Source organism: Bos indicus, chromosome 1, assembly GCF_029378745.1.
Source record: "Bos indicus isolate NIAB-ARS_2022 breed Sahiwal x Tharparkar chromosome 1, NIAB-ARS_B.indTharparkar_mat_pri_1.0, whole genome shotgun sequence".
Classification (NCBI taxonomy): Eukaryota; Metazoa; Chordata; class Mammalia; order Artiodactyla; family Bovidae; genus Bos; species Bos indicus.
The window spans coordinates 85,012,795-85,156,973 of record NC_091760.1 but is presented as its reverse complement, the minus strand read 5'-3'; positions in this window follow the sequence as shown (position 1 = coordinate 85,156,973).

Sequence of the window (144,179 nt, the reverse complement as noted above, 5' to 3'; positions counted from 1 at the left end):
ATGGAAAGAACAAAGTGCTTCTGGCATCCCACACTGTCATTTAACAGCATAATTATGAACTATTAATTGGTAGTTCACTATTGTCCGTGACACACCTAAGAGATGGCAGAGTGTCTCAAAAAATTTTCCCTCTGAAAATCTAAAGGCAGAGAGAATACATTTGAACCACAAGACATCTGGGAGTAAAGACTAAGATACTTGCTCCCTATCTTCTCTTCTAAAAAAGGATATTTCTTTAAAGTCTCCTGTTTTATGTATTAAATCTTGATGATTTTTACTCCATAATATGGCCATGTTCATTTTACTATAACAAGGATATAAATTGTGAACTATTTAGTTTGCTTGCTTGCTTTTAAGTCTTAGCGTAAAACTGATACTTCAGAAGATTAACCTACCCAAATACTGTTATCCAGGGTAAGATGGTACAGCAATCAGTAAGCCTTCCTTGGGGCTAAGGGACTCTGGTCTTAAGCCTACTGCAGACTCACTGTGTGGCTTTGAGCAAGTAAGCGCTTCAGTTGCTTCAGTCCTTTGTTTCCTCTTGGGAAATGAGGAGGGTACTCTAGGTGTTGATCTTGAAACTCTTTCTACTTTGGGAAGGCTATAATAATTCTGGAATTGCAATTTGTTTTCTCAGTGGAGACTATGACTATGTAAAGATTAGTATACATTAATTCTGTGAATCTTTTCCAATGTAAGAATTTTAGAAGAGTGTGGCCTCTGTATGTAAAATATAAATGGAAAAACCTACTTACTATTTGGACAAATTTACTTTGTCCAAATTTAAAACTGTAAAATATCAAAACCGGGGGGGGGTGGGGGGAGGGACAGTACCCTGTTTGTTTTTCCCTTTGTTTTTGTTTGTTCAATAAGACCATGCTTAACTGAGAATGAGTAATCATTAACCCTTTACTAATCAAAGCTTTTTTCTTAAAGCATAATTCCAAAAGAAAGATGCAGAAAGAAACCAAAAAACCTTGTAACAAAATCTCCTTTCATTAAAAAATGTCAACATTTTGTACACAGCCATTCACTAGATTCAGTGCTTTAACACACTCGACATCCTTAACTATGGCATTTGGGTTTTGAACTCAGGCACCGGAATCAACCCTGGGTTGAAATCCTACCCCCACCGTTTAGTTCTGGCATTACTTATCCCCTCTCAGTGCTCTCATCTGTAAGATGAAGATAGTAATAATATGTCATGGAGTTTGTGGGGCAGGGATTAAATGAGATAATATATATCATGGGATATATATCAAAGGCTCAGCACAGTGTTCAGCCCAAAGTAAGTACTCCATTAATGTGATCATTTAGTAATACTATTACCAGATAATTAGAATCAATGTTTCCCTTCACATAAGGCCTCTGTCAAGGTAAGCCAAGTATATGAAGCACACTAGAAACAAAAAAGTAATTCTAACTTAGCCAAATGGAGTCCAGGTTATCTTCCAAAAATATCTCCATCCATCAAAAACAGACTTTCATGCATGCTACCTACTCTTCTCCTCTGCTTACACCCACTCCCAAGCCACTATTATGGTGTCCAGGCAATACGAACGGTCTCTGCTGGGCTGATCTCTGTGTGCATTCAGAATCAGCTGCTATAGCTCTTGTAAGGTTACCTCCTATCCTAGGTGACAAATGTAACCCACCTTCAGGCCAGCCTAGCCCAGTACACTCTTACCTCTGTGCCACTGCTTATGTGCTCACTCCATCCCAGCACAACTTATTTCTTTCCAGGTTTCAATTTGTGCTTTCACTCCTTCAGTACCTCCCTATTTCATTTAGCTTCAAGCCTGAATTTCATGTAACCTTCCAAACTCTTCTTTACTTCTTTAGTCTCAGTTTCCATTTCTGCCCTCCACCCAGTCTCTAGCTATGTTGAACTGCTGAAAGATCTCAAAACTGCCCCTATTCATCTTCATCTCCAAATCTTCACGGGTTTTCTTATTTTTCTTATATACTCTTTCTCCCAGAACCTCTCCCTTCAGACTCCCCACAGCTAATTATAATTTAGTCTTAAGGTTCTCAGCTTATGTGGAAGCCTTGCCTGACTGAGGAAAATTTGGATAGGGGCTGTTCATGTTTCTATGGCATTTCAGTCCTTACCTTATCATAATTTTTATCAAATATCATTGCAATGATATTGCAATGAAAGTCCTTAGAAAATACTTAAAGAGATTTCTTTTATACACCATAGTACTTTATATAATCATCTGCAGTGTCCAGCTATCAGCTGTATTGATCGATTATAAAAATAATTTTAATGAATTGCATCAATGTTAGAAATTGTCATTAACTAGCCCAACCACTGAAGGGATAGGACCATAATGAAACCCATCAACACTCATCTTCTCACCATACTGTTCTAGAGAATAAATAGTAACAGGGACAGTGCAGAGGTCCTTGAAGGTCTACTAAGCTTAGATTGAAGAAATATTTACTAGATTATTTATGCATCTTCAAAATTGTCCTTTGCATCCTAAAGGTGGAGAATGGAGTTGGGGAGGGGCAGAGTGTTGTGGGGAGATAGAACCATTAGGAATAACTGGGAAGATTTAAATATCTAAATCATAACTGGCTGTGTGGAAGAGTTTGAGACACAGACCCTCTAAAAAATATTTTGCTTATGACTAAGAAAAACTATGAGGTTTTCCAACCCTGTATCTCTGTAGAGTCTGGGTGGGTGTGTGAAGATGAGATAGGCAATTCTCTTCATTTATTTATTAAAGAAGTTTAAGAAGTATTTTTCTTTATAGCCTCAACTCTGATTTTTACCCACAGTTTTTATCCTGCCACACCATCTTGTATATCACATTCCAGTAAGGTAAAATCTCAGATACCTCAGCTGTAATCACAAATATTTTTTTCTAGAACATCCATCTCACTTCATTTATGACATTATGCCCATTCTACTACGTCCAGACTTTTGATCCCATTTTGGCTTCCATTTTTGGCTCCCATTAAGAATTCTAAAACTTGATTTTTCCTAAGTTTCCCCCTTGATGTTCTTTTACAACTTTAGTTCCTTATGCTCAATGTTTCATTAATTCCACTAGTAGATTTAAATTCCTCTTAAAGAGTAGGTGTTCTTATCACTCTTTTACTAGAAATATGTATTTCATATACATCAAGAGTCAACTTAAATAATAGTCACCCTAGAATTAATTATCCATAATGGGTTTCGGACCATCTGAGCCCTCAGTGACACAATGGGCTGGTATTTCCTGAAGTGGAGAACATGCGTCACGTGTGGGCACGCTGCTGGAGATGAACAGATGCAGGCAGTTTACTGGCCTGACACTGAATACCAGTAGTCCACACAGTGAGTGGGACACTTATTCTCCGGTTGTTCTCTCTCAATCCTTCTGATCACAGTGAGAAGACGTAGTCCTACTTCTAATCTTGAACACTGTTCCTATAATCTGCAATACCTCTAACAAATGAACTTAACAGTTTTCATTTGTTACTTTAACAGCTATGTTTGTATGGTTTATCACATTTGTTTTCTATTTATAGTAGTGATATATTACAGTTTCCCTTGCAAGTAAACTACATTTAAAAGGTAAGTCCATCTAAAGAAAATATTATTTAAGTAACAGTACAAGTAGAGTGTGGCCATAATTTTAAAATGACAGCAGTTGCTGAATTTGGTAAATAATAAAAAATGAGCCAAAGTTGTAGATCAAAATATTTAAGCATCAGTAACAGTCTGTATATTTTCTGACCCTCAGAATACCAGGTTTTCTTTAAATTGGAAATCAAAACATTTGTCATTAATTCTCTAAGCATTTCTTAAGAGAATTTAAAAAAATAAAATCTCCATATTTTCATTCCTGGCCCTTTCTTCCGCAAAACCATGAAACAATTGTTCCACAGACTACAGCGCTCACGGGTCAACCAAAAAAAAAAAAAAAGAAAAAGGATCCTTTAGCCCCATAATTACCAAAGGAATAAGCCGAACCTTGAGAAAACAAGCTGGTGTTCAAGAAAATAATTTTCATTGCCAGCACCTAACTACTGGCTTCTTTCTTAGGGAGAGGATGAGGCCCACAGGCTAATAAAAGGCCCTATAGAATCACATAAAAGTTTCACATGTGCGCCTCCCTAAGTGGCCTCTAAGGGGGTGAGGCCTGAAGAGGGCAGGGGAACAGGGCTAGAGCAAGACAAAAAAAAATCTTGCTTCTAGAGAAGCAGCTCATCTTACACATACACACACACACAAAAACCTAATTAACATGACAGGTTCCTGTTTGCAGAGGAGCTTGTTATCAGTGAAAAACAACAACAACAACAACAACAATAATAACCGTAATAATAATAATAAGATGAGCCCCAGCAGTCGGGGTTTCTGCAATTACAGTGTGAATTGCATGAGAGGATTATATGAAGTGCTCTTGGCTTAGAGGGGAAAGTAAGAAGCTTCAGCTCGCGAGGCGCAAGCAGCTGCTTGGGGCCGTGCACCTGCCGGTTCCAAGGCTGTTTTCACCTCGAGAGGAAAACAGGCTCCTTCTCTTTTCTTTTCACGGGCCCCAATCCAAAAACCACCTCTAAAAAAGGGGTTGAAATGGGGAGGAAAAACGGAGAGAAAAGAAAGGAGGAAGAAAATAAAACTAAAAAAGTTCGTCCACAGCGGCGAGAGGCTCCCCCATTTAGTGAGAAAATCGCGGAACTGGAGAGCAGCGGGAAAGGTAGGGGTGGGAGCGAGGAGGGCGACAAGTGGGAGGGAATGACTTCATTTTAATGCAGCAACAGACAGCGCGCGATCCGATATTGGCAAAGTTTCAAGGAAAATGGGGAGGGGGTGCGCGAGGGGGCGGGAGGAGAAGAAAGGACTCTTTTACTGTTTCAGGCGGCTAAGTCTTCCCGAAGAGCATAAGCTCAGCTCGACACTCTGGGAATAGCAATGAGGCACACACAACAATCAAAACACACTATAAATCTGTTTGATGATTCAAACACATCATGCATCTGCACCCACAAAATAGGACTTCAATTAAATAACCTTGCAGATTTGAACAGGAAAGACGGGAGAGCGTGAGGATTTTTAATTAGTAACTCCCAAGACCAGCAGTTCTGCAAAAAGTAGGTGTTTGCACCACACTTTCTTCTAAACTGAGCTGTAAGTGTGTGTGCTGCTAGAGAGCCCCGGACAGCTCCTCCCTGATATTGGCTCAAAGCTGTGTTTTCTTTCCTTAGCAAGAAGACTGGAGGAACTGGCTTCAAGGAGGCCTTTGCCAAAGGAGTGAAAGGAGCCTACATGAGGCTTTTTCATACACATTTACACAGATACATGCATAGCCACAGAACCTTTTCCAGGACTTCAGGAAAACTCCTTATGGTTTATTAAAACAAAACACACTAACAAAAAAAGTAATAGTTTTTCACTAATAGTAAAAAACACCAATAGAAAAAGAATAAACACTCATGACTCACATCAGGTCATTGTATGAACTATAATTTCTGTTCCCCAGAATTTTTACTTACAGGATTTCTATTTCTATGATAGGGATAAATTACTCCCCTACCAAGCATTACTTGGTTTTTGAGTATATGATCTATCATATCTGTTTTTATCCACACTATAGAATAAAACAGTTAGCAGTGAATGATGTGCTTGAGTGCTCCAGAAAAGGGCTTTTTTTGTTATTAGAGAGACCCAGATTCACTTATTTCAGACTGACTTCCAAATAAGTTTGGCCTGGACTCTGCTTGCTTTAAGAAAATCAAAAGGAAATAATTCATATTGAAAAGCGGGAAAGCATTTTTGAGGCTCTCTTTTTGGAATCTTAAAAACACTTTTATCTTTTCTTGAAAATTTATTCTACCTGTTAACCTAAGCAGAGATTTGGAGGGATGGGAAGAAGTTTTTGAAAATTCCCAGACTATCCTCCCCACTCCCACAAAAGGGTCCAAATATATCCATTATCTGACAAAATATAAATAAAATCTATTTGAAATACAAGCATTTTTCTGAGCATATATCTCTGAGATTAATATGAAGACTAGTAAAAGAAAGCCAAGTGTGCAAATTAATAAAACATGAAAACTAAATCATTCTTTAGGGTCTGAAAATGTAAATGAATCTCAGAAAGGAACACTAGAGTCCAAGAGTAGGAACATGAAGCTAAAAATGTCTCACCACATTTATACTTTCAAAGGGTGATTTGACCAGTTGGAGGAGGTTGAGTCATGGCAGCAGTTATACTGTTTAGAAAGCATCCAACTTTGGGTCAAAAACAGAGTTAGAAAGGAATGCAAGCCAAGGATATTGGGTATACCCATCAGTCCCAGTGAAAACAATGCCTCTTTTAAACTTTAGGTAAAATATGAATAAAGGATGGACAATTTTGTTCATCATGGAAGTGTGAATTACCTGTATGTAACCTGTAGAATCAGCAAAGTACAGAGACTCTACACACTACCCCCTGTCAGTTTCCCCTCAGTAAATGGGTAAAGCTTTGCCTCCCACTTAGAGTGAGGTGAGATTTGGGGTGAGTTCTTCCCTAGTAGAAATGAGGAAGTGACTGGGAGGCAAGAGTCTCAATCCCAACTCAGTGTGGCCTAGAGGACATAATTTACTCTCTCTGACCTCAGTCTTTTTATCTATGACACAAGAAAGCTGAATCATTAGTTAGTCTCAAAGATGTCATCTGATTCCAAACTCCTTTGATTTCATGGGTAGAACCAGAAAAGACTGATAGTACATTTTGCGCCAAGTAGTAGACAGTTAGCTAGGGTTAGTGTTAGTTGCTCAGTCGTGTCTGACTCTTAACAACCCCACAGGGTAGCTCGGCAGGGTCCTCTGTCCATGGGATTCTCCAGGCAAGAATACTGGAGTGGGTTGCTATTCCCTTCTCCAGAGGGTCTTCCTGACCCAGGGATCGAACCTAGGTCTCCTGCATTGCAGGCAGATTCTTTTCCATTTGAACTCCAGGGAAGTCCTAAGTAGTAGACAAGGAGATTTATGTTCCTCTTCCACTGCCAAGATTAAAATCCCCAAAGAGATGAATCCCCAAAACTCACAACTTTGATGGAAGCTTTTCAATTAGGCTGAGAAACCTCAAAGGAGTCTAAAAGAATAAAAGGAAATTGCTTGTTATGAAGTCCCTGGAAGTTCTGAACATCCACCCATCTTTAAAGCCCCAGTATCTTCAAGGTTGATCATGTTACTCTGTGGTCAGAATCACAGTGGAAAATGGGTGAGAGCCAAGTTTTTGGACTGTTCTTAACCCCCTCCTCCAGACTCAAACTCACACCCAACAGTGAGACACTGCTCTTAGTGGGAGTGTCTCCTATCAGGTGCTAGGAGGCAAAACAATTAGAAAGCTACAGTGTTACCTTACCTCTCACCAAGCCAGATTCCATCCATCTCTCAAGCTTCTGTTTTCCTTCAAGAAGATTTTGCAGATCATTTCACAATAATCTTTCTCCTTTACAAATTGGTACCATAAACAGTACAGCATTCATCTGATATTAATTAAGCCTTGTGACATCTCATATTTTTATTTTAACTTTTAAAGCAGCACATCCTCAAAGATGATATTACTTCAGTGTTCCTCAAGTTGATTTTGTGGTCAGAATCTGGTACATGCTGGATAAAACAAAGCAAATTTTACAGCAAAATGTCTCAGGGCAATTAATTAATTAACCAATGTGCACTCTGACACTCCAAGTGACAACTGTCGATACAACATCACGTTGTCTTCCCAACCTTACTTTAAAAACAGCCCTTATCAGAACCTTCCTACACTTTTGGTAGGAATGTAAACTGGTGCAACCACTATGGGAAACAGTATGGAGGTTTCTTAAAAAACTAAAACTAGAACTGCCATATAATCCAGCAATTTCACTCCTGGGCAAGTATTTGGAAAAGACGAAAACTCGAATTCAAAAAGATTCATGAGCCACAATGCTTATGTCAGCACTACTTACAGTAGCCAAGATATGGAAGCAACCTAAGTGACCATCAACGAGTGAATGGATAAAGAAGATGTGGTATTTTATATATATACTGTTAGCCATAAAAAAGAATGAAATATTGCTACTGGTAGCAACATGGATGGACCTACAGATTATCATACTAAGTGAAGTAAGTCAGAGAAAGATAAATATCATGTGGCATCATTTATATGTGAAGTCCAAATAAATAATATAAATGAACTTATTTGCAAAGCAGAAACAGACTTCCAGACAAAGAAAACAAATTTATGGTTACCAAAAGGGAAGTTGAGGGTGAAAAATTAGGAGTATGAGATTAACAGAAACTAAAGACACTAAAATAATCAACATGGATTTACAGTATAGCACAGGGAACTAGAGTCTATATCTTGTAATAACCTATAATGAAGAAGAATCTGAAAAAGCATTATATATATATATATATATATATATATATATATAATGGAATCACTTTTCTGTATACCTGAGACTAACACAATATTGTACATCAACTATACTTGAAATTTTTAAAGTCTTTATCAGAAATATTTTCCAGTCTCTATAACAAGATTTCGTGTAGGAAGTTCACTTATTCATTTGATCATTAACGCCACAAATATTTACTGAGAATTCAAGTGGGCCTTAGGAAAAACTGCTGCCAATAAAGCTAGTGGAGGTGATGGAATTCCAGCAGAGTTATTTAAAATCCTAAAAGATGATGCTATTAAAGTGCTGGTCTCAGTATGTCAGCAAATTTGGAAAACCTAGCAGTGGCCACAAGACTAGAAAAGGTCAATCTTCATCCCAGTTGTCAAGAACGGCAGTACGAAAGAATGTTCAAATCACCAGACAATTGCAGTCTTTTCCCATGTTAGTAAGTGTGCGCATAGTGTAAAGCTTATGCTCAAAATCATTCAAGCTAGGCTTCAGCAGTATTTGAGTCAAGAATTTCCAGATGTACAGACTGGGTTTAGAAAAGGCATAGGGAAGTGAGATCAAATTGCCAACATTCACTGGATCATAGAGAAAGCAAGGGAATTCCAGAAAAACATCCACTTCTGTTTAATTGACTACACTAAAGCCTTTGACTGGGTGAATCATAACAAACTGTGGAAACCTCTTGAAGGGATGGGAATACCAGACCCCCTTACCTGTCTCCTGAAAAACCTGCATGCAGGTCAAGAAGCAACAATTAGAACCTTATATGGAACAACTGATTGAGAAAGGAGTTCAAAATTGAGAAAGGAGTACCACAAAGCTGTATATTGTCACCCTGTTCATTTAATTTATATGCAGAGCATGCGTGCATGCTGACTCACTTTAGTCATGTCCAACTCTTTGAGACCCTATGGACTGTAGCCGGCCAGGCTCCTCTGTCAATGGGATTCTCCAGGCAAGAGTACTGGAGTGGATTCCCATGTCCTCCTCCAGGGGATCTTCCTGACCGAGGGATTGAACCACTCTCTCCTGAGTCTCCTGCATTGCAGGTGGATTCTTTACCCACTGAGCCACCTGGGAAGCCCTATATGCAGAGCACATGATGCAAAATGCCAGGCTGAATGAGTACAAGCTGGAATCAAGATTCTTGGGAGAAATATCAATAACCTCAGATATGCAGATGATACCACTCTAATGGCAGAAAGTGAAAAAGGACAAAGAGCCTCTTGATGAGGGTGAAAGAGGACAGTGAAAAAGCTGGCTTAAAACTCAATATTAAAAAACTAAGATTATGTCATCTAGCCTCATCACTTCATGGCAAACAGAAGGGGAAAAGGTGGAAGTAGTGACAGATTTCCACTTCTTGGGCTCTAAAATCACTGCAGATGTTGACTGCAGCCATGGAATTAGAAGAGGATTGCTTCTTAGAAGGAAAGCTTTGACAAACCTAGAAGGCATATTAAAATGCAAAGACATCACTTTGCTGACAAAGGTCCAGTAGTCAAGGCTATAGTCTTTCCACTAGTCATGTACAGATGTGAGAGTTGGAATGTAAAGAAGGGGAGCACCAAAGAATTAATGTTTTCGAACTGTGGTACTGGAAAAGACTCTTGAGAATCCCCTGGACAGCAAGGAGATCAATCCAGTCAGTCCTATAAGAAATCAACCCTGAATATTCATTAGAAGGACTGATGCTGATGCTGAAGCTCCAATACTTTGGCCACCTGATGTGAAGAACTGACTCAGTGGAAAAGACCCTGATGTTGGGAAAGATTGAGGGCAGGAGGAGAAGGGGACGACAGAGGATGAGATCGTTGGATGGCATCACCAACTCATTGGACATGGGTTTGGGCAAACTCTGAGAGATGGTGAGAGGCAGGGAGCCCTGGCGTGCTGCAGTCTATGGGGTCACAAAGAATTGGACACAACTTAGCAACAACCCACGTGGTAGGAGAAGAATGGTTAGGAAGTTAGAACCCTTTCTCCATGGGGTGACATCAGAAGTGAGGATGGGACAGTGCTATCAAATTACTGACATACATATAATGATTCACAATTTATAGTTTTTCTCATTTATTATATATATATATAAAACATTACATATATTTTTCATATACATTTTTATGCCCCCTTGAGAACTGCCACATAGTAGCAGTATTTATTTCTGTATTTATTTCTGCTTTAATTTGTATCTTCTGAGAAAATACATTTCCTTTAGAGTTTTCCTGTACATTTTTCCTGTAAAATACTTCTAAACTCAGATGATAGTGAACGGCAAATTAAGTTTGGGCCTCCTTTATAGGTCTGTTTTACATGTAAACTTTAGGGTAAAACTGATTAAGCAGTATCTATGAAATTCTCAAAGTGAGAACAGGTAATCTTTTTCAGATTAGTGATATTTAAACATTGGAAGCCCTGTGATCAGTACAAATAACATGAAGGAACTTTTTGTTTGTGGCTTGTGAAGATTTGAGCTTCCCAGTTGGTGCAGCTGATAAAGAATCCTCCTGCCAATACAGGAGACCAAAGAGATATGGGTTCAGCCCCTGGGTTGGGAAGATCCCCTGGAGGAGAAAATGGCAACCCACTCCAGTATTCTTGCTTAGAAAATTCCATAGACAGAGGAGCTTAGCAGGCTATAGTCCAGGGGGTTGCAAAGAGTCAGACACAACTGAGCACACACATATACACACATCTAAAGATTTGAATTGGGATTCCATGGTAGAATAACTATGGAGAGACCTTGGGCCCTGGAAGGAAGCCAGCTTGACAAAGACAAGTAGTTTTGCCTGATGAAGGCCCTTAAAGAAGCTGCCACAGGGTTGAAGTCTCACCTTGTTGGCTAGTGGGTAGTCCTAATCTTTCAACCTACATGATAAGATAATTTACCACTTATTTTGAAAATAGACCATCCAAATCCATTTGATAAAAACCTGTGGTTTATTGGGATTCTAACAAATTTGAACCATTGTCAGTTCCCACTCATATGAAAATATGATGGGTCACCAACATGGGACACACCTCTGATTGATCATTTAAAACAGAAATAAAATAGTCTACATTCTCCCTTTCTAGTATAATTTACGAGGAAGAATATAAGGTAGGTCTTTCCTGTCCCTACCAGCATAGGAAAGAAGGATCCTCTTTCACTCCCACTCTTTCCTATCTAGCTGTGTAGAGAAGGTTTCTTTGGATTTTAAAAACCAAGCATAGGAAACCTGGTGGCAGAAGGTGGTAGGAGGATGGGATGGTGGAAAAGAGGGCAGTGTGCAGGAAACAAAGCTGCTATGCATGTGACAGACTCTGGCAGTCACTCTCTAATGAAAACAGCGCTATAGTCAAACAGCCCGAGTCCTGGCCCAGCTCTACCTCTTACTAACTATGATATTTTCCCTGTCTCCAAATTGAATAATAATGTCCTTCCAGTGTCATCCCAAGGGTGCTTAAGACGCCCAAGTAAATTGATACAGGGGAGAGCACTGTGAAAAGTCTAAAACACCGAGAGCAGTATCCACGGTCTCTCTTCACTGTGTATGCTGTTTGGTCAAGAGCTGGGGCCCAGAGTCAGAGTTAGAATCCTACATCTGCCTCAGAGCAACTGTATGACCCTGGGCAAGATCCAGTCTCTGAGCCTCATGTTCTTCATCTATGAAGTGGAGAGTACTAACCCTCAAAGCATTGTGAGGATTTAATGAGATCATACATGTCGCACCCTGACAGTGTCTGGAATAGCAGTCTCTTCAGCAAACACAGGCTCATATCATTAGTAAAGACCTAATGCCTTGTGGATCACCTTATTGCTACAGTGTGGGAGAATGAGGCTCATCAGGTGTTGCTTGGCACCCCTATTAGATATAAAATTCATGTCACTTCCTCATTAGAGCCTTTCCTCACTCCCCCACCCTTGTGCAAGTTCATTAGTCTCTCTCCCACATCACCTATTTCAAATATTCTATTATGCCTTCTAGGCACCACTTTGTAATTTATTTTCTTGCATGTGTCCTCTATTAGTGGAGGAGGAAATGGCAACCCACTCCAGTATTCTTGACTGGGAAATCTCATGGAGAGGAATCTGGCAGGCTACAATCCACAGGGTCACAAAGTCAGACATGACAGAGTGACTGAGCACATATGTACATCCTCTGGTAGATTATAAGAATCTTGATGGCAGGCCTCTGCCTTATTTATTTCAGCATCCCCTGGGCCTAAGATAGTGCCTACCTCATACACAGTAGGCACTTAATAAATGCTTATAGTATCAGAAATGAATATATAAAGTTCTGCTGCAAGCCAACTTTCAAGTGATGGAGACATAAGCACAGAGCTGACATGATACAGGGTAAGGAGAGCAACATACAGGGGGGCCTAGGGTAGCCTTAACTCTTGCATTCTCCTGTATTCACTCTACTGTGTTAACTTACCAGATCTGGTACTTTTGCTACTCAGCTCAAGCAAATATTCATAACTCAGTTGTTTTACTGAGCTTGTGAGGTTAATAAAAATGAAATGAGAGAGTTTGGGAAGTAAATTTTTAAAATTCAGGTAACTCCACATTTCTCCAATTTTTGCATCTTTAATATAATGTCAAAAAATCCTGAACTCCATACCAAAAAGAACAAATATAAACTGTCTCAGAATCAAGAGATTAAAGCAGGGACTAGGACTAGCTGAAGTTGATGGCTTCCCACCAACAAATAGTATGATTTCCGGGCAGAACTGCAAGATCCTCAAAGATTTTGACCCATAAATCTTTCCCTCCTTCCAAACTAGCTTGAAATTCTTGCCATTGTAAGTTTATGCACACAGTGGTAGGTGTCAGGGTGGGCTGGATATCTTCAGAACCCTTGCAAAAATGCCTGTCATCTTTCACTCACCTTTTCTCATTAGCGTATTAGCATAATGCATGGGACTATGCCTTGTAAGTCATAAAAATTATCATTATAATTTTTTATAATGGGACCAGCTTTTTGGTCCCACAGAAAATAACTTGGCCTCAGGGAAAGAGATTGGAAAGGACTGGTAGATTTTATTCATGGGCATCCAAATGCTGTGATATTAGAACCAGGTGCAGCCTAGAGAAGGTAAACCAGGGAGAGGTGACTTAATTAGAGCCTGGATACTGGGCAGCTGAGGAGGAATAGTAATAATGGAAATCAAGGTCAGCATTCAATCCAGCATAGTGTCCTAGACTCTACTGTTTGTTGTTGTTTTTAAGTAAGGTTTAGTGAGTACTGGGAGAAGGCAATGGCACCCCACTCCAGTAATCTTGCCTGGAAAACCCCATGGATGGAGGAGCCTGGTGGGCTGCAGTCCATGGGGTCGCTAAGAGTCGGACACGACTGAGTGACTTCACTTTCACTTTTCACTTTCGTGTGTTGAAGGAGATGGCAACCCACTCCAGTATTCTTGCCTGGAGAATCCCAGGAATGGGGGAGCCTGGTGGGCTGCCATCTATGGGGTTGCACAGAGTTGGACACAACTGAAGCGACTTAGCAGCAGCAGCAGCAGTGAGTATTGAGAATGTCCTAGCACAGGTCTTGGTATACAGTGGTGTGAATGCAGATAAAGTACCTCTCCTTATGATGCACACAATCTAATGTGAGAGATAACATTAAACAAGCAAGCATACTGACACTTCATTTTAGAACATGCTAAGAGTTAAAAGGGAAAAGAACAGTAGATTGTGAGAGAATGATGTGGTCTACCTTTTAGATTGAATGCAAAAGTAAATTTACCCTGAAACTAATGAAGTTTAAGCTTGAAACCTCTTATTTACATGGGCTCCCCCCAAAGCTTTGGAAATAGAAGGAAGCCTACAGTGTGTTCATGTAGCTACATGTTTTTGTAAATTTTGCAAATGTGAGATACTTTAACTGCAATTAGTTAAAACTTCTGTCTCTTTCCATTCTGATTTCCTCTGTCATATTTCCCCTTACGTTGTATGAAAATGGGCATTTGGGGAATCTAGTTAGGGGAAAATTGAGATGGGAATACATCTCAACTGGGTTTGATGAGAATATTACACAGTGTGAGCATCCCAATACAAGAAAGGTTTCCAGCAACAGTCCTCCCAGCCTTTTTACCAATTCATACAACAGGATGACACAAGGATGCAGGGCTGAGGGTGTCCCCTGATATGACCTTGTCTCCACAACCTGGCAGCAGAACTAGATAGGTGGTGACAGAGAAACCAGACATGAAATGCAGGGGACAAGTAGACCTTTTTACCTGTGTGAAAATATTACTACTAAACATTTGCATGGGCTTCGCTGGTGGCTCAGCAGTAAAGAATCCAATTGCAATGCAGGAGACCACCTGCAATGTAGGGGACGGGGACATGGGTTCAGTCCCTGGGTTGGGAAGATTCCCTGGAGAAGGAAATGGCAACCTGCTCCAGTATTCTTGCCTGGGAAATTCCATTGACAGGGAGCCTGGCAGGCCACAGTCCATGGACTCATAAAAAAGTTGGGCACGATTTAGCAACTAAACCACCACCACCCCCAAGCATCTGCATAGTATGACTAATAAAAGTGTTATGAAGCCGAAATAAACTTTTCTATGCTGTCAATAATAAAAGGCAAATTTTGATTACTATAGAGGAAAACAATCTTTCTATTCTCACCATGTAATATATTACAATATCATTGTCATATGAAAGGACAATCAAAAGACATGTAGCCATGTCAATTAAATCTCAGTTTAAAAAAAAAAAAGATACGTAACCAAAGAATACAGGGAAAAAACAATTAATGCATTATTTATGGTACTACTTATATTTTTTAATTTATCATATTTTGTGATGTCTTTTCTTATCAAATTAAGCACTCAGTTTTGAGTATAAATTTATATTCATTATTTTTTTCCTTAAGGAAAATCCCCAAATTACTTAAGTTTCAGGCCATACAAAATCTGCTCCTGGTCACAGCTTCTTAGTCATGACATTTCAGCTAAAACCCAAGGAAAGCAAATAAAATAATCCACAAGGAAAGAAAATCCAGGGCCATGGAAAGAGTAATGTAGAAAGCCCTGGAGATAGGATGAGCTTAGAGAGTTCACATGTCAGACCACAAATCTTATTTATTTCCAAAAACACTTGTTTTATTGTAAAAATAATACGAGTTCATTACATTAAATTTGAAAAACTCAGAGAAACACAAAGAAGAAAATAAGTACCATATGCATGACAATTTTTTTACTGGGAAAAAAAAATCACTCCAGTTATATCACAGAATTCTGAAGCAGATAGGATATGATCTAGAATGATCTGGAACCTGACAGTTTAGAGTGTTATGCAAATATAAAAAATCTAGTCATTCTCATCATCATCAATGAAAAGTCAGGGAAATAAATTAAAAATACCCTCTTTTAAATTTTTTGCCAAGGTTCTCTGGCTATGGAAATAAACATAGCAACTTTGTGGCAGTGGGGCTTCCCTGGTGACTCAGTGGTAAAGAATCTGCTTGCCAATGCAGGAGATGTGAGTTTGATCCCTGGCTGAGGGAGATTCCCTGGAGAAAAAAATGAAAACCCACTCCAGTATTCTTCCCTGGGAAATGCCATGGACAGAGAAGCTTGGTGGGCTACAGTCCATGGGGTCACAAAAGAGTTGGGCATGACTTAGCAACTAAACAACTCTGTAGCAGTAAAGGCTGAGATGAAGAGGGGTCCTTTGCGATTTCTAATTAAGTGAATACTCATTCCTCTGCTGTCCAGCACCCTCCCTTATTCTAGAAACAGCCCCTCTACTTTTAGGGAACTAACCCTACTACTGCTTCAATCATATGAGTCTGATAGAAAGTGATGGTCACTGTTTCTCCTCCCAACTCCCAACCTCAATTAATGAATTTGGAAATGAGCACAAATTTGGGCCAATCTGAATTTGAACCTATGATCTAGCTGGAATTGGACTGTCCCTCTCTGTGACAGTAAAGATGAGAGATGTGGGCCTGGAGCAACAGAAGGTTATGTTTCAAGCCAAACAGAAGTTGGTCTAAGAAAAAGTTAAGGATCTGAGAGAGGAGCAGAAAAGGAGGATGAAAATGTTCTGGTGACTGTACCCAAAGAGTTTCTATTTCAAGGCATGTCTGAGACCAAGCTGCCCTCACCTCCTGATTGGGTAGGCAAAACAGTAAATCTCCATTTTGCTCAAGTTAAAGTTGTGTGCCTGCCATTTGGAACCAAATTATCCCCATAGGCTAAATGTGAATGTCCTGTGGATAGTTTTCATTATAAGGCACTAGGCTGGATTTAGGGATACTAATAAGTAGAAAGGAACAAGAGTTAACATATACTGTGTGTCCAGTGCATTTCAGGGACTATGTGCAAATTACTCAATTTCGTCCTTATAGCAACTCTAGGAAGTAGGTATTGCTTTTATGAAATTGAGTTTTAGTGTGGTTGGCAACTTGTCCACATTCTCACAAGAAGTAACAGAGGCAAAGTTTTAATTTAGACCTGACTACATATCCCAGATATTCCTCAGCTACATGTTGCCCATTATGGGATCTTATAATACAATATAGAAGAGAGATATTTATAGAGATAACATAACATGATAAGAGCTGATATGATAAGGAGTGGCAAAAGAGAAAAGAAAGATTGAGTATGGATTGACCCACTGCCCACAGGACCACCCAGTTTCTAGGTACCAAATTGGAATCTTGAAGCCCTGTTACTCATTTAAATCCTGTCCTTGCCATGAACCTAAAAAAGGCATTGTTACTAGATAAGTGCTCCTCACTTAAATATGTTCAGATCTGTAAGCTAGAAGTAGCAAATAAAATCTTCAAAGACTTAGCAATTTACTGGAGTAATGTTTAACCAAGTCTATAATAAAATGTGGAAGGATCAGCAAAATACAGCCATCCAAAGATAGGGCAGGGAAAATGGGTCTAAACCACAGCAGAACTTAGTTAAGTTCTTTATATGGGAAAACTGTTGACTGATAGTGAGGGCTGTTAAACAATGAAATGGGTTTCCAGGGCAAGCTCAGGAATTTCCTCATCCACAGGCCTTTAAAATAGTAAAATTTTCTTGGTCTGAATGGCTTTACGTGTGGTCTTCCTGGAAGTGGAGTGGGCTTAGGGAGTTACAGAGGGAGGGATGACCTTCTAATTCCCTTCCCAAAGCCTGGGATTCTCCCTACCTGTCATCACCTGGAGAAAGGGGCTTTGCCATTTGATAACCTGCCCACTCTCTCCTAGTTCTTGTCTACCTTAGTAATACATTCATTCACAACTGCTGTAGAAATGATTGAAATATTTAGACATAATGGAGGAAGTTTAATAGGGTCCAGTGGGAAACCCAGGTGTTTAGATCAGCTTAAAAATAATAACCGCCTCCCCTGCCGGGGTCTTTCTATTCACAATCAGCTCTGCTTTTATTCTTAACCATAAAGGCTACCTCAGACAGGAAATTATTCACGTGATTGGTCTTTACAAGTGCTGTTGGGTTTAAACTGAGGGCTGTAGAGGTCATTAGTGGGCAGCCATGTGATTAACCTTTGCTAGCCCGTTGCTTTCACACTTTGTTAACAGCTTCCATTATTGCCCCTCTGAGTCTTGAGGAAGCTGTTTATTGACAGTATTAAAAATACATAGCTACAAATTCTTAAGAGCCGCGTGTTAAAGAAAAAAAAAAAAAAAAAAGCCCTCCTGACATCTTATAGCTAGCCTACTGGGGAAATGGGAAACCTCTAATTTGCCATAAAGGTTTATCAAGAACTACATTAAGTAACACTACACTTAGCGCAATCGTAGTCGTTGATATTGCTCCTTTCTTTCATTTTTATATATGTGATGGTGACACCAGAGAATTTTAAAATTTGAGACGAGTGGTATAAAATCTCTGGATGTATTTGAGGCTCAATCTCTGTTATTTCTGAGGATATTAGGTTACATATGTTTGGGGAGGAGAGAAGGCAAGGTGTTGATAAGAAAAATGTCTCTCCCAAGCAAAGTCAAGCCCTCATCCATGTGAAATGACCAAGAGTTTCAGAAAGGATTTTTGTGTGTGATTCAGTACTTATTCTGATGGGAATAAATAATGGTTGTTTCAGTTTTCACCCCTCTCCTCACCCCCACCCTGGGCTATAAAATGTCTTGGGAGGCATTTCCTAGAATTGTTTGTGCAAGAAAGACCATATTGATGTCTCTCAACCAATAATATGCCTAAACCCTACTTAAAGGATGGCATTCTTCAAATGATCCTCAGTCTATGACCCCTCCCACTGCCCCTGTGACCTTCCTGCAAGAATTGAATGGCCTTTCTATGACCCGCCCCCCCACCTCAGCATAAGATTTCTTCCCAAGACTTTCCTTTTACTTTCTGAATTCCAGTGAAGAATTTCACTCCTTTATTCAGAAGTATCTAAAGCTTTCCCCCTCCTAAGTCAGAATTCACATTCAAGCCAGAAAAGGCCCAGAAGACGATTCTTCCAGAGATTTATCTCTTGGTTATATACATGTATATATAGTACATTATGTGTGTGTGTGTGTGTGTGTGTGTGTGTGTGTATGCATGCTAAGTTGCTTCAGTCATGTCCAACTCTGTGCTCCCTATGGACTGTAGCTTGCTGCCAGGCTTCTCTGTCCATGGGATTCTCCAGGCAAGAATACTGGAGTGGGTTGCCAAGCCCTCCTCCAGGGGAATCTTCCCAACCCAGAGATCAAACCTGCATCTCTTAATTCTCCTGCATTGGCAGGCAGGTTCTTTACCACTAGTGCCACCTGGGAAGCCTATATATATAGATAGATAGATAGATATACATATATATATGTATATGTATATATATGTATATACACATGCAATAAATAATACACATGACATATACTTGTGTATATATAAAATAAAGGAGTAGGAAAGGAAATCATTAGAATTCATACAAAATTTCTGTGCTCAAGAGATTAAGGGAAAGGGACAATGTACAAAAGAGAGATGATTCTCCTTCAGTTGCCTTGACTTTTTGTTTCTATTTTGATTCTATTGCTCTAACATTCATATGCTGTTTAAAATGTGCAACTATAGACCCAAACTCTTTTTTCTGAGAATAATCACAGGGCAAGTATTATTTCTCTCCAAGAAAAATATGAATTAATTAACATTCCGATTAAAAGCAGACAAGCATAGTAAGTGGGACTGCTGCCTTCTTCCACAACTGTTACATGCTATAATGATCTCTGATGTTTGTGTGAATTGTTCTAAAGTCAGACTTTAGTTTCTGCATATACACTCTGGTCAAAAAATCCAAAAAACGTAAAAGGTTTGATTTCCTTTTTAAAATACATTTATAACTTTTGAAACTAAAAGACCACATATTCCTATATTTCATGATGGAAGGGTAGAGGGGAAATTGTTGCTAGGAAAAGACTTCGTATTTTATGTCAAATTGTATCTGGAAACTCATTTTAAAAGTGGAATTATAACCCGCCCAACCCCCTCCTCCGCCAAGGCAGAGATTTGAGATGAAAATGCCAAAATAACTTTAATTATAGGTTTGTTGGGGGGTGTGACATTAAAATATCAGTCAGTGGAAAACTTCACATTGTTAATGTGTCACTCAAAAAATCTGAAATTTGTGTTATACCATTACTATTTATTTGTACATTCTTGGTCTCTTATATATCTTTTGCTAGATAAGAGCCCAAATCACTATAACAGTGGTCCAACATTTTCAAATTTCTTTTACCATCAGAGTTAAATATAAATTACTGTAGGCTTCTTAATGTAAAACCTTGGTTACGCTTTTGCAGATTTTCAAAATTGGGCTGATAATCATATAATTTTTAACATAGAAAAATAACAAAATTCAATTTGACCTATAATCTTTCTATTTTTTTCCACAAAATTCAAAATAATATTGTGGCACTAGGGAAAAAACATACAGTAGCCTCTAACATCAAGCTAGTATTTCTTAACCTAGACTTATTGTAGACAATAACTGGTTTTCTCTGTTCCCTTTCCCAAGCTGCATGAGAAAGGAAACCATGGAAACTGGGACACCATAAAGCAATGCTTTCTAACCTTAGCTGAGCTCTCACTGATCCTCAGGAATGGTTTTACACATCCCTTGTTGACTAATTATTATAGGAAACCACGGCGACTGTTTGAAACATCCATCCTCAAGGGCCCACCCCTTGACTTCCTTCAACTTAATTTCACTCACAGGGGATGACCTTCACATTTGCTTCACTGAGGAAATTCAGGCACCAAAGCCCCTTACACTGGTCCTTGACTAGACTAGACCTGGGCCTTGACCTGCCTGACTGGCTTAGCCAGACCTAGTCTGTGCCATTCTCTTAAGTTCTCTCCCCCTATGCTCCCCACACTCACAAGGCAACCCCAACTTGACTGTTCATCTTTCTTTAAGGTGTATACATTGTTACCTGGTCCCAGCTAACCTTAATCTGGAGTATAATACAACTCTTAACAGCATCTTCTCTTTCTTCTGCCAATGGCCCCATCCCTATGTCTGAGAATATGCCCAGCTTTCCCTTATTCTTACATATTTCCTTTAAGACCTCTCTATCACCATTTCCACTTCTCCGAGACTTTCTCCTTGTCCCTCTTCCTTACTTTTCTGTTTTATAATCTCTGTCTCCACTGTCTTTGGTAATCTCAATTTGAGTTCTCTCAAATCAAGAATTTCCACTCTGATCTCTAAGTAATGAATTCCTCAATCCCTATACTCATATTTTTAATTTTCAGAGCCATTGACAAAATCCTCAAACTAAAATTCACCTTCCCCATCAAATTGGCCCTTCTTCTCAACTTCTTCATTTCAATAGATATGTCATAAATGTCACAGAGCCTTAAGTATTTGTTCTCTCCCTCCATGGCAAACGAATTGTCATGACACTTACAATGAAATTATAAGTACTCCATCCTTTCCATGGTCAAAAATGATCTGTGTAATCTCTGTGACATTGTACCCCTATATCCTCCCTGATTTATTATGATTTGGCCATTCTGGCTTGCTTCTCAGGCCCACCATGTTTGTTCTCTCCTTGGAGTTTTTGTGCATTATCTGGTCTCCTCTTGGCCCTTTTCTACTCCCTAGATCATTCCAGGGTGGCTCCTGGTCATCAGACCAAAATGTCACTTCATCAAAGAGATGGTCCCAGAAACTCTGTCATATCACACTGTTTCTATTATTTCCATAACAACTTTCCTGCTGATTAACCAGAAAGGGTTAAAAAATGAGTAACTAAACTACAGCAGTGACAAGAGACAAGGAAAATACAGGCTTGAGAAATGATTAAGAAGCAAAACCAAGAGAATTTGATGACATTTACAGAAGTAGCAAGGGTGAAAGAATTATTCCCAAATTTCTGTCCCAGAGGACCAGATATATGATGTAGTTATTAAGCAGAATCAAAAGCACAACTAATTTTTGGAAGAGAGGCAGTTCAGTTTAAGATGTGCTTAAATTGTAGTTGTTTACAGTACAAATTGGAAAATTTTATACAGGCAATTGGAAATATGGGTCCAGAACTCACGGGAAAGCACTGAAAACTATATGAATAGAAGACAGGAGGCATAAAGGTTAAAAGAAGAGGGACCCAGAGAAGACCACTGGAGAGTACCAGCATGAAAGGGAAGAGACTCATGAAATCACAGGATAGCAAGGTGAGAAGGGAATTGTCGAAGCCAAGCAGGTGTTTCAAGAATAAAGGGGAAATCAACAAGGTAAGACCATAGGTATGTTGCCTAATATAACAAGTTTACCACGCTATTGGATTTGGCAGGTATCTCATTAATGAATTTAGTCAGAGCCATTTCACAGGCAAGGTAGATGCACATGTCAAGCCAATAGTAAGTTGAGGAGGAGTATAGTAGCCAACGTAACAGGAAGAAAGAGACTTCAAATAAGTCTCAAGCTATTGAAGGAGAAAAGATAAAATGCAATACTTACAGGGGAATACAAATGCTGATTTTCTTTCTTTTTGGTGATTAGAAAGTGTTAGTTGTGGTAGTATTGAGGGAAAAAATGGCATCTTGAGAGACAAATAAATCTTCAGTCTCCCTAATTGACACTGCCTTATTATCTTACCCATGAAAGTGAAGTTGCTCAGTCATGTCCAACTCTTTGCCACCCCATGGACTGTAGCCCACCAGGCTCCTCCATCCATGGGATTCTCCCAGCAAGAATACTGGAGTGGGGTGCCATTGCCTTCTCCAGGAGATCTTCCCAACCCAGGGATCGAACCCAGGTCTCCCGCATTGCAGACAGACGCTTTACCATCTGAGCCACCAGGGAAGCTCATCTTACCCATGCTGCTGCTAAGTCACTTCAGTCGTGTCCGACTCTGTGCGACCCCAGAGACGGCAGCCCACCAGGCTCCCCTGTCCCTGGGATTCTCCAGGCAAGAACACTGGAGTGGGTTGCCATTTCCTTCTCCAATGCATGAAAGTGAAAAGTGAAAGGGAAGTCGCTCAGTCGTGTCCGACTCCCAGCAACCCCATGGACTGCAGCCTACCAGGCTCCTCTGTCCATGGGATTTTCCAGGCAAGAGTACTGGAGTGGGGTGCCATTGCCTTCTCCGATAATGCCTCCAAATTGGAGCTTCAAGGTGACAGGAAGACACTGGAAGGGGAGGAGGTAGATAAGAAACCTACGATCCCTGCCTCATCATTATACCTCCAGCCAGCTCCGAATACCTGAACTGCAACTGATGGATAATTCAGCACTTCTCTATACGTGCTGCTGTATTTTTTACCCCACCCAAACTGAATGTTACTTGGGATCCAGAGAGTGTTTAAGGAATAGTGCATGTACCTTGGAAGAGAAAATACTCCATGTGTCTTTAACTTAAAATGATGAACTTTCATCCTTCCCCAAAACTCTCTGCATTCTAAACAAACATATATCTATTCATCAAAATGCATTGAAGATTCTTAGTACACTGTAAATAAATTTCAGACTTTCAGCTATAAAATTATTTAATGCCCATTAATATTATTCCTAATTACAGAATAAAAAATAAAGGAATGCTAGTATTTACAAATAATTCAGTATTCATCTTACTCTCTTGACACCCATGCTTGTCAGAAAAGCAGTGTAATCTTTTTTATAATCCTCTTTCATCTTGAGACTTCTTGATCTGAGCCTGTTTAATTAGCTCTTAGATAATAGCTACTGGCTTGGCATCTGAAGCAGGTCACCTGGCTGTGTGACTCTGAGCAAGTCATTGTACTTCTCAGAATGTAAGTAACTTACCCCATCTACTTTCAGCTCAGTTACTTCATGAAATCAAATTTTACATTACACCATTATCATTCACTCTATTGTAGGTGAGATAAGCTACAAACCTATTGGAAAAATCTTCTGAGATAGCTAGCAGAAAGTTGGAACTTACAGCTATGGTAGAGCTTACAAGGTCATTCATAAGGGAAAGATCATTTAATGTTACTGTAAACTGCTATTGTAATTCATTCTTCCATAAAGATTACCTCTGTTGTACTAGCAATGCTGTTCAGCAAGACCTTGGGTTATCAGCCAAATAAATGCCACTTCAGTAAATTATTGCTGCCTGGGGCCAGCTTTAACTTGCATCGTCAAAATTTTTCCTGTCTAAAATTCTACTGTAGGTTTTGCATTCATAAACCCTGCTCCCCCTGGCTTTACTGCTTGCCCTCTTATAACTTTCCCCCTCTTTGTCATTGGTAAAGAGAGCCCCATTGTGTATAGTAACACCAGAGAGCTTCACCAGTGATGTAAAAGAGTCACATTCAAATAGTGTTTTAGGTAGAACAAAATACAAAAGCCCACTGAACATTTCCTTACTGTGTGAAAATTATTGCCTGCATCTTTTTCTGGGAATTCAATGCAAAAGAGATGTGTTCAAAAGTATATGACTTGCTCCCATGTATGATCATGAGACAATAGAGGAGCACTAAACTTTGTGACAATTTTTCAGTTTGTGGTTCTATGCAAAATTTCACCAGCTTTCCATCACTTGAACTGAATTCAAAATGGATTCAGAAAATGTGGTACTTGTCTAAATGAAAATAAATGTTGTTTCAACAGTCTTTTTTCCCCTTTAAGTTGATGGTTACATGTATAACAAAAGGAGAAAACAACAAACAATGTATATACATCCTCCTGTGAAAAAGCAAAAAAAAAAAAAAAATGCCACCCACAAACACAGACTACCACACACAGTCACTTTATGAAGAAAAGTCAGATGCCATATAGGGTAACTATTGAGTATTGATGACATTTTTTCTACTCCATACAAATTACTCCTGCTAAAGTGCATCCAGCTTGTTTTTTTGCCAGTGTTTCCCTCCATTATGTTGTCAAGTGTAGATTAAGGACACATTCTAGGAGCATTCTTCATAAGAACATTTCTCTCTGTGCTACTTAAACATGGCCTCTCATGTACATCCTCTGCGTCTCTGGCCTTTGATAATCAGTAAAGTATTTTTGCCTGAAGAAAATGAGTAGAATAAAGCTCTTCCAGGAAAAATCAACAAATATAAGTAGGTAATGGAGGTTGAGGGTACAAAGCTCAGAAACCTAATACAAATTCTCCTTAAGGACATACCATTCCCTTATGACATGAGAATGACTGGCAAGGCCCTGAAATATTCCTCTTGAATTTTAAGCGATTCTAGAGCAATTTTCACCAAGTTGTTGGAACTGCTGCCTTTAAAAGCATTATCCCGGTCCCTCATAAAGAGAAACCTGATAGGGGTTAATCAGACTATACTGATTTGAGGTGGGGATTCCTGTATTTACATCAAGTAAGAATGTACCCCAATGTTTGAGAACTGGTAATCCAGCAGAGAAGTAAAATAACACTATGAAGTTCTAAAGTCTCCATGTTGCCTCCTTTGTTTAACTCATTCTCTCCCTCTGATTCCATGCTAAGCATTTATTCATTAATTTAACAAATATTTGTTGAATACCTCACCTTTGCCAGACACTTTAGTTCAGTAATGAACAAAATATACAAATTTCTCCTTATATTTTTCATCTCTCTCTCTCAGGCTTATGTATCAAACTAAAGTACAGCTGTCTTCTTTCCCCCAAATCTTGCTGATCTGCACTTTCACTTAGGAAGGGGGGTCACTTGTCAGAAAGAAAACCATCTCATTTATTATAGTAAACAAAGGTCATCAACAATCATTCACTCATCCACTCACCAATTACTGATGCGCATCACCTAGATGCCAGGACGTAGGCTTCAAACTGGCAACGGCAAGATGAAAATCGCATAGTCCTTGGTTTGACAGGGATTATGTATTTTTGCAATGTCTTTTATGTGAATAAACAAACAATTAGTAGTTTTTAAATTGAATTTGAATTTTTGAAGTCTGCCGATAGCTGAAAGTTACTTGCTGCTCTTTTTGCCCAAGCCAAGTACTGCTCCTGTTTCACTTAAGTATAGACTCTAGGGATAATGATCATTTTCAAAAATATGCTACTGCCCAACTTGAAATGGGTAAGCTAGACTTGGACGTGCATCTAAGTGTTCTCACTCTATTTTCCATAGTCACAACTCCTATTATGGTTTCAATTAGCTACAGTAACTAAGATTAATACTCCATTACACTTTTTTGATCATGCTTTAATTTACCTAACAATAATGACCAAGGCATAAAATAGCCGAAGTCTTTTGTTTAAGGTCTGGTGAACAGAACCATATGCATATGCCTAACCTCAACCCTTTGGGGAATGGACATTCAGAAAGTATTTACATGGCTTCTCAATTTTATTTATTATTTTCCTGTTGCTTTTTTTGGTCTTTGTGGCTTTGTTTACTCACTACATGTGGGGGGTGAGGCTAGAGTCAGGGGTTTTGCTTTACTTCTGGAATTATGGCATTTGAGAATGTTGCCCCATTTGTCATCCATTATGCCTCTTTTCTGTTAAGTATTTATTCTGGTCAAAGTCTATGCAAAAATTAACAATTTTTTCTTTTCTTTTTCTGGTTGAGTGTGTGTGTGTATACTCAACCAGAGGAGAGTGAAAAAGCTGGCTTAAAACTCAACATTCAAAAGACTAAGATCATGGCATCTAGTCCCATCACTCCTGGCAAATAGATGGGAAAACAATGGAAACAGTGACAGACTTTATTTTCTTGGGCTCCAAAATCACTGCAGACGGTGATTGCAGTCATGAAATTACTTGCTCCTTGGAAGAAAAACTATGACAAACCTAGACAGCATATTAAAAAGCAGAGACATCACTTCACTCACAAATGTCCATATAGTCAATGCTATGGTTTTTCCAGTAGTCATGTATGAAAGTGAGAGTTGGACCATAAAGAAGGCTGAGTGCCAAAGAATAGATGTTTTCTAATTGTGGTTCTGGAGAGGACTCTTGAGACTTCCTTGAACTGCAAGAAGATCAAATCAGTCAATCCAAAAGGAAATCAACCCTGAATATTCATTGAAAGGACTGATGCTGAAGTTCCAATATTTTGGCCACCTAATGTGAACAGCCAGCTCATTGAAAAAGATCCCGATGCTGGGAAAGATTGAGGGCAGGAGAAGAAGGGGGCAAGAGAGGATGAGACAGTTGGATGGCATCACTGATTCAATGGACATGAGTTTGACCAAACTCTGGGAGATAGTGAAGGATGGGGAAGCCTGGCGTGCTGCAGTCCATGGGGTCACAAAGAGTCAGACACAATTTAGGGGCTGAACAACAGCGTGTGTTGAAAGGCACATAGAATCTCTAGAAAAGGCATTTAATAACTGGCAGGTATCACTAGGATTATCACCATTACTTCTTCCAAATTCTCCTCCATTCTTTACCTCATTCCCATCCCTTGACCTCTCTCATTTCCCTTTTTTCTTTTCTTCTTGCTTTCTCATTCTCCTTTACTCTCTTCTGTGAGTGCCTTGGCTCTGTGAGTGGTGCCCAAAAGCCCTCTAGTAATACTCAAAGACAAAGATGTTGCTGATTCTTATTCTCCATGACCAGCCAGACAAGAAATCCCAGAGTGAATGCCATCTAAGAAATACTATCTAGTGTAGAAAGATGTTCAGTGCAGCTAATCAATGCAGTGTAACTGAAGTTAATTACCCTATTGTCTGAAAATGCTGAGTTTCTTTTCTACAAGTAATATCAAGACCCACAAATTTAACATTCCTTCATTCATTTACTTATTCCTCTAAAAAGTGTATTAAAGATACATAATGCGCTAGATCTTCTGCTAAAATTGAAGCTATGAAAGATTTCTTTCTTATCTTTGTATCAACTCACTCTACAGATATTTGTCGAATAAACAGCAAGTGAACGATGAACAACCCAAAATTTCCAGTTACGAAGACCCTGAAAAGAAAAAAATAAAATTTATATTCATGAATGTAGGTCATGTACGCTTACTATAGCTTTTCTTCAATTAAAATGAGTTGGCAACTTCTATGTGTCAGGTTCTGAACTAGATGCTAAGATACAAAGATGAAAAGACAAGACATAGTCCTTGCTTATCATTCATTCATTCACTTGGTAAACATTTTCAAATATCTACTTTGTGCCAGGAATGGAGTAAGGGTTACAGACACAGCCCTGATCAGGGCAGACATGGACCCTGATCTCATGAAACTTATTTCCTAGTATGGAAAATATAAAAGAAAACAAGCATAACCTACCTCTAAATAAAAATACAATTACAAATTATGAGGAGGGCCATACATAAGACAATAACAGACTGAAATGGACAGGACAGCTACTTTAGATAGTTTAGTGTGAGACAGAAAATTAATCTGATAGTTATAATTCACTATTTACATATTTGCCTGTCAACCTATAGGTCTGTATTCTCTCCTTAATTCCCCCCAAAAAACTGAAGAAGCAATAAAATAGTCTAAGAATAATAAAGGAACACACAGTACAATGGGAACACACATGAATAAGCAGCCCAAACTCTGTGGGATCACAATATTAGCACAGAAAGTAATACACTTAGGGAAAAGGCCAAAAAGAAAAACACAGGAAGAGGCAACTAATTGGGTGGGATTGATGCAGAGCCACCTACTTCGCCACCTACTTCCAGCTCAGGCCAGTAGGGACCATGTTACTTACTTGGCAATGTGGTCAAAGTGCCACCATGGCACCCAGACCTTGGATCTGCATGTGTGGCTTTTCAGTACTACCTTAAAAGCATTCCCTGAGTCTGCTGCTTGTCCTACTGCTGAAGAGCCTTGACTTAGCATCCAAGGACCTAAGCTCACTATCCGTTTCTGCTACTCATTAACTGTGCAACCAGGAGCAGGTCACTTCCTAGCTCCAGTCTCAGCTTCCTCTGGTACACAATGGGTGCATCTGTCAGAGCACAACTATAGACAGAAAAATCCACTCTAACTTGCAAAACCACAAATAAGTTTATTACTAAGTATGAGTAGCTTCCTAAATCACTGGAGGGCTAGATGACTAGGCTCCAGACTGAGTTTCGAGATACAGCTTCCAGCCCCTTTTAACCTGTGGCACCTTCCTTGCTAGCAATATAGCTGCCTCACACCTAGTCTCTCCCCCTATATTTAACCCTATGACTAACAAGTATCACAGGAGTACAAGTGATAAAACTAAAACTTCATCCAAAATCACAGGTGCAAGGGTATCTAGAAAATGCCATTTTTAATTGCACAGCCACTATGGACCAGGAAGGCATACCAGAGGGGGTTGGAACAGGTGCAGCAAGCCAATCCCCACAATTTGCCACAAATGACAATAATACATCCCTCACAGGGCTCTTACAAGGAGTGGTGTTTGTGGGATGTTTCTACTTAATAAATACTGGTTTGATCTGGCCAAAATTCCACTAGGTTCCAAAGATAGAGTCCACCCTGGGAGTCCAGCCCTACAACCCCAGAGATCTACCAACACTCTGTGGCTGGAACCTGCTTCCAGTAAACCACCCCTTCTGTGTGATGGACCTTGCTGGCTTACAGCATGACTCTACCCAGAAACAGAAAGGTCTCTGACCCCCGGCAAATCAAAGTCAACAAGGTAGAGTGGTGAGTACTGGCTTTGAGCCAGTACTCTGCTAGAGTAAGGTCAAAATCCACAAGGGAGACAACTAATTTTGCCTGGAAGGCTTAGCATTCACCACTGCTAACCATCTGGAACCATTTCCCTCCAAGCAAATACTAACCAAAAGAAAGCCAGCATAGCAAAATTATCACACAAAATTGACTTGAAGGTAAAACGCATTATTAGAAATAAAAATGGTCACTACGTAATAATAAAAGCTTCAACTCACAGGAACACATAATAATTTTAAACTCTTAGGTATGTGTTATACCTTCAAAATATGTGAATACAAAATTGAGGTATCTGTTAAGAGAAATTTATATGTTCACACACTTTAATACGCTTCTCTCAGTAATTGATAGATCAAATGAATAAAGAACAAGCAGCAAGGATATCGATTTGAACACAAATGACAAGCCTAATCCAAAGGACATATTATAGAACACTGCATCTAACTACTTGTTGAACATGTAAGGGCTGTTTACAAAAATTAACCATGTACTAGGCTATAGAATAAGTCTAATACATTTCAAAGGCTCTCTGTAGGCCACATCTTCTGGCAACAATGTAATAAACACAACTTTTCAAAAAGAACAAAATTAAAACCTGTTTTATTAGAAACTTTTTAATACATTTAAAATAATTCAAGACAAAAAAGAGAAATCATAATGGAACTTGGACTATTAAATAACACTTCAAAAGAATGACATATGAAAAATTAACATATCAAAACTGGAGGAATGCTATTAAAGTATTTCTTGGGGAAAAAAAAACATAGCTTTAAATGTTTAGAGTAGGAAAAAAGGCTCAAAATTAATGAGTAGAATATATAACATGAAATTAGAAAATATTTGGAATTAAAGCCAAAGTAGGGGTCATTGAAAAAACTAATAAAATTAAAAGTTTTCTGGTAATGTTAAAAAAAAAAGAAGAGTAAGTAAACAATATTAATTAAGAGACCATAACTATAGATGCTATGTTATTCAACATAGCATATTGTTATTCAACAATTTCAGTTCAGTTCAGTTCAGTCACTCAGTCATGTCTGACTCTCTGTGACCCCATGAACCGTAGCACGCCAGGCCTCCCTGTCCAGCACCAACTCCCAAAGTCCACCCAAACCCATGTCCATTGAGTCGGTGATGTCATCCAACCATCTCATCCTCTGTCATCCCCTTCTCCTCCTTCCCCTTCTCCTCCTGCCCTCAATCTCTCCCAGCATCAGGGCCACCTTTTCGCATCAGGTGGCCAAAGTATTGGAGTTTCAGCTTCAACATCAGTCCTTCTAATGAACACCCAGGACTGATCTCTATATTGATAGTATGAATAATTCTACTCTAATAAATTTTAATATATAGATTCATTCTACAAATATGCAATTTAGTAAGTGTAAATGGAGAATTTTTAAATTTAAATTAAAAAAAAACACAAATCAGTCTATAAAAGTAAAAAAGTATGTTTTACCTGAAAAATGCAAGGTTGGTTTACTGTTAGAAAACATTCATAACAGACAGGGGCTAGGTATCCACATTAATAAGTAAAAGAAGATAAATAATCTCCACAGATATAGAGAATTCATCTGAATATATGCAGGAAAGACATTTGAAATAAATGCAAATCCACTTATGATTTTTTTAAACTCTTAGCAAACTAAGAATAAAAGGACTCTTTCTAATTTAATAGAAAGCAACCATAAGCAACTACTGCAAATTCCATACTTAATAGTGAAATGTTGGAAATATGAAAGATAAAAACATATTTCCTTTGAAATACATTCACACTTCTACTATTGCTCTTATTATGAACTGCAATAATCTATTGACATGTTTGTCTCCCAGCTGCACCCACCCTGCCCCCAGTGCTCTAGACAGTTCCTAGCACACAGCAGGCATACCATTCAAGTTTTTTGAATGGATGGATGAATGAATAAACCAGAGTCCCTTAGTCCTAAAATTCAGGTTGCTTAAAGGTCACCAGGTAAGTTCTGATTCTCCAGCTGTATCCATTTAGTACTCAAGGACTCTTTGAACAGAATTTGAGTACTGCAAATGCGTTGCCCTGTGATATTCAAAACATTCCAGATGGCTCTTGTACCTTCCCAACTCTATATGTAAACATCATATCCCTAACTTGTTTTCATTTACTTAACCTTTCTGAAAATCAATTCTTCCCCTTGTAACTGGGAATAATAATAATAGTATGCTTGCCTCACAGGGCTGTTGTGAGAACTAGATGAATGTTCATGGAGCAGTTAACAGTGCTTTTCATCTAGTAAGTATGCAATAAATGTTGCCTATGGTTGTAATTATTAGCACTAGGGCTATTCAGATTTCCAGAGTATCTAGTACAGTGCTTTGTACACAAAACCAATTTCTCACAAGCTGTTTGCTAAATAAATGAATGATCAGTCTGTGATACTGAAATATACTGGTGGCCTTTATGCAATTTGCATTCATTTATTCATTCATTCATTCATTCATTCAAATTGAATTGCAAGCCTGCTGCATGTCAGATGCTATGCTTAGCACTGGGAATACAGAGATGATTAATGATTAAGATATGATTCTAGATGTTGAAGAACTCATAGAATAATGGAAATCACTGAACAGCGTAAACAAAGTTATTTTACTTTGAAAAATCTGCATTGGTAGCTCTCTATTTTTATATCTACTTTTTACAAGCAAGGTATACTGACCCTTGTCAAGATGGAGTCAGCATGGAGAAAAATCAAGCTATATTGGAGCTAAGATCTTCTCACAAAGACTTGAGCTCAGGACTAAGGTGAACTGAATTGGCACTAGTGAAAAGTGAAAGTGAAGTCGCTCAGTCGTGTCCGACTCTTTGCGACCCCATGGACAGTAGCCTACCAGGCTCCGCAATCTGTGGGATTTTCCAGGCAAGAATACTGGAGTGGGCTGCCATTTCCTTCTCCAGGGGAATCTTCCCAACCCAGAGATCAAAGCCGGGTCTCCTGCATTGCAGACAGACGCTTTACTGTCTGAGCCACTAGGGAAGCCACTGAATTGGCCCTAGTAGTTGATCTTAAAAGGCAACCCAGAGAATCAAGGATATTGTGTTCAGAGTCATAAGCTGAATCTTGACTCAGAAAATTATTGGCAACTGAAGATCCCATCTCAAAGCTGGGCCATGGCCATGGTATGTAGGGTTCCCAGCAGAAGACATGTGCCATGCATCAAGGTCACTAATACCAACACATGGGAGAATGAATCCGGGAGAAGAAACAATGCTATGCTATGCTAGGTCACTTCAGTCATGTCCGACTCTGTGTGACCCCATAGATGGTAGCCCACCAGGCTCCCTCGTCCCTGGGATTCTCCAGGCAAGAACACTGGAGTGGGTTGCCATTTCCTTCTCCAATGCATGAAGTGAAAAGTGAAAGTGAAGTCGCTCAGTCGTGTCCGACTCTTAGCAACCCCATGGACTGCAGCCTACCAGGCTCCTCCATTCATGGGATTTTCCAGGCAGGAGTACTGGAGTGGGGTGCCATTGCCTTCTCCAGAAGAAACAATATGAGGAAGGTAATGAAGAGCAAAGATCTTCTTTAGGAAGAGGGATATGAGGAATGGGAAAGGTGATCTAAGCCTCAAACCCCAGAAAAAAGCTTCACACACCACTAAGTTATCAGACAAAGGAAATTAGTATGATAATGTCAGATGGTTTTATATTGGTTAAAATAAAAATACTAATACCCTCAGATCAGATCAGATCAGGTCAGTTGCTCAGTCGTGTCCGACTCTTTGCAACCCCATGAATCGCAGCACGCAGGGCCTCCCTGTCCATCACCAACTCCCAGAGTTCACTCAGACTCATGTCCATCGAGTGAGTGATGCCATCCAGCCATCTCATCCTCTGTCGTCCCCTTTTCCTCTTGCCCCCAATCCCTCCCAGCATCAGTCTTTTCCAATGAGTCAACTCTTCGCATGAGGTGGCCAAAGTACTGGAGTTTCAGCTTTAACATCATTCCTTCCAAAGAAATCCCAGGGCTGATCTCCTTCAGAATGGACTGGTTGGATCTCCTTGCAGTTCAAGGGACTCTCGAGAGTCTTCTCCAACACCACAGTTCAAAAGCATCAATTCTTCGGCTCTCAGCCTTCTTCACAGTCCAACTCTCACATCCATACATGACCACAGGAAAAACCATAGCCTTGACTAGACAGACCTTTCTTGGCAAAGTAATGTCTCTGCTTTTGAATATGCTATCTAGGTTGGTCATAACTTTCCTTCCAAGGAGTAAGCGTCTTTTAATTTCATGGCTGCAGTCACCATCTGTAGTGATTTTGGAGCCCCAAAAAATAAAGTCTGACACTGTTTCCACTGTTTCCCCATCTATTTCCCATGAAGTGATGGGACCGGATGCCATGATCTTCATTTTCTGAATGTTGAGCTTTAAGCCAACTTTTTCACTCTCCTCTTTCACTTTCATCAAGAGGCTTTTGAGTTTCTCTTCACTTTCTGCTATAAGGGTGGTGTCATCTGCATATCTGAGGTTATTGATATTTCTCCCGGCAATCTTGATTCCAGCTTGTGTTTCTTCCAGTCCAGCTTTTCTCATGATGTACTCTGCATATAAGTTAAATAAGTAGGGTGACAATATACAGCCTTGATGAACTCCTTTTCCTATTTGGAACCAGTCTGTTGTTCCACATCCAGTTCTAACTGTTGCTTCCTGACCTGCATACAAATTTCTCAAGAGGCAGGTCAGGTGGTCTGGTATTCCCATCTCTTTCGGAATTTTCCACAGTTTATTGTGATCCACACAGTCAAAGGCTTTGGCATAGTCAATAAAGCAGAAATAGATGTTTTTCTGGAACTCTCTTGCTTTTTCCATGATCCAGGGATGTTGGCAATTTGATCTCTGGTTCCTCTGCCTTTTCTAAAACCAGCTTGAACATCTGGAAGTTCACGGTTCACATATTGCTGAAGCCTGGCTTGGTGAATTTTGAGCATTACTTTACTAGCGTGTGAGATGAGTGCAATTGTGCAGTAGTTTGAGCATTCTTTAGCATTGCCTTTCTTTGGGATTGGAATGAAAACTGACCTTTTCCAGTCCTGTGGCCACTGCTGAGTTTTCCAAATTTGCTGGCATATTGAGTGCAGCACTTTCACAGCATCATCTTTCAGAATTTGGAATAGCTCAACTGGAATTCCATCACCTCCACTAGCTTTGTTCGTAGTGATGCTTTCTAAGGCCCACTTGACTTCACATTCCAGGATGTCTGGCTCTAGGTGAGTGATCACACCATCGTTATTATCTGGGTCGTGAAGATCTTTTTTGTACAGTTCTTCTGTGTATTCTTGCCATCTCTTAATATCTTCTGCTTCTGTTAGGTCCATACCATTTCTGTCCTTTATCGAGCCCATCTTTGCATGAAATGTTCCTTTGGTATCTCTGATTTTTTTGAAGAGATCCCTAGTCTTTCCCATTCTGTTGTTTTCCTCTATTTCTTTGCATTGATCGCTGAAGAAGGCTTTCTTATCTCTTCTTGCTATTCTTTGGAACTCTGCATTCAGATGTTTATATCTTTCCTTTTCTCCTTTGCTTTTCGCTTCTCTTCTTTTCACAGGTATTTGTAAGTCCTCCTCAGACAGCCATTTTGCTTTTGTGCATTTCTTTTCCATGGGGATGGTCTTGATCCCTGTCTCCTGTACAATGTCATGAACCTCATTCCATAGTTCTTCAGGCACTCTATCTATCAGATCTAGGCCCTTAAATCTATTTCTCACTTCCACTGTATAATCATAAGGGATTTGATTTAGGTCATACCTGAATGGTCTAGTGGTTTTCCCTACTTTCTTCAATTTAAGTCTGAATTTGGTAATAAGGAGTTCATGATCTAAGCCACAGTCAGCTCCTGGTCTTGTTTTTGCTGACTGTATAGAGCTTCTCCATCTTTGGCTGCAAAGAATATAATCAATCTGATTTCGGTGTTGACCATCTGGTGATGTCCATGTGTAGAGTCTTCTCTTGTGTTGTTGGAAGAAGGTGTTTGCTATGACCAGTGCGTTCTCTCGGCAAAACTCTATTAGCCTTTGCCCTGCTTCATTCCGTATTCCAAGGCCAAATTTGCCTGTTACTCCAGGTGTTTCTTGACTTCCTACTTTTGCATTCCAGTCCCCTATAATGAAAAGGACATCTTTTTTGGGTGTTAGTTCTAACAGGTCTTGTAGGTCTTCATAGAACCATTCAACTTCAGCTTCTTCAGCATTACTGGTTGGGGCATAGACTTGGATTACTGTGATATTGAATGGTTTGCCTTGGAAATGAACAGAGATCATTCTGTCATTTTTGAGATTGCATCCAAGTACTGCATTTTGGACTCTTTTGTTGACCATGATGGCTATTCCATTTCTTCTGAGGGATTCCTGCCTGCAGTAGTAGATATAATGGTCCTCTGAATTAAATTCACCCATTTCAGACCTTTTCAAAGGTGATTCTAGGAATCAAAGGTGATTCCTAGAATGTCAACATTCACTCTTGCCATCTCTTGTTTGACCACTTCCAATTTGCCTTGATTCATGGACCTGACATTCCAGGTTCCTATGCAATATTGCTCTTTACAGCATCGGACCTTGCTTCTATCACCAGTCACATCCACAGCTGGGTATTCTTTTTGCTTTGGCTCCATCCCTTCATTCTTTCTGGAGTTATTTCTCCATTGATCTCCAGTAGCATATTGGGCACCTACTGACCTGGGTAGTTTCTCTTCAGTATCCTATCATTTTGCCTTTTCATACTGTTCATGGGGTTCTCAAGGCAAGAATACTGAAGTGGTTTGCCATTCCCTTCTCCAGTGGACCACATTCTGTCAGATCTCTCCACCATGACCCGCCCATCTTGGGTTGCCCTTGTCTAACTCAATTAATACCCTACAGGATACAATAGATTTTTGTCATATTTTCTAGTTGCTCAGCACCTTTTGAGAACCCTGAAATATTTGGAAAACATTTTCACTTATGAGTTTCAACTCCTCAAGGTAGAAACTAAGAAAACAAGTCTCCCCAACAACTTAGCTGCTAAGACATATGCATGAGACCTAGGATCCACCTATCAAATGCAACCATGAGAGACTTTTTCTCAAAAGAATACAACATAAAGAAAAAGGCCCGTGAAAGCCACCTTCTGGAGAACATGTGGCAAATGTGTCCAAGCCCTGGAAGGCAGAAAAGGTCAAGTTCCTGGTGTCTAGTCTCTATGGGATAGAAGCATGGGATGTTAGGAGTAGTACTTTTGTGAGTAAAGGGCCTTGTAGCATAATTTCCCATTGTTCTTAGTTGCATAGCATTCAAGCCAGAGTTTCTAGCCACCAGAAGGTTGGGTAGCTTTCCTTCTTATACCAGCTTTATTGGACTCTTACAATCAACAATCCTGACAGACACAATGGGTTAGATCAGTATCTGAGAAACTCACCTCTGAGGAGGGACAGAGTGCTGCCATTTGGAACTAATATACCCAGGACTACCCTGGGTTACTAAATGCCAGATGTCATTGATGGTAAAGGAGACAGAGCAAGAAGTTGCTCTACCAACTGCGCCTGGATCACCAAGTGCTGTTTCTGCAGAACTCAACGGTCAACATGTATACTGTTTTCCCTTTCAAGAAATCTCAGGAATCAGAGCTGGCCTGCAGTCTTCTGGGTGGAAGACCTAGGAAGGGAGAAGAAAATGAGAAGTCGGGGAAATGAAACCAAGTTTAACTGCCTCCACTCCACCTTTAGAGTCACCTCCATTTCTCTCCATCTGAACTCAGTGTTAGCATCCTAAGAGTTCTTGCAACCAGATATTTCTAAGAACTGACGACACAAAAAGAAAGAAAAAGGGAAGCAGAATTTTTCTCGTTTATTGCCAGAGAGCTGCTTTTAGAGAATGAGTTTTTTGCTTTCTGCTTATTCCTATGGCTACTCTGAGCTCTCAAGATAGATTTGCTGTAAGAAATATCACTTCATTTCTTCGCCTTGATATCAAAGGCCTAACTGCTCATACTCTTATGACAGGATGGCTAAAGATTCCTCTTCTTAGATTACTCCCTGAGCTAAGCACTGGGGTACAAAGATGAAGAAGACCCAGCTTCTGCCCTCAGGGAGTTGGATTGAGTGGGAGACAGAGATACACCACAATAGAATATCCAAGTATAATAGATGCATAGACATAATGTTACAGAAGGCATGCTTGCCTTTGACACAGGTGAGAGGAGAGAAGCCTTTTGAAGGCTTTACAGAAAGGAGTGACATTTTGGCCTTTCTGCATGAATAGAACTTTCATGAAAAAATGAAGACATTCCAGGAAAAGGAGGCAACATAAACACTGGCATGGAAGTATAGAATTGCAAGTTGTGTTCAGGAAACATTGACTCCTTCCTGATGGAGAGCACAGTGTGTGTGTGATAAAGGAATGTGGGACTGGGAGGACAGACTGTTCTCAGAGCTTCTTTCTAAGTTAGAAGGAGACAGAGATTATGCATGCTGATTGAATGATTATGGCACAGAGTCACTAAAAAGTTGAGATAGAGTAAAAATAAAACAAAAATCTAGAAACTTCACCTTAATATTCTATCTACTGAGCTCTGTCAGAATTACTAATATTGCTTGGTAAAATGTGATTTTTTAAACAGGGGTAAGATTCTTTGATTGGAGAAGGCAATGGCAACCCACTCCAGTACTCTTGCCTGGAAAATCCCATGGGCGGAGGGGCCTGGTGGGCTGCAGTCCACGGGGTCACTAGGAGTCGGACACGACTGAGCGACTTCACTTTCACTTTTCACTTTCATGCATTGGAAAAGGAAATGGCAACCCACTCCAGTGTTCTTGCCTGGAGAATCCCAGGGACAGAGGAGCCTGGTGGGCTGCCGTCTATGGGGTCGCACAGAGTCGGACACGACTAAAGTCACTTAGCAGCAGCAGCAAGATTCTTTGATAAGGAAAGTAGCAAAAGTACTTTAATTCATTTAAGAGTCAGCAAAATGATGATGAAGAAGAACTCACTGGAGACTGACGTGCTACTAAATTATGAAAAGAAGCTGTACAAGGGAAATGGCCAAATTTGGAACACTGAGTTTATAATCTGGACCCTGAAATGGTTTAATTTTCAAGATACTCCAATTTCCTCTTGACTAGTTCACACACTTCTAGTTCCTCCTCTATCTCACCCCAAGCCCTCTTTGCCTCCCAGAAAGTGGGAAATGTCCCTCTTTAAACAGATCAAATGAAACAGGGAGAGAAACTATATATTTTAGTCTGAATCCCCCATCAGCTCAGAAAGAAGGCAGCATTGACTAAGCACCATATACCTTACCTTTCAGCTGGTACCTTTGTGTACCCTTGGCTGATGCCAGCAACTCAGCCCCACGTCTCCCACTCAGCTCTCCCAGGCTTCTTAGAACTCAGGTTCCCAAGACAAAGCACAATTGAGGCCCAGGTAGTGCTCAGGTTTACTGAGAATTAAGCCATAGATAGATACCATCAAAACACATTTCACTTGTGACCTTTCACAGCCAACGAATTGGAAGGATTTTCCTTTGCCGGGATTGAATTTAAAACGACTTCCCAGGAGCGAAAGGTCAGTCCATGGAATCATGATATCCAGTTAAATACAGCTAAATAGAACATTTTAGCATGACAATAAATGGAGTTATATTTAGCTGATTTGGGAAACTATCTGGCAAGGGAAAAGGAGGACTACAGAGATTCTTCATCTACCACCCCTCCTCCCCCAGATGGAAAAAGTAATGGAGTAGGGCAGACAAGCACAAAGGTGAGGAATTTTACTAAATCTGTCCAGTGAGACCATTTTTGCTTTCCTAACATTTACCATGTTCTGAGTAGGACGTGTTGGTTGAATTGCATAAAGGCTATATTGTCCTCTTGACACACACATGAAATTCCTATTAGCATGACTGGAGCAAGATGGGCTCCAAAGGGAGAACATACCCTCAAATAACTTTCTAGGCAGCTTTGATTTCTAGATATGTATGAGGTGAAAGCACATTAGCCAAACTGGCTTTGATAACAAATGTACTCTTTTTTAACAAGGAAAGACTGAAGGGAAAAAATAGTTGGCCCTCATCTGCCCTTAACTTGAAATGCCCCAAGCTATTTAGAAATGGCCTCATATTTGCTGTTGTTAACTAACCGATGGTTTTGTTAGCTGGTGACTGTTTCTCTAAATAACTCCCAACAATAAAAGGCTGTGACATATGAGAGCAAAATGGAGACCATAAGTGGTAGCCTTTTACCTCCAGGATCTTACCTTGCCGTCCATCCTGAAATTTAATGTGTGTAATTGCAGCCACTGGGAAGGTGTGGAGTGCTATAGCATCACAGATCTGCCAATAGTTAGAAGAGATTTTAGGTATACATTGTTTTCTTCGAAGGGAAAAAAAATATTTAACTGAAACCAACTTAGAAATCAGAATCCCTGTGAGTTTAGAGTGAGAATGTTTTCAATGAAATGCTGTTTCATTCTGGCTATGAGAGACCCACAATGTTCCTCTCCCAGGCTAAGAGTGCTATTTGATAGAGAATCCACTATTTGTTCTTGTTCCCCAAGACTCTAACTACTCCACAATAAGCGGGTACCGTAGCTGACATAATCCACAGTGATTTATCAATAACTATCACCCACAGCCTTGTGGAATCCACCTAACGTTGTTTGCTTTTTAACTTAGGGTGAACAATCTCTCTGCTTTTAAGGTTTTTTTCATATGAAGCTGTCTTCTTTAATTTTATCTTTTTAAAAATATTACCTGATCTTTTTACATATCTTTTATTCTACCTTTGGACAGTCCAAAATGGGCATGACCTGCTTGGGCATAATATTGGCTACTTCCCAATCTCTAGCTGAGAAAAAGGTATGACCAAAGGGCATTACTAAACTCAAAGAACTTACACTTAGACCTCAAGCCCTCGGCTCCTAAACGTCTATTTGTCCCAGCCACTTTGAATCTACCCTCAATCTGGGAAGACCTTTATACAATACATATAAGAATATGGCCTTTGTATAATTCAACAGACAGGTCCTCCATAGAATATGATAAATGTTAGGAAAGTAACCATCTTACCTCTCCAACTTTATCTTGCTCCTTTTTCCTAATATATTGCTGATTTTTTATTGTTCTCTTAACACCTTCTCTTAGCCTCTAAATTGTAATACACTGATCTTTTATGCCCAAATCCAAAAACAGCTCCATTTCCTGCTTACTGATTTAATCTCTCACCCTTGGTTCAAAAGGTTCCAAAATGATTTTAGCCTACCACTGAAACGAACCAACCCAATCTGTATTCTTTCCCCATAGATGATCTCTCATCCAAGTCTGTGACCACCCCATTATCACCCAACCACACTCTGCTCTATACACCTCTAGGACCATAACTCATTCCAAAAAGTCCATGTCTCCAAGAGGCCTGGATAAGATAAATTACCTGAGACATTTCCTTTTAGGTACAGACAGAATACTGTTGCAGTAATTCCATTATTGAGATGACCAGATAAGGGTAATAAAGTATGGCAGTGACAATAGGAAGAAAAAATAGTCATATTCAAAATATGTTTTTGATAAGATGATAACTGATTAACCAAAAGGAAGAAAAAGAGAAAAAGATCAAGGGTGACTTCAGATTTCTGACTTGAAAAGGAGTTGAATGCTGTATGTGATCAAAGAATAAGGGTAAAGAGTTTGAGCTCTGAAAATCATTGAAACATGGGCTACATGGGCACATATTGTGTTTATCCCCTTATTTATGAACACTCTTATGTGAAATATTCAGGACTAGGATATCTGTCATTTGAATAAATTGTCAAAAAATAGAATAGGAAATCTTTATAAAATCATAGAACTCTGAATCCCAGTTCCCTTGTGTATAAAATGATAGTATTTACCCAGGATATTGGTAAAAATATAACACACTTTTTACAAACCATCCAATACAGTACCTAGCACAGTATATTCAATAAATCGTAGCCACTGTTATACCTATGATTTGGAATAGCTTACTATACATGATCTGAAGACTGAATTCAGTTCAGTTCAGTTCAGTCGCTCAGTCGTGTCTGACTCTTTGCGACCCCATGAATTGCAGCACGCTAGGCCTCCCTGTCCATCACCATCTCCTGGAGTTCACTCAAACTCAAGTCCATTGAGTCAGTGATGCCATCCAGCCATCTCATCCTCTGTCGTCCCCTTTTCCTCCTGCCCCCAATCCCTCCCAGCATCAAAGTCTTTTCCAATGAGTCAACTCTTCGCATGAGGTGGCCAAAGTACTGGAGTTTCAGTTTTAGCATCATTACTTCCAAAGAACACCCAGGGCTGATCTCCTTTAGGATGGACTGGTTGGATCTCCTTGCAGTCCAAGGGACTCTCAAGAGTCTTCTCCAACACCACAGTTCAAAAGCATCAATTCTTCGGCGCTCAGCTTTCTTCACAGTCCAACTCTCACATCCATACATGACCACTGGAAAAACCATAGCCTTGACTAGACGAACCTTTGTTGGCAAAGTAATGTCTCTGCTTAGCAACTTGAAAACTGAAAACTGAACCAACAATGAAATGTTGAAAAATGCCGACAGCACCCTACCTAGATTGTGATCTCATGGAATCACTGCTATTATTCATTGCTTACCTAGCACTTGAGTCCTGCAAAATTCAAGGTCAGTCATTATCATTTACTGAACACAGGAAATGAGAAAAGCACTTCACAGATGGGGAAAACACAGCATCCTTGCTGGTAGAAATCATGTAGTTCAACTCAAATGAGTTCAAATATTTGACGGCCTAAAGTCATTGTCTATGAACAAATCTATACACTAAGACATCAAAGTAAACAATGCAAAGGTATCTCTGGCCTTCTTCCTTGTGAAGACAGAGGCTGTATTGTATACACAAGATATACAACCTCAGATAACATTAGAGGAAGGGTGGCTAAGTTAGGCAAGCCTTTCCCTCAAAGAATGTCTTATGTGCTCACTTTTTGAAAATGACAAATTGTGAGTACTCTTTTTCACATAAAAATAAATAACTCTGAAAATGATTATACCTATAAACAAAACAAATAGAAAAACAAAATGTGCATAAAAAAGCTTGTTTTGTGAGTAAAAAAGTCCCAAGTTTTTCCCACATTCCTTGTTTCTGACTGAAATCTTCTCTAAGTAAACTGATTATGTCAACATGTGAATAATTTTCAGAATCACCTACCATGGTTACTGTAGAAGTTACTGGCAACCCACCTCAGTTCAGTTCAGTTCAGTTGTTCAGTCGTGTCCAACTCTTTGCGACCCCATGAATTGCAGCACTCCAGGCCTCCCTGTCCATCACCAACGCCTGGAGTTCACTCAAACTCATGTCCATCGAGTCGGTGATGCCATCCAGCCATCTCATCCTCTGTCGTCCCCTTCTCCTCCTGCCCCCAAACCCTCCCAGCATCAGAGTTTTTATACCCACCCACAAAGAAAAGTGCATTACCCAGGATTATTTGGTTGCAGGTGACAGACTCTGGTTAACTTAAGCAACGTAACAATAACAATTATAAAAAATAAATTACAGACTCTAGTGAAAGAGTGAACAATCAGGCCTTGGGAAGAATAGGATCAAAGATGCTCCAAGAAATTAGGAAAGAGGCATTAACAGATTATTTCTTCAAAGGATGACCTGTGGAAGGGCCCATTTCAATGCTCTGTGTCAGTATCCACTCACTGAAGATTCAGAGAAGGTAGGATTAGTCTTAACCTCAGACATGTGTCTAATCAGTGCACATGACTCTCTCACTAGAACAGCATGGAATTTTTCCTTTTCCCCAGAAGGAAAACTAGAATGTTAGTAACAAAAAGGGGGGGGAGGGGCTGCTGAGTGATCAAAATCATAGATTCCAAGGTAGCCCATTTCAGAGAATACTGGTTCTGAAGAAAAGCAAGCCTTGGCTTATGAAATCCATTCATGCAATTCGATCCATATTGCCACTGCAGCAAAAAAAACTTATATTATTAAAATCTTTTCATTTAGAAAGAAATCTGATGTAAGAGTGCACACTTTTAAAAATGGCATTTCCCAGCCTTTCTATTAAAAGCATTTCACCTACTCAGGCAGCTGCACCTGTACACATCTTGCCATCATAAGTCCTCATAAAGAACAGATCATGGTTTCAAATCACACTCAAAGGAACTCCTTGGAAGGTTCACGTTTTAGAACAGAAACAAATAGGATGGTGACAGAACGTCCTATGGTTATAGAAGAACAAGATTTTTCTAAGATGAGAGCATGTGGTGAAATGACAACAGATCGAACTGAAAGAACTGCTACTCAACCCTGTGATGATTCAAACATCCAAGCCAAAATATAATAACAATTGTGGTTCATTAGAACAGTTGGGAGTATGGAGGGCAGAGTTCATTATGGCATGGAAACAGAACATTTAGAAGGCGTCCCGGGAGACCTAGGGGCTCGGTGCGCAGACACGTCAAAGGTTGGCTGCATGTGCGAGCCCGCCCGTCCCATCAGGAGGGTGATCAGCTGAGCGCGTGGCCTCAGCTGAGCCTGCCCAGCTGTGCAGTCCGCTAGCACGGAGTCTTTTCAGCCCTTGGTTCTTTCTTCTGTCGTTTTAGGGAATAACTCTCTCTTGAGAGCAACTGGCCTGCTACCAGAAAGGGGACCGCTATCTAAGACCAGTGGACACGGAGCCCAGCATCGGTGGCATCCGCGAGTTGCAGTTTTGTCCTGATCACCTTGAAAAATGTCTGAGGGACAGGACCATTGCTCGGGTAGACATGGACTTTTTTTTTTTTTTCTGCTCATGTGGAGCAATGACAAAATCCCGTTTTGAGGACTAAACCGCGTGCGGTTGTACAGTATAAATCATGGAATTCTGGGTGGAGCAATTGTAGGACATTATAAAGCTCGTGCGCTTGGGGTCACTAGAAATATGTGGGCAGATGATGCTAAGAAGTTTTATGTCCAGATGGTCTACTGGCACGAGTTTGTGAGCCCCGTGGGAATGCGGACCTCACTGAGTACCAGGAAGCCAATGTAGAAGTGAGGTCTCCTTTTGTTATGATTGAACCTTGACGAGGCTTATGGAGACCTGACCAGTGCCGTAGGGGAGACACTGCAAAAGCTCCGGGGTCAGCCTGTCTTAGCCGACTTGTTGCAGAGCACCTACACTGAAGGGCTGCCCCAAGGCCCTCCAGCAACAGAAGGGAATGTGCAGAAAGGAACTTCCAGAGCATCACATTGTTTCTGCTTCCAGCCTTTGGAACTTACTTTGTTTGGTCACTCTGATCCTCCTTGGATTGACTAAAAGGAAGCTTACCCTACAACCTGAATAAATCACAAGGGCTCACATGGAAGGATATACAGATTCTCTCATCTTTCCAGGTAAGTAGACGTTGATAAGCTGGAAAGAAGTCATCCGTTAACTTTATGCTCTGTTTTGTTGGACAAATTCTCTTAGTCTGTAGTTTTTCATCTTGTGGTTTGTGCACTTTGAATCATTTTTCTTCAATTTGCCTTATAGCTTCTTTTTAGGTATTTCAACTGTATGGAATTTACCTTTTAATTTTATTTAAGGTAGGGAGCCACCTTAATTATTAGTCTTATTAGAAAAGGTTCAGTTTTCCCAGCAATTATTTATTAAATAATCCATTCTTTCTTAACTTCTTATATGTGTGGGTCTGCTCCTGTAGTATCCCATTAGTCTGCTTCTGTCACAGAAACACATTTTGTAGTATTTCATTATATTTGATAAGGACTCTTCTCTACTTTTGTTTTTCAAAATTGTCTTGGCTGTCTATTCACCTTTATTGTTCAGTATATGTTTTAGAATATTAGTTGAATTCCTTAAAAATCATTATGAAATTACATGGAATTTACATATTTAGAGAGGACAATTATCTTAATGTTAAATTATCCCAACCATGAACATTTTTTCACCAGTTTTTTAGATTTTCATTTATGTCCCTTTTAGTGATTTCTAAGTTAAAAATTTTCATTTATAGTTCTGCTTCTTTTGAGATCTAGAATCCAGTATGTTTTCCTTTTTCTTTCTCATCTAAACTTTTTATTGATATAATAGACATAAAGCATACAGATTGTAAGTGTACACTTTGACTAATTTTAACAAAGTAAACCCACTAATTTTAACAAAGTAAACCTACGGTGTACGTGTGTGCTCAGTTGCTCCGTCATGTCCAACTCTTTGCGACCCCAGGACTGTAGGCTGCCAGGGCCCTCCCATCCATGGGATTTCCCAGGCATGAATACTGGAGTGGGTTGCCATGCCCTCTTCCAGGGATCTTCGCGGCCCAGAGATGGAACCCACATCTCCTGCACTAGCAGGTGGATTCTTTACCACCGAGCCACCCCGAAAGCCCTATGTAAGCAGCACCCAGATAAAAAAACATGAGAAGTCTAGAAGCCACCATTAGCTACCCTCCTAGTCATTATCTAAGCCTACATTATCCCTTCTCTCCTCCAGTACCACTGTCCTGATTTCTATTTAGCTTATTTTTGAGCTTTATAAAATTGAAATCATGCAGTATATACTTGAGTCTGGCATCATTCACTCAACATTGTCTTTGTGAGATTCACCTATTCTGTGGTATGTAGTTGAGTTTGTTTACTCCCATTGCTCTGTAGTATTCCATTTATAAATATACCACAATTTACCCATTGTGATATATATTTGGGTTGTTTCCAGTTTGGGACTACTAAGAATAGTGCTGCTATGAACATTCTTGTAAATATCTTTTGGTGAAAAAAATGTATGTATCTCTGTTGGGTCTATGACTAAAAGTGCGCAGTTGTGGAGTTTGCCTTTGCTCTAGTTTGCCTGTAGTCAGCTTTACTAGACACTGCCAGAAGTTTCCAAAATAGTGGTTTGTTGTTGTTTCATCCCTAAGTTGTATCATAGTTGTTCCCATTTACCACTCCAGCATGAGGGTTCTAGTTGTTCCACATCTTCATCAACACTTATTTTTGCATTTTAGCCATTTTAATAAGTGTATAGTGATATCATATGATGGTTTTATTTTGCATGTTCCTGGTATTAGTGAAATTGAGCACTTTCTTATCAGTTTGATGACCATTCTTCTTTTATAAATTGCCTATTTAAGTATTTAACCCTTTTTAGAGTTGAATTGTCTTGCCTCATTAAACTGTAGGACTTTATATATTTTGGGTATGCATCATTATCAAATATATGTATTACCACCTTCTGATTTGTGGCTTTTCACTCTTTTAATGGTGGGCTTTGATGTAGAGAAGGTTGTTAATTTTAATTTGGTCCGATTTATCTTTTTTTCCTTTATGGATAGTATTTTTCAAGCTCATGAAGAAACCCTCCTATATTATTTTAGAAGCTTCATTGTAGTGCATTTTACACTTAGATTTATAATTCAGTGTGTGTGTGTGTAGGTGTAGGGTGTGAGGTGGGGCCAAGATTCCTTTTTTTAATTAAGAGTATCCAATTATAATATCTTTATTATTAAAAGCTTTACTTTTTAAGGGTCTTGTGCATTCAATATGTTAGTTCCTAGATGCTTTAATATTTTATTGCTATTGTGATTTTGCACTTTTTCTATTATATTTTTTTGGTTAATGATATGAAGAGAAATGATAAATGATTTAATTGTAAGTTCGTATTTAATTACTTTATCTCCCTGACAAAAACTTGAAATATAATATGCATGAAAGTGCTTTAACAAATAAAATGTACTAGATGGTTAAAAAATATTGTCTTAGAAGAGAATAAATTAGAACAATAAAAACTTACTTTTGAGGTAATATTAGATTATGATAGTTCTAGGTATTGGCTATAAGAGACTCTGGGTCTTGTTTTTAATCAAATAATCAATTCAGTTCAGTTGCTCAGTTGTGTCCAACTCTTTGAAACCCCATGGACTGCAGTATGCCAGGTTCCCTGTCCTTCATTATCTCCTGGAGCCTTCTCAAACTCATGTCCATGGAGTCGGTGATGCCATCCAAACATCTCATCCTCTGTCGTTCCTTTCTCCTCCTGCCTTCAATCTTTCTAAGTAGTCAGTTCTTCGCATCAGGTGGCCAAAGTATTGGAGCTTCAACTTCAGCATCAGTCTTTCCAATGAATATTCAGGACTAGGATTGACTGGTTTGATCTCCTGGCCATCCAAGTGACTCTAAAGAGTCTTCACTGATACCACAGTTCAAAAGCATCAGTTCTTTGGCACTCAGCTTTCATTATAGTCCAATTCTCACATCTGTACATGACTACTGGAAAAACTATAGCTTTGACTAGAAGGACCTTTGTCAACAAGGTAATATGATGTCTAGGTTGGTCATAGCTTTTCTTCCAAGGAGCAAGCATCTTTTAATTTCATGGCTGCAGTCACATTGGAAGTGATTATGGAGTCCAAGAAAATATAGTCTATCACTGTTTCCATTGTTTCCTCATCTATTTGCCATGAAGTGATGGGACCAGATGCCATTATCTTAGGTTTCTGAATGTTGAGTTTTAAGCCAACTTTTTTACTCTCTTCTTTCACTTTCATCAAGAGGCTCTTTAGTTCTTCTTTGATTTCTGCCATAAAGGTGGTGTCATCTGCATATCTGAGGTTATTGATATTTCTCCTGGAAATCTTGATTCCAGCTTGTGCTTCATCCAGTCGAGCATTTCGCATGATGTAGTCTGCATATAAGTTAAACAAGTAGGGTGACAATATACAGCCTTGATGTACTCCTTTCCCAACTTGGGAAAGTCTATTGTTCCATGTCCAGTTCTAAGTATTGCTTCTTGACCTGCATACAGGTTTCTCAGGAGGCAGGTAAGGTAGTCTGATATTCCCATCTCTTAAAGAATTTTCCACAGTTTGTTGTGATCTACACAGTTAAAGACTTTGGCATAATCAATAAAGTAGAAGTAGATTTTTTCTGGAATTCTCTTGCTTTTTCTCTGATCCAACAGATGTTGGCAATTTGATCTCTGGTTCCTCTGCCTTTTCTAAATCTAGCTTGAACATCAGGAAGTTCACGGTTCACATACTGTTGAAGCCTGGCTTGGAGAATTTTGAGCATTACTTTGCTAGCATGTAAGATGAGTATAATTGTGTGGTAGTTTGAACATTCTTTGGTATTGCCCTTCTCTCGGATTGGAATGACAACTGACCTTTTCCAGTCCTGTGGCCATTCCTGAGTTTTCCCAATTTTCTGGCATATTGAATGTAGCCCTTTCATAGCATCATCTTTTAGGATTTGAAATAGCTCAACTGGAATTCCATCACCTCCACTAGCTTTGTTCATAATGATGCTTCCTAAGACCCACTTGACTTTGCATTCCAGAATGTCTGGGTCTAGGTGAGTGATCACACCATCATGGTTATCTGGGTCATGAAGATCTTTTTTGTATAGTTCTTCTGTGTATTCTTGCCAGCTCTTCTTAATATCTTCTGCTTCTGTTAGGTCCATACCATTTCTGTCTTTTATTGTACCCATCTTTGCATGAAATGTTCCCTTGGTATCTCTAATTTTCTTGAGGAGATCTTTAGTCTTTCCCATTCTCTTGTTTTCCTCTATTCCTTTGCATCGATCACTAAGGAAGGTTTTCTTACCTTTCCTTGATATTCCTTGGAACTCTGCATTCAAATGGGTATATCTTTCCTTTTCTCCTTTGCCTTTCACTTTTCTTCTTTTCTCAACTATTTATAAGGCCTCCTAGACAACCATTTTGCCTTTTTGCATTTCTTTTTCTTGCAGTCTTGATCACTGCCTCCTATACAATGTCATGAACCTCCATCCATAGTTCTTCAGGCACTCTATCAGATCTAATCCCTTGAATCTATTTGTCACTTCCACTGTATATTTGTAAGGGATATTTGATTTAGTTAATACCTGAATGGTCTAGTGGTTTTCCCTACTTTCTTCAATTTAAGTCTGAATTTGGCAATAAGGAGTGCATGATCTGAGCCACAGTCAGCTCCCAGTCTTGTTTTTGTTGACTGTATAGAACTTCTCCATCTCTGGTTGCAAAGAATATAATCAATCGGATTTCGGTGTTGACCATCTGGTGATGTCCATGTGTAGAGTCCTCTCTTGTGTTGTTGGAAGAGGGTGTTTGCTATGACCAGTGCGTTCTTTTGGCAAAACTCTGTTAACCTTTGCCCTGCTTCATTCTGTACTCCAAGGCTAAATTTGCCTGTTACTCCAAGTGTTTCTTGACTTCCTACTTTTGCATTCTAGTCCCCTATAATGAAAAGGACATCTTTTTTGGGTGTTAGTTCTAGAAGGTCTTGTAGGTCTTCATAGAACTGTTCAATTTCAGCTTCTTTAGCATTACTGGTTGGGGCATAGACTTGGATTACTGTGATATTGAATGGTTTGCCTTGGAAATGAACACAGATCATTCCGTTAGGGGAAGCACACTGACTGATACCATCCACCCTGACCAGGCACCATAGTGACCATTTGCATGTGTTGCTTTACAACAGGAGGTCCTGGTAAGGAACACAGAACTAATAAGCCACCACCAACCAGAAGAGTTCAGGACAGGTCAAAAGGAGACACCACATGTTCGACCACCTCCCAGAATCCTTTTCTCCAGCATCCATCTTGGCTGAACAAGGCATACACCCCCATGAAGGACTCTGAGTCAGAGTGATTGGCTAAAGACAACCTGAAAACTAATCCCATCACCATAAACTGTGAGCTCCATGGCAGACTGTGAGCTCCATGGCAGAGCTGTTCTCCTGGGCTCCCTTACACTACTGCTTTCCACCCAGGTACCCTTTCCCAATAAAGTCTCTTGCTTTGTCAGCACATGTGTGTCCTTGGACAATTCATTTCCGAGTGTTAGACAAGAGCCCAGTTTCGGTCCTTGGAAGGGGCCCCCCTTCCTGCAACAATTCTGTCATTATTTAGATTGCATCCAAGTACTGCATTTTGGACACTTTACTATGAGGGCTCCTTCATTTCTTATAAGGGATTCTTGCCTACAGTAGTAGGTAGTAGTCATCTGAATTAAATCAGATTTCATAATAAAATATTATGAAAGTGGAATTCAGCTGGATATCCCAGAGCAAAGAATTCTGCATCTAGAGGCTCTTCAACAGGGTGTCTACACCTTTTTGTAGACCTTTTCTAGTACTTTTGATAATGGTGATATTCAAAGCAATGTATCTATTTGCCCCTTCATTTGTAATGAGTATTTTTAGAACTATTATTTTGTAACATTATTCTTATTGGAAAGAACTCTTTCAGTTAAAAAAATTTTTTTTGAATGTTGTACATTAACCAAAAGGATAGTAATGTATAGTAAGCTAACTGCATGGGGGAACTTGTAAGAGCAATCTATTATTACTTTTAGAAGCAATATAGATTCACACAGAAAATATTCCAAGAGAGTTTAGCTTATTTCTAATTATAGTGGTGAATTTTCCAGTGGGTTTCATGTTTTGAAGTAAGAATAGATAAATAAATGGTGTACAAAAGTAGTTTTAATGCAAAGATGGTATTTTATTTATGTTAATAAGTAGTAAAATATAGGTGCAAGTGAATATTTTTTCTTCTGTAAGTTTATGTGTATGTTTAATGTACAGCTATGTACTTGTTTCTGTGTGTACAAAAAAGAGAGAGCACAGGAAACTTAAGTCAAATAGATCCATAAAAGGTAATTACAGTACCAACAACAAGGAAAAACCCCAGTGGCCACAGATAATAACCAACTAGAAAAAGAGTCTACCAATTGATCCGTCCTCATGACAATACAAATTTGGCAATAAAAAAAAAGATATAGATGGTGTTGAGTATATTTTTACATGCAAAATTCCCTGGAATATGAAAGAAACCAAACCCTCCAATATCAACTCAAACCAGCAGCCAACCAATATTTCGACAGCCCAGACTTTTCCCTTCTTTTCCTCGGTCCTGTGTCGACAATGGATCCTTAATCTTGTCCAAGTTGAAATATGGTTTGCCTGCACTGAAATTAAGGTGTGGCCTCCAAATCTACTACCACCTATAGGTTTTCTTTCATTAGCAACATATATTAGTAATTATTCTGATGGAAGGAAGGAGGGAAGAAAAAAATTTAAAGGAAAGAGAGAAGGGGGAGAAAGAAAAGTAAGAGAGAGAGGGGGGGAAGGAAGAGAGAAAGGAGGAAGGAAGGAAAGAAAGAGGAGGGAGGAAGTAAAGGAAGGAGGGAGAGGGTACAGGAGGGACAGAAAGAGAGGAAGGACATAAAGAAACCTTCTGAGACATCAAGTTGCTAAGAATTGGGAAATACTCATGAGCTACATAGCCTTATGAAATAACACATAAGTGAGAAACAATAATCATTTAATTGCTTTCCTTATAAATGTAGATTCTATTCAAAGCATAAGTCTTGTCTGCCTTGTTCATTCCTATATGACTAGTTTCTAGAACAAAAGTGCTTGTCACATGGTTAATGCTCAAAAATATTTTTAAAATAAGTTGAATAGATGAATGAATTCAAGTCTTGTGGGTACTCAAATCCAATTTTGCCATGATGGTTGCTCAACGTGATAGTGTGAAGCTGTGTAGATTCAGGTACTCCTGGAAGCAAATACAGGGATGGACTTAGAAATGCAAGGAATGTATTAGGGGAAATAAATTGCTGTGAAGAATAGGAAGGAAAAGCCTTTGTATCACAGTGCTGTTTTGTCACTTGTGAATGGACAGAATAAAGGAAGGAGGGATGGGTAGGAAAAGCCTCAAACTGCAGTAGCTCAAGAAAGTCCCAGCCAAGGCAATGGGGAAGCCCAGAGCAAAGATTAGAAGAGGTCCATATGGAGCCAAAATGACCTGGCTCTGCAGTACTTGGTGAACCCCTCCTGGGCTGTTACTGGCTGTGAGCAGGCCTAGAAGATCATGAGCTTGAAGCTGAAGACTGTAGAGGATCCCAAAGGTGCAACATCTGGAGGCTGTCTGCTCATTACACTCTCAAGCAGATTCTTTCTTGATGGGGGAGTGAGTAGCATAACTCCATAGACATAGAACCAAAAGGCTCCCTGTTTCTAACGATGAGTAGATCAGATCTGATATCAACACTAAATTTTCTCTCCTTATTTCTACCATGAACTCTGAACTTCTTCTCCTTGAATACAGGAGATTATTCCTTTCTTCCCATTCAAATATATGCACAGATTTGAAACCTTTCACTTACATAAATATTTCTTTCACCAAGAGAGTTAATATATGTCAACTTTTAAAATTACATATAGAAAGGGCAACTCTATTACCAGCCATCAAAGACCACAAAATCTTCCCATTATTTTACAAATAACCCCCACTTAAATGATAAACTTTCAGTAAACGTCTATATATAGCTTGTAAACCAAAGCTGGCATCCCTTTGCTTCCATACCTAATTCTGGGACACTTCTTCCCTCTGTTAGTGCAAAATAAGGGACAAATAAGTATAATATATATTTTATAGACGTATAATTTTAAAGTATGTAAAATATGTAACAGTTGCATAACACTTTATTGTAGATAGTGAAAAATGCTAATGAAGTACAAACACATACAGTGGAAGTTCAGAGAAAGGAAAGGGTACTTCAGACTAGGAAGACTGGAGGAGATTTCATGGAGAAGATGTCATTTATCTTGGCCTTTAAAGAAGAGTACAATTTGTACATGTGTAGATGAGGTAAATGACATTGATAGTTGGAATCACATGCACAACCTTGTAAAAAATAAAACCTTGTAAAAAACAAAGACTCATCAGTGATATTGGCTTGTAATTTCCTTTTTTGTGGTATCTTTGTCTGGTTTTGGTATGAGGGTGATGTGGCATCACTATCACTGATGAACATAGATGCAAAAATCCTGAACAAAATAGTAGCAAACTAAATCCAACAACACATTAAAAGGGTCATACACTATGATCAGTGGGATTTATCCCAGCAATGCAAGGATTCTTCAACATCCAAAAATCAATCAATGTGATATACCATATAATGAAAACTATATGATCATCTCAATAGATACAGGAAAAGCTTTTGACAATATTCAAGACACATTTATGATAAAAGGTCTCCAGAAAGTGGAAAGAGAGGGAACATACCTCAACATAATAAAGGCCATTTATGACAAATCACAGCAAACATCATTCTCAGTGGTGAAAACCTGAAAGCATTTCCTCTAAGATCAGGAACAAGACAAGGGTATCTATCCTTGTCACTATTATTCAGCATAGTTTTGGAAGTTCTGGACATGGCAATCAGAGAAGAAAAAGAAATAAAAGGAATCAAAATTGGGAAAGAAATAAAATTGTCACTGTTTGCAGATGATATGATACTATACATAGAAAATCTTAAACATGCCACCAGAAAAATTCTAGAGTTCATCAGTGAATTTAAATAAAGTTTCGGGATACAAAATTAATACACAGAGATCTCTTGCATTTCTATACATTAACAATGAAAGATCAAAAAGAGAAATTAAGGAAACAATCTCATCTACCATGGCGACAAAAAGGATAAATACCTAGTAATAAGCAAGACCTGTATGCATAAAACTATAAGATAACAATGAAAGACATTAAAGAAAACACAGATAGAGAGATATACCATGTTCTCAGATTGAAAGAATCAAAATTGTGAAAATGACTATACTACCCAAGCAATCTACAAATTCAAGGAAACCCCTATCAAATTACCAATGGCATTTTTCATAGAATTCGAACAAAAAATATGTAATTTGTATGGAAACAGAAAAGACTTCAAATACCCAAAGCAATCGAGGAAAAAAAATGGAGCTGGAGGAATCAGGGTCCCTGACTTCAAACAATACTACAAAGCTATAGTAATCAAGACAGTATGGTACTGGCACAAAAAAACAGATATATAGATCATTGGAACAGGATAGAAAGACCAGAGATAAACCTGTGGTCATAGGGCCCAGAGATAAACCTGTGGTCATAGGCTTTTATTTATGCACCTGTGGTCACCTAATCTATGACAAAGGAGGCAAGAATATACTAAGAAGAAAAGACAGTCTCTTCAGTAAGTGATGCTGGGAAACTGGATATTGTTGTTGTTCAGTCACTAAGTTGTGTTTTGAGTCTCTTTGCGAGCCCATGGACTATAGCCTGCCAGGCTCCTCTGTCCATGAAGTTTTTCAGGTAATAATACTGGAGTGAGTTGCCATTTCCTTATCCAGGGAAACTGTATAGCTACATGTAAAAGAAAGAAATTACAACACTCTCTAAAAGACAAAAATAAACTCAAAATGGATTAAAGACCTAAATGTAAGGCCAGACAATATAAAATTCTTAGAGGAAAAATATAAAACTCTTTGACATAAATTACAGGAAGATCTTTTTTGATCCACCTCCTAGAGTAATGAAAATAAAAACAAAAATTAACAAATGGGACTTTATTAAACTTAAAAGCTTTTGCACAGCAAAGGAAACCATAAACAAGACATAAAGACAATTCTCAGAATGGAAGAAGATATTTGCAAGCAAAGGAACTGACAAAGGATTAATCTCCAAAATATACATACAGCTCATGCAGTTCAACATAAAAAAAAAAAATCAAAAATCAGATAGAAGCCCTAAATAGACATTTTTCCAAAGAAGATATACAGATGGCTAATAAACACATGAAACTATGCTCCACAGCACTAATTATTAGAGGAAAGCAACTCAAAACCACAGTGAGTGATCACCTCACACTGGTCAAAATGGCCACCATCAAAAAATCTACAAACAATAAATCCTGAAAACGGTGTGGACAAAAGGAAACCCTCTTGCACTGTTTGGTGGGAATGTAAATTGACACAACCAACCACTATGGTGAAAACAGTATGGAGTTTCCTTTAAAAACTAAAAATAAAACTACTGTATGACCCAGCAATCCCACTACAGAGTGTATACCCAGAGAAAACCATAATTCAGAAAGATACATTCACCCTATTGTTCATTGCAGCACTATTTACAATAGGTAGGACATGGAATGGCACCCCACTCCAGTACTCTTGCCTGGAAAACCCCATGGACGGAGGAGCCTGGTAGGCTGCAGACCATGGGGTCGCGAAGAGTCGGACACGACTGAGCGACTTCACTTTCACTTTTCCCTTTCATGCATTGGAGAAGGAAATGGCAACCCACTCCAGTGTTCTTGCCTGGAGAATCCCAGGGACAGGGGAGCCTGGTAGGCTGCCATCTATGGGGTCACACAGAGTCGGACACGACTGAAGTGACTTAGCCTCATGTATTAAGAGATAACTAATGAAGACCTACAGTATAGTACAAGGAACTCTACTCTGTGCTCTGTGGTGACCTAAATGGGAAGGAAATCCAGAAAAGAGGAGACACATGTTTATATATGACTGATTTACTTAGCTGTACAGCAGAAACTGACATAGCAGTGTAAAGCAACTATACTCCAATTTTTAAAAAGTCCAAAAACTTGTGTTCACATTCAGGCTCTACTGTATAGTACAGCCTTGTACTAGTTATTTAACCCCCTACATCCCCTCATATGTAATATATGAATTAATAATAATCAGCTTCCAGTGTGTTGTTAGACCTGAATAGTGCTGAAATAGTAGTAAGATGCTGTGAACTGATTCCTTTGGTTATTTTAGTGTTATCTTTTTAGATAGGCAGTGCTTTTTCTGGAATGAATACTTAACATCACTAGGAAAAAATATAAATCCCACTGCTATTTCCTTGCTATGGATATTAATCAAGTTACTTAATCTTTCTGAGACTCAGTTTATTTTTCTGTAAAGTAGAGAGAGTCCCTACTTCATTTGGTTATGGTGATGATTAAATAAAATCAAATGTGTAAGGCATCTCAGAGTAGATGCCTAGTAAAGGACAGTTCTTTCCCTCTTTCTTATTAGTTGATTTTAATAGATGAACTGTTTTTTTGAAGTTTATTCCATTTCAGCACAAAACAGAAATATCTATTGCGTTAATCAATATTCACATTAACAAACAGCATTTTAGTCAATTTAAAGTAACCTCAGAACTTCAATCTGCTTTGAAGATCATCAGTATTTATATTATTTTTATTTTAAGATAATTAATTAAAAGCACTTATCAGACTTTTTATCAGAAAATTACATCAAGGTGACTTCTCTGGCTTTTTTTAACTGACTGTAACAATAACACTTTGATTTAAAGAACAGAAAACATACTTCAAACTCAAATTTGATAAAATAATTAAGAATTTTTAAAAAGCTTTCATGGCAGAAGGATCAATTAACTGGCAAGTTTCAGGCATTTTTTAGTTCCTATGTTTGAAATCTAAGATAATGTTAGCCTGCTAATTACTTGGAGATGTACTGTTATTATTACTGTTCATAAATTTGACATCAGAAAATTCACTTGAGCATATATATGACCATTACTTCTTGGTCATTAGGACCATCCTGCCTTGAGAACACATTAGCATGTACAACATATGCTAAAAGACTGAGCTGAAAACACTCATAAAGTGTAGGTATTGCATGACAGAATGTTTAAAAATAAGTTTAAGGTGTCATTAGTTCAAATGGTGGCTCTGACACCAAATAGCTGCTCTTTGACTGATCTAAGAATGAGCATATTCTCTCTATATAGTGTTCAGTTACTGATTAATTGCATGCTAAGCTTTATAATTTGTTGCTGTCATTTAGGTTCATGCACTGTACTAATATTTATTCTGCAAATTAATATAACACCTTATTAAGTTTATTGCCCACTTTCTATAAATTTTTTATCAGACTTCATGTGAGAAGCTAACTTACATATCTATTAAAAGTTTCACTTGAATTACAGGTTCTCTTAGTATTCTGAAGAGAGTTTTTCAATTAAGTCTATAGAAGGAAAAGAGAGATGGTTTGCTTCCCAAATGGGGGAAAAAAAAAAAAAAAGGTGTATATACATTTGATTACATGATATATATGCCCTGCGGGTCATGAATAATATAAATGGTAATTACTTCATTTGTCTTTTCCATGCCCGTTGTGGGGTTGTTTCTGATAAATGGGACCAGAATATGTACCCTCCTTTAAATTCACATTCAATAAGTGAAGGACGATTCACTTTAAATGCCTAGTACAATGTCTTAGACATCAAAGCTTAATGAAAATGTCTAATGAAATAAATATGTAATAATTAAGGTTTACTTTCTAAACGATTCCCTCTATCACATTATATCACATAGTATATGCTCAATAAATCAGAATGATGGTAGAGACACAAACTCAGAATAGAATTGCAAAACAACAGCAAAATCCTCATGACCATCTCACCACATATCTTTGCCTCTTTTCATTCTTTCTCTTCCTTTCTAAACTTAACTCTTTGGACTGCTCAAGCTTAAAATGGTGGAGTAGAAGGTTATGAACTCACCCCTCCTTACAGAAACACCAAAATCATAGCTAACTGCTGAACAACCATCCAACAGAAAACATTGAAACCTACCAAAAAATACCCTACAGCCAAAGACAAAGAAAAGCCACAATGACAGTAGGAGGGACACAATTGTGATAAGTTCAAATCCTATATTCACTGGGTGGGTGACCCACAGACTAGACAGCAATGGCACCATGGAGTCCCTCCCATAGGAGTGAAAGATCAGAGCCCCACGTCATGCTTCCAAGCCTGAGTATCTAGCAAAAGAAAGGAGGGAGCTCCAAAGAATCTGGGCTCTGGTAACCAGTGGGGTTTCATTGCAGGAGATCTATGGGACCTGGGAAACAGAGACTCCACTCTTGGTGGGCACACACAAGGTCCTGTGTGCACCAGAACCCAAGGGTGGTAAAAACAGTGGCTTCATAAGAGACCGAGTCAGACCTACCTGCTAGTATTGGAGGGTCTCCTGTGGAAGCAAGGGAGGAGAAGGAGTTGTGACTCACTGCAGGGACAAAGACACTGGCAGCAGCAGTTCTGGAAGTACTCATTGTTGTAAACTCTCCTGGAGGCCACTGTTAGCTTCACCCAACAGCCTATAGGCTCCAGTGCTGGGATACCACAGGCCAAACAACCAACAGGGCAGGAACACAGCCCCACCCATCAATGGACAGGCTACATAAAGTTTTCCTGAGCACAGCCTTGCTCACCAGAGAAACAAGAACTAGTTCCACCAATCAGTGAAGTCCCTCCCATCAGGAAGGCTGCACAAGCATCTTACATAGCCTCATTCACCAGAGGACAGAGAGCAGAAGCAAGAAAAACTACAGTCCTGCAGCCTGTGGAACAGAAAGTGAAATCACAGGAAGTTAGACAAAATGAGACAACAGAGGAATATGTCCCAGATGAAGGAATAAGATAAAAGCCCAGAAGAACTAAATGAAGTGAAGATAGGCAACCTGCTAGAAAAAGAATTCAGAATAATGATAGTGAAGATGATCTGAGACCTCAGAAAAAGAACGGAGGCAAGGATTGAGAAGATGCAAAAGATGTTTAACAAAGACCTATGAGAAATAAAGAACAAACATAGATGAACAATATAATAAGTGAAATGAAAAATACACTAGAAGGAATCAATAGCAGAATAACTGAGACAGAAGAATGGATAAGGGACCTGAAAGACAGAATGGTGGAAATCACTGCCATGGAACAGAATAAAGAAAGAAGAATGATAAGAAATGAAAACAGTCTAAGAGAACTTTGAGACATTATATGCAGCAACATTTGCATTATAGGGGTCCTAGAAGGAGAAGAGAGAGAGATGGGGCCTAAGAAAATATTTGAAGACATAATAGCTGAAAACTTGTCTAACATGGGAAAGGAAAACAAGTCACCCAAGTCCAGGAAGTACAGAGTCTAAGGCAGGATAAACCCAAGAAGAGACATGTGAGACACATAAGGCTCCGTTGTCTCAGTACAACAAGTCTCCTACACACAAATGAGTTCCATTCTGAGAGTACATTCATAAGTGCAATTTGTAAGCCCAACAGAGTTAGCCTAGGTACAGAACTAACACAATCAGCTATAAAGTACTGTACTCTAATGGGTTTATAATACCTTTCACACAAATAATACATAAAAAACAAACACAAAAAATAAAGAAAACATTTTTAATCTTACTGTACAGTACCTTGAAAAGTACAATAGTACAGAACAACATATGGCAGACAGGGGCTGGCATCGAGTGAATAGGCAAGAGTTACTGACTGGAGGAGGGAGAGGAAGTGGGAGATGGTAGAGCTGAAGGATCATCAGCAATAGGAGACAGAGGGCAAGTTACAATTTTCCTTGTACTGATATTGATGGAACACACATTTGCATCTTTGAAAGTTCACAACTTAAAGGTTCATATGTAGGGGACTTACTGTAATCAAAGTGACAAAAACTAAAGACAAAAGAAATACTAAAAACAACAAAGGAAGAGCAACAAATAAAATACAAGGAAACTCCCATAAGATTATCAGCTGATTTCTCAGCAGAAACTCTGTAGATCAGAAGAGAGTGGCACAGCATATTTAAGTGGTGAAAGGGAATAACCTACAACCAAGAATATTCTACCTAGCAAGGCTCTCATTCAGATTTGTTGAAGAAATCAAAAACTTTACAAACAAGCAAAAGTTAAGAGAATTCAACACCATCAGACCAGCTTTGCAACAAATATTAAAGGAACTTCTCTAAACAGAAAACAAAAAGCCACAACTATAAAGGGGAAAATTATGAATGGAAAAGCTCCCCAGTAAAGGCAAACATTCGGTAAAGGTAGGAAATCATGTGCACACAAATGTGATATTAAAACCAGCAATTGTAGAAAGAAAGCACAAATGGAGGATATTAGAAATACATATGAAATTAAAAGACCAGCAACTTAAAATAGTCTTGTTTATATGCAGATGGTGACTGCAGCCATGAAATTAAAAGACACTTACTCCTTGGAAGGAAAGTTATGACCAACCTAGATAGCATATTCAAAAGCAGAGACATTACTTTGCCAACAAAGGTTCGTCTAGTCAAGGCTATGGTTTTTCCTGTGGTCATGTATGAATGTGAGAGTTGGACTGTGAAGAAGGCTGAGCGCCAAAGAGTTGATGCTTTTGCACTGTGGTGTTGAAGAAGACTCTTGAGAGTCCCTTGGACTGCAAGGAGATCCAACCAGTCCATTCTGAAGGAGATCAGCCCTGGGATTTCTTTGGAAGGAATGATGCTAAAGCTGAAACTCCAGTACTTTGGCCACCTCATGCGAAGAGTTGACTCATTGGAAAAGACTGATGCTGGGAGGGATTGGGGGCAAGAGGAGAAGGGGATGACAGAGGATGAGATGGCTGGATGGCATCACTGACTCGATGGACGTGAGTCTCAGTGAACTCCGGGAGTTGGTGATGGACAGGGAGGCCTGGCGTGCCGCGATTCATGGGGTTGCAAAGAGTCGGACACGACTGAGCGACTGATCTGATCTGATCTGATATCAAAATCTCATTGTAACAAATCAAAACTATATCATAGCAAATCAAAAATCTACAATAGATGCACACACAAGAAGAAAAAAGAATCCAAACTTATCACTAAATTTAGTCATCAAATTACAAAAAAGAGAGCAAAAGAGGAAGGGAAGAAAAAAAAAAGCCTATGAAAACAAATCCAAAACAATTAACAAAATGGCAATAAGAATATACATATTGATAATTACCTTAAATGTAAATGGATTAACTGTTGCAACCAAAAGACATAGACTGGATAAGTGGATACCAAAAAGGACCCATGTATGTCTACAAGAGACCCACTTCAGATCTAGGGACACATACAGATTGAAATGACAGAACGGAAAAAGGTATTCTGTGCAAATGGAAATCAAAAGAAAGCTGGAGTAGCAGTACCCATATTCAAACAAACTAGACTTTAAAATAAAGACTGTTATAAGAGACAAAGAAAGACACTACATAATGGTCAAGGGATAAGTCAAAGAAGAAGAAGATATAACAATTGTAAGTATATATGCAGCACCTCAATATGTAAGGCAAATACCAACAGCCATAAAGGGTGAAACTGACAATAACACAATCATAGTGAGCAACTTTAAATCCCACTTTCATCAATTAATCATCCAGATAGAAAATTAATAAGAATGCACAAGCCTTAAATAACACTTTATACTGGATGGACCCAACCCAAGGATCAAACCCAGTTCTCCCACACTGCAGGTGGATTCTTTATCATCTGAGCCACCAGGGAAGTTCTGATGGACATAATTGGTATTTACAGAGCATTCCATCCAAAGGCAGCAGAATACACATTCTTCTCAGGTGCACATGGCATGTTCTCCAGGATTGATTACATGCTGGGCCATAAAGCAAGCTTCAGTAAATTTAAGAATATTGAAATCATGTTAAGCATTTTTATGATCACAACACTATGAGATTAGAAATCAATTATAAAAAAAACTAAAAAACACAAACACTTGGAGGCAAAACAATATGCTATTAAATAACCAATGGATCACTGAAGAAATCAAAGAGGAAATTAAAAAAAAAAACTAGAAACAAAATGAAAGCACAATGATCCAAAACCTATGAAATGTAGCAAAAGCAGTTCTAAGGATAAAGTTCATAGCAAACTTTAGCAGTCAACTCAGAAAACAAACAAAAATATTAATCACAAATATACAATGGAAACTTACATCTAAAGCAACTAAAGAAGAACAAACAAAGCCCTAAGTTAGCAGAAGGAAAGAAATCATAAAGATCAGAGCAGAAATAAACGGCATAGAAACCAAGAAGACAATAGAAAAGATCAATGGAAGTAGAAGTTTGTTCTTTGAAAAGATAAGCAAAATTAATAATCCATTAGCAAGACTCATCAAGAAAAAATGGAGAAGCCTCAAATCAATAAAATTATAAATGAAAAAGCACAAGTTACAACAGACACAATGGAAATACAAGAAATTACCTCAAGCAACTATATTCCAATACAATGTACAACCTGTAACAAATGGAAAATTTCTTAGAAAAGTACAGTATTCCAAAACTGAATCAGGAAGAAATAGAAAATATGAACAGACCAATCATAAGTACCGAAACAAAAACTGTGACTAAAAACTCGCAGCAAGCAAAAGCATAGATGGCTTCACAGGTAACTTCTACCATACATTTACAGAAGAATTAACACCTATCCTTCTAAAACTACTTGAAAAAATTGCAGAGGAAGGAATACTTCAAAATTCTTTCTATGAGGCAATCATCACTTCAATACCAAAACCAGACAACTGTACCACCAAAAAAAAGATAATTACAGGCCAATATCACTGATGAACATAGAGGCAAAAATCCTCAATGAAATACTAGCAATCCATATCAAACAATACATTAAAAGGATAATATACCATGGTCAAGTGGGATTTATCCCAGGGATGTAAGGATTCTTCAATATCCACAAATCAATCACTGTGATATGCTACCTTAACAAATTGGAGAATAAAAAACATATGATCATTTCAATAGGTGCAAAAGCTTTTGACAACAGTCAACACCCATTTATGATTAAAAAAAAAAAAACTCTCCAGACAGTGAACATAGAGGGAGCATACCTAAATATAATGAAGTCCATACATGGCAGACCTTGCCTCCCTGGTGGCTCAGTTGGTAAAGAGTCCACCTGCAATGCAGGAGACCCAGGTTCAATCCCTGGGTGGGGAAGATCCCCTGGAGAAGGAAATAGCAACCCACTCCAGTATTCTTGCCTCAAAAAACCCATAGACAGAAGGAGCCTTTAGGGCTACAGTCCATGGGGTCACAAAGAGTCAGACATGACTTAGTGGCTAAATCATCATCACCACCATAGCAGACCTGCAGCTAACATCATACTCGATGGTGAAAAACTGAAAGGATTTTCTCTAAGATCAAGAACAAGACAACAATGTCAACTCATCACTTTTATTCAACATAGTTTTGGAAGTCCTGGGCATGGCAGTCAGAGAAGGAAAAGGAATGGAATCAAAATTGGAAAAGAAAAAGTAAAACTCACAGTTTGCAGATGATGTGATACTATACACAGAAAATCCTAAAGATGTTACCAGAAAATTATTGGATATCATCAATGGATTTGTTAAAGTAGCAGGATACAAAATTCATACATAGAAATCTCTTGCATTTCTATGCACTAACAGCAAAAGATGAGAAAAAGAAAGTAAAGAAATAATCCCATTTACCATCTCATCAAAAAGAATACCCAGAAATAATCCTATCTGGTGGCTCAGAGGTTAAAGCATCTGCCTGCAATGCAGGAGACCTGGGTTCGATCCCTGGGTCGGGAAGATCCCCTGGAGAAGGAAATGGCAACCCACTCCAGTATTCTTGCCTGGAAAATCCCATGGACAGAGGAGCCTGGTGGGCTACAGTCCACGGGGTCTCAAAGAGTTGGACATGACTGAGCAACTTCACTTTCACTTCACTTCACTTTCAAGGAGACAAAAGACCTGTACTTTTAAAACTATAAGATACTGATAAAGGAAATCAGAGATGACACAAACACATGGAAACATATACCACGTTCTTGTATTGGAAGAATCAATATTGTTAAAATGACTATACTATGCAAGACATCTACACATTTAATGCAATCTCTATCAAGTTACCAATGGAATATTTCACAGAACTAGATTCAAAAATCTTAAAATTTATATGGAGATACAAAAGACCTCAAATAGCCAAAGCAATCTTGAGAAAGAAAAATGGAGCTGCAGGAATCAGTTTCCCTGACTTCAAACTATACTCCAAAGCTACATCAAAACAGTATGAGACTCCCCTGGTAGTCCAGTGATCAAGACTTCACTGTTGCACTGCAGGGGGCACTGCTTCAGTCCCTAGTTGGGAAACTAAGATTTTGCATGCCATGTAGTGTAGGGAAAAAACAGTATGGTACCGGCACAAAAGTAGAAATATAGATCAGTCAAACACTATAGAAAGCCCAGAGATAAACCCATGCACTTATGGTCAATTAATCTATGAAAAAGGAGGCAAGACTAAAACAATGAAAAGGACAGTCTCTTCAATAAATGGTGCTGGGAAAACTGGACAGACACTTTGAAAAATGAAGCTAGAACATTCTTTAACATCATTATTGTTTTTGTTGTTCAGTCGCTCAGTCACGTCTGACTCTTTGCAACCCCATGGACTGCAGCACACCAGGCTTCCCTGTCCTTCACCATCTCCTGAAACTTGCTCAAACTCATGTCCATTGAGTTAGTGATGCCATCCAACCATCTCATCTTCCGCCATCCCCTTGTCCTCATGCCTTCTATCTTTCCCAGCATCAGGGCCTTTTCCAGTGAGTCGATTCTTCACACCAAGTAGCCAAAGTATTGTAGCTTTAGCTCCAGCACCATTCCTTCAAATGAATATTCAAGGTTGATTTCCTTTAGGATTGACTGGTTTGATCTCCTTGCCCTCCAACGGACTCTCAGGAGTCTTCTCCAACACCACAGTTCAAAACAATCAGTTCTTTGGTGTTCAGCCTTCTTTGTGGTCCAACTCTCACATCTATACATGATAACCAGAAAAACCATATAGTGAGTGCTGGCACAGCAATCCATTCTTCAAAATCAGGCTGATCTACTCAAATTATTATTCCTATCCTTGCTGACTTATTTGGAAGAAGCAGGAGCCAATGACAGAGAATGGGTTGATGCACACGACTTTTCGATTGATAAAAACAAAATGTGTCACTGCTTTCCTATCTGTTATATGGAATAAGTCTGAGCTCCAGAGTCAGATATACCTGGGTTTTAACCCAACCTTTGCTGTCTTTCATGCTAGGGGTCCCCAACCTCTGGGCCGTGAACCAATACTCCTGTCAGATTGGCAGCAGCATTAGATTAGACATAGAGTGCGCAATAAATATAATGTGCTTGAATCATCCTGAAACCATCCCCGCCATTCCTGGCCTGTGGAAAAACTGTCTTCCACAAAGTGGGTCCCTGGTACCAAAGAGGTTGGAGACTATTGCATGTGTTATTCAACCTCTCTGTGCCTCTGATTCTTGAGCTATGAAAAAAGGTAATAATACATACTTTATAAGGTCATTTAAATGGAAAATGTTTACAAAGTAGGTGCTCAATAAATTGTTTTTATTCCTAAATTGTTTCATTTCTTTTTCTTATTTTCACTCATTATCTTTAAAAATTGCCCTAAAATAATCTGTTACATACACTTGCAGCACCAGCATTCCTAGAAAGCTCTTGTCATGTCATTTCATCATGGGTATGTGTAGCAACCTTCAAATCAGTCAAAGAGGGAGGGCCAATTAAAACAAGTGTAGGTTTTCTTAGAACACAACTTAGGAAAGTGACATATCTGTCATGCACTCTGTGTATCAGATGGTGAGCTTTACATTTTAAAAGAACCCAGAGTCTGAATTGTGAATAAATTACTGCTACTTTAAAATGCCTTTTTTAAAATCTTGCATTTGTTATCCCACTTCCAATGAATAAAAATACTAGGCAAGTGGCAGGGTAACTGGGAAGAAATTGATTTGATGGTGTTATGACCTTGTTTCATCTGTTGCTGCAGAGCAAAATCAACATAGAAGGGGTAAGAAAGTACAAGAGGGAATGAGAGATGCATATTATACATCAAGGTATCGGTATCTATAGTTCATTTTTTTAAATCACTGAAAATACACAATTTTAGATAAATGCAGAACTTCCCATCAAGAAGCTTGTGCCAAATAAATTAATCAAAATATTAAAGATGTATTCAGAGGAGAAGCATAGGTTAATTTCTCACCCCAGATACCAAACATATGGTCAGAGTTGAGAGAAGAGCCCAAAGAGAAGAAAATTTCAAACCTGAATATATTGTCATAATAAACCTAGAAGTCTTTTGAGCATGACATATAATCCAACATAGTTTATCCAAGATATATATTTACTTCTTGTCCTTTTAGATCTATATAAAGCAGCAGAGAGAAACAAATTATTGGTGTATTCAAATCAGTGTAAGTTGGTTGATTTTCCTATTTTGCCTCCTTAAAGTAAAGAAAAATTAGATGATTTCTAAAAATTAAACCATAGTTATTAAAATTTGCAAAATGAATCTTGCTATATAGGTTTGTTTTTGTTGTGGTTACTTTATGATACCATTGTTTAAAAGGAAATCTATTTTTTGAAAGATGTCCAGGATGATCTGAGAATGAGTGAGATAGATCCAATTAAGACCTCATTACAATGGAACATAATATCTTCAAAAGAAAATCTCCCAGACACACCTAGTCAAACATTAAGGGTTCATTTTCCCAGAGGGTAAAAACTGACTGTGCAGGTAAAGGAAAAAGACCTATATTCTCAAGGCCAATGAACCAGAGGTGCAAGTACAGTTAATGATGTGCTTTTACAACAAGTCCCTGATTTTCCTTTCATCCTTACTGAGACCGTGGTCATTTTGACATTTCCATATTTGATGCTAACCTAACAGCTAATGTGTGTTTTTAAATGAAATAGCCAAAGAACTTTAGAATAGAAGTTTTACCACAATGCAGCTTTTAAATATACTTTCAACTATTGTTTGATCTTTTTGCAAGGAAAACTTCCTATGAACTCTAAGTATTCTTTCATCTATTCCACTTTAGGTGACCTATTCATTTTATTTTTACCTTCATCATGCATATCCATTTTCAGGAAATATATGCTTTATTTATTTTATTCAGTCAACAGTATTTCATTTTCAATTTGATCTTATATACTTCCTGATTGTACATAATGTCTAAAAAAGATTTGCATGTCTTCCCTATTTGTGATTAGGGTAATTAGCAATGATATATTCAGGAAAGATTTTGTGTAAGCTAGGTTCTGGGCCCCTTGGCAACAGGTTAAAGAGAAAAATCCAGGACATTTCCTTCACAACAATCACCTTCCATCTTATAGTCTTTTGTTGGCTCTTTTCATTTTAGATTTTTCTTCCCAAGAAAATAGGTAGATACAACTATCAGCATCCACAGAGCCTTTTGTTAATACTGTAATGACAAAAGTAGACCATTGAAAGATGTGCTTGAAGTACGTAATTTCAAGTTTCTTTTAAATGATTCAATACACACCCTGCTTTCATTCAGACTACATACAATCAAGAGTATACCTCTAGAAATTATGAATTTTATGCTTTCCAATGCCACGTTTCCCATTTTTGTAGAACTGGAAATCAGAAGGTTATCAATATTTTTCACTAAGGAAAATGTGGGAAGGAGGGCGTCTCCTTTCTTTTTAATAATCCCTAAGAACTCTCTTATATTCATGGTGGTTTTTCTTAATCCCATTTTACCATGATATCAAACCACTATGACACTACTTCATTGTATAATGTACCCAAAGTATTGGATGAAGCAATCAGGAGACATGCTCTATCCATGCTGCTAGAGTAATTTTTCAGTTCAGTCACTCAGTCATGTCTGACTCTTTGCAACCCCGTGTACTGAAGCATGCCAGGCTTCCCTGTCCAAAACCAACTCCCAGAGCTTGCTCAAACTCATGTCCATTGAGTCAGTGATGTCATTCAACCATCTCATTCCCTGTTGTCCCCTTCTCCTCCTGCTTAATCTTTTCTAGCATCAGGGTCTTTTCCAAGGAGTCAGTTCTTCGCATGAGGTGACCAAAGTATTGGAGTTTCAGCTTCAACATCAGTCCTTCCAATGAATATTCAGGACTGATCTCCTTTAGCATGGACTGGTTGGATCTCCTTGCAGTCCAAGGGACTCTCAGGAGTCTTCTCCAACACAACAATTCAAAAGCATCAATTCTTCAGCACTTAACTTTCTTTATAGTCCAACTCTCACATCCATACATGACTACTGGAAAAACCACAGCTTTGACTAGACGGACCTTTGCTGGCAAAGTAATGTCTCTGGTTCTTAATATACTGTCTAGGTTGGTCATAACTTTTCTTCTAAGGAGCAAGCATCTTTTAGTTTCATGCCTGCAGTCACTATCTGCCATGATTTTGGAGCCCAAAAAAATAAAGTCTGTCAGTTTCCATTGTTTCCCCATCTATTTGCCATGAAGTGGTGGGACTGGATGCCGTGATCTTAGTTTTGTGAATGTTGAGTTTTAAGCCAACTTTTTCACTCTCCTCTTTCACTTTCATCAAGAGGCTCTTTAGTTCTTCGCTTTCTGCCATAAAGGTGATGTCATCTGTGTATCTGAGGTTATTGATATTTCTCCTGGCAATCTTGATTCCAGCTTGTGCTTCATCCAGCCTGGTATTTTGCATGATGTACTCTGCATATAACTTAAATAAGCAGGGTGACAATATACAACCTGGCATACTCCTTTCCCAATTTGGAACCATTCTGTTGTTCCATGTCCGGTTCTAACTGTTGGTTCCTTAGTATCCACATTTAATGATGTGACTACTTAGAAGAAAAGTGGAGATTGGCATATTGATTCCGAAATGGATTTTCCTGCATATTTCCAGGTACTTTAAAACCTAATGCTTAATTCTGGAAATTAATGTGCTAATCATTTTTTCAGTGATTAGAAAAAAAATGCCTAATAAATGGGTACATGGTCAATGTTTTTAACCTCTGATTTTATTTTTTGTTAACCAACTGATTCTCACATTGAAGAGGAAATCAATACTGATTACTGGCATCTGGAGAAAGCCCTCTATTCCCCTTTAAGTTGATGCTTAACATTTTGTCATTTAAGGATCATCCCAGCTACTCAGTGGTTACTATTAATAACAACCATTTGTAATGGAGTGTATTTTAGAGGATTTTACAGAAGATTTTGGCAAAGAATTGGGGTAGAAAGCATGGAACTAGGAAATTCAGGAGGCCTGGGAATTTGGTATTGAAAGTGTAGGAGCTCCTAAATTTTCACCTCCAGTCATATATTTTTTTTAATGTACATTGTTCACCCATCATAACACAGAAATCTCTGGGGTGGTATAATGGCTAATCTGATCTTCTCTTTGAATGATGAAGCTTTAGGAAAATTATCAGAGCCTAGTGAATTTTGGATTAAGTGCACATGGGAATGTTGGGCACTGGAGATTACTATCTATTTAAAGCTTTAAGAGTTAGTGAATTACTTAGTTTTTCATTTATACTTGAATCAATTCTGATAATTAACATTTTTCTAAAAACTCATTCACTTCATTTAAAATTTCAATTATTGATTTAAAGCTATTTGTATTAGAACAAATTTTTTTTAATCTCTGTAATTGTATTTCTTTTGACCTCAGTATTATTTCAATTTGTACCTCAACCTTTTAATTTTCTTGATCAGAAAATTTTTCTAGATTAGTCTGTTTTTAAAGTATTATAAAACATTTATAAAATTTACCATCCCATGGGTTACATAGGATAATCAAAATAGAAAAAACATCTCATAGAGGTGAGTCCTTGGAAAATATTGTATTCTTTATATGTATTTTTAACTGAAGTATAGTCACTATGACTTTATTTTCTTGGGCTCCAAAAATCACTGCAGATGGTGACTGCAGCCATGAAATTAAAAGATGCTTGCTCCTTGGAAGAAAAGCTATGACCAACCTAGACAGCATATTAAAAAGCAGTGACATTACTTTGCCAACAAAGGTACGTATAGCGAAAGCTATGGTTTTACTAGTAGTTGTGTATGGATGTGAGAAGTGGACCATAAAGAAGGCTGAACACCAAAGAAATGGTGCTATTGAACTTCAGTGTTGGAGATGGTGCTTGATAGTCCCTTGGATGGCAAGGAGATCAAACCAGTCATCCTAAAGGAAATCAACCTTGAATATTCACTGGAAGGACTGATGCTGAAGCTGAAGCTCCAATACTTTGGGCACCTGATATGAAAAGCCAACTCATTCAAAAAGACCCTGATGTTTGGATAGATTGAAGGCAACAGGAGAAGGGGATGACAGAGGATGAGATGGTTGGATGGCATCACCTACTCAATGGACATGAGTTTGAGCAAGCTCTGGGAGATGGTGAAGGACAGGGAAGCCTGGCGTGCTGCAGTCCATGGGGCTGCAAAGAGTTGGACATGACTGAGCAACTGAGCAACAACAAATAGTTGCTATGCAATATTATATGTTATTAATACAAGTTAATAATATAGCAGTTCACAATTTTTAAAGTTTACACTTCATTTATAGTTATCATAAAACATTGACTGTATTCCCCATGTTGTCCAATACATTCATTTTTCAGTTTGATAGTTGATGCATTTATTCTTCTTCAGCCAAGTTTTTAAAGTTAATTTTCAGATGTACAGCAAAGTGCTTTAGACATATATATGTGCATGTGTATATATATATATATGAGTCTTTGTTGTTTATCTGCTTTATATGTAATGCATGCATTTGTCCTCAATCATGTTCAACTCTTTGTGACCATGAACTATAGCCCACCAGACTCCTCTGTCCATTGGATTTTGCAGGGAAGAATACTGGAGTGGGTTGCCATTTCCTCCTCCAGGATATATAGTAGTGTATATATTAGTACCATATATAAATTAGGAGAGATAAATTAGGATTCTGGGATTAACATATATACATTACATGACTACTAGGAAAAAACATAGCTTTGATTATATGGGCCTTTATTGGCAAAGTAATGTCTCTGTGTTTTAACATGCTGTGTAGGTTTGTCATAGTTTTTCTTCCAAGGAGCAAGCATCTTTTAATTTCATGGCTGTAGTCACCATCTGCAATGATTTTGGATTCCAAGAAAATAAAGTCTCTCACTGTTTCCATTGTTTCCCCATCTATTTTCCTTGAAGGGGTTTTTCCAAATTATGGGTTTTAAAGTTGTTTGCAAAAAAATAAATAAATAAAGTTGTTTGCAGTTTCTTAATAATGTAAATAACCAGCATCACTGTACATACATCTTTATGTACAAATGTGTTTTTCTATAGGATAGATTACTAGAAGTATAATTGTTATACTTTTGAGTATGAATATTTCTAAGCTGCATCTATTTACATCAATACCAGTATATATTTGCCAACAATGAATATTAATATTCTTAATTTTTACCAAATTGATGATAAAAAATTGATACATTAATTTGTATTTCCCTGATTACTAGTGAGATTGATCATCATTTCACCTATTTGTTGCCCATTTATGTTTGCATTAATTAGAATAAGCAGTAATTATGGGAATCTAAAGACTAGATTTTAGTTCTAGGTTTGTAATTAGCTTTTCAGACTTTGATGAACTAAATCCAGCTTTCTGAACCTCAGTTTCTTAACCTGACAGATAGAAATAACAATCCCAGTCCTGTCTTTCTCCACAAAGTTAATATGATGGTTTGGTCATATTAAATAATATGGTAAATATATTTAATATTTATGGTAAATAATATATGAAAAAGCAAGTGGAAAACTCCAAAATACTAGACAAATGATGGGATTTCTTTTAGTTTTAAAAAATATGTGTAATATTGAATAGTTCTGTAATTGGGACTCTTTTCTAAATAGAATAAAGCTAGTATGTTCAGCAGCTAATTTACCTACAAACTTCAGGATCTCCCCAGACAAGCTGTGAGGAAGGTAGAAGGCACAGTTATTGGTTCAGCTCCAACACTTCTTCCCATTGCACCCTGGTGGGGTGACCACAAAAGAAAACCTACTCCTTGTGAAATTCCTAATCCAAGTTTGTTATTTCAAGGAGTTAGGATAGGGGGTGGATCCTCTCCCACAACTTCTCTGGTTCATCCATCAACAACAACAGACCATCTGGTTACCGGGGACCAGTGAGGCATAAAATGCCTAGAAAAGCAGCTGTCTTTCCCTTTACCTGTGTCAGAATTACTAATTAAGTAACAAATTTGCCTTTAGCTATAAGTGAAATTTTGTGCTGCTGAAACTAGTGCAGCTTTTTTACATGTTATTAACTACTCCTTTTTGTAACTACAACTCTTCCTATAAAAGAAACTTATACTTCATGAAACCAGGATAAAAATTCTCATCTGGTCATCTCAGTTTTTAGGGTGATGTATTCAATCATTCATAGAAGCCTCTAATTGTTATCTTACCTCTTGCTTTTTACCTTGAAGTGAGGCCAATCTGCTTGTTTATGCTTAGTTTCTTTCTCCCAGTATGGGTTCCTAACATGTACATAACAAAATTTTCATTTCTAATTTTTCCACTACCAATTCAAATTGCTAATATATCATATAAACCTAGATGTGAGAGCACTGTGACTGAGTTGTATTACCCCTCACATACTGTAAAACTTTGTAGAAATATAAATAGGCCATTCTATACTCCTAAAATGTTAGCACTTCATCTGTATAATCTATTGGATAAATCAGGAATTGGAAAATGAATTGGATTAAATTTTAGAAGTTTTCTACACTCAACAAGTCTACTGAAAGATCTACACATTTGTGGTAACTAATATTGAAAGAAGCATAATACATTCTTCAATGTTCAATGCAAATAAAATTATTTTACAAGTGTTAGTCTTATCCACGGGGTCGCTAGGAGTCGGACATGACTGAACAACTTCATTTTCACTTTTCACTTTCATGCATTGGAGAAGGAAATGGCAACGCACAGAGTAGGACACGACTGAAGCGACTTAGCAGCAGCAGCAGTCTTATCCATGTGTGGCAGACCTCTTCCCCTCATACTCCTGGATTACAATTCTGGTTTTTCTCACCTCTTAACAGAAGGATTAATAAATTCATAAAACCCTTAAGATAATATTTCCTCCACTCTTAGAGATTCTTCACTCTTTGCAATCATTTTGGATGAACATGTAGGCCCCAAATCAAAATGATGCCTCTAAATTATGCTATCTTTCATAACTGACTTGAAGACCTGGCCTTTTTGGTACTTGACTGGATTAATTTCAACCAGACTGTACCACTGGTAATGTGATCCAAATGCCTAGGGTCACTAAGGCACACTTTCTTCTCAGTGCTTCCTGTTAGGCCATTATTGAGTTCCTATGCATTTTCCCTAGAACAGCAGTGTTGTAACCCATTTAAACATACTGTGTCTACTGGAAATGTTACCAGTTTAATGCAGCCATCATTTGTTGAGCTCTTGCGCTAGGGATGTGAAGGGGGTAAGTATGTGTAATTATATTTAAGCATATAAACATACACTGCCTCAGGAAATTTTTCATCTGGAGGGAGAATTGTCATATAACTACCATGAAAAATAACTACAGTGTGAGACAAAATGTAGAGTTTTCCCTAGAATGGGTAACGGCAAGACATACAGAGTAGAGAAAACTATCTGATTGTCTTCTGGGTCATGTGGAACCATTGGTTTGTGCTACATATGCCAGTTAGCATGTGGGCAGTCTCTACATCTTTGTTCACATCTCTTTGTTACTCCTTGTATGGCCTCTAATTTTACCTCAGTACTATTGAGAATATGGAGTGTTTAATGCTGTTTTAGAGGCAATATCGAAAGGAAGATCTATTTTCAGCTAGTACTCCTGACAGGAAGCAAATCATTGAATCAAAAAGATTGCAATCTTCCTCAAACTTCAGTGTGTGTGTGAATCACCTGGGCAACTTCTTAAAATGCAGGTTCTAATTCAGTAGTTCTTAGATAGAGCCTGAGATTCTGTATATATAAAAGAAGTCCCCAGGTATTGATGCACTAGTCTTCAGACCATACTTTACTTTGTGTAACAAGGATTGCTCCCATAGCCACAGAAGGGCTGATTGTGACAAGAGAGAAAATTGTCAGAGAGTTCAGCCTAAAGAGAGATGGACAAATAAAGCAAACAGCCAATATTTCACAGAGCATAGTGGAGGAAAGCAAAGCCTTTTACACAAATCAACTGGAAGGAACTCAGTACTTAAAAACTCCATTTTGTGCAAGGATATGGGCAAACGTATATATTAGTAAAAATTCTGTCATTAGCAATAGTGGACAGAAAGCTGAGTTGGTACCTTGGACAATAACCAGACTAGTGGATACAAAGAAAAGAATCTAAATGGGATCAGTTTCCCCACAAATTACTAATCTCACTAGTTCCTCAGTAATAAAAAGCTGAAGCCTGATATGAGAATATACTCTGTATCCTCCATCACATATTGTATGTATGTGGAATAAACGTTGTAGAATTCTCATTGTAAAGTGAGGATTCTGTCACATTCAACAAATCCTTTTGCTGTCTGCCTGAAATATTGAGCTAAAAATCCTCCTCTGTTATCAATAGAGATATGCATTTAGAAGGCCGTGTGTGTGTGTGTGTGTGTGTGTGTGTTTAGTTGCTCAGTTGTGTCTGACTCTTTGTGACCGCATGAAGTGTAGCCCACCAGGCTCCTTTGTCCATGGGGTTTCTCCAGGCAATAATACTGGAGTGGGTAGCCATGCCCTCTCCTCCAAGGGATCTTCCCAACCCAGGGATCGAACCCAGGTCTCCCTTATTGCAGGAGGATTCTTTACCAACTGAGCCACTAGGGAAGCCCAAGAGTATTGAAGTGGGTAGCCTATCCCACCTCCAGGAGATCTTCCAGACCCAGGAGTCGAACCAGGGTTCCTGCATTGAAAGCAGATTCTTTTACCAGCTGAGCTACCAGGGAAGCCCTCAGAAAGCCCTATCTGAGTAGTAAAAATCAGATCGTTGACTTGATACATTTGAATTTCTGCATATAGCTACTACAGAAAATAACAATTGAAATAAAATGTGTTTGCTTCCAATATTTTGGTTCTAAAGTACATGACAAAGCAAAAGGATCTTGTTGTAAAGTTCTTATACTTCTAATGAAAAAGACCCACAGCATGGACCTTCAAATGGATATTACAGCCAAGTTCCAGAGTAGCATATTTTCTTAATGATAATAGGTATTATGTCTGGCTGCTAACTCTGAGTAGAAGTCAAAGCCAGACAAAGAAGATTTCCTCTCCTTCTGAAGGGGGATTTTTATCATTATTTTCAGAGATGAGGCTAAGAAATCTTCAGTTGAGTTCTGAACTTATTATCCAATAGACTTAAGGTTTCTTATACTACCCAAAGGTCCTCAGAATATTTTATCTAATAAAGGAATAGTTATATCAATCTCAGATTGCTTTATTTAAAACAACTATTTTAAAAGTTCAATTTAAATAGTTTCAATAAGAACTGGCTCATCATCAAATTCTGTTGAATCCTTCGGATCTCCTATTCACAATGGGCATTATGGTTTATTCTTTAATGTACATTAATTTGGTTCAAACAGAATCCAGACTGCACATCTCAGCATTCTACTTGAATAAAGAGGAAAGCATTCAATTCCCCTCCATTACAAATTCAGCCTTCCACGAGTCAGTTCTGCCAGTCAGTGATGGCTGCATTGCAAAAACTGCTTTGCGAATGTTTTGCTGGGTTTTGTTGCTAGGTGATGACCGGGAAAACTTTGCAATTCCTGCTGAGAGGTTTTAAAAAATGTGCCTGTAACCAGTTTCATATTAAAGAGGAGGGGGAAAAATAGGACAGCCTGTACCTTAGTTCCTTAAGGTTTACTGCTTGCCCTATACTCCCCCTTAGCTGACACATAGAGAAACTGTGACCATTAAGAAATGCATATACACAACACTGAAAAAAAAGGAAAAGAGAAAAGAATAGTCAATATATCATCAACAAAACTAGACTCAGTAAAACAGAACTCGTCAAATGTATTCCTTTTAGTCTGAACTAGAATTTAAATAACTTGGGAATGGGAGAGAACAGAGAAGAGGGAGAATAAAAAGACACTAATTCATTCTCCTATGGGGTCGCACAGAGTCGGACACGACTGAAGCGACTTAGCAGCAGCAGCAGCAGCAGCAGCAACATTCTTTTCTGTTCCACATATTATTAGCAAAGATGTTCTACTGAAAGAAATCGTCCTGAAGCTAGAGTCAGCTTGTACCTGAGCTGTGTTTCAGAAATCCTTGGCCTGGACCTGACTTTCCAGCCAAGCAGCAGGGATTCCTGGGAAAGCCCGGAGGCCTGTCTGAGGCCTGGCCCTATGTCAGTGATTGATGAGGACAAGTGTAAGAGGTGACACACTGTGAAATCAGACTGAGGCACAAAGAGTTAATCCTTGGGCTTTTTCCAAACTAGGTCCTTTGAGGGAAAAATAATATTTATTCCTTCTTTTGTTAATTTTGCAGCCAAAAAAGCACTCTTGATATCTTATTCATTAGACTAAAGCCAGTCTGCAACTTCTGAAAACTTTGGGAGATAAATACCACACTAGTGGCAGTAATTACTTGTCCTTGTTGCATTATCATCATCAAATTATTCTAAATTGCTGATTTAAAAACTATTATATTATAACCAATACAGAGGAGAGTAGTTATTTCTGCATACAAATTTCTTTTCACAAGTTAAAGGACCGACCTATAAATCACAGGGGAAGAAAGTCTGAGAAATTACATCTCTACCACCTTGGGCTTCTCTATTCTCAATAAGGTAGAAACAGCTTGATAGTAAGTCCCTTTCTCTCCTTCACTAATTCATTTGCTTGTGCTCACTCCCAACTGAGTCCCCTCCTGGGAGGCTGGGCCAGGCCATGTGTGTCTTTGACTTGGCGAGGCAGGCGAATTTCTTGTACTTTCGCACCCACCATAGCAGATGCACAAACTTTAGCAGTGTCTTTTTAACACTTCATTAATTATTGAACTGTGCCAAGAGTAATTATTGGGCAATGCCAGGAGTCCTTTTCTCCCACATCAGTAAACAGTAATTTAGAGAAAGGGGGTTATAACCTTAGGGTGAGCAACATTTTCCCCCCACAGCTGTGTGGTGAGCTCAACAATACTGCATATGCTCCAACAAACGAGGAGGTCCACAGCCGATCCTCTGTTGCACACACAGGAAACGTTATGGCCAGAGAAAAGAAATCTACCATACTTATTGTGTGGCACAAAATTTGGAGCATCTCATTCTCTTCATAGATTCAATATATCAAGGTATCTGGACTTTGTGCTTTTGCCCTAATTCAATAATAATAATAAATCCAATAAAAGGAAGGGAACTGACTTTCAGGATTTTCCTCATATGTTATAAAGGGAATATGCTAATGTTGATACAATGCTTTCTCAATTATTAAGATGTCTTTTCTTTTGCCATTATTCAGTAAGATATTAATTCCCTTCTTTTGATTAATTAGTAGATGTTGTTTTACGGTCATTTGACAACCCTAATCCTAGGAATCAGCAAAAGAGAAAGGTCTTATCCTACATTTTGAGTGTCAAATAAGTCATAGAAAAGGCTAGTTGGAGCCAGTGTTCCTCTGGCTCTTTGGAGCAGTTTTGCTGTTTGCATTTCAGAATAATGGAAACTTGGGGTTAGAACTTGACTTAGTATAATCTTCCTCCATTCCATGCAATGTTTAAATTCTCTCCAAATAACCCCCCTCCCCAAAGTAGTTATCCAGTCCCTGCTTCAGTGGGAGAGAACTTATTTCTGTCATAAACTCAACCTTTAAGATGGCCAGCCTTTGTACAGCACAATGTATAGCAAAATTTGTCTTTTACCCATTGTTCATCAGTCCCAGGGTGGAGATGCAGAACAACCTTGTAAATATTCCAAGTCTGCTACTTTTCAAACTTTAGGGTGAAGAAGAAACTCCTAATACTAAAAATGCAGAGTCAGGCTTCCATGTCCCAAGAGATCTGATTTCAGGAGATCTTTAGATGGTCCACAGTTACTCTGCTCTAAGACTTTTCTTTCCATGACTAGATGTCTTCAGGTGCTTTCAATGAATTCTCATGTGGAACAACAAACTCAAGTGCCGAAATCCAATGATCAGTTCTCTGTTCTCATCTTTATTCCTCTTCCTCTGTCCTTCTTGCAATCCTTTATTCATCTGACCTTTGTGACAGCCCAGCATCCTGCTTTTCCTCCTACATTATGTCTGCTAATATAGCACAGTGGCTTCATTGAGTTCCTTCTAGAACATAAGAAACAAACTCCCATCTCAAGGTTTTGTGGAATTTATTTCTCTACTTTATGATGCCCTCCCTTAGTTATTCCAGGTCTCTGATCAAATCACAGTACCTCAAAGATACTTCCCTTACCAAATTATCTGAAATAGCCTCCACCATATTCTCTATCCATTTATACTACATTGTTTCCTTACAGGATTTATTGCAGTCTGATGCTGTTGAGATGCTCCAAATTTTGTGTCACACAATAAGTGTGGTAGATTTCTTTTCTCTGGCCATAACATTTCCTGTATGTGCAACAGAAGATCGGCTATAGACCTCCTCATTTGTTGGAGCATATACGGTATTGTTGAGCTCACCACACAGCTGTGGGGGAAAAACATTTATTCGTTTGCTTTTGTTTTCCTCTCCAGTAAGAATGTAAACTACAAGAGGACTGTCTTATAAACTTCGATTTCCTCAGTGCCTAACACAGTGTCTGGCACATAGTAAGAACTAAAAAAAAAAATACTTTTCAGGAAATTCACGCACTATCGATGAGATATTAAAATGGTGCAACCACTATGGAAAACAGTACAAAAGTCTCTCAAACAATTAATATAGAACTGCCATGCATGCGTGTGCTAAGTCACTTCAGTCATGACTTTGCAACCCTATGGACCATAGCCTGCCAGGTTCCTCTGTCCATGAGATTTTCCAGGCAAGAATACTGGAGTGGGTTGCCATGCCCTCCCCCAGGGGATCTTCCCAACCCAGGGATCAAACCCACATCTCTTGTCTCCTGCATTGACAGGCAGGTTCTTTACCACAGTGCCACCTGTGAAGCCTAGAACTGCCATATCACTTCTGGGTATTTATCCAAAGAAAACAAAAATTCAAAAAGATATATGCACCCCAATGTTCAAAATAGGTGAAGGGTATTAAGAGGTACAAACCTCCAGTTATAAAATAAATTAGCCACAAGGATGTAATTACAGCACAAGGAATATGGACAATAATATTTTAATGACTGTGTATGTGAACAGATCATTTCTACACTTATCATAGTGATCTTTTCATAACATATGCACATGTCAAATCACTATATAGTACACCTGAAACTATTATATTAGTTGAAACTATTAATGTTGTACATCAACTGTATTTCAATAAAGAAGAAAAGAACTTGCCAAAAGAGTGAAAGAAAAATGATACTGAGTCCTTTCACAAGCCTGACTAACACTATGTGCCTTCAAAGGTGTGCTGTCTAGAACTATTAGGTTCCCTAATAAAACAGAATAATCTGCCTACTTGTTTGGAATACTAGATTTATACAAATGTGGCATTTTCGTTCACTTTTAGGGCCACTATGTCACACAATTAAATCACGTTGAGCTTATGCAGCTGCTAAGCCACATTGCCCTGTGCAGCTGGATATTTGGAACCAAGCTCAGGATCTCATATGCATCTCTGTTAAATGTTCTCTGATTACATTTGCTCTAGCCTATTAAAATTCTTTTGGATACTAATTCTGTCATTAAGCATGTTCCCACATCAGTCTCTCTTTTGCAATTCATTTTATATGCCTATTGATTCATTTTCTTGTTCTAATCATTAATTTTAAAAAAAGATAGGCAGTGGAGTCAACAGACCAAGGTTTGTATCTCGGCATTGCCACTTAGTAGTTGTGTGGCTAACCTTGGTCAGGCTCATTAAGTTTCCCATCTTTCTATGAAATAGAAATAATACCTATCTAAGAAAGGTTATTGTGAAGATCAAATAAGATTATAAAGTGTTGAGTACAGTTCCTGGCATGTGTAATCCACTGTTAATTCTAATACTCAGCACCATGCCTAGTCCATAGTAGACTGTAAACTAACTTTTGTTGGTTATTGACAGGGACAAGGGTCCAAGGGTCTATGTGGTAGGACTCTAGAACTGTACATCAAAATTATCAATGATACATAAATTAGTCCTCTTTAGGGTTCAGTTATCTCCTCAACCATTTATGAATACATCTCCTGATACTGACATCCTACTTGACATCCTTTCTCCATTTTGTTTAAAAAAATTCTAGACTGCCAAATGCAATCCTGAAATAAGATATGCTGTGTTTAGTGCTATCTCCTAACCTACCATGCTAGTATTCTTGTCAGAGAAGAAAATTTAACTTATTTGACATGAGTTAGGTGAACCCATTGCTTCCTTTTCTTTTTGTTCACAAATCATACTGTTATCTGGGATTGATGTGTGGGTTACCAAGACTGGTCACTGTAATACCAGTAAGTCACATGTCCCTCTTCTGGTCCTTTTTCCATTCTTCACAGATCCCTAAGGACTAAGCTCATCTAAGGCTTTGCTCAGTGCCCTGGGATAGGTAGCCCAGAACAGGAAACCAGTGCTCACTTGTTGCAGCTAAAATGATCACCTACAAGTTCTTCACATATCTGAAGTTTCAAGAGTCTCATTCCTATATTATTCCTCATCTGATAGTTTATTCCTACCCATTTCCAAGAAAAGTATATGACTACATTGACCCTTTGAGTATACAAATGAGAGAAGCAGAGTTTGTAGTCTCAGTTTCTCTTTCATCTTTCTTTCAAAAATACGAAGGTGAAGACCTCTGTTTTGAACAAATATTCAGGAAAACTCCTTGTTCCACTAATTGGGACCTAAATCTTAATGGAACCTACAGTGTTGAACAACCTTTACCCAGAAGGCAGGCAGGGCAAGTTCCCATCAGCTTTGGTGATAAACCTTCTAAAGCCAGGTTTTCCAGGATTGGTTACTTAGTTGGCATTCCATAAATGTTCATTCTCATTATTAAGATTAGTCTCCAAAAAATGTAGTATTGCTCTCTTCAAACTCACTACACTTCACCCATACCTAATTTAATCTGATGTTCTTAGTCTAATATCCTTTCCATATTATGAAAGCCTCAGGTAGAGAACCTGCTGTTTATTCATCTTCACTAAAAAATTAATTCATTAATTAATGATTCCACAAAAAATAACTGAGATTTTTTTATCTTTATTGTTTATAGTAACTAAATGCTTCTAAATTGTCTTAAAGTAGTTTCTTTTCTTGATTGCTTTAAATAGCTAATCTCAGCAAATCCTTTCTTTATGTAGCATACAAAATTATGTGTTATTCCAAAATTTTCTGAATAATAGTAATTACTGAAGGTTGATGGGCTGCCACTGGCTATATTTCCTTAATTTATTTGCCTTTTTTCATGTGTACCCATTCATCCTCAAGGCTCACCATGAAAGAATGCAAATTCTTTAGCACTTTGAAATTAATTAAATGAAGTAGAGAATAAGAAATATTTTCCATCACCATATGGTAACTTTATTATTATTATTAATGGGATTTATCATTCAATAACCTCAGATATGCAGATGACATCATCCTTATGGCAGAAAGTGAAGAACTAAAGAGCCTCTTGATGAAAGTGAAAGAGAGTGAAAAAGTTGGCTTAAAGCTCAACATTCAGAAAACTAAGATCATGGCATCTGGTCCCATCACTTCATGGGAAATAGATGGGGAAACAGTGGAAACAGTGACAGACTTTATTTTGGGGGGGGCTCCAAAATCACTGCAGATGGTGACTGCAGCCATGAAATTAAAAGACGCTTGCTCCTTGGAAGAAAAGTTATGACCAACCTAGACAGCATATTAAAAAGCAGAGGCATTACTTTGCCAACAAAGGTCTGTCTAGTCAGGGCTATGGTTTTTCCAGTAGTCATGTATGGATGTGAGAGTTGGACTATAAAGAAAGCTGAGCACCGAAGAATTGATGCTTTTGAACTGTGGTGTTGGAGAAGACTCTTAAGAGTCCCTGGACTGCAAGGAGATCCAACTAGTCCATCCTAAAGGAAATCAGTCCTGAATATTCATTGGAAGGACTTATGTTGAAGCTGAAACTCCAATACTTTGGCCACCTGATGCGAAGAACTGACTCCTTGGAAAAGACCCTGATGCTGGGCAAAATTGAAGGCGGGAGAAGGGGACGACAGAGGATGAGATGGTTGAATGGCATCACCAACTCAATGGACATGGGTTTGGGTGGACTCCGGGAATTGGTGATGGACAGGGAGGCCTGGCGTGCTGCAGTCCATGAGGTCACAAAGAGTCAGACACAACTGTGTGACTGAATTGAACTGAACTGAATGAGATTTAAACTTTGATAGAGAATATTATGAACGTTTTGTACTTTTCCAGAGTAATTCAAAGCGAGATTATAAGAAATCCTCCTCTTCCTAATCATCAGTAGTTATGTAACTATTCAGAGTATCAGGGAAGCCTACATATTTCTAGTCAAGATGGACATAATCTTTTGACTGCATTTCCTGTGAATGTTTATTGGTTTGAATGTTGGTTAATTTGACTCTATAGCCACACCTTCCTATCATGCCATACTAGCACCCTCAACACAGCTGGGCCTTTGCCCACCAGGAGCTTCATTCATCTAAAATAATATCAAGAAAATTCATTAAAATGTGCCTTGTTCTTAGTGACATTTAATATGGAGAGAAAAAAATAATTTAATCAACTAAACCTAAATTTCATGAAACATTTATATGGTGGTGTGTTGTCGTTTGAGATCTTACAAGACAGGTATTACATTTACAGTAGTAGAAAGAGCTGTGTCTTTCCTGTTTCTCTTATGATTATAATTATGATTTAAGTGAATACTTGCATACATCAATGGGAACACACACCTTTATAAAAGCTTATTGGAAACATCTAGGGAAAGATGAGGAGAAGGCAATGGCACACCAACTCCAGTACTCTTGCCTGGAAAATCCCATAGACAGAGGAGCCTGGTAGGCTTCAGTCCATGGGGTCACTACGAGTCAGACACAACTGAGTGACTTCACTTTCACTTTTCACTTTCATGCATTGGAGACGGAAATGGTAACTCACTCCACTCCAGTGTTCTTGCCTGGAGAATCCCAGTGGTGTCATCTGCACGTCTGAGGTTATTGCTATTTCTCCCAGCAATCTTGATTCCAGCTTGTGCTTCCTCTAGCCCAGCGTTTCTCATGATGTACTCTGCATATAATTTAAATAAGCAAGGTGATAATATACAGCCTTGACGTACACCTTTTCCTATTTGGGACCATTCTGTTGTTCCATCTCCAGTTATAAGTGTTGCTTCCTGACCTGCATACAGGTTTCTTAAGAGGCAGGTCAGGTGGTCTGTTATTCCCATCTCTTGAAGAATTTTCCACAGTTTATTGTGATCCACAGTCAAAGACTTTGGCATAGTCAATAAAGCAGAAATAGATGTTTTTCTGGAACTCTCTTGCTTTTTCGATGATCCAGAAGATGTTGGCAATCTGATCCCTGGTTCTTCTGCCTTTTCTAAAACCAGCTTGAACATCAGGAAGTTCACGGTTCACATATTGCTGAAGCCTGGCTTGGAGAATTTTGAGCATTACTTTACTAGGGTGTGAGATGAGTGCAATTGTGTGGTAGTTTGAGCATTCTTTGGCATTGCCTTTCTTTGGGATTGGAATGAAAACTGACCTTTTCCAGTCCTGTGGCCACTGCTGAGTTTTCCAAATTTGCTAGCATATTGAGTGCAGCACTTTCACAGCATCATCTTTCAGGATTTGAAATAGCTCAACTGGAATTCCATCATCTACACTAGCTTTGTTTGTAGTGATGCTTCCTTAGGCCCACTTGACTTCACATTCCAGGATGTCTGGCTCTAGGTGAGTGTGAGTGATCACACCATCATGATTATCTGGGTTGTGAAGATCTTTTTTTATAGTTCTTCTGTGTGTTCTTGCCAGCTCTTCTTAATATCTTCTGCTTCTGTTAGGTCCATACCATTTCTGTCCTTTATTGAGCCCATGTTTGCATGAAATGTTCCCTTGGTATCTCTAATTTTCTTGAAGAGATCTCTAGTCTTTCCCATTCTGTTGTTTTCCTCTATTTCTTTGCATTGATTGCTGAGGAAGGCTTTCTTATCTCTTCTTGCTATTCTTTGGAACTCTGCATTCAAATGGGTATATCTTTCCCTTTCTCCTTTGCTTTTCACTTCTCTTCTTTTCACAGCTATTTGTAAGGCCTCCCCAGACAGCCATTTTGCTTTTTTGCATTTCTTTTTCTTGGGGATGCTCTTGATTCCTGTCTCCCCTACAATGTCACAAACTTCTGTCCATAGTTCATCAGGCACTCTGTCTATCAGTTCTAGTCCCTTAAATCTATTTCTCACTTCCACTGGGGAAATTTGGCTACAGAAAAAAATGAAAATATTATAACCATGACATAGGAAAAATTAATGTCTGGTTTCTGTTTTTAGTAATAACAATAGTTTGTATCATACTAACCCTACCACATACAACAATTATAAAATTGAGACAAAATATTATTTAATTAGTTTAACACATTGAACAATGAAGAAAGGTAGGCATACTGGAAAGGAGTTGACTCGATAAAAGGGAACTCTCCTGGGCAACATTTGCATTTGTACAGCTTTTCACATATAGTCACTTTCTGTTTTATACAGCACATCACAACTTTCTAAGCAGGAAGCTGCATTCTCCCTGACTTAAGTCAGAGAATGGAGTTTAGGGCTGCCAAAGCAGCTAAAAAGTGAGGAAGTGAGGGGACAAATGTTTGAAAATGGAGAATCATAGAAATGTATATAAAAGAAAATCTGCATGTAAATTCTGTCCAAATCTTTGGCTAACCCTGAACTGTGCATAAATGAAGGAAACTACAAGGACAAAATTTAAATGTCTGACTAGGACCCTGAGAGGTGACAGTTGAAAGGCTAAAAGAACTAACCAGAAAATGTAACTGGAGCATAACACAGTGGATACAGATTGTGGAATTTGAGTTATAGACTGCTAGAACAGAAATCAGCACATTTCAGAAGTGGGTAGCAGAATTCAGAATCTTTACGATGTATTAGCCACAATGTCTAGCATAGAGTCAAAAAATCACTAAACATGCAAAGAAACAGAAAAATATGTCCCATAGTCAAAAAGTAGTCAACAGAAATTAACTCTGATTTGATCTAAGCACTGAAATTAGCAGGCAAAAGCTTAAAGCAGCTATTAAGAATATGTCCAAGAACTTTAAAAAATGATTCATCATAGGCTTCCTTGGTGGCTCAGTGGATAAGAATCCACTTGCCAAAGCAGGAGACGTGAGTTTGATCCCTGGTCCTGGAAAATCCTGCATACCATAGAGCAATTAAGCCCATGAGCCACAGCTTCTGAGCCTCTGTTCTGGAGTCTGGCAGCCACAACTACTGAGCCCATGTACCACAACTACTGAAGCCTACATGCTTTAGAACCCATGTTCCACAACAAAAGAAGCCATCACAATGAGAAGCCTGAACACCACAACTAGAGAAGAGCAATGAAGATCCAGCACAGCCAAAAATAACTAAATAAAAATATTTTGAAAAAATGATTCATCAAAATAAATGAACAAATGGAGAAGAATCTCAAAGGTATGAAACTATAAAAATGAACCAAGTGGAGCTATATTTAAAATGGATAACCAACAAGGACCTACTGTATAGCACATGGAACTGTATTCAATGTTATTTAGCAGTCTGAATGGGACAGGAGTTTGGAAGAGAATGGATATGTGTATATTTATGACTGAGTCCCTTCACTATTCACCTGAAACTATCACAACACTGTTAATTGTGTAAACTCCAATACAAAATAAAAAGTTTAAAAAAAATAAGTCTATTAAGGAAAAAAAGGGAACCAAGTGGACATTCTAAAATGGTAAAGTACAATATTTTACATTAAATTCACCACATGAACTAGTGAAGGAAAAAGAAGCTAGTCTCTAAAATCTTGAAGATAAATTAATAGAATTACCCAATCAGAAAAGAAGGGGGAAAAAAGGAAAATGTGAGCAGCTATTCAGTTATCTGTGGAGTAGACAGAATGGAGGAGGAACAAAAGGAAAAAGAAAAGAGCAACAAAAATTTCCCAAATTTACTGGAAAACATAACTTACAGATCCAAATAGTTCAATAAACTTCAAGCAAGATAAATATAAAGAAAATCACAGTTAGATACATTGTAGTCATACAACTGAAAACTAAAAGTAAGGTCTTGAAAATGAGAGAGAAAACAACATACTACATAATAGAGAAACGATGATAGCAGTGATGGCCGATACTTCTCAGCAGAAATAGTGAAAGCCAAGAGAAAACTGTGGAGGGCTGTGATAGATAAAAGATGGCTGAAATTTCTTTGTTACTCCTCCAACTAAGAGATTCCCTTCCTTCGAATGTGAGTGAGCTCTGTGATAGCATAACCAAAAGAATATGGTAGAAATAATATTGTATCTATTCATGCGCCTTAAGAGAGTGATGACTTCTTTTCATCTTTTGAAACACTTATTCCTGAAGTCCTGAGATGACAGATAAAAGTCCAAATACCCTGCCCAAAAGAACATGGATAGCCTCTGAGACTACATGAAAATGGAGAAATGTGTAGCTGAGCCCTAGCTTCCATACATTTTACCAAGATTACATGTGTTTGAATGAAACCATCTTGGACAGTGCTAACCAGCCATAGCTGAATACCATAAAATATCTACCACCAATAACATATGGAGCAAAAGAATCATTCAACCAAGCCCTGCCCAAATTTCCAAACAACAAAATCATTATATGTAATTTAATAAATTGGTGTTGTTTTAAAACATTAGGTTTGGGGGGTATTTGTCATGCAGCAATAGTTAACCAGAACAACATCATTTAAATGATGAAAGAAAAATAAAATACATTCAATCCAGGTTTCTATATCCAGGAAAATTATCCATTAAATATAAAGATGAGCTTAACACATTTTCAAATCAATGGTTGAAAGTTTTGTTGCCAGTTGATCTATACTACAAGAAATATTAAAGAAAGCTCTTTAGGCTAAAGAGAAATAGCACCAGATGAAAACACAGATTTACAGTAAGGACTATCAAGCATTAGAAATGATAAATATAAAATCCCCTGTTTGTTCTCTCTTAATTTTTTTTAAACAACATAAGACTTTTTAAAGCAAAAAGTATAATACTGTGTGATAGGGATATAAATATGTGCAAATATATATATATATATATATATATATATATATATATTTAACAAGAATATAAAAACAAATGGATTGAACAGAAAAAAAGCACAAAATGGTAGACAGAAATGCAACCATATCAATTATCACACTGAATATAAATAGATTAAATATGTAATTAAAGCATGGAATTGATAGATCATACAACAAAGCAAGACTCAATTGTATGCTGCACCTAATAGATGCCTTTAGAGGTAAAGTCACAGATGAATTAAAAGGAAAAGTATGAAAAAAAAAAATATATATATATATATTTATTTTATTTTCAACAGAAAACTAGAGTGGCTCTATTAACATCACAAAAAATTAACTCTAAGAAATGTAAGGATTATTACCAGAGATAAATCTCATAATGTTAAACAAGTCAATTCATTATGGAGAAAATGTAATCATATATGTGTATGCACTTTATTAACAGACGGGCAAAATACATGAAGAAAAAAAACCACTTGGAAATTTTAACATCCCTTTCTTAGTTATTGATAGAAAAACTGCTTAAAAATGATTTAAAAAAATGCTTAAGAACACTATTAGCCACTTTGACCTAATGACATTTACAGAACACTCAAAAATTTCAGAATTTTTTTTCAAATATACATGGAATATTTACTAATACCTATATGCTGAGCCATAAATTCAGTCTCAATAAATTTTAAAAGATTGGAATCTTACAGGGTATATTCTCTAACCATGTTGTTCAGTTGCTAAGTTGTGTCCAAACTTTGTGACCCCATGGGCTGCAGCACACCAGGCTTCCCTCTCCTTCATTATTTCCTGGAGTTTGCTCAGAATCACACTCATTGATTCAGTGATGCCATCCAACCATCTCATTCTCTGTTGCCCCATTCTCCTGCCCTCAATGGTCTCTAACCATTAAGAAATTAAAGTGAAGTGAAAGTGAAAGTGAAGTTGCTCAGTTGTGTCCGACTCTTTGAGACCCCATGGACTGTAACCTACCAGGCTCCTCCATCCATGGTATTTTCGAGGCAAGAGTACTGGAGTGGGTTGCCATTTTATTCTTCAGGGGACCTTCCCGACCCAGGGATGGAACCCTGGTCTCCCACATTGTAGACAGATGCTTTTACCATCTAAGCCACCAGGGAAGTTCCTATAAAGAAATTAGTTAGAAATCAATTGTAACAAGATATGAAGAAAAGCCACCAAATATTGGAAATTAACACAATTCTAAGTAATCCATAGGTTAAAGAAAACACAGAGAAAGTATAAATTATTTTTAATAGAATGATAATTACATTTTACCAAATTTATAGTACAGTGCTTAGATGGAAATTTATAGGGTCAAGTACGTATTTTAAATAAGAGAAAAAGTTTACAGCCAATGTTCAAGCTTGAATTTTAAGGTTTTAAAAAATAAATTGTAAATGCAAGAAAGAAGAAAATAAAGAGCCAAAATCAATGAAATGTGAAACAGACACTTCACAAATTTGACAAAAGCCAAAGTTGGTCTTTGAAAAAATATCAACCAAATTGATAAATCCCTAGCTAGAAAATGGAAAAAAGGAAGGAAGGAAATTAAAATTATTAATATCAGTTACAAGAGAGAAATTAGAAATCACACAGATATTAAATGGTAATTTTGTGCCAGTTAATTTCACAACATAGATGAACTGAATACATTTCTTATAAAATACACAACTTAAAATGAGACATATGACGTAGAAAATCCAAATAACTTTTTACCTGTGACAGAGGTTGAATTCACGATCAAAAAAACATGCTACAAAGGAAACCCCAATCCTAGGTGATTATACCAATGAATTTTCTTAAACATTTCAGGAAGATATGATACCAATCTTAGACAAATTATTTTAGAGAATTCTCATATCATTTTGTGAGACCACCAAAACCCTCATGCCAAAACATGACAAAAATATTACAAGAAACAAAAATTACACACTAATACAATCAAATAAATATATATGTATCAAATTAATACTGTGGGAAAAAATATTGGTCAAACAAACACAGCAACATATAACAAAGATAATACAGGATGATCAAGTGAGGTTTATCTAGGAATGAAAAGTTGGTTTAACAATTGGAAATCAATCAATGTAAAGACCACTCCAGTATTCTTGCCTGGAGAATCCCAGGGACAGAGGAGCCTGGTGGGCTGCCGTCTATGGGGTCGCACAGTCGGACACGACTGAGGCGACTTAGCAGCAGCGTCAGCAAAGACCATAATATCAGAATAAATGAGAAAATTCATAATTTCAATGAATACAGAAAATACCTGGTAAAATTCAATACCTATTCATGATAAAAGTTCCTAGCAAACTAGGAAAACAAAGCAACTTCCTAAATCTGACAAAGGGTGTCTACAAAAAACCTACAGCTAACATCATATCTAATGATTAAATATTAAATTATTTTCCCCTAAGATTGGGAACAAGGAAAGGGTTCCATCACTTTTATACAATATTGTAGTGGAGTTTCTAGCTAGTGCAACAAAGCAAGAAAAAATAGATAATAGTAATGTGGATTGGAAAGGAAAAAGTAAAACTGTCTCTTATCACATATGACATGGTTTTGTATGTTAAAAACTCTAAAGAATCTACCATGAGATACCATTTCATGCCAGTCAGAATGGCTGCGATCCAAAAGTCTACAAGCAATAAATGCTGGAGAGGGTGTGAAGAAAAGGGAACCCTCTTACACTGTTGGTGGGAATGCAAACTAGTACAGCCACTATGGAGAACAATGTGGAGATTCCTTAAAAAACTGGAAATAGAACTGCCTTATGATCCAGCAATCCCACTGCTGGGCATACACACTGAGGAAACCAGAATTGAAAGAGACACGTGTACCCCAATGTTCATCGCAGCACTGTTTATAATAGCCAGGACATGGAAGCAACCTAGATGCCCATCAGCAGATGAATGGATAAGAAAGCTGTGGTACATATACACAATAGAGTATTACTCAGCCATTAAAAAGAATACATTTGAATCAGTTCTAATGAGGTGGATGAAACTGGAGCCTATTATACAGAGTGAAGTAAGCCAGAAAGAAAAACACCAATACAGTATACTAACGCATATATATGGAATTTAGAAAGATGGTAACAATAACCCTGTATACGAGACAGCAAAAGAAACACTGATGTATAGAACAGTCTTTTGGACTCTGTGGGAGAGGGAGAGGGTGGCATGATTTGGGAGAATGGCACTGAAATACGTATAATATCATATATGGAACGAGTCGCCAGTCCAGGTTCGATGCACGATATTGGAAGCTTGGGGCTGGTGCTCTGGGACGACCCAGAGGGATGGTATGGGGAGGGAGGAGGGTGGAGGGTTCAGGATGGGGAACACATGTATACCTGTGGCGGATTCATTTCGATATTTGGCAAAACCAATACAATATTGTAAAGTTTTAAAATAAAATAAAATTTAAAAAAAAAAGAATCTACCAAGCAACTACTAAAGCTTAAAGCCAATTTAGCAAAGTCATGAATACATATAACAACATGCACAAGTCTCAGACATTATTCACATTATGTGAAAGAAACCAGACACAAAAAACTACATGATATATGATCCCATTTATATAAAATTCTGGAACAGGCCAGACTATACAAAGGTGAAAAAAATGGGGAAAGATATTGCTTTGAGGAAAGGGATTAACTGGTAATGGACATAAAGAAACTTTCTGGAGGTGATAGAAAGATTTTGTATATTAATAGAGGTGTGGAGTACATAAGTGTATGAATTGGTCAAAACAATATATTGTATACTTAGGATTTGTGTATTTCAATGGATTTAAGTTTTACACACAAAAAAAGAAAAATTAAAACTATAAACAAATACTGAAGTCCAATATTCCTTTTTTCAGTAGTATGACTTAACAATTCTAAGATTAATTTGTGTGAGTTTATACAAGTGGATAAACATATTTTAGGCTTGAGCAAATGAGTAAATATATTACTCAAATGAGAGCCGGATTTCTCCTTGTAGGAGTTACAAATATGAAAGCAGGAAAACAAGAATATACCCTGAGGTACTGGGTTGAAACTGACCTTATGGAGATGATAGATGAGAAATAGACAAACAGATAGACAGAGATAAGAGAGACCAAGATAGGAAGTGAGACAGACAAAAAGAAAGAGAAAGAAAAAAGAAAGAGAAAGAAATATCTCCTAGCTGTAGAACTGGGAGGAGGGGGGAGGGCTAGGACAAGGAAATTATAAAATGAACTATGAATACCTTCTTATGCCAAAAACTAAGGAAATATAGAGGCTTCATGAGCCAGCTTAAAGTGGCTCCCTCTGGCAAAATCTGGAGCAATTTGTACATCAAAATAAATAATAATGGTAATTGATTATAACTTTTGAATAAAAGAAAAATCCACACATGTTATATTAGTTTCCTGGGGCTGCTGTAACAAAGTTTCTTGAACTAGGTGACTTAAAACAACAGAAATTTGTTGTTTCACAGATTTGGAGGTTTGAAGTCCAAAATCAAGGTGTAGGCAGGGCTATGCTTCCTCTAAAATCTGTAGAGTACTCTTTCTTTGCCTCTTTCTAGGACATCCTCCGGAGAAGGCAATGGCAAGCCACTCCAGTACTCTTGCCTAGAAAATCCCATGGATGGAGGAGCCCGGTGGGCTGCATTCCATGGGGACGCTACGAGTCGGTCACGACTGAGCGACTTCACTTTCGCTTTTCACTTTCACGCAATGGAGAAGGAAATGGCAACCCACTCCAGTGTTCTTGCCTGGAGAATCCCAGGGACGGCAGAGCCTGGTGGGCTGCTCTCTATGGGGTCGCACAGAGTCGGACACGACTGAAGCAACTTAGCAGCAGCAGCAGCAGCAGGACATCCTCAGATGGTTTTCCCAGCATATCTTTGTCATTTCTTGGTTTGTAGAGGCATTGCTCTGATCCTCCATCTTCACATGGCATTCTCCATATGTGTCTTCATATTATCTTCCTTCTGCATGTATCTGTATTCAAATGTCCCGTTTTTATAAGGACACCCATCATATTGGATTAAGGCCCAAGCTTATAAATTCATCTGCATATTCTCAAGTGCTGGGAGTATGACTTTAGCATATCTTTAGCATAACTTTAGCATATCTTTTGTGTATATTTTGTGTCTTTGGGAGGAGACAATTCAATTCATAAATGCATACTGCAATGAAAAAATAAGTAAACAATGGCTAAAGTAAAATTCTTTTTTGTAATAGAAAGACAACTAATAAATACAGAAGGAATGATAGAAATAGAAAATTATTAATGGGTTAAAACTGGTGGGCAAAATTTTGATGAGTCTTAAGCTATTAAATAGAGCATCTCTTCTCTATATACATGTTAATTAAAAGGGGGAAAACATTACCTTAGAGAAGAAAAACCTGGTGAACACCACTTTAATTACATGATCAAAATTAACATCACCAGTGTTGGAATAGATATTTTATGCCTTCACTGAGAAAGATATATCACCTCGGTGATATTCTTGCCAAAAACACATGACCTGAATTGAATCATGAAGAAACATTAGACAAATCCAAATTGAGGGACATTCTATGAAATAGCCTAAACTCCAAAAAATGTCAAGATCAAGAAAAGTGAAAGGCTGAACAATTGCTTCTTATTAAAGGAGATAAAGAGACATGATAGTTAAGTAATGCATTATCCTATGTTGAATCTTGTGCTAGATCCCACATGCCGCAACTAAGAGTTCACTGAAGATCCCGTGTGCTTCAACAAATACCAAAGATCCTGTGTGCCACAACTAAGGCTTGGTGCAGTCAAATAAATAAATATTTTTTAAAACCAAAAAGATCTATAAGAATCATATTGAGACAACCAACAAAATTTGATTATGAGCTGCTAACTAGGCAGTTTTATGTCAATGTTAAAATTTTGAAAATTGCACTGTGATTATATAGGAGAATTTCCTTGCTCTTCAGAAATATATACTTAGCTATGTATTAAGTGTAGCTTAGAAAAAATAATATGCCTATGGGTAAAATAGAAAGACTAATAAACATGGGGAAATACATTTGAAAAATGATAAATCTGGGTAAAGAGTGTGCAGGAATGCCTTGTACTATTCTTACAACATTGGAATTTAAGTTTGAAATTAGAATAAAATTAAATGAAATCAGAACAAAACAGAAGTAGAAGGGAGAACAAGACTATTAAAGACTTCATCCTTCATAGCAGGAAATCAGTACTGTAAAATGCTGGAAACATTTCAGTCTTTTTGTAAAATAATTTTAATGGGAAGATAATTGATTTACAATGTTGTGTTGGTTTCTGCCATACAACATGAATCAGCCTAAGTATACATATATCCCCTTCCTCTTAGGCCTCCCTCCTATCCTTCCCATCTCACCCCTCTAGGTTGTCACAGATCACTGGGTTGAGTTCCCTGTGTTATGGAGCAACATTGCTATCTGTTTTATATATGGTACTATATATATTTCCAGAGAAGGCAATGGCACCCCACTCCAGTACTCTTGCCTGGAAAATCCCATGGACGAGGAGCCTGGTAGGCTGCAGTCCATGGGGTCACTAGGAGTCGGTCGCCACTGAGCGACTTCACTTTCACTTTTCACTTTCAGGCATTGGAAAAGGAAATGGCAACCCACTCCAGTATTCTTGCTTGGAGAATCCCAGGGACAGAGGAGCCTAATGGGCTGCCATCTATTGGGTCGCACAGAGTCGGACACGACTGAAGTGACTTAGCAGCATATATATTTCAATGCTACTCTCTCAATTTGTCCCACCTTCTTCTTCTCCTGCTATGTCCACAGTCCACTCTCCTTGTCTGTGTCTTTCTTCCTGCCCTGCAAATAGGTTCATCAGTACTGTTTTTCTAGATTCCATATATGCTTTAATATACAATATATGTTTTTCTCTTTCTGACTTACTTCACTCTGTATAATAGGCTGTACATTTCAGTCTTTAAAAGTAATGTTGCTAATGTTTTGATGGTTTTCAAAATCTTCAAACTTAGGATCTTAAGAGAATAATATCTCTTGAGAAAATCGTTTATCAAAACTTCAAAATTCCTGCATTTCAAAATCTAGTAAGTTAAAGTAAAATTAAATGCATTTTTAATAGTTGATATAGTATGATTTCATTCTTATAAAATTATTTCTATGTCTGTTTATCTATTATCCTGCCTGTCAATCTGTCCATCTCTATGTATGCATATAGGGTTGACTAAAGGTAATGTTCACCAAATGTTCTACTAGGTTAGAACATTTAAGTTAAATTAAGTAACTTTTTGTTCATTTGTACTTCTCTTTACTACTTTAAAGTTTGATAAACTTGTATTTTTTATTAAAAAAATAAAGCATATATTCTAACATGTATATAGTGGCCCTTATATTACATTTACATTTTTATTCTCAAAACCTAATGATATTAATTTTGATTTGATGAAATATTAACATCCTAAAGTCATTTCCAGTTCTATAAACAAACTAAAAAACCAACACAAAGTATCTGCTCGACATTTCAAGTGTAATGAGTTTAATCATGTTAAGGTTATAATTTTGTTAGTCTGCTAATTTTTTTCCTCTCAATGCAACTAGAAATTAATTCTTTGTCAGTCTTAACAATGTGTTCTTATCTTTTTTCTGAAATAACGATGACATTAGATCAAAATCTTTTCATTTTTCTTCTTTTAAAAATTTTACTGTAATAGCCTAGTCGTGACAAGCATATGATAATATCATCTGCACAGACAAATAAAATTCTGTGATTTCACAACCATTCTTACCAACTACTTTATTGGGTATATGGCTAAATTAAAAATCCCCTCTCATATTTATTTAAAGTTTCTCCCACAGTCCCACTTTCTCTTAGAACAGCTTCTTTATTCCTATACCCTATTCCTTGTTATCCTGAGATGTTTTAAAATCTCAAGATTCTCCTCTAATACATGGAGTCTTACAGTTTAGAAAATTGAGGACAGAAAAATAATGTGGTTGAAGGTATTTCTGTTCATCAAGACTTCCCTTCCCTGTGTGATGATTATACTTACTTAGCCTATTGAACTCAGGCATGCCCATGTGACCTGCTTTCGCTGATGAAATGTGTAAAGTGAGGAATGTTACTTCCAGGAAGAAGTTAAGAGCCAGTGTGTGCCCCTGCCACAATGACCAGCAATGCTCTAGGTATAAAAAAGGTGATCTATTTAGCTTGGGTCCCTGAGTGAAGACAATGTGCAGCCAAGCTACAAGGCAGTCCAAAATGGACATGTGGTGTGAGCAAAAAACTGTCCTTGGGAACCACTGAGGTGAGGAGGTTGTTGTTGCCACAACATTACTAGACCATCCTAAATAATACACATGAGTATGCTGGTAGCAAAACTATTTGCCCTTCTTGAGTTGTAATTTTCTTCTGCACCCATCTAGTACACCTGATGAACTCTCACCAGACTGTCTGAGAGGAGGTACCATGTCTATATCCCCAGAAAAATTAGCATAAGTTTTGACATTGGAAAGATCTCCTTTTCTGGTTACACAGAGGCAGTCATTTTACATAAATCAACAGATACAATGGATCTAGGTACACAAGTATTGGGGCTGAATTTATGTATCTGCCTTCTGTATAATGAATATCACAATAGTCAGGGACTCAGTCCTACTAGACAAATGAAAGAAGCTTGAGTCCTTACTTTCTGTTCACATTGTTATTATTGTTCAGTTGCCCATTCATGTCCAAGTCTTTTCGACCCCATGGACTATAGCACGCCAGACCTCCCTGTCCCTCACCATCTCCTGAAGTTTGCCCAAATTCATGTTCATTGCCTCGGTGATGCCATCCAATCATCTCATCCTCTGATGCCCTCTTCTTCTGTCCTCAATTTTTCCCAGCATCAGGGACTTTTCCAATGAGTTGGCTGTTCACATCAGATGACCAAAATACTGGAGCTTCAGCTTCAGCATAGTTCCTTCCAGTTGATTCAGGGTTGATCTCCCATAAGATTGACTGGTTTGATTTCCTTGCTGCCCAAAGGGCTTTCAGGAGTCTTCTCCAGCGCCACAGTTCAAAGGCATCAATTCTTTGAGGTTCTGCCTTCTTTACAGTCCAGTTCTCAAAACTGTACATGACCATTGGGAAGACCATAGTTTTGACTACACAGACTTTTGTTGGCAGTGTAATGTTTCTGCTTTTCAACACACTGTCTAGGTTTGTCATCACTTTCCTGCCAAGAAACAATCATATTCTGATTTCATGCCTGTAGTCTCCATCCGCAGTGATTTTGGAGCCCAAGAAGAGGAAATCTGTCATTACTTTCACCTTTTCCCCTTCTATTTTTCATACAGTAATGGGGCTAGATGCCATGATCTTCATTTTTTTAATATTTAGTCTTAAGTCGACTCTTTTCACTCTCCTCCATCACCCTCATTAAGAGGTTCTTTAGTTCCTCTTCACTTTCTGCCATTAGAGTATTATCATTCACATATCTGAGGTTGTTGATGTTTCTCCTGTCTATCTTGATTCAAACTTGTAACTGATCCAGCCCAGCATTTCTCATGATGTGCTCAACATATAGGTTAAACAGGGCGACAGCAAAGAGCCCTGTCGTACTCCTTTCTCGATCTTGAACTAATTGGTTGTCCCATATGTTGTTCTAACCGTTGCTTCTTCACCCACATACAGGTTTCTCAGAAGACAGGTAAGATGGTCTGGTATTCCCGTCACTCTAAGAGATTTCCACAGCTTGTCATGATCCACACAGTCAAAGGCTTTAGTGAAGTCAATGAAAGAGAGATAGATGTTTTTTCTGAAATTCCCTTGCTTTTTCTATAATTCAGCAAATGTTGGCAATTTGATCTCTAGTTCCTCTTCCTTTTCTAAACCCAGCTTGGACATCTGGAAATTCTTGATTCACATAATGCTGAAGCCTAGCATGCAAGATTTTAAACATGACCTTACTAGCATGGGAGATGAGTGCAAGTGTCCAATGGTTAGCACATTCTTTGGTACTACCCTTCTTGGGAATTAGGATGGTGATTGATCTTTTCCAGTCCTGTGCCCACTGCTGGGTCTTCCAGATTTGCTGACATAATAAATGCAAAACTTTGATGGCATTGTCCTTTAGGAATTTGAACAGTTCTGCTGGAATTTGATTGCATCCATTAGCATTATTAACAGCAGTGCTTCTTAAGGCCCACTTGACTTCACACTCCAGAATAACTGGTTCTGGGTGACTAACCACACCATTGTAGTAATCTGGTTATTAAGATTTTTTTATACAGTTCTTCCATGTATTCTTTCCATCTCTTCTTGATCTCTTAAGCATCTACTGTTCATGTTATCTCTTTGTAATGAACAACTCTTGCTTTTATGTTCAAGAAACAATTGAGTGACTACTATATACCAGGCACTGTGTAAGACACTAAGAATGTAGGAATAATTATTGAATCCTTTCACAGAGAAACTTACAGACTAGTCAGTGAGACAAATAAAATATAAGTTATCCTCACATGGTAGTCTTAAATAGCTCCTTCACTGCCCATACAGGCTGTAGACAGTCTTATATTTACCCTCTGTAGTCCAGGAAATCCTGGGAACTAGGCAAGTCCTAATAAAGTCACTCTCTCAAGAGAGTGACCTGGGATGTTCAATGAATCCAATAGATTCTTGGCAGCTGTCTTACAGTCACTACATTCACTCAGTTGCTGTGCTCTTTCCATTCTCTCTCTTCAGTGCCTCTCACATTCATTCTCTTTCTTTCCCACTGATAATGTGTTACTTCTCTACTTAGTAATGCTGTATCTTCATCACTTTAATCCTTTCATGGCAACTTATGTTCATATTTTCATTCACCTCCAAGATTCTGTTATTAGAGAAAAGGGTACATGCTTAATTTGCCTCTGTATTCCTGACAGAGCCTACTCCAGATTGTGGTGTGCTGTAAGCATTCTATAAATTCTTACTGAATAAAATTAAATCTTAACATAATACATTCCTCTTTGACAATATCGATTGTGAAGCTACCTCAAAAGCGTAGGTTTTGCCTAATTGGAGACACTTGGAACCTTCATAATAATCCCAAATATGACAACTGCCACAGGTACTACAGGGCAATAAAATCCAGTGAACAAAAATCATTAAAGTTGCCTCATGACTCATAAATCATTTCGTTGCATCTTTCTCTTGTTTGGTTCCTGATTCAGTTTCATCCCTGGATATCAGATTGTTGGTTCCCTTACTAAGTAACTTTAAATGTCTCCTCAACAATTCTTGCTATGAGCCCATTGATCTACCCACTATGACACTACCATCTGAATCTTGTCCATAGCCTGATGATAGGAAAAAATATTTGCGTTCCTATTCACCATGCACTGGTATTTTATTTCTGTCATATAGCAAGTCTGGCTTACACTTCTTTTTAAGAATTGCTTCTTCTTTAATTTTAAAGGACTCTTTTATAAGTGTCCATTTAAAATCTCTTGGGCAAAAATAGTGCTTAATGACATAGGACATTTGTTTTTCTATCGCTCAGTAATGTCCAATGCTTTTTGTGACCCCCAAAATGCAGCACGCTTGGCTTCCCTAGCATGAAAAGGCAGAGGAACTAGAGACCAAATTGCCAACATACGTTGGATCACAGAAAAAGGAAGAGAATTCCAGAAAAACATCTACTTCTGCTTTATTGATTACACCAAAGCCTTTGACTGTGTTCAGTTTAGTTCAGTTCCATCGCTCAGTCATGTCCGACTCTTTGCAACCCCATGGACTGCAGCATGCCAGGCCTCCCTGTCCATCACCAACTCCCAGAGCAAACTTCCTCTTCACTTTCTGCCATAAGGGTGGTGTCATCTGCATAACTAAAGTTATTGATATTTCTCCTGTCAATCTTTATTCCAGCTCGTGCTTCATCCAACCCAGCATTTCACATGGTGTACTCTGCATATAAGTTAAATAAGCAGGGTGACAATATAGAGCCTTGACATACAACTGTTGCTTCTTGACTTGTATACAGATTTCTCAGGAGGCAGGTAAGGTAGGCTGGAATTCCCATCTGTTTAAGAATTTTCCACAGTTTGTTGTGATCCACACAGTCAAAGGCTTTAGCATAGTCAGTGAAGCAAAAGTAGATGTTTCTCTGGAATTCTCTTGCTTTTTCTATGATCCAACATATGCTGTCGATTTGATCTCAGTTCAGTTCAGTTCCATTGCTTTGCCTTTTCTCTGCCTTTTCTAAATCCAGCTTGAACATCTGGAAGTTCGTGGTTCAGGTACTGTTGAAGCCTGGCTTGGAGAATTTTGAGCATTATTTTGCTAGTGTGTGAGATGACTGCAATTGTGCTGTAGTTTGAACATTCTTTGGCGTTGCCTTTCTTTGGAATTGGAATGAAAACTGCCCTTTCCAGTCCTGTGGCCACTGCTGAGTCTTCCAAATTTGCTGGCATATACGGTGCTGCACTTTTACAGCTTTATCTTTTAGGATTTGAAATAACTCAGGAATTCCATCACCTCCACTAGCTTTGTTCATAGTGATGCTTCCTAAGGCCCATGTGACTTCACACTCCAGGATATCTGGCTCTAGGTTAGTGATCACACCATTGCGGTTATCTGGATCATTAAGATCTTTTACGTAAAATTCATCCGTGTATTCTTGCCACCTCTTCTTGATATCTTCTGCTTCTGTTAGGTCCATACTGTTTGTCCTTTATTGTGCCCATCTCTGCATGAAATGTTCCCTTAGTATCTCTAATCTTCTTGAATAGATATAGGACATGGAATTTTCAAATTTAAAGATCTTTGATCAGAATTGAGATAATAATTATTTTCTTTATGATATATTTTTATTAACAATACATGATAATACAAATATCCAATTTCAGAAGTAACAGTGTCTATTTTCACTTACCTTCCACCCAATTCTGTTCCTTCCCTATAGACAACCACTTTAACAGTTTAGTATATATTCTCCCAAACATTTTTTTATGCAGTTAAATATGTAAATGAATATACATAGCTATGCATGCAACCTCCTCCATTTAACTTGTCCCTATATAGTTATTTTACATAAATGTGGCTTATCATAGATTATTAATTCAGTCATTTAGCAAGTTATATTGACCCCCACTGCTAACTATATTCTACGTACTGTTACAGGCAATGAGATACAACAATGAATAAAAGAATTCCCCTGACCTCAAGGAACTTACATTCTAGTGGACATTCTGTTCAGTATACATACTACATATATTATGCATAATAGTTTTCTACCAAAATGCAACCATACTATATAGATTTTCTTATGTCTTGCTTTTTTTTTTTTGAAATACTCCTGAAGCTCTTTCCATATCAGGACATACAGTACATTTGCATCTAAATCACCATACCATAAACAAATAATAGACTGGGAAAAAATATTTTATCATATGAAACAGACTAAGATTTCGTTGCATTGAGCAGCTTCAGCTGCATGCAACAAATTCCGGTAAATTTTCATTTCATTTTTATTCTGTTACAAATATTTTCTAATTTTCCTTGCCATGACTTCTTAGAGGGCTTCCCTGATAGTTCAGCTTGTAAAGAATCCGCCTGCAATGCAGGAGACCCTGGATCAACTCCTGCATCGGGAAGATCCCCTGGAGAAGGCATAGGCTACCCACTCCAGTATTCTTGGGCTTCCCTTGTGGCTTGGCTGGTAAAGAATCCACCTGCAATGCCAGAGACCTGGTTTGAACCCTGGGTTAGGAAGATCCCCTGGAGAAGGGAAAGGCTACTCCCTCAATATTCTGGCCTGGAGAATTCTATGAACTGTATAGTCCATGCAGTCACAAAAAGTCAGACCTGACCAAGCCACTTTCACTTTTCACTTTGTTTCATGGCTTCTTAGATACACCCATCATTTAAAAGTGGGCATGAGGTTTTTAAAGTGTCTTTGATATTAATTTGTCATTTTGATATTAATTTCTAATTTAAATGCTTTCTTCTCTAAACGCACCCTCTGTGTTTTTTCTGTCTTCTAACTTTATTGAGACTTGCAATGGCTAAATCAAAGATTTTTCTTGGTAAAGGTCACATTTCACTTGAAAATATGTGAGTTATTTTCAAATATCTGTTGATATTGATTTCTAATATAATTCCACATTGACAAGAAAACAGACTCTGTATGATTTCAACACCTTTAGATCATGAAATTTTTGCACCTTGTTTTATGTCCCTGGATATGTTCCAGTTTCTCCTAGTTTATAGTCTATGGGAACTTGAAGAAAATTTGTATCCTACTGTTGTGTGAAAATTGAATAAATCTTAATTATGTTGGATTGGTTCATGGTGCTTTTCAGGTCTACTATATCCTTCTACTTTTCTATATGTTCATTCTATTAATTTTTGAGTTTTATATTGAAACTCCAACTAAAAATCTTAAATTTATCTACTTTAAAAAATTGTAATTTATAGTGGAACTTTATGTAACTTTGTTCTGTATTTTCCAAGTCTCCTGTAAATGCATTATCATACTTTCATAATTTAAAAAATAAGAAAAAATATAAAACAGACTAATATTTTTATATCCAGAATATATATTCTTAACTCCTACAAATTAATATAAAAATATATAGATAAAACTGGAAAATATATAAATTTATATCATATTAAAAACTAAATATCTAATAAACCTCCAAAAATGTGCTTGATATCACTAGAAATAAGGAAATTTTAAATTTAAATCATATCCAAGTTCCACATGAAACTTCTACTTCCAACAAAGATGGAATAATAAGGACCAATTTTTCCCTCTTCTCAGAATAACTAAAAGCTTGAAAAAATAAATGTATTTGGAACAAAAACTTTTGGACATTGGACTGAGATAGTATAAGAAATAATTATCTGAAAGAAGGAAAATTAAAAAGGTAAGACCAACAATGGTCCCAGCTTACTGCCTTGAGAAAAGGATTCCAGATCACAATCCAGGGAGAAGCCAAGTTGTTGCCTGGCAATCTTCCTGCATTGAAAGGTTGAGGAAATGGAGTTGAAAGTCCAGGAGGCTAAACTGACTAGAGTTTTCAGGGCAGAGAACTAGAAAGGAGAAAGCTACACGAAGAAAACTGAAAATCTGCAGAGACAACCCAGCCCCCAGCTTGAGTCTTCAGATCAGCATATGCTTGAGAAAATCTGGGGCCAGCAAAATAACCACCCAAAGTATTAAAATGAATAAGACTATGAACTCACAAGGGTACTGTTTTATATTCCCATTCATCAGATTGGATAAAAAAGCAAAACCTAACTATGTCCTGCCTGAAGTAAACTCACATTAAATAGAAAGGCACAAATAGATTAAAGGAAAGAAAATAATGGAAAATTATATGTCATGTTAATACTAATCGAGAGAAATTTGCAGTCAGTCACTATACCAGTATAAAGAGGTAAATATGCTATGCGGGACATACCAGTGCCAAATGTTTATGCACCTAACAAAGCTTCAAAAAACTGGTTGAACTAGAAATGAAAATAAATGATTTGTAATTAATTTATTTAAATATTTTAGTTTAAAATGTAGAAATAAATAAATAAATCCACAATATATCATTGACATTAAAGGAAAAAAAAACTCTTCTCTGGGATTATTAAGAGAAGTAGACAAATTCTAGAAGGATTTAAAACAGTATCAAGGGAGGCAGTCCTAAGATGGCAGAGGAATAGGATGGGGAGACCAATTTCTCTCCCACAAATTCATCAAAAGAACATTTGAATGCTGAGCAAATTCCACAAAACAACCTCTGAACACTGGCAGAGGACACTAGGCACCCAGAAAGTCAGCCCATTGTCTTCAAAAGGAGGTAGGACAAAATATAGAAGATAAAAAGTGAGACAAAAGAGGTAGGGACAGAGATCCATCCCGGGGAGGGAGACATAAATTTATAGAGGAGAAGTTTCCAAACACCAGGAAACCCTCTTACCGGTGGGTCTGTGGGGAGGTTTGGAATCTCAGAGGGCAACATAACTGGGAGGAAAAATAAATAAATAAATAAAATCCACAGATTATGTGCCTAACAGAAATTCCCAGCAGAGAAGTAGCCCAGATGCTCAGATCCGCCACCAGCAAGCCGGGGCTGAACAGGGAGCCGCAGGCCACATTGCTTAGGGTAGGGACCAGGACTGAGTGCCCTGAGGGCAATCTGAGGGAGCTAACCTGAGATAGCAACCCAAACTGTGGGATAGCCAGAGAGAGAGAGAGAACTTTCCCGTGAAAAGCCCTAACCTAAGGCACTGCCGGGCACTCACAGGACAAAGGACTGAATGAATACCAGAAGGGAGCTAGCCAGCAGCGGATCAGCACATCCCCCGCAGGAGGCGGGGAGGCAGGCAGGGAGGCAGGCAGGCGGCAGCCAGAGCCCGAAAGGGGGCAAACTCAGCCCCAGAGACGGCATCCTACACCAAACTGCAAGCAGGCTCCCAGTTGCCAACCAACCTTCCTGGGATCCTGGAAAGATGACATTTGCTGGGAGGGTTGCAGCCAGAGATCAGCTCCTGAGAAGAGACACATGGCACATCTGAGACAGTGCACCCAGGAAACCAAGTGGCTTGGGCGGGGGAGGTGATAAGACGCACCACACTAAAGGAGAGTGCGCTCACCAAGCACCTGGGCACCTGAGCTGCTCAGACCTGGGAAGGGCACAAAACGCAGGCCCAACCAAGTCTGCTCCTTTGTGGAGTACCCAAGAACCTGAACCTGAGCAGCTTAGACCTGGGAAGTGCATGCAACCCAGCGCCCACTTTAGACAGTTCCCGTACAGAGCAACCTGGAGCCTAAGCAATGTAAACTGGGAAAGCACGCACACCGTGAGCGGGGGCAAACCCAGTGTAGTCGAGACACTGCAAGCACTCCCCACACACACCAGTGATATTTGTTGGCAGGATTCCTCCCTCCCCACAGCACAACTGAAGCCTAAATAAGTGACCACCTTCGCCTCCTTGTGTCAGGCTGGAAATTAGACACCGAAGAGACTTGCAAACAGAAGAAGCGAAAATAAACAGAGGGAACCACTTTGGAAGTGACAGGTGCAACAGATTAAAACCCTGTAGTTAGCACCGACTACATTGGAAGGGGCCTATAGATCTTCAGAAGTATAAGCTGGAACAAGGAACTATCTGAAACTGAACTGACCCCACACTGCCCACAACAACTCCAGAGAAATCCTAGATATATTTTTACTATTATCATTTAAAAAAATTTTTAAGTCCTCTATTACTCCTTTAATTTTCATTTTTATAACCTACTATTACCTTGCAAAAAAAAAAGACCCTATTTTTAAAGCAAACTTCATATATATTTTTTGTAATCTTTGTGATTTTGTTTTTTTTTTTAATATTGTATTTTTTTAAAGTCTAACATCTACTCTAGATTTTTAATCTTTGCTTTTTTGTATTTGTTATCAATTTTGTACCTTTAAGAATCCCATCTTCAGTACCCATTTTTACTTAGGATTGTGATTACTGGCTTGATTGCCCTCTCCCCCTTTTGACTCTCCTTTTTCTCCCCTAGGTCACCTGTACCTCCTCCCTCCCCCTTCTCTCTTCTCTACCAAACTCTGTGAATCTCTTTTGGGATTCCAGGCTGTGGAGAACACTCAAGGAACTGATTATTGGCTAGATCTGTCTCTCTCCTTTTGACTCCCCCTCTTCTCCTTCTGGTCACCTCTATCCCCTTCCTCCCTCTTCTCTTCTATATGTAACTCCATGAACCTCTCTGGGTGTTCCAGGCTGTGGAGAGCACATAGGGAAGTGATTACTGGCTAGCTTGCTCTCTCCCCTTTTGATTCCCCCTCTTCTCCTCCTGGTCACCTCTATCTCCCTCCTCCCTCTTCTCTTCCCCATGTAACCCACGAAACTTTCTGGGTGTCCCTCATTGTGGAGAATCTTTTCTCCATTAACCTAGATGTTTTACCATCGGTGCTGTATGGATGGAGAAGTCTTGAGATTACTGTAAGAATAAGACTGAAAACCAGAGGCAGGAGGCTTAAGTCTAAAACCTGAGAACACCAGAGAACTCCTGACTCCAGGGAACATTAATTGATAAGAGCTCATCCAAAAGCCTACATACCTACACTGAAACCAAGTTCCACCCAAGATCCAACAAGTTCCAGAGCAAGACATACCACACAAATTCTCCAGCAACACAGGAACATAGCCCTGAGCTTTAATATACAGGCTGCCTAAAGTCACACCAAACCCATAGACATCTCAAAACTCACCACCGGACACTTCATTGCACTCCAGAGAGAAGAAATCCAGCTCCACCCACCAGAACACCGATGCAAGCCTCCCTAACCAGGAAACCTTGACAAGCTACTCGTCCAACTCCACCCACAGAAAGGAACATCCACAATAAAGAGGAACCACAAACTGCCAGAATACAGAAAGGCCACCCCAAACACAGCAAGCTAAACAAGATGAAAAGGCAGAGAAATACTCAGCAGGATAAATGCCCACCAAACCAAACAAAAGAGGAAGAGATAGGGAGTCTACCTGAAAAAGAATTCAGAATAATGATAGTAAAAATGATACAAAATCTTGAAAACAAAATGGAGTTACAAATAAATAGTGTGGAGACAAGGATTGAGAAGATGCAAGAAATGTTTAACAAGGACCTAGAAGATATAAAAAGGAGTCAATCAATAATTAATAATGCAATAAATGAGATCAAAAACACTCTGGAGGGAACCAACAGTAGAATAACAGAGGCAGAAGATAGAATAAGTGAGGTAGAAGATAGAATGGTAGAAATAAATGAAGCAGAGAAGAAAAAAGAATTAAAAGAAATGAGGACAACCTCAGGGACCTCTGGGACAATGTGAAACACCCCAACATTCGAATCATAGGAGTCCCAGAAGAAGAAGACAAAAAGAAAGGCCATGAGAAAATACTTGAGGAGATAACAGTTGAAAACTTCCCTAAAATGTGGAAGGAAATAGTCACCCAAGTCCAAGAAACCCAGAGAGTTCCAAAGAAGATAAACCCAAGGCAAAACATCCCAAGACACATATTAATCAAATTAACAAGGATCAAACACAAAGAACAAATATTAAAAGCAGCAAGGGAAAAACAACAAATAACACACAAGGGGATTCCCATAAGGATAACAGCTAATCTTTCAATAGAAACTCTTCAGGCCAAAAGGGATTGGCACGAAATACTTAAAGTGATGAAAGAGGAAAATCCTACAACCTAGATTACTGTACCCACCAAGGATCTCGTTCAAATATGAAGGAGAAATCAAAAGCCTTACAGATAAGCAAAAGCTGAGAGAATTCAGCACCATCAAACCAGCTCTTCAACAAATTAGAAAGAAAACACAAACTTTAAATGATACAATGGACCAGTTAGACCTAATTGATATCTATAGGACATTTCACCCCAAAACAATGAATTTCAACTTCTTCTCAAGTGCACACGGAACTTTCTTCAGGATAGATCACATCCTGGACCATAAATCTAGCCTTGGTAAATTCAAAAACATTGAAATTATTCCAAGCATCTTTTCTGATCACAATGCAGTAAGATTAGATCTCAATTACAGGGGAAAAAAAAAAACTATTAAAAATTCCAACATATGGAGGCTAAACAATACACTTCTGAATAACCAACAAATCACAGAAGAATCACAAAAGAAATAAAAATCTGCATAGAAATGAATGAAAATGAAAACACAACCCAAAACCTACAGGGCACTGTAAAACCAGTGCTAAGGGGAAGGTTCATAGCAATACAGGCTTACCTCAAGAAACAAGAAAAAAAGTCAAATAAATAACCTAACTCTACACCTAGAGCAACTAGAAAAGGAAGAAATGAAGAACCCCAGGGCTAGTAGAAGGAAAGAAATTATAAAAACTAGGGCAGAAATAAATGCAAAAAAGAGAGAGAGAGACCATAGCAAAATTCAACAAAGCTAAAAGCTGGTTCTTTGAGAAGATAAATAAAATTGACAAACCATTAGCCAGACTCATCAAGAAACAAAAGGAGAAGAATCAAATCAACAAAATTAGAAATGAAAATGGAGAAATCACAACAGACAACACAGAAATACAAAGGCTCATAAGAGACTACTATCAGCAACTACATGCCAATAAAATGGACACGTTGGAAGAAATGGACAAATTCTTAGAAAAGTATAACTTTCCAAAACTGAACAGGAAGAAATAGAAAATCTTAACAGACCCGTCACAAGCACAGAAATTGAAACTGTAATCAGAAATCTTCCAGCAAACAAAAGCCTGGGACCAGACGGCTTCACAACTGAATTCTACCAAAATATGAGATAGAGCTAACACCTATCCTACTCAAACTCTTTCAGAAAATTGCAGAGGAGGGTAAACTTCCAAATTCATTCTATAAGGCCACCATCACCCTAATACCAAAACCAGACAAAGATGCCACAAAAAAGAAAACTACAGGCCAATATCACTGATGAACATAGATGTAAAAATCCTAGCAAACAGAATCCAACAACATATTAAAAAGATCATACATCATGACCAAGTGGGCTTTATCCCAGGGATGCAAGGATTCTTTAATATCTGCAAGTCAATCAATGTAATACACCACATTAACAAATTGAAAGATAAAAACCATATGATTATCTCAATAGATGCAGAGAAAGCCTTTGACAAAATTCAATATCCATTTATGATAAAAACCCTCCAGAAAGCAGGAATAGAAGGAACATATCTCAACATAATAAAAGCTATATATGACAAACCCACAGTAAAAATTATCCTCAGTGGTGAAAAATTGAAAGCATTTCCCCTAAAGTCAGGAACAAGACAAGAGTGTCCACTCTTGCCACGACTATTCAACATAGTTTTGGAAGTTTTGGCCACAGCAATCAGAGAAGAAAAAGAAATAAAAGGAATCCAAATTGGAAAAGAAGTAAAACTGTCACTGTTTGCAGATGACATGATCCTCTACACAGAAAACCTTAAAGACTCTACTAGAAAATTACTAGAGCTAATCAATGAATATAGTAACATTGCAGGATATAAAATTAACACACAGAAATCCCTTGCATTCCTATACACTAACAATGAGAAAACAGAAAGAGAAATTAAGGAAACAATCCCATTCACCATTGCAACGAAAAGAATAAAATACTTAGGAATAAATATACCTAAAATAAAAAGACCTATATATAGAAAACTATAAAACACTGATGAAAGAAATCAAAGAAGACACAAATAGATGAAGAAATATACCATGTTCATGGATTGGAAGAATCAATATAGTGAAAATGAGTATACTACCTAAAGCAATCTATAGATTCAATGCAATCCATATCAAGCTACCAACGGTAATTTTCACAGAACTAGAACAAATAATTTCACAATTTGTATGGAAATATAAAAAACCTCAAATGGAGAAAGCAATCTTGAGAAAGAAGAATGGAACTTGAGGAATCAACCTGCTTGACTTCAGGCTATACTACAAAGCTACAGTCATCAAGACACTACTGGTACAAAGACAGAAATATAAATCAATGGAACAAAATAGAAAGCTCAGAGATAAATCCATGCACCTATGGACACCTTATCTTTGACAAAGGAGGCAAGAATATACAATGGAGAAAAGACAATCTCTTTAACAAGTGGTACTGGGAAAACTGGTCAACCACTTGTAAAAGAATGAAACTAGAACACTTTCTAACACCATACACAAAAATAAACTCAAAATGGATTAAAGATCTAAACGTAAGACCAGAAACTATAAAACTCCTAGAGGAAAATGTAGGCAAAACTCTCTCTGACATAAATCACAGCAGGATCCTCTATGACCCACCTCCCAGAATATTGGAAATAAAAGCAAAAATAAACAAATGGGACCTAATTGAACTTAAAAGCTTTTGCACAACAAAGGAAACTATAAACAAGGTGAAAAGACAGCCTTCAGAATGGGAGAAAATAATAACAAATGAAGCAACTGACAAAGAATTAATCTCAAAAATATACAAGAAACTTCTGCAGTTTAATTCCAAAAAGATAAATGACCCAATAAAAACATGGGCCAAAGAACTAAACAAACATTTCTCCAAAGAAGACATACAGATGGCTAACAAACACATGAAAAGATGCTCAACATCACTCATTATCAGAGAAATGTAAATCAAAACCACAATGAGGTACCATCTCACACCAGTCAGAATGGCTGCTATCCAAAAGTCTACAAACAATAAATGCTGGAGAGAGTGTGGAGAAAAGGGAACCCTCTTACACTGTTGGTGGGAATGCAAACTAGTACAAGCCACTATGGAGAACAGTGTGGAGATTCCTTAAAAAACTGGAAATAGAACTGCCATACGACCCAGCAATCCCACTGCTGGGCATACACACGAGGAAACCAGAATCGAAAGAGACACGTGTACCCCAGTGTTCATCGTAGCACTGTTTATAATAGCCAGGAAGGACATGGAAGCAACCTAGATGTCCATCAGCAGATGAATGGATAAGAAAATATACACAATGGAATATTACTCAGCCATTAAAAAAAATACATTTGAATCAGTTCTAACGAGGTGGATAAACTGGAGCCTATTATACAGAGTGAAGTAAGTCAGAAAGAAAAACACCAATACAGTATCAGTCAGTTCAGTTCAGTTCAGTCGCTCAGTCGTGTCCGACTCTTTGCAACCCCATGAATTGCCGCAGCCAGGCCTCCCTGTCCATCACCAACTCCCGGAGTTCACTCAGACTCACGTCCATCGAGTCAGTGATGCCATCCAGCCATCTCATCCTCTGTCATCCGCTTCTCCTCCTGCCCCCAATCCCTCCCAGCATCAGAGTCTTTTCCAATGAGTATACTAATGCATATATATGGAATTTAGAAAGATGGTAACAATGACCCTATATGCGAGACAGCAAAAGAGACACAGACGTATAGAACAGTCTTTGGGGCTCTGTGGGAGAAGGTGAGGGTGGGATGATCTGAGAGAATCGCATTGAAACATGTATATTATCATATGTGAAACAGATCACCAGTCCAGGTTTGATGCATGACACAAGGTGCTCAGGGCTGATGCATTGGGATGACCATGAGGGATGGGATGGGGAGGGAGGTGGGAGGGGGGTTCAGGATGGGGAACACATGTATACCCATTGCTGATTCATGTCAATGTTTGCAAAACCCACAACAATATTGTAAAGTAATTAGCCTCCAATTAAAATAAATAAATTTAAAAAATAAAATAAAACAGTATCAACCAACTTGACCTAATTAATATTTGCAGAATACTCCCACCAGTGACAATGGACTATATTTTTTTTCAAGGGCATGTAGAACATTTACCAAGATGGATCATATTCTGAGCTACAAAGCAGGTATCAATAGATTTTAAAAGGTTCAAAACATATAAGTATGTTCTCTAAAATGGTGTTTAATTAAAAATCAACAACATAAGTAGAAAATCAAAAATTTGAAACCTGAATAGTATATTTCCGAGTAATCAGTGGATCTGAAAATAAATCAAAGGGGAAATTAGAATGTGCCTTAAACTGAATAAAATAAAACATGCCATATCAAAATTTGGGTGATGCTGCTAAAGCAGTGCATGCATGCTTAGTTGTTCAGGCCTATCTGACTCTTGGCAACTCCAATGACTGTAGCTCACCAGGCTCCTCTGTTCATTCTCTCCAAGCAAGAACACTGGAGTGAGTAGCCATTCTCCTCTCCTGACCCAGGGATTGAATCTGGGTCTCCTGCATTACAGGCAGACTCTTTACCATCTGAGCCACCAGGGAAGCCCTACTAAAGCAGTACTTCAGTCAGTCAGATCAGTTGCTCAGTCATGTCCACCTCTTTGCGACCCCATGGACAGGTCAGGCAGCACACCAGGCTTCCTGTCCATCACCAACTCCCAGAGCTTGCTCAGACTCATGTTGCATGTTGCTTGCTCAAAGCAGTACTTAGAAGAAATGTTATAGCATTAAAACACATATTAGAAAAGTAGAAAGGTTTCAAAACAGTGATTTCAGTTTCCACGTTACAAGATGAGAAAAAGAGCAAATTAAACCCAAAGTGGACAAAAGAAAAGAAATAGTTTTAAAAGAGCATAAATTAATTAAAAACAGAAAAAAAAATCAATGAAGCAAAAAGGTGATTATTTTGAAATAGCAATGAAACTGATAACAGTCTAGTCAGACTGATCAAGAGAGAAAGAAAAAGACACAAATTTCTAATAAGAAGAATGTGAGATATGATATAACTATAGATCTTATAGATGATAAAGTAATAGAAGGGAATGCTATAAATATTTTATGTCAACAAATTCTACAACTTTGATGAAATGGGAAAATTGCTTAAAAAACATAAACTATCAGAGTCCACTCAAGAAGAAATAGACAATATTAGTTCAGTTCAGTCGCTCAGTTGTGTCCAGCTCTTTGTGACCCCATGGACTGCAACACAATTTGAGTAGGCTTAAATTTATTAAATGATTAAATTTGTTTAAAGCCTTCTTACAAAGAAAACTCCAACCACAGAAGTCTCCACTGGTGAATTCTACTAAACATTTAAATAAGAGGTAATATCAATTCTACACAAACTTTTTCAGAAAATTTAGAAGGGGATAATACCTCCCAACTCAGTCTATGAGGTTAGCATTGCCTTGTTATCAAAACCTGACAAAAACCAGCATCTCTGAGTCATCAGGGAAGCCCCCTCAGTAATAAAATGCAATAATTCTTTATAAAACTTAACACATTGAACCCAATGATAAATAAAAGGTATAACATATTATGGCCAAATGTGGTTTATTCCAGAAATATAAGATTAGTTTACCATTTCATGTCAGTGTACTTCATCATTTTATTGTTCAGTCGCCAAGTCTATAAAAGAACACAGGATCATCTCAAAAATGCAAAAAAAAAAAAAAAAAAAAAGACAAGATCCAAAATCCATTTCTAATAAAAACTCAATAAATGTAAAATAGAAGGAAATTTCTCAAATTGATAATTTTTTTAAGCTTTTCATTTTGTATTGGGATATAGCCAATTGTTGTTTAGTCACTAATTCATGTCTGACTCTTGCAAGCCCATGAACTGTAGCCCATGGACAGAGGCTCCTCTGTCCATGGCATTTTTCAGGCAAGAATACTGGGGTGGGTTGCCATTTCCTTCTCTAGGGGATCTTCCTGACCCAGGAATTGAACCCATGTCTCCTGTGTTGGCAGGCAGATTCTCTACCACTGAGCTTTCAGGTGAACAGCAAAGGGACTCAGCCCTACATATACATGTATCCATTCTCTCCCAAATTGCTCTCCCCTCCAGGCTGCCATATAACACTGAGCAGAGTTCCATGTGCTATATAGTAGGTTCTTGGCATCTATGAAAAATCTACAACTAACATCATATTTAATAGTGAGAGACTGAATGCTTTCCCTCTAAGATCAGGAACAAAATAAAGATGTTCACTATTACTACTTCCAATAAGCATTGTACTAGAGGTTTTAACCAGTACAATAAAGCAAGAAAAATAAATAAAAAGCATACAGATTGGAAAGAAGTAAAAAAAAAATGTTTTTATTCATACAAAATCGCCTGATCATCTATATAGAAAATTCTATGGAAGGTGAAAAAGACTTAGCACTGTTGAAGGCTACAAGGCCAATAAATAAAACTAATCTTATTTCTGCATACTAGTAAGGAAAATCAGAAACTAAAATTAGAATAACTATGCTCTTTTAGTTTTCTGTTGCCATTGTAACAAACTACCACAAATTTTGTGCTTAAAACCACACAAATTTAAAGTTCTATAGATTAGAAGTCTGATGTGTGTCTCACTGGAATAAAAAGCAAGGTTTGGCAAGGCTGTTTTCCTTTCTAGAAGCACTAGGGGTGAATTTATTTTCTGGACTTCACTTTGTAGAGAATACTCAATTCTTAATCAAAACCCTCTTCCTCTACCTTCAAAGCAAGTAATCTTGGATTTGGCAAAGACTTCTTAGCTATAACACAAAAGCACAAATTATTAAAAAAAAAAATCAGTAAAATGAATTTAATCAAAATTTAAAACTTTTGCTCTTCATAAAATACAATTAAAGAAGGAAGAGGAAGCGAAAACAAGCCAACAGAATAGAAGAAATATTTGCAGAACATATATCTGATAGAAGACTTGTACCTAGAATATATTAAAAAAATTCTTGTAACTCAATACAAACCACTGAATAAAACAATGGGCAAAAGATTCAAACAGACACATCACCAAAAAAGATATGTATATGGAAAACAAGCACCTGAGAGGATGTTCAACATCATTAGTCATTAGAGAAATGCAAGTTAAAATGACAATGTGATACCAGTACATATCCACCAAAATAATTGAGACTTGGCAGAGTGCTAGAGAGGATGTGGTTCAAAAGGAACTATCACTGTGGGAATGTAAAATGTTACAACCACTTTGGAAAACCATTTGACTTTTTTCTTTAAAAGTTCAACATAAACCTAGTATATAATCTGGCCCTTTCATGCTTAGGTATCCAATAGAAGTAAAAGCATGCAGACATGCAATTTGAATAACCAAGTCATTTGAAAACAGCTTAAATATCCAGAAACAGGTGAATGGAAAATAAATTGTGATATATCCTATAATATTGATATATATACTCAGCAATAAAAGGGCTTGAAGTGTTGATACAAACAACAACATGGATGAATCTTACAGTAATATACAGAGTAGAAGCCACCAGACTAAAAAGAAAACTATTTAATTCCATTTAAATAGAAGACTAGAAAATAGAATAGTGATTAAATTTATAGGGATATTTCCACGTGGATACAAATATAAACATTGTTTATAATCACATAATCTTATATGCCCATCAATAGCAGAATGAGTACATTAAGTACGAATTATCTGTCTTATGGAATATATTTCTTTTCAAACAAGTTCTATGATATAAACACCTATTCCAATTTTCTGTCCTTAAAAGCATTACATAACTGAGTTAGTTTGTCCCCACCATAGATTTGTTTAACACGTGATATATATATATATATATACAGGATCAAATTTTATTTATTTGACAAATGTAAGTCACTTAGAAGAGCTCATTTTGATTTTTTGGTTACATAATAATATGCCTTTCAAAAGAAAAACGTGCTCATATATATTTGCTTGACAGATTGAAATGCTGCAGAACTAGCACTTTGTTCTTTCAGAGAGATGAGAGACATTTTTATATATATAAATAAAATATGTTCCTGGACTAATCATCCAAGTAAATCCAAAGGAGTTATTCTAGGTTCTTGAATGAATATTACTCATTTTATAACATTTCATTAAAGTAAAATATAAATATCACCTACATTTCATATACATCATCTATAAACCAGTAATTGAAGTATATTTATATACAAATTATTCACACTGTTGCACTCACACCTACTATCAAAAAAACAAACAATAGTTAGGACATCAGAGTGGCATTTCCTTTTTAATTAGGAGGCTTCTATGACACTTCTTTTCCTATATCAGTTCTAAACTGTCTCAAGCTGGGAATCTTGTAAATTTTGCTTTCCTTGGTTTGCATCACAATCAGATTTTCTAGCTTCAGTTCAGTTCAGTCGCTCAGTCGTGTCTGCCTCTTTGCAACCCCATGGACTGCAGCACACCAGGCTTCCCTGCCCATCACCAAGCCCTGGAGCTTGCTCAAACTCATGTCCATTGACTCAGTGGTGCCATCCAACCATCTCATCCTCTGTCATCCTCTTCTCCTCCCTCCTTCAATCTTTCCCAGCATCAGGGTCTTTTCCAGTGAGTCAGGTCTTTGCAACAGATGGCCAAAGTATTGGAGCTTCAGTTTCAGCATCAGTCATTCCAATGAATATTCAGGATTGATTTCCTTTAGGATCAACTGGTTAGATTTCCTTGCAGTCCAAGGGACTCAAGAGTCTTCTCCAACACCACAGTTCAAAAGCATCAATTCTCAGCTTTCTTTATAGTCCAACTCTCACATCCATACATGACTACTGGAAAAACCATAGCTTTGACTAGACAAAACTTTGTTGGCAAAGTAATATCTCTGCTTTTTAATATGCTGTCTAAGTTGCTCATAGTTTTTCTCCCAAGAACCAAGTGTCTTTTAATTTCATGGCTGCAGTCACCATCTGCAGTGATTTTGGAGCCCCCAAAAATAAAGTCTTTCACTGTTTCCATTGTTCCCCCATCTATTTGCCATGAAGTGATGGGACCGGATGCCATGAGCTTAGTTTTCTGAATATTGAGCTTTAAGTCAGCTTTTTCACTCTCCTCTTTCACTTTCATCAAGAGGCTCTTTAGTTCTTCTTCACTTTCTGCCATAAGGATGGCGTCATCTGCATATCTGAGGTTATTGATATTTCTCCCAGCAATCTTGATTCCAGCTTGTGCTTCCTCCAGCCCAGCATTTCACATGATGTACTTTGCATATAAGTTAAATAATCAGGATGACAATATACAGCCTTGACATACTCCTTTCCCAATTTGGAACCAGTCTGTTGTTCCATGTCCAGTTCTAAGTGTTGCTTCTTGACCTGCATATAGATTTCTCAAGAGGCAGGTAAAGTGGTCTGGTATTCCCATCTCTTTAAGTATTTTCCACAGTTTGTTGTGATCCACATAGTCAAGGCTTTGGCATAATCAATAAAGCAAAAGTAAATGTTTTTCTTGAACTCTCTTGCTTTTTTGATGATCCAATAGGTGTTGGCCATTTGATCTCTGGTTCCTCTGCCTTTTCTAAATCTAGCCTCAACATCTGGAAGTTCACGGTTCACATACTGTTGAAGCCTGGCTTGAAGAATTTTGAGCATTATTTTGCTAGTGTGTGAGATGAGTGCAATTGTGTGATAGATTGAACATTCTTTGGCATTGCCTTTCTCTGGGATTGGAATGAAAACTGCCCTTTCCAGTCCTGTGGGCCTCTCCTGAGTCTTCCAATTTGCTGGCATACTGGGTGCAGCCCTTTCACAGCATCATCTTTTAGGACTTGAAATAGCTCAACTGGAATTCCATCACCTCCACTAGCTTTGTTCTTAGTGATGCTTCCTAAGGCCCGCTTGACTTCACATTCCAGGATGTCTGGCTTAAGGTGAGTGATCACACCATCATGGTTATCTTAGTCATGAAGACCTTTTTTGTACAGTTCTTCTGTGTATTCTTGCCACCTCCTCTTACTATCTTCTGCTTTTGTTAGGTCCATGCCATTTCTGTCCTTTATTGTGCCCATCTTTGCATGAAATGTTCCCTTGGTATCTCTAATTTTCTTGAAGAGATCTCTACTCTTTCCCATGCTATTGTTTCCTCTATTTCTTTGCATTGATCACTGAGAAAGGCTTTCTTATCCCCCTTGCTATTCTTTGGAACTGTGAATTCAAATGGGTATATCTTTCCTTTTCTCCTTTACCTTAAGCTACCTTTTGTAGCTTAATAGACCTCAATGCATTTAGCTATTGGTCTTCACCAGGAAGGGTCAAGGGAACCAACATACTTCCTAATTCACTAATGCCTCAGAGAGTGGCAGCAAACATCCTTGGCAGATGACCGCAATGGCAACTGTGCTTGAGATGAAAAGTCAACCTCCCTTCTTCAGGCTCTGTTGAGGTTTAGCTTTCAACTGCTTCTTCCTGAGGAATATGAAGCAAGATCTAGTGGCTCAGGCCAACATCAGGGTGAGAGCAAGACCTTGACAAAACCTATCTATGTGTGAGAAGCAATGATAAGAGCAAACGTTCAGATAATCAGCAGTTTGGAGCACAGATGAAAGGCAAGACATTTAAATGAGAAACTGGAGGGTGAAGCTGTTGTAACTCAACTTTGTAAACTGAAGAGTGAGATGTCATACTTCTCTTAGCCACACAGAGCAAGACAGGGCACAGAAAAATAAGCTAGAGAAAGCAGCTCCAAAAGTGATAGCAGATGGAGACCTATAAAGCAGGCAGAGGTCCTGATCGAGTAAGGCAGGATCCCAGCCTCAAGACAAAGGCAGAATAAGCGTTAAAATTAGGACCCTTCAGCAATCTAGACAAGTGGCTGGATTTTATTTATTCAACACGTATTTATTGAGCATCTGTTACATGGCAGGCATTGTTCCAGGGCACAGAGGGAGGGCCACCTGGGAAGAATCTTAACCCTGTATCCTGGGCCAATGTAAAAGGGCTGAGGAGAGTGTGTGATTGAGGAGAGAGGTATATGGGACCCAGATTCGCCCTTAGAGAAGCAGTTTACAGGTCTCTTTGCCAGCCAAGGGGAGTTAGTGAAAACAGGAACCCAGGAGTTGTAACAAGACCTCCACATAATTAGTCTTGACAGCAGAACTTTGATAAAACACTGCAAGAGCAAGTTGGGGAGGATTACTTACATTCTGCCTTTATAGGCAACAGCTTAGGAATTGGGCTATGTTTGAATCCACATTCCCACAGTAGCAATGTGCTTTGGAGGATGGGGTACCAGCAATTTAGATCCAATTGTCAAAATTCAAGGAAGACAATAACAGGAGAAATTAGATAGGGGATGACAAAAGGGAGCCAGAAGGTCCAAGCCCTGTCCAAGAGAACCCAGGAGGGTTGCAGCACATAAAGAATATAGTACAGGTGAGCAAGCCTCCAGGCAGACGCAGGAGGCAGGTAGTGCTCTGGAATAAAGGACAGTCTTATGTTGGTCATCACCCCGTTGCTTTAACCTAGAGTACTGGGAATAGCCAAAGAAGAGAAGGAAACTTGCAATTAGAGTTGGGAGGGAAGGGACCACAACTGCAGACATAAAACATGCAGCCTAGTGCCAGACACACAGTAGGCTTCAGTTCATGGCAGGAACACTTATTAACTATCATTGTTTTAACCTGAGCAAGGTCCCAATACAAACAGGTAATCACAGATCTCTCTGGCTGGTCTTCACATTCAAATCCTATAGGAGATTGGCCTGCCCAGTATATGTCCATACTCTATTCAAAAGTCTGGATTCTCTTCTTCTGAGTATACCTTCAACTCTGGGTCTAGCATTAAATAACGTTGCTAGAGAAGATTAAATCAAAAAGCACTGGTGAGCCTCTGGGATTATCTACAGATTTCATTCCTGCAGGTTCTATTTCTTCTAAGTTAATATCGGTAACTGAGAAATGCCTGACCAGTATGTTGTATTTGTGTTATAGGAGCCTTCTAATGGGCCAAGGAAAGAAACTCAGAATTTGTTGGGGTGGAATTTAATACAGTCTTTAGTTCCACTAGTGTGAACCCAAGCTACACACATTGAAAGAATTCTTAATCAGGTTGAGCCACTAAGCTTTTCTTTGCCCAACCTCAAAAGTCTTCCCTTCTCTTCACGTGGACCCACCTTCTCCACTTAATACAGACAATGTAAATATTTAATTTCAAACAGCAGATTTCTAACTTCCTCCAAGGACTAGCAAAACCTAATTAATGTTGAGAATTTTTGTGGCAGAACTACCAGCCTGACCCCTTACCCATATTTATATTTCGTTGTGTGCCCAAAGCTGAACTTGCTGCAGAACTGATGTCTCTCTTCTTTGTGACTGTCACAAGACCAAGGTGCCATTTAGGTCAATGCATTAACCTATTGATCAAGCAGAGCTGAGCAAGCCAATGGTAAAACCCTGGGTGAGCTACGCACTAGAAGGCAGATGCTGATGGGGTCAAAGACCCCACATCTGAATGCCTGTATTTGACCAATAAAATCTATGTGGCTAGTTCACACCCCAGAAAGAAGTGGAAACAGCCTAGGGGAACGTTCTACGGATAGCTATGGTACACCAACCTAGAAAATTCATGTTATGATTATAAGAAAGTTTAGAAAGAAAGAAAATTTAGAAAGTTTTGAAGTCAGCATCTGGTCTTTTCTTCTAAACCCTGCTGTTGGTGAGCAGAGATACGGGAAATCCTAAAACAGCCACTGTTTTCTTTATCTTGGCATTAACAGACAACATGAAGTGTTTAAGAAAACTTTGTTGGAAAATTTCCACTTTGAACAGCAAGGGATTAGGTATTTATTCCAATTTCTTTCTCACTCCCTCCTTTTCTGAGAGGGAAGTTCACTCTTAAGTTGAAAAGCAAACAGCCACAAAAGCATTTCCAAGTACAAAGCCACGAGGTATATCCCGGCCTTTGGAAGAGTTTCCCAGATTTCTAACCACAGCCGGTTTTACGTTCCGTGCATCAATCCACACTCGTGATTGTTACCGTACACCTGTATGTCATTCAGAGGTTCACCAAGCTCAAGCAAATTATATTTTAAAACTTCACTGATTGAGGAAAAAAAAAAAGTTCAGGGAAAGGGATTTCCTAGCTCTCAAATAAAAATGTGCAGTGGAGCGCTTACTAAGTAAACAGAAAACATGGGCAGCTGAGAAATCAATTTAGCTGAACAAACAATGTTCCATGTAATGAACTACTAATTATCCTTTTATGCCATGTCAGTCTGAGTGATTACAGAGCTGTGCAGTTTAATTTGACGTTTGAGCATTGCCTTGCTCCATTAGCTTCATATAAAGCTACAACACATTCAAAAAAGGAGGGTGTCTGTATTTATCTGGAACTAAGTAAGCACCTGTATTAATAATAAGAGGAGCATCGCAGACTCTTTCTAAATATATGTTTTTCATATGAAAATAGATAAAGTATTGGGAACCTAAGGAGATCAAATCAGGTACCTTTCGGTCAGTTGATGAAAAGCATGGAAGCAGTGACATGCCCTGGGCCATCCCAGTAACTCCAGCTCTGAAAATGCCACCACCGTCAGCTGATGCTTACCTTGCTCCCCATTCCCAGGCTTCAGTCAGCTGCAGGACTATGGAGCCTAACAAGAAGATGCAAAGTGGGAATGAAATGAGGGAGGAACCCTTTTTCAAACTAAGTTCATTAAATTGTAAGAATCTTTTTTTTTTTTAATGAATCTGTGTTGTACTAAGAATACAATCAAGGGGATTATAATCTTAGATTCCCTTGCTCTTCACATCATATCACATAGTGAGTGAAACAGCTGAGGGAGGAAATGGTGACCTGGGAATTTTTCAAAATTACATCCAATTCAACAAGTTTGTGTTGAGTTCAGGCCATGTACCTGTGCTAATTGTTACAGTAAATAGAGAAAGAAAGAAAGGCACAGCCCATGTTCTTCAAGAATTGGACAATCTTTAATATTTGAGCCATCATCTATTCAACTTGCTGAGCAAGAAAAACCAGCCCTTGCAAGCAGTGGTTCTCAACTTTGGCTGCAGGTTGGTGTCATCTGGAGATCCCCAAAACAAACAAGCAAACAAACTTAACACTGGATCCCATCTAGGGATTCTCATTTGATAGTTCTGGAGGGCAAAGGGAGAGTCATGATTTTTAAAGCTTCTCAGGTGAATTTAATTGGAAGCCATATTACTGCTATGTTGACTAAAGTTTTATAATCAAATTGTGCCATTTACTCAATCCACAAATATTAAGTACTTGGGAGGCACTTATGTGGTATGAGAAATATACACAGTGGTGATAAAAGGATCCCCAAGAGAGGGAAGAATCACCCACCTTTTCAGAAAACATTACAGCTAGAATTGTACAGTACTTCAGAAAAAAATGATCTCAATTTGTGCCCACAACAACCCTGGAGTGAGGTATCCATATTCCCACTTACCAGGTAGGAATGAAGCCTAGCAAGATTAAGTGGCTCACTTAACGAGGAACATTTAGTCAGTGACAAACTGGAACATATAAGAAACATAGGATTTTACAGCCAGATGAGACCTAAGTGGTGACCTAATTCACATCTTTCATTCTTCTGGTGAGTGCTCTAAGTTTTAGAGAAATTTAATGACTTGACTAGACAGTGGTCAAATGACTTTTAAAGCCCTAAGACCAAAATCTAGTTTCCCAGTTCAGTGTTTTTACCTGAGCAATAGATTGCATCTCCAAATGGTCAGCTCTGGTTACTGGACAACTAAAAGTAGCATATTCAACAAGGAACAGGATTCCTAACCTCTTTTGTTTTAGCCTCACATCAGATAGATGATTATGGCAACAAACTCACTGCTCGACATTTAGTTGTCAAGCTAATTAATAAAAGTAAGTAAATAGAATAATACTGTCAGTTAAATCTGTGATAAAGACACTTTTGCTGCTGCTGCTGCTGCTGCTAATTCACTTCAGTCGTGTCCGACTATGTGTGACCCCACAGATGGCAGCCCACCAGGCTCCCCTGTCCCTGGGATTCTCCAGGCAAGAACACTGGAGTGGGTTGCCATTTCCTTCTCCAATACATTAAAGTGAAAAGTGAAAGTGAAGTCGCTCAGTTGTGTCTGACTCTTAGCGACCCCAAGGACTGCAGCCTACCAGGCTCCTCCATCCATGGGATTTTCCAGGCAAGAGTACTGGAATGGGGTGCCATTGCCTTCTCCAAAAGACACTTTTACAGGATCCCAAATCCTTGACCAGCTTCATGCCTGTGGCCTATTTCATTTCCATGGCTATATCTAGGATACTTAGGCAATTATGTTCTTTATTACTAGCTAAGTCTGCTGTTCTCCATCCTGGATATGCATTAGAATCACCTGGTGTACTGTTGAAAAATAACCAGGCCTGGAACCCTCCTGCCCTGTTGGTAGGAATGTAAACTGATACAGCCCCTATAAAGAACAATATGGAAGTTCCTTAAAAAAACAAAAACAAAAATAATAGAGCTACCATATGATCCAGCAATCCCACTCCTGGGCATGTATCCAAAGAAAATGATAATCTGAAAAAGTACATGCATCCCAGTTTTCACTGCAGCACTATTTATAATAGCCAGGACGTGGAAGCAACATAAATGTCCTTCAACAGAGGAATGGATAAAGAAGATGTGATACATATATACAATGGAATATTGCTCTACTATAAAAAGGACAAAATAATGCTATTTGCAGTAACATAGATGGACCTAGAGATGGTCATACTGAATGAAGTAAGTCAGGCAGAGAAATACAAATATGTGATATCACTTATATGTAGAATCTTTTAAAAGGTTACAAATGAACTTATCTGCAAAACAAATAGAGTTACAGATGTAGAAAATAAACTTATGATTATCAGGGGGTAAGAGGCAGTGAGGGGTCAATTAGAAGACTGGAATTGACACACACTACTATATATAAAATAATAACTAATAAGGACCTACTGTATAGCTGGGAGGGGTTGGGGGCAGGAGGAGAAGAGGACAACAGAGGATGAGATGGCTGGATGGCCATCTCACTGACTCAATGGACGTGAGTCTGAGTGAACTCCGGGAGTTGGTGATGGACAGGGAGGCCTGGCGTGCTGCGATTCATGGGGTCGCAAAGAATTGGACATGACTGAGTGACTGAACTGAGCTGAACTGTATAGCACAGGGAACTCTTCTCAATACTCTGTAATGGCCTATGTGGGAAAAGAATCTTGAGAAGAGAGGATGTATGTATATTATAACAAATCCACTTTTCTGTACACATGGAACTAACACAGCACTGTAAATCAACTATATCCTAATAAAAATTAAAAAAAAAAAAAAATACCAAGGCCTGAACCACCTCTCCAGAAATTCTGACTTATTTGGTCTGGGGTAGAGTTCTAAATATTTTTAGAAACTCCCCAAGTGATTCTGATTTGTAGTGGGTTAGACCACTGACTCCAGGAGTTGCCCTCAAATATACTGGACCACCCATGGTCCTCGGAGAAAGCAATGGCACCCCACTCCAGTACTCTTCTTGCCTGGAAACTCCCATAGACGGATGAGCCTGGTGGGCTACAGTCCATGGGGTCGCTAAGAGTCGGACATGACTGAGCAACTTCCCTTTCACTTTTCACTTTCACGCATTGGAGAAGGAAATGGCAACCCACTCCAGTGTTCTTGCCTGGAGAATCCCAGGGATGGGGGAGCCTGGTGGGCTGCCGTCTATGGGGTCGCACAGAGTCGGACACGACTGTAGTGACTTAGCAGCAGTAGCAGCAACCCATGGTCCTCAGGTGCTCTTCATCCCCTGAGCAGAAGACCAGAATTGAAGGAGGCCTAGTGTCCTCCTCTATGTCTTTTCCACCCCTTTTCTTCCCTAGAATCAACCATGGTTCCTCTCTGGCTTTCCAAGACAGAAAGCAGTTTCTACCAAGCAAGAGAGGATCAGACCTCATTTTAAAACACAGCTTTTTTTTTTTTTTTTTTTACATTCTACAAAATACCTTGCCGATACCCCTCAAACTTTCAAGGTGGTGAAAAACTAGGAAAGACTGAGAAACTGTCACAGACCAGAGGAGACTAAGGAAACATGACAGATAAATGGAGCACAGTATCCTAGACTGGATCCTGGAACAGAAAAAGACATTAATGGGAAAACTGATGAAATCTAGAGTTAATAGTCATTCACCAATTTAGTCTTTTATTTTTGACAAATGTAACATGATACTGTAAGATCATAACATGAGGGAAAACTGAAACTGGTTGAGGGGTATAAGGGAATTCTCTGCTATCTCTGTAGCTTCTCTATAAAAGTAAAACCATTTCAAAGTAAAAGTTTATTAAAATAAAAAGTAATTTTTAGGTGCATTGAATGAGAGTTTGAAGGATTGCTTACCTCATTTAGTTTTTAATCATGATGCTGTTTACTCTCTCTTCTCAAAACTTTACCCCTTGCTAGTATGGTAAATTGCCTGCATCTGAGGATTTTGTCCTTACCTATGTTGTTCTGAAACTATTTCATAGATCGGAAGTAGAGGGAGCTTGACATTCCCCCCAGAGGTTAGAGGGTACCATTAGTAATACTGTTAGTGTTATATGTTAATCATGTGGGGAAAATAGAGGTTGTGGCATTAGGGCACAATGAATCGCAACTCTAGAAAGTATAGCCTGGCTGTCGTGTTCTGAGACATGAAGCCACATGGTTTAGCAACATAACAAAGTGTTTCCATTGTATTGGCAGCATCATTTTTACTGTCATGTTCTTACTACACTCACATGCATATTTTATGGTCTTCCTGAATGCAATGTGTTCTCTACGTAGAACATATGTAGTCTCTAAGCACATTAAAAACAGCTGCTGCCTGAATCCCTGTTTGTTTTCCCAGCCTATAAGCCTAGTTCCCAGGCCTGTCTTCCAAGCCTGTACTACTTAAAAAAAAAAAAAAAAATGAATGAACTATTAGCAAGAGGTATTTTGCCACCAGATCTCCATGATCCTCCATAAGAGTCACTGAAGCTGAAACGAATCTAGTATTTACACAAAGGAGGAGAGAGCTGGCTACCTACACTTCTGTTCAATCCAAAAGGAAGCCAGTTCATTGTGAGTGCAGGAGTTTTGTTGCTTAGAATACAAGCCCACCTGACTCTGATCTGAGGCCCACTAAAATCATACCATCTTCTGCTGCTGCTGCTGCTAAGTCGCATGGACTGCAGGCCACCAGGCTCCTCCGTCCATGGGATTTTCCAGGCAAGAGTAGTGGAGTAGGTTGCCATTGCCTTCTCCACATACCATCTTCACCCCACAGCAAAGAATGTTCTAGGAGTCTTCTAGTCAGTGCCTCTGGGAAGTGAAACAAAATTAGGAAGTTAGGAAGAAAAGACGCTGAAATGGGGCTTTAAAAAGAGGAACTTTTATCTAATTGGGCCTGTTCTTCTCTCCCCAAACCAGTATAGAGTTCCTCAGCTTTGACCACCCTGCTAGGATAATGTTTTAAATCAGTCTCTTCCATTGGGTCTGCTTCTGACTTTCCATGTAACTAGAATAGGATTTCCCTTACACTACATTCTAATTTGGAACCTAGAGCAGGGGTGGTTCTGGATTTGGCTCATGATCAAACTTGTTCTTCCACTCAGCTTCCCACATCCTGTGTTGCCTCTGTGCCTATCTGTTTCTCCACTTGATTATAAACCCCCATGGGAGAGAAAACCATGTCTTATTAATTTTGTGTCCTTTGCTATGCCTACCATAATGCCTGTCAAATAGCAAGTGTTCAACAAATGTTGGTGGAATATGTTTTATAGATCTTTAGTGGCAAGACTTCCTATGGAGTTTGTTTATGGCTGCAATCCCTGTGGTCACAACAATGTGGGGATCAGGGCAGTGCTCAGTCAGAACTCAGCTAGGGACCCTACATTTGTTCAGCCCACCCTGGAAAGAGGAAGGGTTGATTCACTGAAGACTGAGGCAGTACTAGAAACATTTCAGAATGATGTACAAAAGACACAAACTAGGTCAGAGGGAAATTATAGTTGTAAATTTACTCCATGGTATAGAATTCATCAGCTGAAAAGTAAGGATAAATTTCATCTCATAAAAGGAGACACATAATACAAGGGCATGTCCTGAAGTCTGAAAGGCGACACTCTCTTAGGCATGATGATATACAGATGACTTACATGTAAGAGGTAGGGGTGGCATAGTTCATAATCCAGTGGCCTTACCGGGTTGGCCTGACCATAAAGCACGACAAAACCAAGAGGAAATACTCTTTAAAGTGAAGTTGGACAACATTTTCCAAACTGAGTCCACAAGGAATGGAGATTAAAGAAAGGCCTCTCTAGCCTATTATATCCATCCTCTGCCCCCAAATTAGTGTTAGTTCTACACTCTAGGTCTTTCCCAGAAATCCACCCCATCATGATCCTTCCCGCAGAGCTGCCCACTCGCTCAATCCTTTATCTTCCACACTTTTTTTTTTTGGCTTTTGTAGCAGTATGTTTCCTCTCACTAAGGTTCTACCTTGGGCTAAGCATCCAGGTGGCTTGTCAATCATCAGCAATTTGCACTTATGTTTCTTGGAAGACGGAAAAGTAGAAAGAGTAGGGGACCCATGGCAATCACCTGTCTGCAGGAGAGGATATTTATGAATGAATCAAATCCATCACACTGTCATGATTAACTTCTTGCTAGCATATATCCTTTATGTTACTAAGCTAAAATGGTATTGGAGTCCTTCTTTATCTTAAATCCTGCTGCTTTCTTGTTTACAAAAACTCTCCTTGTATTCCCTATTTGTATATCTATCTTGCTTATTAAACTGATTATAAAGTCATTGAAGAAAAGACCCATGTACCAGGTGTTCATTTGATATGTGCTCAAAGGGCACAAAAGGGGTGGAGAGGGAAGGAAAAATACAGAAGGCAGTCTGTGCTGTTACTCCAAATCCATAACTTTGTAGATTTTTCATAAATCCTATAGAAGATCCCTATAAAATCATCCTGGCCATTTTGGCAGCCAAAATCCAACAGAGTATGGGTCATTTTACTATTATTTTCAATGTAAGTGAAAATTCTTCTTTCACAGGCATGCATGCATGTTCTTCAGCCAAACTGGACAATTACCTTCTCTTCTAATTTGTCTTTTCTGGCCTGTCCTAATCACATTTCTGCTGAGATTATGCTGCATAACAAACAACCCCCAAAATCTCAGGGATTCCTAACTGACATTTATTTTACATGCACAAGTATGCATGTCTGCCAAAGGTTGTGTGATCTCAGCTGGGCTCATCTGGGCCAAGTTGGATTCAGGCCAGGTCACTTTCAGGTCTGCTTCCATGAGTCTTCATGCTCGGTCCCAGGCTGAAAGAGCAGCAGTTATCTGAAACATGCTCCTCTTAAGACAAAAGGAAGGAGCTCCAGGAGGACTGGCAGGAACTTTATCATACCTCCTTTACGGCCTGTACTCACAATCATGATGTCACTTCCATTGGCCTAAGAAAGTCACAAGGTCAAGACCAAAGACACTGAGGGTTAGGGAGGATGCTTCACCCCAAGCAGTTTGGGGGAGTGAAATGAATAACTTCTGTTCAGTCATCTAATGTATCACAAGCCTCTGCAGCTGTTTTTACTACCCCGTTTGGCTGAAATACTTTTACTCTCCACAAACCTACCTATTTAAATCTGGTCCATCATCCTTCAAGTCCCAGTTCAAATGTCACCTCCTCCATCAAACTCTCCCTGGTGTCACTGGGCAGATATAATCATTCCTTTTTCCAAACACTGAAATCTATGTGGCTCAAATAGTATTTTTTATACATAGAATTGCATTGCAGTCATTGTCTGTGTGCAATATCGCCTATAAAATCCTGAGAACCTTTAAAAACAGGGACTATGAACAATTCCTTTTTTTATTACCCACATTATTCAATGCCTTTAGCTTAGTAAACACTTGGTATGTGTTGAATAAAGAAATGAATACGTGCATATGTGTGTGTGCATGTGACTGTGTGTGTGTGAGTGTCTGCATTAAAGAGAAAATATAGTAATTAAGGGTTTCAAGCTCTGCATCAGATAGACCTCAGTTCAAAAAACCCTGTCTTCCCCTCTCCTTGTCTGAGTGCCCTTTAGGAAAGTGTTTAGTCCCTCTGTGCCTCAGTTGCCTCAACTATAAGATGGAAATTGTAATAATTCATGTAAAAGGTTGCATACAAGACAAACACTCAGCACTGCTATATTATTATTACTATATATGCTATGGTGAAACATTATTTCTCTTACTATATGCAATGTGATGAAAATATTTTTGAAATAACTACATAATGACAAGGACTAAAAGGGAACATATGTTAGAGTAATAAAATTAAAAGTAAAACATCCTCTTTTTATTTCCTTCATGGATAATATGGTTTTGTTTATGCAATTTAAACAATTAAACATTTATTTTCCTTGGTGTTCAGCCAACTCCAGGGTGGTGACACCCATATGTACCTACCACTCCATATAAATGGCTTTTTGAACAGATGCTGTGTGCCAGACCCATCATAAAAACTTCTTTTTCTAATTCTCACAACAACCATACAAGATCAATGATATTGAATATTATGTCCATTTTATAGATGAGAAAAGTGAGATCCTGAGAGGCTAAATTATTTGCCCAGGACTCTGCTGTTAATAAGTGGGAAATACAGGAAATGGATATGAGACTTGTCTCTGAAGCTCAGATTTCCTTCTTCACCCCTCATTTTTTGTTCAATCACTACTCCACAGTAGTTACTTATAGTGTGAAAAACACTCCTGAGGCACAGACAAATGTTGGTTTCTAATATCATCCTCCCATAAAAGAAACCAGGGCTCCTTAGAGAAATGGCTGAGTCTGTAACTGTAGCTGGAAACATACAAGATGAGCCTAGAGCATTTGTAGCGCCAACAGTAATGAAGCACTTCAAAAATTTACAAGAAGAAAACACGTGCACACACTATGGCACCCGTATGTCTAAGGGGCATAAGAGCCAACTGAAGGAGAGCCCAGTGAAAGAGCTAGAGCAACTGGATCAACAAAATAAAGTAGCACTGGGTTATAAACCAAAGCATAAAATAAATATCCGTGTGTCCATAACTGATGTAAATAAATGACTTAATAAAGAGATAAATTGGGGAGAACAGGTAAATTTTCCATGCAGAAGTCTGCCAAATCGTTTATGTGGATACTCCACCATCAAAAAGGTGGAGCATAAATCCCCAGTCCTTAAGTTCAGATTCCACATGGTAACTTTCTTCCAAAATGTACAGTATGGAAAAAGGAGAAATGAGTAACCTTACAATGGAGAAACAAACACTACCTCAGCCAGATGTTCAAGGTCAACATCAACAGTGATGTCATGATGATAATATGTACCCTTGGTATGATGTGATGAGAATGGTACTTGACGTCTATAGTCCTCCTCCCCAAGACCCATAACTCTAATTAATCATAAGAAAAACTTCAGACAAACTCCACTAGTGAAGCATCCTGCAGAATGCCTGAACAGTACTCTCTAAAACTGTTTTAGATACTTTGATGTCAAAGTCATTAAAAACAAGGGAAGTCTGGAAAGCTATCATAACCAAAAAGCCAAGGAGACATAATGGATAAATGTGATGCAGTATCCCTGATGCAATTCTAGAGCAGAAAGAACAATAGATGAAAACTAAGGAAATCTGAGTAAAAAGATGAATTTCCGTTAATAGTAATATATCAATATTGGTTCACTAAATGTGGCAAATGTATCATACTAATGTAAAAATGTTCATGATAGGAGAAATTGGCTCTGGAGTATATGGGCACTGTCCGTACTATCCTCACAACTTTTCTATAAATCTAAAACGATTCTAAAATTGAAATTTTATTTTTAAAAAACACAGGGACTGGATGTGAAGATAGTTCCAACTCTGGAATTACCCTGGAAGAACCTGGAATACAGGCTAGAAGAGTTTTCTTGTTTTCCTGGAGGTACTTAAGAAAGTACAGCCTGACAACATGCTTACACACCATCACCTTGAAGCTGACTCACCCAAGCAAGTGGATAGTCTATCTGGTGATCCTAGACGAGAGACCAAATTGCCAGATCATGAAGCAATTCATTCCATGGTTATCTGATGACAGCTATCAAAGTCCCCACTATCACATACTCTCATTGCTCACATTGTGAATAATTACTTGAGCAATTATCTGGTCAATGTCTGTCTTTCTCCGTACACAGGGAGTTCCAAGAAGGAAAGGACTTCTTTCACCACATATTCCTAGAACTTAGCAGAATGGCACCTACTAGGTGCTTGAAAATTATCTACTGAATGCATGAATGTCAGTGCAATCTAAAGGAACAATGATTAACACTGCTAAGTGTGCTCCATGGTAAATGACAAGCCTTGGCTTTCTGAGGTTTGAGAAGCCACTGGGACAAATGTAAATAGCTTCTCTTTTCAGTCTTACCAGTCTCTTTGTTCACTCTCCAGCTTCCCAAATACTATTATTTCTAAAGTGACGAATTTTGCCTGCTATAATCAAATCTAGTCCTAGAAAACAGTAAAGTTTTCAAAATCCAAGGAAATTATAAGGTCCACGTATTTTCTTTTGTGTGCCCCATCTATTAGCCTAAGGGATGCCTATCCCAGGCATCACCAGGAAAACACAGACTCCTAAAGACCACAAGAAACATGTAGCCAAGAGCACTGTGGGGAAAAACTGTAAGCATAAAACAGATTTCATTAGGGGCGCATAGTATTAAGTCTCTCTGGTACATCAATCTTCATTATTGTTATTTTATTCTATCAGTGCATTCCAGGTCACAGCAAGTTAGTAATTTTGCCATATCTTTCACTGCCTGGCTTTATGTAAGTGCTGCTAAGAATAAAATTAAGCAGTGGGAGAAAAACATCAGTTTGGTATCTAAATTTAGAAAACTTGATGAATAAATCTATTAAATTCATTGTGGGGATGAGAGTAAAGCAAATCAGTCCTTAGTGGAAAAATAAAATAAATAGAAAATAAAAGGTGATTGTCTTCATAATTCAGAAAAAGATTTAAATGTCAACCCCCCCACCCTCTTTTATTTATAAATGAGTTTATTGGTTGATTGTTTATTTCATTCACATAACCCTCAGCTTGGATTTTTAAAAAGACATAATCTGAGGCAAGAAACCATGAAGAAAATAGTTATATGAGCCCTGGACTCAGTATTTGTGGGGAAGAAGTAAGACCTTTATGAGATCCTACTGAAGGGATATAAATCATCTTCCGAAGATCATGGAAAGCAGGTCCCTGACACTCAGCACTGCAGACATCTGGCAGGCTTTTATCCTCACACGCCACCCTCCCGCTCAACATCTGGCAGCCCCTTCATCCCTGCACCCCACCCCTTGTCCCCACTGCCTCCCAACATCTGCCACACACTTCTCTTAACCTCAGAAGCAAATCCATTCAAAAGCTCAAAAACACAAGGTTCCAAGGGTGACCTGGAGTCACATACTAGGTGGGGCAGAGCAGGGTTTGGGTTTTTTTGTTTTTAAATTTAAATGAATATACAATTCACTTGAAAGTATGCTTTCAAGTATGTCTGTTTGGTTCTCACTGAGAAATTTGTTTAAAATTGAAATTCAGAGTTAACATTAACCTCTTAAAAGCTTTTATATCATCCTGGGAATTAGAGGATACAATCAAAAGTTATGAGAAAAAAAAGAATTTTATTCTGATGACATACATCTTATAAGGAAAGAGAATTAATTCTGATTGGGAAAAAATAGGTAAAATATCTGTGTGTTGCCTAAATATACAAATCACTTAAAGTGTTTTAAACCTAATCCAAAAATGTTTCAAAAACTATTTAAGGAGTGAATAGTATTTGTTTTAGAGGTTTTTTTCCTTTGTTTTCACTTATTTTTTAATTTTTATATATTTTAAAGGTTACTTTTCATTTACAGTCATGACAAAATATTGGCTATATTCTCTGTGCTGTACAATATATCCTTGAGTCTGTCTTACAAGGGATTGAGTGCTATTTGCATTAATGTATAAATTCCTTCTTAGTGCCTCCAGCACCTTATTGGCACTTACATCTCCCATCTTACATCTTCCACATGGTTTACCTTGGTTCAGAACAGGACAGCTTCCTGGTCAGGCTCTCCCTGAAAGACTTCTCCACACCTGGAGTAAGTCACCTGACTGGTTTTCTACTGCCACACTTACATTCTGGGCCACACCACTCTGGCTTTTTGTTTTTAGCCATTTCATGGTATTTACCTTTGGGCTACATCTAAATGAGTTAACTCCCCGACAATTTCCTCCCTCCCATCCCTACACACACACAATTCTCCATTTCCTCTCTTCTTTAGACCAATCCCTATTCCTTTCCTCCAAAGAAAGAGATGTGTTGTTTTGTTTTTTTTTAAAAAGAGAGAAACATGGGAAAAAAACATGTAACCCAGAAAGTGCTGGGCACAGGTGAATTCCTCAGGAGAGGAATTCTGAGGAGAGATATTCCAGACTTGAAGCCACTCTGGGCTTTGGATGGCTGCCAAGCTGCTGGATGTATCACAGAGACTGCAGGCCTGAGCCCTATCAAAGCATGTCACCACTTTGCTACACACTTAAATTAGCAGTTACTTCTGGGGCATTATTTAGGTTCTGTTGCTGTGTGCAATTTCTTATTTAAAGTTTAAATATGTTTGTTGTTTTTCAGTCACTAAGTCGTGTCTGACTCTTTGCGTCCCCATGAGCTGTAGCCCACCAGGCTCCTCTGTCCATGGAAATTCTCCAGGCAAGAATAGTGGAGTGGGTAGCCATTCCCTTCTCTGGGGGATCTTCCCAGTCCAGAGATCCAGGTCTCCCACATTGCAGGTGGATTCTTTACTGTCTGAGCCACCAGGAAAGCTCATTAAATATGTTTAGTGACTGTTCATCATTTGACATCCTTGCACATATATTTGTGTGTTTCACTCTCCATCATTGTTTTTAGTCCCTAAGAATGCTATAAAACAAAGTGTTATATCAACATTGTTTTCTCTTTTGATTGTTACCTGGACTGGGGAAATCTTTGTGCTTATTAAAATCATAGGGATGGTAAATCAAGTTAGGTTGAAGTAGACTAGAATTATAAATGGTCTTTGCATGTCAGTTTTACCATAAGCAGGATGAAGATGACATGAATAAGTTTCACAGAGAGTGCACAACAAACTGAACTGTAATAATATGTAGTGTGGAAACAGCATGTGAGTAGGAGACAGAAGACTTGCCTTCTGGTCTAAGTTCTGTACTATCTAGTTTTATGATGTTACACATGCCTCCTCACCTCTCTGGGTCTTAATTTTTCTCATCCAGAATAAGTAGATTTGTCTATATACATTTTTATTAACTCTGTATTATTAAAAGAAAAACTCATTCACTAAAGTAGAGAGAATAGTACAATTAATCCAGCTTCAAAACTTATCCGTATATCTTGCTTCATCTACACTGCCTTAATATCTCCCATATCCTTTCCTGCTGACTTCTTTTTAAAGCAAACCCTAGACATCATAACATTTAATCTGTAAATTAGTATTTCTATGAGATAAAGATTTTTGCCTTAGGCACATCGCATTATCATCATTACATCAAAACAAACAAACCAACAAACCAAAGACAAAAAACCAAAAACACTTGATAATAATTCCTGCAGTCACTTTCAACTCTAACATTTTAAGACCCAAAACTTCCCACAAGTTAGATCTTAGTCTTTAATAGCTACCTTTTCCTAAAACTAAAGCTTTTTACTCCAGTCTATAAATGAGGAAGAGTTTTAGCATTTTTACCTGATAACTTCACTGATCTCCAATTCTGGGCTTCAAACCAAAGGGAAACATGAAAAACTTAGAATTGACTAAAGAGCCAATCAAAGGTTCAGATGTTCAAAAGAAGGTAGATTCCTTGTGAAACATTAAAGGACTAGAATTTTTCTGACTGAAAAGGAGACACACCAATGGAATAAATGAGAAGCAAGAATCCCATTCATTCATGCATGCGTTTTTTTCATTCATTCAATCAATAAACTAATTGAATAGTTGCTTATGCTAAGGGGGGCTTCCCTTGTGGCTCAGCTGGTAAAGAATCTGCTTGCAATGCAGGAGACCTGGGTTTGATCCCTGGGTTGGGAAGATCCCCTGGAGAAGGGAAAGGCTACCCACTCCAGTATTCTGGCCTAGAGAATTCCATGGACTGGATAGTCCATGCAGTCCCAAAAAGTCGGACACGACTGAGCGACTTTCATTTTCACTTTCACTTTATGCTAAGGACAATGGTAAATGATGGGAATGCAAATATGAATATGATACAAAGCATCACCCAAATTGTGGCAATTTAGATAGCATCAGTTTTTAATTAGGGAAGGATTAATAGCAGTGGGATTTCATATGTAGTGGGAAGACTAGCAAAATATTGAAGTTAGTTTTCAAGGGACTCTGGGAATCTCTTTTTAGAATGGGGAGAATTTCATTTTTATTTAGGATGGCTTAAATACATAGAGAGAATAAAAAGTATTTTAAGTTTCTTTCAATTTCAAGATATTATAAACCTTGATTTGATACTTGGGCAAGAAAGTTATAATGTGCAGATAGATACTATAATGATTACTATTACCTGTCTACTGGATACTGGGAGTTTTCCCATACATAAGAGCAAAATCACCTTGATAATTGACCTCTCCAAACAGAAGTCATAGATATGTCAAACACAGTTGAAAGATACAGATGTTGGTTAAAACTCATTTCTATCTTCCTTCCCCTCAGTGTTCCTCTTACTGGGATATCAGGCTCTGTTATCTGGTGGCTAGGACTTCCCTGGTGGCTCAGACGGTAAAGCGTCTGTCTACGATGCGGGAGACCTGGGTTCAATCCCTGAGTCAGGAAAACTCCCTGGAGAAGGAAATGGCAACCCACTCCAGTACTCTTGCCTGGAAAATCCCATAGACGGAGGAGCTTGTTGCAGGCTACTGTCCATGGGGTCGCAAAGAGTCAGGCATGACTGAGCAACTTCACTTTCATTTTCACAAGATCTTTAAGTTGCTAAGTCACCACAGTAATTTTGACATCATCAGCTTGAAAGCCTAGTGACTGAGAAATACTGTGTGAGGTAACTCAAACACCTGCAAAAGGAGAGCCCTAAGCCAAACAGTGATATGAGAAATATTTGCCTCACTAACACCTTCACCTGCACAGATGACCTTCACATTGATTGGCTGTTGAGACCTTTGCTTAGATGAAGCTCTAATTCTGGACTTTTCATTCTCCTTCTGTCTCCCACTCATCCAACCTAAGAAATGACCCTACCTATGCCCTATTCATCCAGAGCCATCTTTTATCATAAGACCAATTTTTAAGATAATGTGGATACTAAAATAACTAAATTAGTTTATTCTCCTAGAATGTATATTTTCATTTTCATAAGGACCCTCTAAAAGCATCAATTGGTCACTAATGGAGAAAAAATGTATGTATAGCACTGTATTTGCTTCAAGCTTTCAGATAATATTGTCGAATTTAGCCTAAAGTGCCACAGCACCCCAATAAGATTTGTATTATTTTACAGGAAAAATAACTGAGGTCCAGACAGACTAAGTAGTTTTTCCATGACCAGCTGACACCTAAGAGGCAGAATTGCTTCTGATTTCAGATCTCTTCTCAATATCTGGAAGCCTGAGTACTTATAATCTCCCAAGTAGAGTTTCAGTGGGGCCATCCTCTGCTTAATTGGAAAGGAAGCAGCACTAATCCTGAAGTCATGATCCTTTGATGCCCAGTCCTCTAGCTTTTTGATTCCAAATGCTCTGTAGTATTGTTCTGGTTATGTTGTTGTTACTGTATTGTTGTCATCCTTCTCATCCCTATTTGTTTATTTTGTTTTGTTTCTGTGATCTCAGTATTTATCACTAAGGAAATGCCTTAATCCTGAGACCCTTCATTGTCAATATTTTAGGAACCTGTGGGTGCCAGGTAGCAGAGTAGCCTGCAAATGGCACCACACAGAAACCCAGGCCAGTTCTGCAGATGCTGGTTCTCATACGAGAGAGCAGTCAGCCACAAAGGAGGGAATGTCTGCCACTGGTATATAAATGGCCAACACTTCATCACCTTTGGTTTCTTTGGTCAAAGATTCAGAAAGATTGGGCTTCCCCAATGGCAACCCACTCCAGTACTCTTGCCTGGAAAATCCCATGGATGGAGGAGCCTGGTGGGCTGCAGTCCATGGAGTCGCTAAGAGTTGGGCATGACTGAGCGACTTCACTTTCACTTTTCACTTTCATGCATTGGAGAAGGAAATGGCAACCCACTCCAAGTTCTTCCTGGAGAATCCCAGGGATGAGGGAGCCTGGTGGGCTGCCATCTATGGCGTCGCCCAGAGTCGGACACGACTGAAGCGACTTAGTAGCAGCAGCAATGGCTCAGTGGTAAAGAATCCACCTGCCAATGAACAAGATGCGGGTTCAATCCCTGGGTTGGGAAGATCCCCTGGAAAAGGAAATGACAACCCAATCCAGTATTCTTGCCTGAGAAATCCCAGGCTACAATCCATGGAGTCCCAAAAGAGTCAGACACAACTTAACGACTAAACAGCAGACCTCTAGTTTAGGATTGAGATTCTAGAGCCACACCCATCACAAAAGAAGTGATTTGTTGAGCAGACTGAAGAGAATGATGTAAAAGTGAATGTGAAAGTGCCATGTTCCCAGGTTACTTTCCTAAGTATGCTAATCCTGTGAACTACTGTCACTCCCCATCTCTCTGGGCTCCCCTGGTGGCTCAGACAGTTCAGAATCCGCCTGCAACGCAGGAGACCCAGGTTTGATCCCTGGGTTGGGAAGATCCCCTGGAGGAGAGCATGGCAACCTACTCCAGTATTCTTGCCTGTAGACTTCCATAGGCAGAGGGGCTTGGCAGACTACAGTCCATGAGTCGCAAAGAGTCAGACAGGACTGAACGACTAACACTTTCACTTTTCTTTCAGAAGGATTAAAGTAGATAAATCACATAGATGCCAATTGAGATGAGTACTGCTATATTAGCTAATAAGGAAAAAGGGAGATAGTCCTCCCTTTACAAAGCAGATGGCACTAAGACCATCTAGGGTCAGCTAAGCTGCCCCTGGCTTTCCCTGCACAGAGGACTTCTGTTGGGAACCTAGCTAGATTCACCCACTTTCAAGCCTGTGTGAAAATACACCATTTTCTGAGATGGGGGGCGGGGGTGCTCTCCAGACTGGAAGTCTAGGTGGTTGTTATTTAGTCTCTAAGTTGTGTCCAACTCTTTGCGACCCTGTGGACTGTAATCCACCAGGCCCTTCTGAACGTGGGATTTCCCAGGCAAGAATACTTGAGTGGGTTGCCATTTTCATCTCCTAGGCATCTTCCTGATGAAAAAAATTGAACCTGTGTCTCCTGCCACCTGGGAAGCCCAGAAGTCTAGATATCCGTGGTCTAATCCCAGATCTCACTAGCTCTGTGATCCTGGGTAAGTCACTTAACTTCCCTAGGGCCTCAGTTCTTTTATCTGCACAACAGGGGCACTGAGGAGAGAAGGTCTGGGCTAAATGAAAACTTCTGTTTTTAACACTGCCTAGGATACACTATGGAGAAGGCAATGGCACCCCACTCCAGTACTCTTGCCTGGAAAATCCCAGGACGGGGAAGCCTGGTGGGCTGCCATCTGTGGGGTCACACAGAGTCGGACACGACTGAAGCGACTTAGCAGCAGCAGCAACAAGATACACTATATTATATTCTTTTCTGTGCTGTGTGCTGTGCTTAGTCACTCAGTCCTGTCCAACTCTTTGCGACCTATGGACTGTAGCCCGCCAGGTACCTCTGTCCATGGGGATTCTCCAGGCAGGAATACTGGAGTAGTTTGCCATGCCCTCCTGCAAGGGATCTTCCCAACCCATGGATTGAATCCAGGTCTCCCACATTGCAGGCGGCTTCTTTACCATCTAAGCCACCAAGGAAGCTCATATTCTCTTCTGGAAGGGTGTAAACTGGCACAAAAAGGCAGAATGGGATATACACTGGAGTTAGCCTGGGTTGAATTCTAGTTCTGCCACTTACTAGCTATGTGTCTCTGAACAATTCACTTAACTTTTCTAAGACTCATTTTTCTTATCTATAAATGGAAATAGGCTTCCCTGGTGGTTCAGCTGGTAAAGAAGCCACCTGCAATGCAGGAGACCCCAGTTTGATTCCTGGGTTGGAAAGACCCACTAGAGAAGGGATAGACTACCCACTCCAGTATTCTTGGGCTTCCCCTGTGGCTCAACTGGTAAAGTATCCCCCTGCAATGCTGGAGACCTGGGTTCGATCTCCGGGTTGGGAAGATCCCCTGGAGAAGGGAAAGGCTACCCACTGCAGTATTCTGGCCTGGAGAATTCCATGGACTGTATAGCCCATGCAGTTGCAAAGAGTCAGACACAACTGAGCAACTTTCACTTTCATAAATGGAAATATTAATTGTTGGGAGACCAAATGAAGTAATACATGTAAGCTGATGAGCAAAGTGCCCGGCATACAATAAGTACACAATAACTCTTAGTTTATATCACATTTTAAAATGTTGCTCATCCTTTACTGTCAACAGTCCACAAATTCACATGCATCAAGAATGGAAATGCTTCATTCTACCTTTGAAGCTTTCCAGTTTCTGTGTAAATGTGGAAAATTTGTTCTCCAGTTCATAAATTCAAAAAAGTCTGATGAAAACTTCTCTTTGTCTTATTATAGGACCTCATTTGCTGTGATCCTGCATTCAAGCCACTATGAGCTGGTTGACTGAGCAACCACCATGTGTCAAACGCATCTGAAAGAATGTGACTTTGAAAAATATCAGTGGAGCAAAATCTGTGTAAAGAATATACTCCTGATCACCTTATTTTCTGAAAGTATCATTTTATAATGTTGGCCCTGAGACACAGCTACTGAAGTTAGTCCAGCAAGACTGTGTGTATGCTCTATATTATTTACTTACTCAAAAGATCTATGCCCACTTATTCTGTGCTATGACGCTATGTTAGTCACTGAGGCAGAAGCAGTTTAATACCCAGTGCACAGGAGCTTGGAGTCTTGTGGGAAAGATGCTATGTACACAAGTGCCTACCAACCAAAGCAGGATCCAGGTGACATAAAAGAGGTACAACGGTCCCCAAAGGAAAAGTACTTCTGGTTGAAGGCAGAGGAGACTCAGGGAGGATGTGTTGAAAAGCTGGTATTTAAATCTTTGTAATAAGCAGAATTCTAATGAAAAGAGATGGGGTTTAGTGAGGAGAGTCCCTGAGAACACCCCAGGAAGAGTGACAGGCGTCAGCAAAGACCGGGAGAGCCAAATCCAGAGTGCCTTCTGTTCGGTGGGTGAGACAGGAGTGCAAGCACAAAGACTGGAACAGGCACTGCTAGGTTGGGAAGGCTTTGTCCCCACTACGTTTAGCACTGGTTAGTAAACAACAGCAAACTGCTGAAGATTTGAAGAACAATGGCGCTTTATTTAGTAAGATCAATCTCACAACAAAAAGATAAACTTTGTTCCTTTCTTCTAAAAGCTAAAACAGGATCATTTAGGGCCTATGGTTCTCTAGTGTAACACGGAATATCAAAGCTTCCTCTTGGAAGCAGCAGTATTTTCACGGATAGATAGTTAACAAATACCTAGCTAGAGTTTGGTAAAAGATCTATAGGCCTTTTTGATGACAGCATCACCATCCATGAGATATGATCTATTTCTCATTTTTCCTGGAAAAAAAAAAAAAACTGCAACCCACATCCGTCAAAACCATTTATTTACTTTAAATGTCCCTAATAAATACTGTAGCCATCCCTAATAGCATATTAACTATTCAGATGAAAGCATTATACTAAAGCTTGCAGCCTTTATGTCAAGGTAGCTTTGAAGGTGCAAAGCACATATCATAAAATTAAATAAATTCACAAAGTCTGTCCCCTCTCTAGTCCTGACTTTCAATTCTGGTTGCATCATAAATAAAACAGGCTTGGTGGCCTCCACCTATCTCCTGGGAACACTTGTTTGATTTACCCTCCCCCCTCCCCCCCCCCCCCCCCCCCCGCCAAAAAAAAGGACATGATTTGACACACTCAGCATAATTAGTATTCTCTACTCAGGAGGATGCCCCAACAGTTAGAATTCAAATATTCTGAAGCTAGCCCTGCATTTCTTTCTGTCCCCCACCTGTCTCCCTTTTCCCTCCTCTGCTCTCTCCCTTCTTCCTTGGAAGACCGTGCAAGCTGGAGATGTGAATAAGCAAAGCCCAGATGTCATGGGGGCTCTACACAGAATCGAGGAACAAAATGCATGTTTCAGCCGCGGCAGTTCTGCGTAGCTAGCAGAGGCTGCTGTTATCTGCTCTGCTGCCCAAACCTCTTCACGCAACTGCTGATTACACAGTGTTGGTTCCACATAAAGAATTTTCTGGAAGAAGCCCCATTTCAGAGAAGGGTGCTGAGCATTTAACAGTGCTTTGCTAACAATCATTAAAGTTATTGCTGTTAGTTAAACAAAGTGGGCTTAAATATGAGGAAAACATTGTGGTAACTACTGTTCACAACATATAAAAATCCTCTCCTACCAAGCACAGAAGAGTTTGCCTGTTGGTTTTAAATCTGCTTAATTCCTGTTTTAGGGGGCTTTGTGACAGTCCTCCAAAAGTTAACTGCCAAAACTGTGACTATATTTAGTTGTTTATTTCACACCAACTCAAGGTGGTACATTCTGGTAGACACACAGGAAAGCAAAGCAAACTGAAGCTCATTAGCAAAGGAGGCCAGAGAAGGCAAGCGCACCCCACTCCAGGACTCTTGCCTGGAAACTCCCACGGACAGAGGAGCCTGGTAGGCTGCAGTCCATGGAGTCGCTAAGAGTTGGACATGACTGAGCGACTTCTCTTTCACTTTTCACTTTCATGCATTGGAGAAGGCAATGGCAACCCACTCCAGTGTTCTTGCCTGGAGAATCCCAGGGACGGGGCAGCCTGGGGGGCTGCTGTCCATGGGGTCACACAGAGTCGGACATGACTGAAGTAACTTAGCAGCTTAGCAGCAGCAGCAAAAGAGGCCAACAAAGCTTTAGGAAAATTGTGAACTGGGAAGTATTTGTTAGAGAGTTTTGGTCGCTTTTGAAGACAAAAATAATCTAAGCCCTAAACAAGCAGTATAAATGAGTTAATTTCCAAGTTGTAATGGACAATGAAGAAGTGATGATAAATTTTAAAAGACCCCAAACTCCAAGGAAATGGCTGTAATCTTTGATTTCTTGACCCTTTGGTTTCATATGGTTGACATACTTCCCCTGGCTAATAGCCTGGAAATGCAAGGGAAGAAAATCATTTTTAATTTTGTTTCTATCCAAAAGTTACATGTGCCTTTTTGGAACCATCACAAGTTTCACCTGAGTGGTATTCAGATAAATGACAGCTTATGCTGAGAATCTGGCAATACAACAATGCAGAAATGGGATCAAAATTAACCTGGAAGATCAGGAAGGTGTCTGCAAACTCCACATCCAAATGATCACAGTGCATTTGGTCTCTTCTCTGCAGTGACTGATTTTTATGAGATTTGAAGGTCCAGCTTAAGCTTACCCTAGAAACTGTTTAAACTGCTTATTAGTGGTCTGTGCCCTCATTAACTATCATTGAAGATAGGGAAACGGACCTTTAAGAGCACCTCCTCAGCATTCAAAGCCACATTTTTATTTTATCCTTTTTGGTTTGGTGAAGGCCTTCCTTCATTTCTTGGAATAGTAACAGAAACTAATTGCATAAGACTCTTAAAAACCGTTTTAAAAATAGTTTGGAATTTATCCCGTGAAGTCACAAAAGCATAGATGACAACTGTCTCTTAATTGTACCTCAAAGATTGGTCTTTGAGGCAGTTCATTTATATTTTCTTTCCCAATACACTCCTTCCAGGCACCCATCTCATCACCACCACCACATTACCCCAAATAAATACATGGCTTTTCAATTTGAGTTCGCAGAGTTGGACTCAAGTGAGCGCCTGAGCACACACGCACTTCTGAATTAAGGTTTGTGGAAAGACCTTGAGTAGCATACATGAGTAAACAGTGCCACCTAGTGGACGAGAAAAGAAGAAACCCAATGAATCGGCACAAATGGAAATTTGGGCCAGCTGTATGCTTTGGGCCACATTTCCCCCTTACTTTGGCCCTCTGTTATCACCTATGAGCAAACAAAAATTTTCCTTCTTGGAGACACAAAAAAACAACCACAAACAAATAAACCAAAACCCGCATAGCTTCCCTTCTCTAGTTCTCTGACTGCCTAATGAAGGTGCTTCTGCTGCTGCTGCTAAGTCGCTTCAGTCGTGTCCGACTCTGTGCGACCCCATAGACGGCAGCCCACTAGGCTCCTCTGTCCCTGGGATTCTCCAGGCAAGAATACTGGAGTGGGTTGCCATTTCCTTCTCCAATGCATGAAAGTGAAAAGTGAAAGTGAAGTCGCTCAGTCTTGCCCGACTCTTAGTTACCCCATGGACTGCAGCCTACCAGGCTCCTCCGTCCATGGGATTTTCCAGGCAAGAGTACTGGAGTGGGTTGCCATTGCCTTCTTCCCTAATGAAGGTATTACCCAAATAAAATTAACAGCTAGCATTTAATGAGCATTTTCCATGAGTCAGCAATTTGCAGAGTGCTTTACCCGGGACCTCTCATATTGTCATCCAAACAGTTCAGTTATTTGTTAAGGAGTTTGGGTGGCTTATTCCAAGATAATAGAGTCTGACTGTGATAGCCCATACAGTAATGCCCACTTGTGAGCACCGCACACACACATCCCAAGAGCAAGCAGAGATCTTGAAGAGAAAAATGTATACAATAACACAGTAATTAGATACATAGTAAGTATATACTGTGCCCCCAGACTACTTAGGGGATACAAAAATGAATTGATATGTATCCTGCCCTAGAACAATTTATAGTCTAAAAAGAAAACTTAAATCTATACTTTCAAGTTTACATCATTCAACCTGTCTTCACAGCCCTACAAAGTAATCATGGCCCTGACTTTAGAAATAAAGTTTTATGATTCATCTAAGTTCACACAGATAAGCTCTTTAGATTTAAAAGCAAGTTCAAAAAAAAATAAAAGCATGTTTATCACTGCATCTCATACTGCCTCTTTCCCAAATGCAGCTGCTACAGATCCCTGTTTTTATGACAAGGGGTGGAGGATGAAAACAGCAGAGAGATGACTCAGGGACTAGTCATCATGGGATCAAGTGTGGAATGTCCTTCTTTGCCTCTACCATTCTTAAACCACCCCCACTCTGAAAAGAATGACCAAAAAATCAAATTTCTCAATAGAGTAAATTAAAACAAACCATTTACATTCTGTATACCTCAAAAAATGAGAACTATAAGAGAACTTCCATAATCCAGAAAACAGCATACATACACAAGAAAACATTATACTTAATGGTGAGAGACAGGACACCTCTCCCCTAAGATCATAATAACATGAAGACATCCCCTCTCATCACTCCTTTTCAAAGTCTTAGTTAAAGCAATAACACAAGAAAAATAAATAAAAGATACAGGGAGAAATACAACCGTCTTTATCTGCAGATGTCATGATTATTAACATTGAGAACTCTTAAGAATCTACAAAAAAATCTGAAACAATAGGTGATTAGCAACGGTACAGAAAATAAGATCAATACAGAAAAGTCATTGCTTTCCTATACACTGCCAAGAACAACTTGGATATTAAATTATGAAACAATACCATTTACAATACTAGCAAGAATAAGAACATCAAAAACTTGGTCATAAATCTAACAAAATACATATAGAAATTGCATATGAAAAATTACCTTCAAAGGGGAGGAAAAAACATTCTAGTACATAAAAATAGACTGGGGAATTCTGCCAGAGGTGAGAGTCTAACTTTCAAAATCCCAAGATTAGTAGTCTGTCAGAGCTCTCTGGTGCCCTTCTCCCCTCTGTGCTCTTCTTATAGAATAAAGAAAACATAATCAGTTGTTGCATACTCAGAATGCCCTAGATCACTTATGAAAGCTAATGAAAATAACAAAGAGTAAAAAAGTAAGGTTTTTCATAAAAAGTCTTAATACTTTCAAATGGCAAAAAGAAGCAAGTACAGCATTTCTTCTGGCTCCAAGGACATGATATTACCTTTCCTAACTTGCCCTCATCAGTTAAGTTTCCAGATCTAAAATCCTTTAAGGATATTTTTAAATCAAAGAGGTCATTTTAACTTATTGAGTGGAGCTGAGAGATACAGCTGAAGTTTCCTACTTACCTTCCATACAATCAGTACCATAAAGAAAATTCATCATGCAAAATAAGAACAGGGTGAACTTTGACTTGTATGTTGCGTACTCTGTGCAACGCTGTGTCAGGCACTTTCCAAAGTGCTTTACACATAGTAGCTCATTTAATCCCCAAGCAACCCTATGCAGGAGGTGCTATTATTATGCCCATCTTATAACTAAATATACTCTGAATTTTTTTAACATTGTGAAGTTTCTCTTAAAAGTTTCACTTTGGGTTTCTTTACATAGCCAACAACCAACAATGTATGTCAACTAAAACATAATTTTGATCCCTTCACAAGGTTTCAAGAAGCTATTATGTATAAAATGCAAGATACATTGGTGCTGTGGGGGCCTTGTGTGGTGATAGGGAGGCAGAAAGGGTGATGAAGTTAAGAGGCATCTCTGTAAACGCAGTGATGTGCTGGTCAGTATTTAACAACCAGCTCTATTTAAGGGCTTCCCTTGTGGC